Source organism: Sarcophilus harrisii, chromosome 2 (genome assembly GCF_902635505.1).
Source record: "Sarcophilus harrisii chromosome 2, mSarHar1.11, whole genome shotgun sequence".
NCBI lineage: Eukaryota > Metazoa > Chordata > Mammalia > Dasyuromorphia > Dasyuridae > Sarcophilus > Sarcophilus harrisii.
The window spans coordinates 30,760,959-30,905,137 of NC_045427.1; the positions used below are offsets into that span (position 1 = coordinate 30,760,959).

At 39.8% G+C, this 144,179-nt stretch overlaps 1 protein-coding gene and 2 long non-coding RNA genes across 6 annotated transcripts; 1 reads left to right on the forward strand and 2 right to left on the reverse strand.

The window, feature by feature from the left end:
• Nucleotides 1-35,098: 35,098 nt before the first annotated feature.
• ST3GAL5 (ST3 beta-galactoside alpha-2,3-sialyltransferase 5) lies at nt 35,099-98,193 on the reverse strand. Of its 3 annotated transcripts, XM_031949788.1 has the most exons (8): nt 98,090-98,193; nt 79,400-79,523; nt 76,780-76,900; nt 65,249-65,360; nt 55,661-56,004; nt 49,345-49,531; nt 46,370-46,528; nt 35,099-40,737 (listed from the first exon to the last, which is right to left on the reverse strand). In XM_031949788.1, exons 3-8 carry the CDS (start codon nt 76,896-76,898, stop codon nt 40,489-40,491), a joined length of 1,170 nt encoding a protein of 389 aa, XP_031805648.1. In that variant the 5' UTR covers nt 76,899-76,900; nt 79,400-79,523; nt 98,090-98,193; the 3' UTR covers nt 35,099-40,488. The 3 variants fall into 3 exon arrangements, with proteins under 3 accessions (XP_031805648.1, XP_031805649.1, XP_023351036.1); XM_031949789.1 differs by lacking the exon at nt 79,400-79,523; XM_023495268.2 differs by lacking the exons at nt 79,400-79,523; nt 98,090-98,193 and adding an exon at nt 77,663-77,913.
• Nucleotides 42,140-43,732, forward strand: LOC116421253. 2 transcript variants are annotated; one of them, XR_004231557.1, is made up of 3 exons: nt 42,140-42,883; nt 43,138-43,405; nt 43,650-43,732. It is a non-coding gene; the product is annotated as an uncharacterized LOC116421253 (long non-coding RNA). The 2 variants fall into 2 exon arrangements; XR_004231556.1 differs by lacking the exon at nt 43,650-43,732 and having other exon boundaries at nt 43,138-43,542.
• Nucleotides 98,194-99,511: 1,318 nt separating the features above from the next.
• On the reverse strand, nt 99,512-104,890 carry LOC116421252. The gene is made up of 3 exons (XR_004231555.1): nt 104,619-104,890; nt 103,856-104,385; nt 99,512-99,625 (listed from the first exon to the last, which is right to left on the reverse strand). It is a non-coding gene; the product is annotated as an uncharacterized LOC116421252 (long non-coding RNA).
• Between the last annotated feature and the right edge of the window lie 39,289 nt (nt 104,891-144,179).

Consider the following 144,179-nt stretch of genomic DNA (forward strand, 5'->3'; position numbering starts at 1 on the left):
AGTTTTGGTAACTGCTGCTCTATAATATAATTTTAGATCTGGTACAGCTAAGCCACCATCATTTGATTTTTTTCATTAATTCCTTGAAATTCTTGACCTTTTGTTTTCCATATGAACTTTGTTGTTATTTTTCTAGGTCATTAAAATAGTTTTTGGGAGTCTGATTGGTATAGCTAAATAAATAGATTAGTTTAGGTAATATTGTCATCTTTATTATATTTGCTCGCCCTATCCAAGAGCATTTAATATTTTCAATTGGTTAGATCAGACTTAATTTGTGTGAAAAGTGGTCTGTAATTTTGCTCATAAAGTTTCTGAATTTCCCTTGGCAGATAGATTCCTAAATATTTTATATTATCAGTAGTTACTTTAAATGGAATTTCTCTTTGTAACTCTGACTGTTGGATTTTGTTAGTGATATATAAGAATGCTGATGACTTATGTGGGTTTATTTTATAACCAGCAACTTTGCTAAAGTTGTGGATTATTTCTAATAACTTTTTAGCAGAATCTCTGGGGTTCTCTAAGTATACCATCATGTCATCGGCAAAGAGTGATAATTTGGCTTCCTCATTGCCTATTCTTATTCCTTTAATCTCTTTCTCAGCTCTTATTGCTATAGCTGCGTTTCTAATACAATATTAAATAGTAACGTGATAGTGGGCAACCCTGTTTCACTCAGATCTTATTAGGAATGGTTGCAGTTTGTCTCCATTACATATGATGCTTACTGATGGTTTTAAATAGATGCTGCTGATTATTTTAAGGAAAAGTCCATTTATTCCTATACTCTCAAGTGTTTTTAATAGGAATGGATGTTGGATTTTATCAAATGCTTTTTCTGCATCTATTGAGATGATCATATGGTTTTTGTTAATTTGGTTATTAACATGGCCAATTATATTGATAGTTTTCCTAATATTGAACCAGCCCTGCATTCCTGGTATAAATCCTACTTGATCATAGTGTATTATCTTGGAGATGATTTTCTGTAGTCTTTTGCTAATATCTTATTTAAGATTTTAGCATCAATATTCATTAGGAGATTGGTCTATAATTTTCTTTCTCTGTTTTCAGCCTACCTGGTTTAGGTATCAGTACCATGTCTGTGTCATAGAAGGAATTTGGTAGGACTCCTTCATTCCCTATTTTATCAAATAATTTATATAGCATTGGGGCCAATTGTTCTTTAAATGTTTGGTAAAATTCAATGAAATCCATCTGGTCCTGGGGATTTTTTCTTAGGGGAGTTGTTTAATTGCCTGTTCTATTTCTTTTTCTGAAATGGGACTATTCAAGCAATTGCATTCCTCCTCTGTTAGTCTGGGAAGTCTATATTTTTTGGAGGTAGTCATCCATTTCACTTAGGTTATCAAATTTATTGGCATAAAGTTGAGCAAAATAACTCCTTATTATTTCTCTAATTTCCTCTTCCTTGGTGGAAAGTTCTCCTTTTCATTTTAAGACTACTAATTTCATTTTCCTCCCTCCTTTTTTCTAATCAGATTTACCAAAGGCTTATCTATTTTATTGGCTTTTTCATAGAACCAACTCTTAGTTTTATTAATTAGTTCAATAGATTTTTACTTTCAATATTTTTAATTTCTCCTTTTAATTTTTAGAATTTCCAATTTAGTATTTGATTGGGGTTTTAATTTGGTCTTTTTAGTTTTTTTAGTTGCAAGCCCAATTCATTAATCTTTTCTTTCTCTGTTTTATTCAAGTAAGCCTCTAAGGATATAAAATTCCCTCTTATTACCGCTTTGGCTGCATCCCACAAATTTTGGTATGATGTCTCATCATTGTCATTATCTTGAGTGAAATTATTAATTGTATCTATAATTTGCTGCTTCACCCAATCATTCTTTAAGATGAGATTGTTTAGTTTCCAATTACTTTTGGTCTATTTCCCTAATTTTTTGTTGAATGTAGTTTTATTGCATCATGATCTGAAAAGAAAGCATTTACTATTTCTGCTTTCTTGCATTTAATTTTGAGGTCTTTATGTCCTAATATATGGTCAATTTTGAATAGGTTCCATGAACTGCTGAGAAGAAAGTATATTCCTTCTATCTCCATTCAATTTTCTCAAAGATCCAACATACCTAATTTTTCTAATATTCTGTTTACTTCTTTAATTTCTTTCTTATTTGTTTTGTGGTTTGATTTGTCTAATTCTGAGAGTGCAAGGTTGAGATCTCCTACTATTACAGTTTTGTTGTCTATTTCTTCTTGCAACTCTCTTAACTTCTCCTTTAGGAAGCTGAGTGCCATACCACTTGGTGCATATATGTTTAATATTGATATTGCTTCGTTGTTTATGACTCCTTTAGCAGGATGTAGTTTCCTTCCTTATCTCTTTTAATTAGATCAATTTTTACTTTTGCTTGATCTGAGATAAGGATGGCTACCCTCTTTTTGACTTCACCTGAAGCATAATAGATTTTGCTCCAGCCTTTTACCTTTACTCTATATGTATCCCCCTGCTTTAAATGTGTTTCTTGTAAACTAACATATTGTAGGGTTCTGACTTTTGATCCAGTCTGCTATCTGCCTCCTCTTTATGGGGAGTTCATCCCATTCACATTTCGGTTAGAATTACTAAATCTGTATTTCCTGCCATCCTAATAACCCCCAGATTGTGCTTTACTTATTCTTGCCTCCCCAACCCTCTTTCCCCTTTTAAACTTATGTACCCCTCTGTATCCGATACTTATCCTCTTTATAATCCTCCCTCCCCCTTTGAGTCTTTCCCCTTCCTTCCCTTATTACTCTTTCTTTTCCCTTTTCCTCTCCCCGTTTTTAATGAAGTGGAGAGAATTTTCTCTAACAAATGTCAATTATTTTTCCTTTGAGCCAACTCTGATGAGAGTAAGATTCACACAATGTTCCTCCCCTCTCTAATTCCCTCAGATATGATAGTTTCCTTAGCCTCTTTGTGGGATGGTTTCCCTCTTTTTATCCCTCCTTCCCACCTTATTCTGCCATCATCCACTTTTCATTCTACTTCCCTTTTTTATAGTTATTCAGTACTATCAAATTTTACATGTATTTTTTGTATATCCACAACAAATACAATTCTCAAGAGTTATTTTACCTTTTCTGCATCTCTTGAGTTCTATTCTTGGAGATCAAATTTTTTGTTTAATTCTGGTTTTCTTCAGAAACAAATGGAATTCATTTGTTTCATTAAATGTCCATCTTCTTCCCTGGAAGAAAATGCTCAACTTAGCTGGGTAGTTTATTCTTGGCTGCATCCAAGTTCTTGTGCCTTTCGAATATCATATTCCAGGCCCTTCTTTCCTTTAATGTAGAGGCAGCCAGATCCTGGGTGATCCTTATTGTGGCACTTTTCTGTATTTAAATGGTTTTTGTTGCTGCTTGTAAAATTTTTTCCTTTATCTGATAGTTCTGAAATTTTGCCACAATATTTCCTTGGTGTTTTTATTTTAGGGTTTCTTTCAGAAGGTGTTCGATGAATTCTTTCAATGCCTATTTTACCTTACGATTCTATTACATCATAGGCAGTTCTCTTTGATGATTTCTTGTAAAATAGTATCTAGGCTCTTTTTTTCATCATAGTTTTGGAAAGTCCAATAATCCTCAGATTATCTCTCCTAGATCTATTTTCCAAGTCTGTCATTTTAGCAAGTAGATAATTCATGGTTTTTCCAGTTTGTCATTTTGGTTTGCTTGACTGATTCTTGCTGTCTCAATGCATCATTAGTTTCAATTTGTTCAGTTCTAATTTTTAAAGAATTATTTTCTTCATTAGCTTTTTTATTCTTTCTGTATATGTCCAATTAGGTTTTTGAATGTATTGTTTTGGTCTGTGGAATTTTTCCATTTCACTAATTTTTTTTTAGTGAATTATTTTCTTTTCAATTCACGATCCTACTTTCTATGCGTGTTCTTTGTCTTTTCCAATTCACGGATCCTACTTTCTAGTGAATTCTTTATTTTTCAATTCACAATTCTTACTTTCCTGTGATTTTTTATTTTTTCCAATTCACCAATTTGCACTTCCTGGAATTTTTAACTTTTCCAATTAAGTATTTCAGGAAGTTGTTGCTCTCTTGTAGCTTCTCTTTCCTTTCCCCATTTATCTTCTAACTCTCTTTTGAGGACTTTTAATGGTCTCTTCATGAGAGCATTATGTAAAGGAGGACAGTCTGATGCATTTTTGCTGTTTGAGGTCTCTTCAGGTTTGCCTGACCTGCTCTTTTTCTGCATAGAAGCTGTCGATTTTCTTTTCATCTTTTATTCATGTTTTAAAGCCTTTAGGGTAGGTCTCCTAGGCAGGGTTATAGCTTCCTCTGCAGAGCAGGGAAAGATTTAAAGCGATTTCGGCTCCAGGTATGGGAGTGTCTGAGTGAGAGTTTTCCTTCCCCAACAGGAAGTGGATTCAGCACTGGCCGAGCTATCAAAGCGGCTTAGTAGAGGCTGAGTGGATTATCGATTGCCCTTGGCTAGAGACTAAGTGGTGAAAGTGTCACCGCCCCAGGCGGAGCCTCTTGTGGGACTGTGAGTTTAGCAGCTGGCGCAGACAGCCAGGACTCTGCCCAGTGTCTCTGCCCAATGCAAGTCGGCCCTGGAAAAGCTCTATGGCCCCAAGCCGAGCTCCCCACTGTGCAGATTGGAGGCTAACCGGGCTGCGTCCTCCTGCCGTGCAGGATCACAACTGCCCAAGGAAAAGCCCAGTACTGCGGGTTGGGGCTGGCTTGTGCTGAGATCTGTGCTTTCACCCTCGGTTTGAGACTCTCCTCGGAACCTAATTTCTCTCCCTGTCTGCCCGACTCCTCCCTGGCCCCATGTAATCCAACCTTTTTTGGCGAGACTGCAGATTTTCTTTGGCAGGTGAGTTGTTCTACTTCTTATCTTTCCGAATTGTAGCAGCCAAGACTATTTTTGAGGCTCGATATAATATTGGTAACGAGGGTAAGAGAAGAGCTTAGAAAGTCGCGTGTGTTTTCTCCGCCATCTTGGCTCCGCCACATTGCCCATTTTTATGGGGTTTTTCCTTTGCATCTCCAGGATTTAGCAAAGTATGTGGCACACAGGAAGAGCTTAACAAATGTTTCTTGATTGCTTGACCACTCAAGTAAAGGCAAGAAGAAGAAAAACATGAAATGGAATCTGGAAATCCAAAGCACATCAGAAATTCCTGATACTTTTAATCAATATTTGAAAACCAAAGCCAAAGGTGACATCCAGATTCAAGAGAGCACAAAGAACAGAGGAAATAATTAAAAACCAATCACAAACCCTAACATAGAATCTTGAGTAGACACTCTGGAGATACATTCTCATGTTATTAAGGTACTAGGGGAGAGCATTTTTGCCCTTTTTTAGGTGGGAGTAGGGTGATTTGATAGATTTAGTCACTTCACTGAGCCCCACTCTTATAATAATATAATATATAATAATGTAGTGAGAATTCTAAAGCATAGGTATCAAATATCATTTTTTGTGAGCAAAGTTTAAATCTAATTTCGTTCAATAAATTCAAGGGTTTTTTCCTGGTGTGTCTTTTAAAAATTCAATAGGCCTTTGTGAACCATAAAAAATCCACTTAAACAAAAATCCAATTATTATATTAATAATTGAAAATCGAAAATATATAATATAAGAATAAAAAGGATATAAAATATAACTCCTTTTCTGTGGTCAGAGACTGAAGGCAACACTTTCCAGGTAGTCTGTGTTCTGTAAAATATTTCTGGTTCCCTTTTGCTCTCCCTTTCCCTAAGGAAGTCTTCTTTTCCTCCATCTTTAACCCTACGGTCCGATTTAGCTGAGTTGGTAAGAAGTGTATTTTTATGTAATTTGGTATGGTCATAAATCTGGATAGGTTTAAACAGAAATGTTTTAAGGCCCTGAGGGGAAAAAAAAACACATGCTCCTGGCTCAGCCTGAGGAGTTATTAATTGACTGACTCATTGTCCCACCCATGAAGTAGTGCCTCTGTCCCCAGAAGTGTTGTGTCCATTTAGGAGATGGAATAACTAGGAAGTGCCAAAGAGGATAGAGCACCAATCCTGGAGTCGTCAGGAAGACTCATCTTCCCGAGTTCAAATCTGGCTTCAGCTACTTAGTGGCGGTGTGACCCTGGCTAAGTCATTTTACCCTGTTTGCCTCAATTTCCTCATCTGTAAGATGAGCTGGAAAAGGAAATAAATGGAAAACCACTACAGTATCTTTGTCAAAGATAGCCCAAAATGCCATCATAGAGAGTCAGTTCTAGCTGAAACAACTGAATAACAACAAGAGAATCTGAGTGACCTACACAGAGACATACAAGTAAATGACAAGGATTTTAACCTAGGCCCTTTGCTTCCATATCCAACACCATTTCCACTACACTGTGTTCCTTTGAATTTGGGTTTTAATAATTTTAAGGATTTGTTATTCCCTGTCTGGGATCAAAACAATCCTACCATAGAGTAACAGTGGACAACCATCCCCACCACTACCATGATCATCATCATTAGAATTTGTAGAGAGCGTTGTGATTTTCAGAGCACTTTATAAATATTATCTCACATGGTCCTCATCACAATTTTGGGAAGTATTATTATTATCCCTATTTCACAGATGAGTAAACTGAGGCCCAGGGAGGTCCCAATAGAAGTGATCGTTGTAGTATATATTGGAAATGGAACTATTCTGGGATTAAGGGACCTGCATTCATATGCCATTTTTGACGTTTACTAATTGTGTAATCTTGGGCAAATTTGTTTGTTTTTTAGGCAATTGGGTTTAAATTACTTGCTCAGTCACACAGTTAGGAAGTGTTAAGTGTCTGAGGTCTGGTTTGAATTCAGGTCCTCCTGACTTCAAGGCTGGTGCTCTATCCACTCTTGGGCAAGTTTCTCAATCTTTCTGGTCCTCAGTTTCTTCATCTATAAAATGGAAGGGTCAGACTAGATGATCTCTGAGGTCCTTCTGATTCTAGATATACGGTCTTTTCTTTATAATCTTATCATGACTTAGCTTTATAATCTCATCTCTCTTCAAATTGAGGGTGATTTCCCTGCACCACACTGCCCAATAGAAGGCACCCCAGAGGGCTCTGGGAAGAAGCCTCTCCAGGACCAACGGGGAGGCTCTGACCTGGGCTGCAGCGCTTAGAATCTCTCTGAGTTTTCGTTTCATTGCTCAGAGCATCTGGTTGATGACAAGTTAGATAGAATGTGGTGGTCTGTTCGTGAGAGCTGGATCCCAGGACATCTCACGACAGCTGTTCTCTGAAAGCAGTTAGAGGTCCCCACTTCTGGGGTGTTGGGCTCTTTTATCATCTTACGCCAGAGGGCAAACAGCTGCTCTGGTGCTGAGCAAGGTCATCGCATCGGCCTGGTCTGAGACTGGTAAAAATATAAAGTCAATTCCCCCTACTTTCCCTGAGATGGTTGTTTTGGGAGAAACACAGTCGTCTGGCAAAGTGGGTGCAGCTCTGGACTTGCCTGCATCAGGAAGCTGGAGTTTGAATCCTGCCTCAGACATTTAACAACCCTAGGAAAGGCAGTTCTCCTCTTCCAGCCTCTGTTTTTTCATCTGCAGAATGAGGATAATAATAGGACCTACCTCACAAGGTGGTTGTGAGGACCAAATGAGATATCTGCAAAGCAATTTGCAAACCCTAAGCCCTGCAGCTGTTATTACTACACAAATTGCCATATACACTAGAGCTTTTCATCTTCTTCCTTTCCTTCTCCTCCTTCTCTTTTCTTCCTGCTCCTTCTTCCTCGCTCTCTCTTTCCTTCTCTCCTCCCACTTTATTCCGTTTCATACCTCTTTCTCCTTTTCCGACTCATTCTTTTCCTCTCCTCTCCCTCCTTCCTCTCTCTTCTCCTTTTCCTTCTTTGCCTCTTCCTTCTCTTCCTCCCTTTCTCTCTGTCTCTGTCTCTGTCTCTTCTTTCTCTTGTCTATATCATTGTCTCCTTTCTCTGTGTCTCCCTTTATCTGTCTCTGCCTCTGTCTGCCTGCCTGTCTGTCTGTCTCTCTGTCTCTGTCTCTCTGTCTCTCTCTCCCCCCGTTTCCTGGAGGCAGCTAGAAAGTGAAATGGACCGAGTCAGGAAGGCCCGGGTCTCCCCGGACAAGCCCCTGCGTCTGTTCCCCCCCTGCAGATGAGGGCTCGGCCGGCGGCCTCCGAGGTCCCTTCCTGCTCCAGGCCTCGGTGCCAAGTACATTCTCCATGGTCAGCTGGGCGCCCCTGAGGAAATGATTTCCCCTCTCTGGGCCCCAGCGGCCTCCCCCAGCAGACGAGGGAGTCGCCCCGGCTCAGCCCCGGCTCTCCCGTCTGAGTCCAGCCCCAGTTTAGGGAGGCCAACGACGCTGAGCGCCATAACTGAATCCTGGGGGAAGAAAGGGCTTTTTGGACGGTTTTAAGGGGATGGAGAGGAGGAAGTCGGGGGAGGAGGGGAAGATCAGGTGGGAGGAGGCGCCTCCCTTCCCCCACCCCATCGCCTCGGCGTAAAACCCCTCGAAGACGTCCGTGCTCCTCCCGAGGAGGCAGAGAAGCCCCCGAGAAGCGCGAGGCCTTTCCGGAGACTCCCGGCTCCCAGGCCGCCCCTTCCCCACTTCGGTTTCTCCCAGGCTCCGCTCCAGGGGGCTGGGGGACTGTGGGTGTCCGCACGTGCGGGGGGGATGGGGGTGTTTGGGGGCCCCGATGCTGTGCGTGCGTGCGTGTGCGTGAGTGTGCACCGTGTCCCCCGGCAGATTTACAGCTCCGCGGTTACTGTGTGGGCTGTTTTGACTCTGTGCTTGTAGCCAAGCCCAGACAAACCACGGAGGGCTGGAAGCCGTTCAAGCTTTTACAGGCCTTCAAATTGGGGCTGGAGCCGGAGAGGAAATACTAAAATCCTGTATATACAACTCCTGTCTGTGAGCGGGAGCGAGATGCCATGGAAATCAGCAGCACAGCGCTGGGGGAATCGCGCTGGGGCTTAAAGGCTGCAGCCCTCTCTCTGTCTCTGTGTCTGTCTCTGCCTCTCTGTCTGTCTGTCTGTCTGTCTCTGTCTGTCTCTGTCTCTCTGTCTCTGTCTGTCTCTGCCTGCCTGTCTGTCTGTCTGTCTCTGTCTCTCTGTCTCTGTCTCTGTCTCTGTCTGTCTCTGCCTCTCTGTCTGTCTGTCTGTCTCTGTCTGTCTGTCTCTGTCTGTCTGTCTGTCTCTGTCTCTCTGTCTCTGTCTGTCTGCCTCTCTGTCTGTCTGTCTGTCTCTGTCTCTGTCTGTCTCTGTTTCTCTCTGTCTCTGTGTCTGTCTCTGCCTGTCTGTCTGTCTGTCTGTCTGTCTCTGTCTCTCTGTCTCTCTGTCTCTGTCTCTGCCTGCCTGTCTGTCTGTCTGTCTCTGTCTGTCTGTCTCTGTCTGTCTCTGCTTGCCTGTCTGTCTGTCTGTCTGTCTCTCTCTGTCTGTCTGTCTGTCTGTCTGTCTGTCTCTGTCTCTCTGTCTCTGTCTGTCTGCCTCTCTGTCTGTCTGTCTCTCTGTCTCTGTCTCTGTCTCTGTTTCTCTCTGTCTCTGTCTCTCTCTGTCTCTTTTCCCCTCCCTCCTTCCTCCTCCCTCCCCCCTCTTTCTTTCTCTGTCTCTCCCTCCTCATATTTAAAATAATAAACTAAGATGACTTCAGTAATAGTGGGATTTGTGAATAAATAGGGGTGTAGATGACTGAGACACGGTCAAAGAGTTTGATCTGAGCTCTGTAATGAAGGAGCCTTCTGAATAGATTTTGTAAGAAGCTGATTTGATTAAAACTGTTTCTGGTTAGAAGGTAAGCTGAAGTTGGTTTTTCCTTCTCCATCTACACACACACACACAGACTCCCCATGATTTCAAAAACATGCCAGCTGCACAGAAGAAGCAGGATTCTGCAATCACCTGGATCCAGTGGTCCCTCCTAGTAAACTATGTTCTTCCCAGGCATCTCTCCTGCCTACCTCCCCTTTGCCTCCAGCAAGAATGATAGATTTGAAGGCTGCATTTCTCTCTCTCTCTCCTTCTCCCTCACCTCTCTCTGTCTCTGTCTCTCTCTGTCTCTGTGTCTCTGTCTCTGTCTGTCTCTGTCTCTGACTCTCTTTCTCTATCTCTGTCTCTGTCTCTCTGTTTCTATCTCTGTCTCTGTCTCTGCCTCTTTCTCTCTCTCTCTCTCTCTCTCTCTCTCTCTCTCTCTCTCTCACACACACACACACACACACACACACACACACACACACAAAATTACATGACTTAACCTGTCTGAGGTCAGATTTGAACTCATGCAAATGGGTCTTCCTGACTTCGGCTCAGACACTCTATCCACTATGGTGCCACCTAACTCCCCACTTCACACAGTGTTACTAAGTGTTTGTGTCCAACTTCTTTTGCTTCTAGGATTAAATGCAGACCCCTTTGATGGACTCTTTTTTAAATGTGCAAACATATTTATACAATTCTCTTGCTGCACAAGAAAAATCAGATCAAGAAGGAAAGAAAATGAGTAAGAAAACAAAATGCAAACGAACAACAAAAGCGTGAGAATGCAATGCTGTGATCCACACTCAGCTCCCACAATCCTCTCTGGGTGCAGATGGCTCTCTTCATCACAAGATCATTGGGACTGGTCTCAGTCATCTCATTATTGGAAGGGGTCACATTCATCAGAATTGATCATCACATAATCTTCTTGTTGCTGTATACAAAGTTGTCTTACTTTTATTCACTTCTCTCAGCATCAGTTCCTGTAAGTCTCCCAGGCCTCTCTGAAATCACCCTGCCGATCGTTTCTTATAGAACAAATTGTTCCATAATATTCATATACCACAGTTCAGCCATTCTCCAGTTGATGGGCATCCACTCAGTTTCCAGTTTCCTGCCACTACAAAAAGGGCTGCCAGAAACATTTTTGCACATGTGGGTCCCTTTCCCTCCTTTAAGATCTCTTTGGGATATAAGCCCAGTAGAAACACTGCTGGGTCAAAGGGTCTGCACAGTTTAATAACTTTTTGACTTTGATGGTCTCTTAATGGGCTGGCTCCAGTCTTCCTTTCCAGGTTAATCATACATTTCTCCCCTTTCTGGGCTCTGTGGGGAAGCTAACCTGACCCATTTGTTCCCATCCATACTATCCCATCCCTTGCCTCATTCACTCACACCTGGGATCCCCTCCCTTCTCGCTTCCCACTTCTTAGAATCCCTCCTTCTAGGCTTAGTCCCAATGTTGTCTCCAACAGAGTCCTATTCTAACTCCCCCAAGCTGTTCATGGTTTTTGCCTCTCTGCAAAATTACTTAGCGTATAGTTTGTGATTATTTTTCTGCACGAATGTCATATTCTCCTAGTATAAAAGACTCTCCAGGGCAGGGACTATTTTCCTTTTGTCTTTGTATACCCAGTGCCCAGCACAATGCTTGGTGCACAGCAGGTGCCAAATAGATGCCTGCTGAGTGACTAATGCATGACAACTCTAAGCCAGGGCCTGGGGACAGAAAGACGAATGAGTTTCCTGTGCGTAAGGAGATCCCAGTTAGAGGAGCTTTCTAGCTGCAGCCGACAGTTGAAGATTCTCACAATCATGTTTTTAAATGTATAAAATAAAATAGAGGATCCAGAAAGGAAACTAATTTTGTTAACACAAACATGTCGTCCCCCCACCAAGTTCATGGAACCAGTGAAATCTATCCACAGACCCCTGAGAAAAGAGAAAGGCTGCAGACACTAGCTTAAGGACCTCTTCCTTATTGGATTATAGATTTAGCGCTAGTATGAAACTTGAAGGCCATACATTTTACAAATGATGAAACTGAGGAATAAAGAGGCAAGATTTGAACCTAAGTCATTTTAGGTCCAAGTTTACCACCCCATCTACTGCTCCATACTCTCTCTTCCTAATTAATGCCAGGCTGCCCAAAATAAAAAAGGTCAGATAAATTCTCTGTAGTGGGATCTACATTCACCCCAGTGCTGCCAGCCCCAGAGTAGACAGATGAATGGAAAGATGGATAGATGAATATATAGGCAGACAGACAGAAAGAGAGAGAGAGAGAGAAAGAGAGAGAGAGACAGAGAGAGACAGGTAGATAAGACATAGATATGTCAAAGACAGATAGATAAGACATAAATATAGTTAGATGATGGATAGATGGGTAAACAAATAGGTGGATAGACTGATAGAAGACAAATATAGGTAGGTAGATAGATAATGTGGAAAGACAGACAGATAGATAGATATAGCTAGATGACAGATGAACAAATAGATGGAGAGATAGATAAGCATTGATGTACAGATAGACAAATATATGAATAGATAGATAGACAAGTAAATGGACATGTAGACAGATAAACATAGATGGATATACAGATAGACAAATATATGGATAGATATATAGATAAATATAGATAGATGCATAAATAAATGTATGGATAGATAAACAGACACAAATAGAAGGGCATATGGACAGACAAACATACAGATAGATAGATAAACATAGATGTATAGATAGATAAATATATGGATAAATAGATAGATAGATATATAGATAAACATAGATGTATAGATAAACAGACATATAAACATAGATGTATAGACAGACAAATATATGGATAGATAGATAAACAGACACAAATAGAAGGACATATGGACAGACAAACATACAGATAGATAGATAAACATAGATGTATAGATAGACAAATATATGGATAGACAGATAAACAGCTAGACAGACAGACAGGTGCATATATGGGCAAATAAACAGAGAGATAGGCAGAGACAAATAGACGGATATATAGAAATCTGGATTGATGGACAAATGGATAGGCAGAGAGACAGACGGACAGATAAATAGACGTATGGATGAGTGGACAGATGGATAGGTGGAGAGACTGATGAATGGACGATGGGGTAACCTCAGTGGTCTCTTCCAGCTTCAGATCTATGTTCCGTGATAGATGGCAGAGCCCGAGTTTGGATTCACATATCTGTCAAATTAAATGAAGTCCACATTTTGGATCCAGTGAACCTTTCACCAAACTCGAATCTTTTCCCCAAATGGAGAGAGAATCTGTTGTTAGCCAGGAAGCCTTTACAGTATCACCTTTGCTCTTTGGCCTTTATCTTTTAGGCTATTTTATGATAACTCCAAGTTCCATCTGACTTTCTTTTATACTTTCTCTGTCTCTCTCTTACACCTCTTCTCTTCCCCCTGCTTCCCCTCTCTTCCCTTTTCCCCCTTCCTCCCTTAAAGCGCCCTCCTCTACCCCCACCCAGTCTTTTCTCAATTATCAGTCAATAGTTTGAGACAAGTAATTCTGACCATTCAAACAAAGCACTGGCTCCACTTTGTGGCAATCTGCTGAAATTGCCGCTCCAATTCTTTTATAAAGGGATGAAGAGAATGGAAGTGGGAGTTATAAAACTGAACCTGGAGAGTCAGAGAAGACTCAAAATATTTAGAGTTACAAGGGAATATTGAGATCGTCTGGTCCTCATGTTCTGGAATCCTGGAGAGGCAGAGTTTGCCTAAAGTCCCGTGGCACTTGTTCGGTCTCCACGTCTCCCACTCCCAGAATCTCTCATTCCTCACGTCTCACTTTTGAAATCCCTATTTTTTTTTATTTTTTTTTATTTAATAGCCTTTTATTTACAGGATATATACATGGGTAACTTTACAGCATTAACAATTGCCAAACCTCTTGTTCCAATTTTTCACCTCTTACCCCCCCCCACCCCCTCCCCTAAATGGCAGGATGACCAGTAGATGTTAAATATATTAAAATATAACTTAGATACACAATAAGTATACATGACCAAAACATTATTTTGCTGTACAAAAAGAATCAGACTCTGAATTATTGTACAATTAGCTTGTGAAGGAAATCAAAGATGCAGGTGTGCATAAATATAGGGATTGGGAATTCAATGTAATGGTTTTTAGTCATCTCCCAGAGTTCTTTTTCTGGGTATAGCTAGTTCAGTTCATTACTGCTCCATTAGAAATGATTTGGTTGATCTCGTTGCTGAGGATGGCCTGATCCATCAGAACTGGTCATCATCTAGTATTGTTGTTGAAGTATATAATGATCTCCTGGTCCTGCTCATTTCACTCAGCATCAGTTCGTGTAAGTCTCTCCAGGCCTTTCTGAAATCATCCTGTTGGTCATGAAATCCCTATTTTCTTTCCTGAAAGACTTGGAAGATCTGAGTTCAAATCCTGATTATGACACATGACCTTGGACAAAACACTCAGTCTTCCAGGCAACTCTGTAAAACTTAATTTATGAATGACATTGGGAAGGGTTTCCTCATGGGAAGTTCCCACACTGATCAAATCAACAGATCCAAACTGGAGAGGTCTACCGTGGAGAGGGCAAAGGCAAGGAACAAGTATTTATGAGTTGCCCGCTCTGTGCCAAGGATCATAGTAAGCACATTACAAATATTATCTCATTCGATCACCATGAACTGTGCTGGGGGCTAGGAAAAGATTTGTGTTTTTAAAAGATCCAGAACCGGGCTTCTTAGTGGAGATGGACCACTCCCTCCCCATTCCTGTCTCCTTCCCACCTTGCAAATCTTAACTCACATAGACTGGTTTGGGGGCTGGGGAACTGTGGCTTCTAAAAGAGGGATGTCATGTTTTTCTAGCAGAATCTGGCCCATTATACCCCAATTCCAGAGCCCCATGGGAAATATCTGTTTTGGTGCATGTCCATGATCTCTGCAAAAGAGAGTAACGGGGTTATTTCTACAAAGATCTACAGAGTAAGTCAAATATAAAGGGGAACTGGACACTGAGCCAGTCCTCGTCAGCATGCACAGATTGCCATTGATGCATTTCTTATCTATTTCCTTACTTTCTATAAATACACCATCCTTAAAAATCTCTCTTTTTATTCATCTACCTCCATTAAATATCATCCCAGATCTCCTATCTTTTGTGACTGGGCTCCTAGAGGAGGTGCTTCAATGGGTGCTTCCGCTTCCTTTCTTCTTCTTAATTTTTGCCAGTCCTACTTCCTTTACTCCACCAAAATTACTCTTTCCAAAGTTACCAGTGATCTCTCTTTTTAAAAATTTGTTAATTGTTTTATTTTTTCATGTTATACATGCACATGTCTTTATGAATCATGTTGGGAGAGAAAAATTAGAACAAAACCATGGGAGAGGAAAAAAACAGAAAAAAGAATGAAGATAGTATGTGTTGATTTATATTTAATCTCCATAATTCTTTTTCTGGATGCAGATGGCATTTTCTGTCCAAAATTCATTGCAATTGCCTTGGATTACTGAGCCACTGCGAAGAACCAAGACTTTCATAGTTGATCATCACAGTCTTATTGTTACTATGTACAATGTATTCTTGGTTCTTGTTTCACTCAGCATCAGTTCATGTAAATCTTTCCAGGCCTTTCTAAAACCAGCTTGTTCTAAAATCAGTTTTTTATCAAACAATGATATTCTATTACCTTCATATACCATGTACCACAACTTATTCAACCATTCCCTGAATGATGGGCATCTACTCATTTTTCAATTCTTTGCTACAACAAAAACAGCTGCTACATTTTTACACATGTGGATACTTTTCCCTTGGGATACAGACCCAGTAGTAGCCCTGCTGGGTCAAAGAGTATGCAGTTTTATATCCTTTTGGGCATAGTTCCAAATTGCTCTCCAGAATGGTTGTATCATTTCACAACTCTACCAACAATGCATTAGTGTTCCCTCTGTTCCCACATCCCCTCCAACATTTATCAATATCTTTTCCTGTCATCTTAGCCAATCTGACAGGTGTAAGACGGTGCCTCAGAGTTGTTTTAATTCACATTTCTCTAATCAATAATGAATTAGAGCATTTCTGTATGACTATAGATGGCTTTAATTTGTTCATCTGAAAATGGTCTGTTCATATCCTTTGACCATTTATCAATTGGGGAATGATTTGCATTCTTATAAATTTAACACAGTTCTTTATATATTTTAGAAATGAGGCCTTTATCACAAACACTGATTTTCCCAGCTTTGTACTTCTCTTTTAGTCTTGTTTGTGCAACAAATTTTTAGTTTAATATAATCAAAATTGTCCACTTTGTATTTCATATGCTCTCTCATTCTTCTTTGGTCCTAAATTCCTCCCTTCTACAAAGATCTAATAGGTAAATTATCCCTTGCTCTCCTAATTTGCCTATAGTATCACTATTTATACCCAAATCACTTATCCATTTTGACCTTATTTTGGTAAAGAATGTGAGATGTAGGTCTATATCATGTCTCTGACATGTTATTTTCCAGCTTTCCCGACAATGTTTGTGAAATAATGAGTTCTCTCAGAAGCTAGAGTTTGAGGGTTTATCAAATACTAGATTACTATACTCATTGATTATTGTGTCATGTGTATCTAACCTATTCTGTTGATCTATTTCTTAGCCAGTACCAAATGGTTTTGATGACTGCTGCATTATAACAGTTTTAGGTCTGCTACTACTAAGCCACCATCCTTTGTTTCTTTTTTTTTCCAATGATCTCTTAATTGCGACAAACCTCAGATCTTCTCCTTAACTTCTTTTAAGCCTTTGATGCTGTCAATCCCTCTCCTGTGTGACACTCTTTTTTTCTCTAAGGTTTCTGGGATACCATTCTTTCCTAGGTCTCTTTCTACCTTTCTACCTTCTTAGTCTCCTTGGCTGGATCTTCATCCAGATCATATTTACTAGCCATGGTGCCCCACATACCTCTGTCCTGGTTCCTCTTCTCTTTTCCTTCTGGAATATTTCAGTTGGTGATTTCCTAAGCTTCCATGAATTCAATTCTCATCTATGCTGATGATTCCTAAATCTACTTACCCCAGTCCTGATCTCCCTGCTGATATCTAGCCTTGCATCTCGTATGGGAGATCTTGAACCACAGGTCTCAAAGACATCTTCAACTCAGCATGTTCAAAATTGAACTCATCTTTATCTCTCAAATCTCCCTCCTTCCAAATTTCCTTATTATTTTCCAGAGTACCACCATCCTTCCAAGCTTCTAAGCTTCAAACCTAGCAGTCATCCTTGACTCCTCACTGTTTCTTACACAAGTCCTTACTATCTTCCCCCTCCCCCCAATATCTGTCACCAAGGCCTGTTAATTTTTCCTCGGTAGCATACCCTGAACACAACTCCTTCTCTCCTCTAACACTGCCATACTCTACCCTAGCACAGGCCCTTATCTCTTCATGGCTGAACTATTGCAATAGCCTTCTGGTGGGTCTGCTAACCAAGAGCCTCTCCTTACTCTAGTAAATCTTCCATTCATCTGTCAAAGTGATTTTCTTAAAGCTCTGACAACTTCCCTCTACCCATATCTTCACGTGGTCCCCTATAGCTTCCCAGATCAAATATTAAATCCTCCGGCCTTCAAAGCCCTTCATTAACATGCCTTCTCCTCCCACCCCTCCAATCTTCTTCTGTCTTATACCCTCCCATGGACTTCTTCATGCCAGTGAAGCTGCCCTATTCCGTGAACACGGCACTCCATCTCCTGACTCTGGACATTTTTTTCCTGCTCTCTTCCATGCCTGGAAATACTCTCACTCTTGATCACTGTCTCCTGGTTTCTGTTGAGCCTCAGCTAAAATGCCCCCTTCTATAGGAAGTCCTTTCTAATCCCTCCTAATCCTAGTATATGCCTTCTCTTGATTGTTTCCATTTATCTTCCCTTACTGTGTCGTACATAGTACATATGATATACAATTCCAATAGACTTAGAATGAAAAAAGTCATCCGCATCCAGAGAACCACGGAGACTGAATATAGATTGAAGCATAATATTTTCACCTTTTTGTTTGTTTGTTTGCTTGCTTGCTTTTTCTTTCTCATGGTTTTTTCTCCTCTTGGTCTGATTTTTCTTGTACAATATGATAAATATGGAAATATGTTTAAAAGAATATTAAACCTGTATCAGATGTCTTGCTTTCTTGGAAAGAGGAGCAGCAAAGGAAGGAGGGAGAAAAATTTGAAACATAAAATCTTACAAAAAATGAATGTTGGAAACTCTCTTTATGTGTATTTGGAAAAGTAAAATATGATTAAGAAAAAGAAAAAACCCAGATATCCTGGATTTCAAGAGGATTCCTCTCCTGTCCTTTCAAAATGCACAAGATCGAATCCATTTCCTTCACCTAAAATCAAAGAGCAGGTTCCTTGAGGGGAAATCTTTGCATGTTAGACTGTGAACTCCTTTTACCTTTTTTTTTTTTTTTTTTTTTTTTTTTTTTTTTTTTTTGTATTCTCAGTGCCTGGTATATAGAAAGCCTGTAATAGATGTTTATTGACTGACTAACTGAAAGAGGCTGGGGAGCCTTCTTCCCAGAGAGTCATGAAGTTATGTAATAAAAGTGCCCTGGAGAAGCTTTATAGGAGACATTCTGTAATTGCTTTCTGTCTGAAAGGAGCCTTTTTTTGATTTTACTGGGGATGCAACTTAAAGGGACTAGTTGGGTAGAACCTTGGCTTCTCTCGATTGGGCTTCTTCCAGGGTGGCAGAATCTGACTGAAAGAAAATGTTTTGAGAGAAGACAATGTTCTGGGTCCTTCCTGTCTGAGGCCAGCATATGGCTTGTTGAATATTGGTTCAATTTGTTTTCCATATTTGTCATGTTGTACGAGAAAAATCAGACCAAAAGGGAAAAATCTCATGAGAAAGAAAAGGCAAACAAACAAAAAGATGAAAATATTATCCTTCAATCCACATTCAGGCTCCCTGGTTCTCTGTCTGATGGCTTTTTCCATTCTAAGTCTATTGGAATTGTCTCGAATTAATGAGCTGAGAAGAATTAAGTCTATCCTAGTTAATCATTGCACAGTTTTGCTGAAGGTTCTCTTGGTTCTGCTCACTTCACTCAACATCAATTCATGAAAGTCTTTCAGCATCAGTTCATATGAGACTTTCCAGGTTTTTCTGAAAGCAGCCTGCTCATCATTTCTTATAGAATAATGTTATTCCATTCATTGATATACCATAACTTATTCAGCCATTCCACATCAGGGTTTTTTCACCAGCTCAGCTTTGAGACCCCAACGAGTAAAGAATGACCTTTGAGATACAGCCTGGCAATAGCAGAGATTAGAGCTCCCCGAGTAGAGTCCTTAAACTTGAATTAGGTGGGACCAAGACTTAGGTAGAGTCTGAATTAAGTTTGAGTACTCCCCCTAGAGACCAAGGTGGTATAGAGGAGACTGTGTCCTTCAGATACTGGAGAAAACACTTGTAATTCTTTTCATTTTCTTTCTCTTTGAAATAAACATTTGTTAAATTAAATTGGTTAAATGAAATTGTTGTATTAGTTACTAATACCTAACAGTGGCAGGGGAGGGGGACACAACTAGAATTAATGGCATTAGAGAAGAGACACTCTGACTTCTCAGGAGGACCCCAGAACCTTGAGGATGAAATGAAATAGTCTCTTTCTCAGATAATAACAAAAGAGCACATTTACTATACATTGGATCACAAATAATAAGGTGGACAATTTTGGTTACATGAAATTATAAAGTTTTTTACATAAAAACTCCAATGCATCAAAAATCATAAGAGAAAGTTAAATGGGGAGAAAATCTTCACAGCAAGTTTTTCTCATAAAGACACACGCGCACACACACACACACAGAGAATCAGTTCAAATGTATAAGTAACTACCATGCCCCAATTGGATAGGAAAAGGAAGTATTCAAAGGAAGAGACCTAAGCTATCAATATCCATATGAAAAAAAAATTCTCCAACTCATTAATAATTAGAGAAATGTAAATTAAAAGCACCTCTGAAGATCTGTCTTATCAAATTGGTTAAGATGACCAAAAAAAAAAAATGACATATTTGGGGGGGGGGGGAGGTAGGGAAAAATAGGCCCATTGATGCATAATTGGTTGCCTTAACTTTCTTCCTGGAAAGTAATTGGACTTAAGCCTCAAAGTCACTAAATTGTCCATACCTTAAACAAATGATGATGCTATTAGGTCTATATTTCAAAAAGAACAAAACAAAGAAAAGGACCCATATCTAAAAAATTGGTTATAGCAACTCTTTTTATAATGTCAAAGAACTGAAAACTAAGGGAGTAGCCATCATTTGGGGAATGGCCGAACAAGTTATGGTACATGAATAAAATGGAATACTATGGCACAAAAGAGTACTGTGTATAAAAAATGAAAGGTTCGGGCTCTCTTATGGCAACCCAGCAGATACGACTTCTTCACAAACTTCTTCCTTCTTTTGCAGTCTTCTTAGACTTTACTCTGCTTTCTGTACTCTATGATACAGTGACATTGGTCTCCTTGACGTTCCTTGTACACAACATTTCATCGGTCAATTCTGCACTGGCCATCCATGATTCCTGGAATGGTCTCCCTTGTGCCTCTGAATTTCTCTGCCTTTCTTCAGGATTTGTCTGAAATTCCATCATTTGTAAGTAGCCTTTTCTGCCCCACTCGTCTTTTTTCTCTCTTTACCCCAGCTGCTAATACTTTTCCTTCCTTATTGCCTTTTAGATATCTTATATGCTTCTAGTTCTTTACATTTTATTTTGAGGTTTTTAGGTGGCACAGGGGAAAGAAAAGTGGGTCTGGAGTCAGAAAGACCCAGTCCAAATCCATCCTTAGACATTTCCTAGCCCTGTGATCCTAAAGAAGACACTTAACTTTTGTGTGCCTCAGTTTCTCCTTCTGTAAAATGGGGATAATATTAACACCTATTGTGAGGATCAAACAAAATAATTATAAAGTACTTAGGACAGTGTCTGGCATGTAGTAAGTGCTCTAAAATGTCAACTATTATTATTATTGTTATTTTTCTCATTATAATGCAACACCTTTGACTACAGGGATTTTTTTAATCTTCCTTTGTGTCTCCAGAATCAAATATGGTACATAGCAGACAATTAATAACCTAATTGTATTATGAGTGTAAGATCATAGGATGATAGATTCAAAGTGGAAAAGGAATACAGAAATCAACTAATACAACTCCCTGATTTTATAGATGAAGAAACTGAGGCTCAGGGAAGTCAATTGAATCAACAAGTCCACATTGGTCACAAAGCCAATAACCCTCTATATTATGTGGCAGCAGAACTTAAAATCAATAAACAGGCATTTATTAAGCACCTACGATATGCCAGACACTGTGTTTAAAAAATCAGTTCCAGTATAGGAGTCCATAGTGTCATGATAAAACAGTGGGCTGGCTGAAAATGGCCTGGGTCTTGGGATCACTTGCAGTAGACTCTACCTGCTGCCAAAGCACATTGAAGATTTGGTGAGGCTGTCTCCACCACCAAAAGAACAGCTACAAGCATTTTTGCATATGTGGGGCTTTTTCCCTCAAAGGGGAAGTTTTAGTTTTAAAGGCTAAAAAAAACATTGTTGAGAGGCAGTACAGTGCAGTGGCTGATAATCAGCCTCAGAGTTGTGAAGACCAGGGTTCTGCCCTGCTCCTAACACCAATTGGCTACATCAGCACAAGTCTAACTTCTTAGCTGTTCAGTCATTTTTCAGTCCTATACTATTCTCCATGCCCTACCTTGGCAGAGATACTGGAGTGGTTTGCCATTTCCTTCTCCAACTCCGTTTACAAATCAGGAGACTCATCATTCACAAGTTAATAAGTGGCTGAGGTCAGATTTGAACTCAGGAAGACGAGTCTTCCTAACTCCAAGCTCAGCACTCTGACTACTGCAGTGCCACCTCGTTGCTGAAACCTCAGTGCCTCCAAGAAACTCAATAGCTATAAATTATAGATGTGTGCTCAATCTGCCTCATTAGTAGGAGTTTCCACCCAGTTATTTTGCCAACAAAAATTTACTTAGCTGAAGAAAAATAATTATTTTATTTTAAATAAATATTAAAGTATTAATTATACCTTAAGTATAATTATTTATACTTAGTAATAATTATTCCTTTTTTTATAAGATCCTTTGTTATATAATACATGTATAACATACATATTATTCTATAACACATAGGAAATATGTTATAAAAATGGAAGAAGGGTCCTCTTCATGGCCCAAGATTCTCCATCTCCAGACCTTGGCGGTTTCTCTGCCTGTCCCCCAAGCCTGACTGCCCTCCCTCCTCACCTTCTCATCGTGATTTCCCTGGCTTCCTTCAAGTTTCAGCTAAAATCCTGCCTCTAGTAGAAATGTTTCTGAGCTCTCTTAACACTAATGCCTTCCTAATGAATTAGCAAAATGCCTTTGCTAAGGAGGTGTTTACCTCATTTATCCTGTCAATGTCTTGTTGGGACGTAGCTGTCTGCATGTTGTCTTTCCCATTAGACTGTGAGTTTCTTGAGGAGAGAGATTCTCTTTTGCCTTTCTTTGCATTGATTTCTGGGTTACCAGACTAGAGCCCCTACAGAGGCCTGCAGAGATGAACAAACCGAAACTGAGGGATATTACATAGCTAATAAGTATCTCACAAAGGATCTGAATCCAGATTGAAGTATCTTGTTTCCCGGTTCTTTTTCTTGTCTGATCTTGTTGCTTAATACCGCATGAAACATTCTGGCTGACTCTGAAGAACATGTAATCCTCGGCAGGCACTCCACGGTATCAGAATTATGGATCTTTATAATGAATGATATCCTGAGCAGAGTAGGAACTCAACAAATATTTGTTAGTTAAAAAAATTACTTTGAGGATTATCATCTTTCAATTAGCTTAAATTTTTAATACTAAAGACTAATACTAAATACTAATACTTTAATACTAAAGGAAACTACTCTATTGGCCAACACCAAATACTGGTGCTTGCTCCCCATTTGCATGCATGATATGTGATTAGACAAAGAAAAACCACTAATTGCCTCCATTGTCATTTTTAGCCCAGGACCAAGAACCTTTTCACCTCCATAAATGTCTCTGGCAAATCTGAAGATCTATTCTATGAATGATGCTGCTCCTAGACTATGACCACTTTTATCCTCTCCTTGGCAGTCATTCAACGAGCAGTGCCGGGCACTGCTAAGTGCTGGAAAGAAAGGCCAAAGGGAGTTTCTTTTGTCAAGGAGGTCGAAGTTTAATGGGGGAAAGAACGATGATGTACAAAGAAGATATAGTCAGATAAATTAGAGATACAACTCAGCTGATTTCTTCTCTCATTGCCTCTCCGGGGGCTTCTGTATCATTTTCATTGGGCCTCAGCTCAATTCCATAGATATAGGGGGAAGATACTAAGTTAATAAATTATGCAAACAATGATCTGAGCTTCTCTGTTACCATGCCATGGAAGCACCACCGGTCCAATAGCAAAAGCATTTAATCAAGATCTAAAAATATTCTAAAATATAAGATGAGGGAATCATACAGCAGACAATCATTTTCTGCACCGATTTTTAACAGGTATTACCTCTCACAATTCCAAAAGGGGTGGATGGAGAAGAAACTTCCCAGGGAAAAGGGACACGAGAATGTGGAAAATGTCCATTTACAAATGGAGGCACTGAGTGAAAAAACTGTCAATACTTCTCTCTTCCCAGGATGATGACAATAATGAAAATAATAATGATGAGGATAATATTTACAATGATGATAATAATGATAATGATTGTTATAACAGTGATTAACAATAATTATATGTAATTATAAAAACTCCTATCTATATAGTGTTTTACTAGTACTAATAGTGATTAATAATAATTATACATAATTATAAAAACTCCTACCTATATAGTGTTCTACAGTCTGCTAAGCACTTTCCATGTGTTTTCACTTAATTCTCCCATGATAATCCTAGCTGGTAGGTTCCCATTTTGCAGAGGAAAATGAGGAATGAGGATATGAGCTAACTTCCCAGGGCATACGGATAAGTAAGTGTCTTGAGGCTAGATTTGAACTCAGGTCTTCCTGACTCAAAGCCTGGCATTCTATGGCACCACCCTAGGTATTGCCTTCTCTCCTAGTCAGACTCTATCTAGAGCAATGAGCAGAGTTCCAGGTTCCACAATTTGAGAAGGACAAGGCCATGATGAAGCAATTAGGAGAGTGAGCAAAGGATGGCGTGTTATATAACATAGACTTGGGAGTGACCTCAGAGACCATCCTATCCAATCCATCAACAAATGGGATTTTCACTGTTCTTGGATCAACAAGCAGTTATTACTTGTTATTTATTTATTTATGAAGTTATTTTTTATTTATAAAGTTATTATTTCTTCTGTCTACCAGAATAAGAGATGTGTGTATGAAGAAGAAAAGATTCATGGGAACTAATTACTTCTTTCCGTTGTTACATCAAAGAATAATTAGTCCCACTTGTTCTTCGTGGCCTTAAGAAGCTGAACGAGAGCCATTGAGTAGCAGTAATAGCAATGACAGCTAACATGTTTGTAAGATTTACAAAGCATTTTATGTTACATAATTTTATCCCCTGATTCTCAGAGAGACCTGGGATATGTGCAGAGTATAGATGGTCAGTTTCTCGTGTGGAAGAAACTAGGGATCCTTTTTCTGGGAAAGCAGTGATGGCGGGGCAATGGCAGCACCTTGGGAGATCCTTGCCAACACATTTCACAACTTGTCACTAGGTGATGCAGAGGGTAGAGAGTATTTAGAATCAGGAAGACACACATTTAGATTTGACCTCTTAGCTGTGTGACGGTGGGTGAGCTCCTTAATTTCTCTGTGACATTTTCCTCATCCATAAAAGGGGATCATAAGAGCACCGACCCTGCAGTGTTATGAGGATCAGACGATATATGTAAAGCCCTTGGTCACCCTTAAGATGTAATAGAAATTCGATGTGGCGATGGGGATAATTGGTTCTGGTCACCTAAACATGTGATATAAAGGAAGCTCTCTGGCCAAGGAGGCTTCAAAGGGCAGGAGCAGGTCTCCAACTCCCCCTTGGTTGGACCTCACCTCTTAGTCTGACCCCCTCAGTGATGTGTCGGGTGAGAGACAAAGCTGTGAGGGGAGAAGGACTTAGGGCACTCCTACTGAAGTTAACATCTGATCCCACCAACACAGGCCTCTATTCTCAGCCTTGCATTTGTTCCTTTGTTCCAAATAAAGTTGGAAAATAGGACCCGGAAAGGCCAGCAGAGCGAGCCATCCCAGGACTCCAGTTCATGCTGGACTCCAGACTATGTTTATATGCTGAGGAAGGATACATGACCTTCAGGATCCAACCCAGAACTAAACAGAAGTGATGTTATTTTGGCCAAGGGTTTTGTGGGACCAATGCTAAGCAAAAACTGTGGCAAGTCTGAGCCCATTCTACCCAGAAAGCAAGATGTGTAGAGATGTTGGGGGAAAGTTTGTACTTCTGTTTTTTCTGTATCTTTAAATAAAGAAGTACTGACTACATATACTCACAACAATGTTGAGAGGTAGGTGTTATTATTGTTTCAATTTTACAGGTGAGGAAACTGAGGCAAACAGGTTAAGTGAGTTGCCCAGGGTCACACAGTTAGGAAGTGTTTAAGACCAGATTTGAACTCAAGACTTCCTGGCTCCAAGGTCAGCTGTCACCTAAATGTAAAAGAAAGGTAAGATTTCAGTGGAATAAAAGGCAGAACTGATTTGATCTATCCTCAAATGCGACGGATTGAAATGGTGAGCTCCCTGTGACTGGAGACCTGAAAGCATTGGGGATGGGATAAAGAGGGTCAAACCCCGGGTGTTCAATTCTGCTTTCAGCTCTAGGATTCTACAACAAATGGATAGCATGCAGATGTAGCTTGCAAAGTACTTCTACTATACCGAGGCTGAAAGGCAATATTACTCCCATTTTAGAGATTCAGAGAATGTGGATTGGAGAGGTCATGACTTGCCCATAGGTTTAGTAAGGAAGAGATGCAGGACTCAAATCCAGGACTTCTTACTCCAGGTCTAAAGCTGTTTCCAGTAATCCCTCCTGTATGACTCCAGGACACAAAACTCAAGATCTGATTAAACAGAGATTAGAAGCAGTGAGGTGGCACCATAGTGCATAGATCACTGGGCTTGGAATCAGAAAGACTTCTCAGAGTTCAAATCTAGCCTCAGACACTTACTAGCTGTGTGACCCTGGGCAAGTCACTTTACCTTATTTGCCTCAGTTTCTTCACCTGTAAAATGGGCTGGAGAAGGAGATGGCAAACTTCTTCAGTATCTTTGTCAAGAAAAACCCAAATGGGGTCATGCAGAATGGGATACAACTGAACAATAACCAACAAGCAGGGACTGGTGAGTGAAGGATTACTCTTAGTGAGAAAGGTGACTATTCTAACTTACTTCTATTTAAATCTTACTCTAATTAGGTTTCATCCTTTTAAAGAATAGTGTTTATTAAAACAGAATAGTGATGTTAGTGGTGATTATTAATGCTGATTATTAAATGCTATTAAATTTAAATTATTAAAATAGCAAAGCATAAACATTAAAAGGCTAGGGTTGAGGATCAGAAGCAAAAACATAACTGAACAGGCAAACTGCATTTGTTTTATTTCTCTTTCTCAGTGAACCCTGCTTAATGGAAGCCTAGCTCTTCAAACTGAAAACATAACACAAAAAACATCTGGCAAAATCTTCCCTAAATCGCAGGCAAAGTTATCAAGAAGAAAATCAATAAGTGGATGATACAGATTGATTCCAGAGGAAACGCACTTTCCTTCTCAAAGCAGAGATGGGAGCCTACCGTTGCCAACTAGTGTATATGCTATCATATTGTTTTTATTTTATGACGAGGGACAGATCTGTGGCATTAAAAAAAAAATGCAAAAGGCATCCACAGAGCTTGGGGCAGGGGAGAGACCATCTTTATCCTGAGAACAGAAATATGCATCAGAGAAAATAATAAACCCAGTGATAAAGGGGAAATTGGATTGAGCGCTGAATTTGGACTGTTGTATGAACTTAGGTAAATCATGTAACCTTTCCGGGCCTTAGTTTACCCAACTGTAAGAAAACTGGTCTGGACTCAGTGAAAGCTAGAAATTCAGGATCCTCTGAAACACATTGGCCATAGAAATCTGGGGTGATGGTCAAAGATGTGATCCTGTTCAATGACCACAAGATAGAGCTAGTGTGCCATAAGACAAGTGTAAAAGCTAAATAAGGTCAGGGTAGAAATCCACATTTTGGAACAAGGGCAGAATGTCTTTAGCCAAGAGGATGTAAGACATTTCCTTTTTCTCCAACCAGAAGGACTTTTGACTCCTAATCTAAAACCAAGGGAGCGGTCAACCTGCAAGGCAAGTGGGACATGGGTTGTAAACCTTTTTATTGGTTTAGAGATCCAAAACTGGGGTTAGGAATTAGATTAAGAAAATTGTTGGGCAGGGCAATTAGGTGGATAAAGAACCAGCCCTGAAATCCGGAGGAGCCTGATTCAGATCTGACTCAGACACCTAACACTCCCTGGCTGTGACCCTGGGCAAGTCACTTAACCCCGATTGCCTTAGGGGGAAAAAAATCATTGGGTCCCTAAACAGTATTAGTTTAAATTTCTTTATCTCAAGACTTATTCACTTGCTCATTCATCTCTCAGATATTTATTAATCATCTAGTATGTTGCTTATGTCAGGAAGGATCGAGGTGCCTCCATGGGTAGCATGCTAGGCTCAAAGATAGTGTAGGCTGGATCATGGAAGGATTCACGAAAGCCTTTTCCTGGGGTCCTAGGCCACATGACCTTTAGAGAGGAGAGAGTGCAATTGCTAGTAAGCAAGAGGAGGAGTATTTTGATGCAAGACTGGAATTAGCTAATCTGCTAATAAGTATTTTAGAAATTTTTTTATATCTTTCATACTTAGATCATCCATATTTTTTTGTTTTATTCATATTATATTTATTTCTTTGGTACTTAGATCACTCATATTTTTATTTTATTTACTATTATATATTTTTTCATACTTAGATCACTCATTTTTTTATTTTATTCATATTATATTTATTTCTTTGGTACTTAGGAAACTCATAATTTTTATTTTATTTATATTTATTTCTTTGATGCTTAGATCACTCATTTTTATTTTATTTCTATTATATTTATCTTTGGCACTTTAGATCACATATTTCTTATTTTATTGATATTATATCTTTGGTACTTAGATCACTTATATTTCCCAATGCATCTTTTCCCCTATTCCCTTCTAGGAAATCTAGTAGGTAATTTGCATTTCTCCAATCAGTAGTGAGTTAGAATATTTTGTTTCAAATGACTTTGATTATTTCATCTGAAAACTGTTCTTATTTTTGGATTATTTCATACAATGAAAAAGTGAAAAAAAAGTCCAGCAAAATTAATACATAAAGATTTGACACAACAGGGAATGTTCCACACTCGCTGTTCCTCACCTCTCCAAAGAAGTTTAGAGTGCGGATTATCACATCTCTTCCTTTGGTCATGATCATTTTATAGCATTCATTTCAATGATTTCATTGTTGCCTTCTCTGTTTCCCTTGTTGCAATCATTGTATACATTGTTGTTCTGGTCCTGCTCATTTTACTTTGTGTCAATTTACAAAAAACTTTCCATGCATCTCTGCATTCATCACAGTAATGTTCCAAGTACATTCTTGCCCTACAAGTCATTGCCCAATCAAGGGGCAGCCATTTTGCTTTCATTTCTTCTCTTCCATGAAAAGTGCTGTTATAAATATTTTGGCAATTTTGGAACCGTTCTTTATCCCAGTGTCATTCTGGGAGTATATGTCTCACAGTAGAATCTCTGAGTCAAGAATATACACATTTTAGTTATTGCATTTTAATCATTCCAAATCACTTTCCAAAATTATTATCACTGATACATAGTTCACCAATAATACATGATCGGTGTTATTGCATTAACATCACAATCTTTAGCTGTAATCACCAGCATTTATGCAATACTTTAAAGAGTGCAAGATGCTTTACAGATACTATTATAATCCCCTTTTTATAGGTGAGGCTCAGGGAGAGTTAGTTACTTGCCTGGGATCACATGGCTAGTGTCTAAGGCCAAATTTGAACTCAAATCTTCCTGACTCTAGTATTCTGACCAACACTAGCTATTTCTATTTTTGGTCAGTTTTTGCTAATTTGTTGGAAAGAATCTGAAATTTCAGAGTTGTTTTGGTATATATTTACTACTGATTTGGGGGATTATTTTATATGATTGTTACCACCTTACTTCTCCCACACTATTTTGGGGCCTCCAAAATTCTGAGCTAGTTCTGGTGATGCAGATTCAACTACGTTCATCTATGTGGATGTCTCTGGAAAGTATACTGCTGAGGTAATGGGGCACATGGAAGTAGACTGGCCCATGCTGCCTTTCTTCAGGAAGATGGGAGGCTTGGGATCAGAGAAAGGTCTTGTTTCTCTTCTCTGCATCTATGGCCTTGCTGCTGTTTTTCTTCCACATGATAGCCTTGAAAAATAGAACCTCTTAGTGTGAACCACTACATAACATTCCCGATCCCTCTGTTTTTGTCCGCCTGCATTTTTGATTTCCTGCACAGGTTATGGGTGCATTATCTCAAAGTCCAATTCTTTTTGTACAGCAAAATAACTGTATGGATATGTATACATATATTGTATTTTACTTATACTTTAACATATTTAACATGTATTGGTCAACCTGCCATCTGGGGGAAGAAGGGGAAAAATTGGAACAAAAGGTTTTGCAATTGTCAATGCTGTAAAATTACCCATACATACATCTTGTAAATAAAAAGCTATAACAATAACAATAACAATAACAATAACAATAATAATAAGAAGGAGGAGGAGGAGGAGGAGGAGGAGGAGGAGAAGGAGAAGGAGAAGGCGAAGGCGAAGGCGAAGGCGAAGGCGAAGGCGAAGGCGAAGGAGAAGGCGAAGGAGAAGGCGAAGGAGAAGGCGAAGGAGAAGGCGAAGGAGAAGGAGAAGGAGAAGGAGAAGGAGAAGGAGAAGGAGAAGCTCTTACCTAAGCACCCAGAACTTGCTGTTACTTCTAAACAGGATTGGGACAGATGCTTCTGGGAGTGAGGGAGAAAAATTTGGAATACAAAATCTTATAAAAAATGAAATGTTGAGAACTCTCTCTACATGTGTTCAGGAAAATAAATACTATTAACAAAATATTATAAATAGATATAAATTATAAATAGTATAAATAAATAAAATATTAATAAAATAAAGGGGAAATGGATGCTAAGTCATTTAGAGAGTATAAGTTTTTTGCTGATATTGGTTTATTGTCTATGGTTCCTTTTAGTACAACATAGTTTCTCTATTTATTCCTTTTTATTTTTGAATGTTTCTTTTCACTTTGATAGCATGATGGCATTCTACTTTTTTGGATTCACCTGATGCATAGTAAAAAAAAAAAGGGGGGGCATTTTATGTTTGCCTTTCTTTTTAAATGTGTTTCTTGGAAGCAAAATATTGAAGAGTTTTGTTTTCTTATAAAATGTCACTTTTTTGTTTTATTGGATTGTTTAATTCATTCGTATTTAAAGTTATGAACTTAGTTTATATTTTCTTCCATTTGTCTGATAGCATGATTACAACTCTTACTTTTTTGGACTCACTTGACGCACAGTACATTTGTTCTGGGTTTTCTCACTTTCATTTTCCATGTCTTTATTTTTAGATGTTTTTAAAAAATTATTTATGGATTGTGTGTATGTGTTTTTAATTGATTTGCTCCTCTTATTATATTGTAAGTGTTTATACACAGTTAAAGTTATGATTATCAGGCTCGTATTTTATTAATTTTTCTTCAAAAATTATTTCCTTCCTCTTGATAGTATTTTTTTCCTCCTACAAATAATTGTGCTTGTAGTTTGATTTCTTCCCACAAGACTCACATGACCAAAGTTAAGGCCTTTCATCATTTCATATCTACATGATGACAAGAGCCCTCAAATTAGCCTCTAGTCTCTCTCTATCCCAAATCACGTTCCATGCAGCTATCAAAGATTCTCCCAATGCCCAGCTCTGACCATGTCGCTCTCCTATTCAATAAACTTCAGTGTCTCCTTATTGCTTTTAAGATCATGCATAAATTAGATCGGCTTTTAAAGTCCTTCATACACTGACTCAAAGGCCCTTTTCCAAATTGTTATACATCACTTCCTTTCTTGCACTCTGCAATCTAGCTTGACTGACTTGCTTGCTGTTCCTGACTCCCCAAACCTACCCGTCCCTATGCGATTGAACTGGCTAGCCCTTGTAAATGTGCTGTAATTCCCTCCTCATCTCTGCTTGTTTCCTTGAAATTTTAGCTCAAATGTTAAATTTTGCAGAAAACCAACTTTCCTTTCAGGTGCTGAAGGCCTCACCTTAAACAATTTGCATTTATTTTATATACATTTATATATGTTTGTAGATGTGCATGTTGTCTTCTCTGACAGAATATAAAGTCCTTGAGAACAGAAATTATTTACTTTTTTCTTCTTGTATCCCCAGAATGTAGCAAGCATTTAAAAAGGTATGAGCATATGACTAATCTGTATAATGTGCTCTGTTCATTTTTGTTTCTTTTTGTAATTTTACCTTGCTCATTTTTTCCATTTTAGTAATTTAGTTTTCCTCCCTCCTTTTAAAAACAGTTTGCTAAATTTTTGTTGATTTTGGTGGTCTTTTGAAAGGACCAGTGGTTAGTTTTCTTTTGTCAAGTTATATAGTCTTTTTGTTAACACAAATAATACATATTATATATGTAGAGAGAGTATCTATAAATATATATACACATATATATGTATGTGTATGTATATATAAACACATAGTGTCTTCTAGTGTGTAATATTATCTTATAAATCTTATCTTTATCTAGTGTGTAGTAGTCTTATCTTATTAAAGATAAACTTTTATCTTTAATCTTCTCATTTTAAAGATTTCTCCTGTTTTTTTTTTTCTGTTTTTTTTTTTGGTTTTACTTGATTTTCTACTTTTAAAAATTGCATAGAGGTAGCTATGATATCATGGGTAAAGAGGTGATCATAGCGCCCGCAAACTCTGAATTTAAATACCTCAGACATCTGGCTGTAAGCCAGTAAGTCACTTGACTTTTCAGAACTCTCAGTAAGTCTCAAAGACTATAAATTGCAGAGGAGGTGCTGACTTGCATTCATTGAATAAGTTTCCTAATCATGGTGTTCCCCATATCAATCACAGACCCACTCTAGGCCAAGCTTACATTTCAAATTTAAGTCCATTAACCCTTATTTGTATGTTTTGTTGATGTATATGTGCTGAGATATAGTCATTTCCCTTGAGGACTTTAATAGCTGCATCCCAGAACTTCTGGCATTTGGCTCATCATTATCATTCTTCTTCACATAAAGTGTCTATGATTTGCTTGTTGACCCACTCAGTCAAAATATCATTATTAGTTCTATTTATGTTTATGTTTTTGTTGCATTCCCTGTTTTGATTATTATTTTTATTGTGTAATGGTCTGTAAGGTACCACGTGTTGTAGAGAAATGTATTTTTTGTGTTCCCATACAAAAGACGCCATGGAGCTTTCAGATTTAAGATCTCCAAAGAGTTTGTCCAGTTTTATGTTTTTCTTTTTGTTTTTTTATTGAACTTATTCATACTTGGGAGAAACATTAAAATCTTTGGTTATTACCAAAATTCAAATTTTTGGTTACTATTTCTAACCTTTGGCAATTCAACTGACTTTCCCTTTATCAATTTAAATTTTGTGCATTTTGGTAAATATATTTAGCAAAATAGCATTTTCCTGTTTACATTTATTGGTACTCCCAACTGAGTATTTAACAGTAACTTTCAGTAATAGAGAGTGTGACCCATCTATGTTTATTGATGCCCTTTAGCTACCATTCAAAAAGTCGGGACAGGGTCCATCCAGCCAACATGCTGGAGGACTTCCATGCTTTGTCCCGATATCATGAGGGTTCTCTGATTCTCCAGTTCCTTGATGGCATTTTCTACTCTTGTTTTCCTTTGCAGTTCTTTATTGGTTCTAAGTTGCATTCTGCTCATATACATCACTTTTCTCTTGATGTTAGTTTTTATTTTTTCTTAAATTTGTTTCTACTTTGATAGCATGATTGCATTTCTTACTTTTCTGGAATCATAGATTTTGTTCTATCATTTTCATGCTGTATGTCTTTTTTTATTTATAGATTTTTAAAATCCATTTTTACCACTCATTCATTTAATCCATGCATATTTAAAGTTGTTTATCAGACCTGTATTTTTTTTTATTAGCTAAAAAAAATTACTCTTTTTAATTTTTCAAAAATTCATTCATTTGTTTGTTTTTTGCTGAGGCAATTGGGGTTAAGTGACTTGCCCAGGGTCCCACAGCTAGGAAGTGTTAAGTGCCTGAGATCAGATTTGAACTCAGGTCCTCCTGACTTCAGGGATAGTACTCCATCCACTGCGCCACCTAGTTGCCCCCCTCTTTTTTATTTTAAGATAGTATTTTGTCCCTGCGAATATTGGCTTACACTTTGACACACACACACACACATATATATATTTCTAGACAATCCCCCTTCCATGTCATTTATTCACTGTCAAATTCTTTTAAGTTATTACTTTGTAAATTTCCTTTTAAAAAAAATTTCTCTCCTGTCATTTGATCTTTCTCTTTCCTCATTGTGTAGCTCAAAATCTGCCCATCCTAGTCTATTATTTCAAGCAGCATTCTTTTGCTGCATCCTCCTCTTGCAAAAACAAACCCCAAAACTTTCCTTTGTTTTCCCCTCATTATGTTTCTCCCTTACAATCTATTCTTAATTGGATTCTCTAATTGATGAGCTTATATTTTTATTTTCTTACTTAAATCCGTCCCTTGTTAGGGGTAAATTTTAAATACCAAATTTGAGCTTTCTCTTCTACCCCATGACTATGTACTGTTTTTCATAGATCTTCCCTGATTCTCTCTATACTCTGTTGAAAAATATCAGTTTATAAAAGAAGCACTCTAGGAGGCATCCTTATCCCCCCACATTTTGCCTTTTTCTTGCTCCTTCTCCCAGTGAGCCCAGATCCTATTGGAGACGACTCAGGAAAGAGAGAGCACACATGCACCAGTGAGCCATCCCTTCCCTCTTGCTTTTCCCCTTCCCGACTGCTCACAGATGAGGATGAGAGGACAGTCAGTAACTTTTTCACCGGATGTGATGGAAGAGCTTCATTTCCTCTGTCTCTAGGCCCCACAGTCTCCAAGCACTGCCATTGGGCCTAGTGATGTCCCTTAAGAACTTCCCGTTCTTCCCATCTGCCCCACAGCTGAATTTTTTTAGCATTATCTTTTTCCATTACAGAGCGAGCTCCTTGAGAACAGGAACTCTATTGATTTTTCTATTTGCCACCCAAGGGCTTAGCAGAGTGCTCCATTCATTCACCAGATGGAAGCAGCATCCTCTGGTGGGAATGTCCTAAGTCATGCTGTCTGGCCCTCCCTTCCCTATCCTTAGCATGAGTGAGCCCACTGTAAGGGCGCATTGTTATCTTACCTCTGTTTCATGTTTTATGCCCACTGTCCATCTTCCCTCGTCCCCAGGAACCCCTCGGTCCCTTCTCCTTAGGTAGGATGCAGCATTAGGAGGGGGCCAGCCTTTTCTTTGAAAATTCGATCTTCTCATGTGCCCCCAAGAGAAAATGCCTCACAAAGCCCTTTTGTCTACGCGTCCTTCCCGCCCCATAGTGCCTTTCCTTTCCCCTTTGGGGCGAGATCCCACTCCCCACTGGGAAGCTGTCCCATTACTGCTTTTAGGCTGTTCTCCCACAGCCTCCACTCTTATGCCCTTTCTTGGTAGCACAATCGGTGCCTGCTGCCTCTCTGGAGCAGGAGGGGAGGGTATCAGAGTACGCCGCTGAATGAGGGGATGGGGCAGGATTCCTCACAACCAGACCCCGAACGAGTGGGCAGCAAGGTTGCTTGTGCTCACTGCTCTAGGAGAGACTGAGGGGTGAGGATGCTGAGGAGGCCCTTTGGGTAACTGGATTACCTATTGATGATTTCATGTTTTATATCTGAAGTAGTGATTCTGGCTTTTAATCTGGGGGAGCGGGGTTTAGCTCTAATTACACCATATTTGGTACATGGTTTCATTCTGTGAAGTGCGTGAGTTTGCAAAAAAACAAATATTCAGCCATCTTGCTGGTCCCCCAAAAGAAAATGTCTATAACCCAAGTCACTCCTTCAGAAATATCCAAAACAGAAAACTCCATTGGAAAATCAACCTTTATTTAAAAAATAAACTTTAGAAACAAAAGGAGAAAATAATTCTCAGTACAGAAAAGGCTGTGTTAATTGCTGGCGATTCCATCAACTTTTAAAGGGCAAGGAAGACACTGACAGTGGATCATTGCATATAATCAAAATGAACTGTACAATGTGATCGAAGTGATTCAGCACGAAAGCTCCTTAGTGCATCTCACGCCGCTCTCATCGCTCGCTCTGCAGATGAACACGCCTGCTTCCTGTTCTCTTAACCTGATCAATTTAGTCCTCAAATAAGCTTGTTGTACTTATTAGAATCTTGTTTTCCATGTTCATCATTTTCAAAGCCAACGAGAGCGACTTTTTACATTTCTCTAAAACACCATCAAAGCCAGTCACGCTATTCTGGCCGCTTCAGGTGCTGTGCTCAATGATGGTTAGAACCGGCCCTTTCATAGATCTTCCAATGGGAGATCTCAAAGCACATTAACAATAGTACCCTATTTTCTGAACATTTCTGTGAGGTAGATAGAATTATACAGGATGTACACTTAAAAAAAAAAAATAAACCAAGTCAAGCCATTTGGCAGTATTACACATTGTTTAAAAAACCCAAGGACACTTTTTTCTACCCCACTAACTTTTCAAATTACTGCATTTGTCCTGGGGAGGTGCCTAAAATAGATTGCTCCTTATTTTGGGCTTTCATTAATGAACAGAGGATGGTGAAAATGAACGGACAAGCAATGACTTATTTTCAAAATACTGTACAATAAATTCCACTACAACTATTTTTGATGCAAAAATCTAACTTTAGGTACAAAAAAATCTTCCAGTTAACAGTCTAAATGCCAATGCAACATATTTCTATTTAATTTTTAGCTTCTGTACATCTTTTAAGAAGTCGGGCAAATATCAATTCCACATATAATCTACAAGTCTTTTCCATGGGATGCATTACTAAACCTGCTCAGTTATTTTTCCCCTTTAAAAAGTCACTGGAATTTCCAAAGTTCAGGAAGAAATGACTTCATTATTTATTGCTCATGGGATAAGGTTAGTAATGATATGTCCCATTTTAATCAAGGTTCAATTATACCATCTCAGCAGATAATCAAACCTGAACAAGTATTTTCTGAGTATTCATAACGCATACAAGATATGTGACCTCAAGGAAGTTCAAATCTATGTCGTTCATTTAGGTTCAATGGCAATTTTAAAAATCCCACAACTAAACTAAACTAAATCTCCAACAGTCCCGCTAAGACTACTATTCATTTACTTTAACTGTGTTGTGCTTGGGTGACTGTTCTCAGCACCTTTTCCCACATGACTGTAGAAGTTAACACTGGTTGGCAGTTAAGGTTGATCCTTTCTGCCAGGGCTTATTCAGATTTTAAATGACACACTATCTTGTTGACATCTTCCCTGGAATTAGTTTCCTCCAGAATGAAGAAATATTAAATAAATAGATAGGCAGGTAGATGATATGAGTAGAAATATATTGCAGTTTTTTAAAGTTAGTTCCCAATTGTTAACAAACAACAGATTTAATACTATTGCTGCTACAATGTGATGTGGCTTAATATACAATTTGATCAACAGTCTATTTTCAGTCTAAAAACAGAATAACTTTATTCTCATCCCAGAGTAGAACGGATAGAAACTATGGTGTTTGGCAGATCAGAGACCTCATCGTAACACAGAAAAGCAATACTTTATATTTTCTCCGAGCAGAAAATGATTTCAGAATGCTAGTTTCTTAACATAACATCTTTTAAAATATAACTTTAATCAGATGGTTTTAAAATGGGAAAATCAAGAAGTTTCAGTATAGCAATTACTTTCTGGTTGTTTGCCATATTATTCCTAAGGTGAATAAAATAAATATTGACTATTATTCAAATAAGGAAAAAAACAAACATTTTTTCACCTCATTTCTACTTCTTTGCCTTACAGAGGCATGAAAATAAGTTTTCTGTGCCGAGGAAACACAAACTCTGTCAGGTTCAACCGAGTGGGGAAGGCTATGGATGCAGATTTGGCTAGGGATTAGCCTGCAATCTGCAGGCCTGACTGAATTTGGAGAGAGCTTATTTCTACTTGGTTGGACATCAGCTTTTCAGCTACAGAGATTCGTGAGGAGCCAAAGGGCTGGAATTTCCCTCCAAGGGGAAGGCTGAATCACCGGCCCCTGAAGCATTAGGGACATCAAGATTAACCTTTAACAGGGTAGGTTTATATTTAAAAGGCTAATGATTTACCTATGAGTTCGTTGTGGTTTCCTACATTGACTTCCAGTCCAGAAAAGCTGCATATGAGTGCATATAGTCTGGTACAACACATCATATGTCATTGTTTGGGACTGCAAGGAACCAGCATCCTGTGTGACTTTTCTTGCTTTGTAAGTGTGAATGTACCTGTGGTCATATCTCGGCTGTGAAGCAAGATGTAAGTAAGCTGGTGTCTGGCTGGGCCCTGAGATCCATCCATCTTTGTTTCATGTGGCCTCATAAAATTCTTCCCATGACATTCAAGTAGCCACCCTCTCTGCAGGAAGGGCGAGAGGTGTGGATAACTCACTACTGAAAAGGAACCAGGAGCTAGACGTGGCTCTATGGCTTAAGAAAGTCTCCTTTCATCATAGGCAGGGGAGCAGTCAAAATAACCAGGAGCAAACAAGAGGGCCCTTTGTTTAAAGGGGACTTGGCTTTTCTGTGTGTGTATGTGTGTGTGTGTGTGTGTGCGCGCACGTACACATGGGGGGGGGAGTGTGTAGCTGTGTACACGAATGTGTGAGAGCACAGACTCATTATTCTAACCTTTGGACAGTCCTGGATAATAATTACACTAAAAAACCTGCTTCATACCAAGGAGTTTTCACTTGCAAAAATCATCACAAGAATTATGAATTTTTCCTCCACTCTATGCTATTTATTTTGATATAGGAATCATTTTTGAAAACTGAAGAAAAAAATTATAAGATAAGACTGAAAATAAGAAATGATCCCGAGAATCATTTACTGGTCTTTAGCCTTGCTATTCATACCTTTGCTTTGAATGTGTCTGAAGCAATTAGCAACCTACAAAGAAAATCCAACAGTTTTTGTGTAATAAGCCAAAAAATTGCAAGTATGTTACTGAAATAAACATGTATTCTTTGTCAATTGTTTTTAAAAACATATCATTAGATTCAAAATTCTGTCACAGCATTCTTTTATATGAATGTATACCTACACATACAAACCCAGGTGAACACATTTTGACCAATTTAATATATCATATCAAACAATTTGTTTAAGAAAAAGTGGTTTTTTTTCAATTGACTTAGGGTCATTTACATCAATATGATTTGAGCATACAAACATAACCTGTATCATATTAAACTTATAAAACAACACAAATAAATGATTTTTTAAAAAATAAGTCATTTAACGACACAACTAGATTTTTAGAAAACTAAAAGTGCTTTGTTAAGAGCTTGGCTTAATTTCTGTTTTTAAAAAACTAAGAGACTATATTTTTTATCCTATCCTCCAATGCATTTTTTCAATCCTGTTCAAGGGTCTGAATATATAGTCTTTAAAAAATAACTGCTAAGTTAGTCTGTATTTTCTAGTGCCATCAAAATATAGCCAGTGATATGGAAAAGGAAATTATTCTCAAGTTGTTTCACAACTAACTCATTTTATATATGCAAGGGTTTTTTGTTTTGTTTTGTTTCAGGAGGTATGTGTGTGTGTGTTTGTGCGATAAACAACATAAAATTGTCATAATGATATTGCAGCCTTTTAGCATCTTAAGAATCCACAATGGTTCCAGACTCTCAAGTAAAAAAAAAAAAAAATTAAAGGGAAGAATTTCTGATTAAAGATTTAAGACTTTGATAAATAAGAACAATGGAAACAATAAGAGATCCAAACTCAAAGATTCCAGTGAAAACCTCAAGAAGCTATGAAAATCCCTGTATTAGGTACCAAAGGGCTGATAAAATCTCTAAAAATAACTTTATAGAAACAACCCCCAGAAGTCATGGCAACTGTAAGCAAGAGAGACAAAAAAGAAGGCAACCTATGAGCAAAGGGAGAGAAGGCAGGAGGCAATAACGGGCAGCAGGCTGGGGACCCTGGCAGCAGAGAACAGAGCATCTCTGTGGCCTGAGGCGGTTAGTGCGGAGAAGAACCTCTGTCCTTCAGTACAATATAGGCCCCCCCAAACCCAGACAGAGAGGGGATGTGTGCCCCAAAAGAGAGTAAAGTGCATCTCCCCAAGGTTTCACAGTAGGCCACCAGCCAGGCTTGTTATTTAATAGTGTGGGGAAGTCACTCCCTGTCTCTGTGTGGGTGACAGTGAGAAGAAATGAGGTAAATTCATACTGACTCTAGCTGCTTCCATTCCTATTCCGAGAGTAAAACACACTTGAAATACCTACCATATTTTGGAGAACTCCATCACCTAGAAAAAGTCTCATCTATCTAAAAAGAAAAATCATCTTATCCGGAATGTATTATTCTCTGGAAATTCTGGATAACAGAAGCTTTAGATGAACAAAAGCCACAATAACAACCAAAAACATTTTTTTATAAGCACAAAGCAGAGCAACTTGAATTAAGAGAGTGAATTATCAGGAATGAAAGGAAAAACAACAATCTATAAACAGCAACATAATCCAAGTCTCTTGTACCCTCATTCTGAGCTGCCAAATAGCCACTGTTTCTGTGAAGACTGAGTTGTTTGTCCTATTTGGTTACTTAGGTGAAGATGGGGAGATTCTGTCCCAGCCGTCCTGGTCCCTCGGTGTGGTTCCCTTATTCTGACTTAGAGGTTTTAAAACGTCTTATAATAACTAAGAGATGTGGCCATCACCGGTCAGGATGGTTCTTTCTGCTCCCTCTACTCCCGGCCTGTGCCCCAGTGAAACCGCACCCCCAGCTCCGCTGCCCCTCAGCCCTTCTCGGCACAGCCTTGGAAGAATTCCACAAATTCATGCAACCACATAAAATAACAAGTTGGAAAATAAGCATGTGAAAACCACCAGAGAACCATTGACACCTTTTCCCTCCTCTATGTGCAGTATACAGAAAATTTCTCAAATGAAAATTATTTTCCAAAATAGAATAAAACAATATTACATAAATTCTCTTTTAAAAAATCTTCCAAGTTCAGTTCTTAAAATCAACTTACACAAATATTGTGCAAAAACAAACACTGACCTCAAATAAATAGCACAAGAAAATAAATCGGTTTTTCTTTAAAGAATAAGAAAATCCCCAACTATTTTTCAAAATGTTAACACAATGAAAAATATGGAGAACACGGTCAGCAACCTGTTTGCGGAGTCACGTTCCAAGCTGTCCTCTTAGGTGAAATCCTGAGGTTACTTTTTTCATCTTCCTTAAAATTCACAATGTATTCCTCCGCTCAGGTCTTTCACAGTCCCTTCTTTCACGATCTTTTGCAGAAATTTGGTTTCTGTTGTCAGATTATGCATAGTTTGTTCATTCATTGCTGCCATGCAGAGGTTGTCAAAATAGTGTAAAGGAGTCTTGGGCTGGTTGAGATCATATCCAAAACCTGCCAAACTGACTTCATCACACAGATGAGTGGCCAGGACAACAGCAACGATGCCCATTGTGGGTACGTTCTGGAAAGGGAAAGAGATTTATTTTTTTTTAAAAGGTTGCCCAATTCACTCCTTTCCCATAATTAACACCCTGCCTTAGAGAAATAACTCTTCTTGTAGAGCACGTTAGTGCCTTTAATCACTCTTCATCAGTTTCTAGAGCCTTCGAAATCCCACACACTCCTATTTGTCAAAATCTCTCTTAAAATGTGACAATCCGGACTGCATTCCGTACTCTGGAGTGGTCTGCTCAGAGCAGTGTATGGTGGGATTCTCACCTCCCTTGACTTGGTCTTTGCGCTTTCATTAATGCTACCTTTAATTCTTCAGCCACCAAAGTACATTGTTGACTTCTGCTGAACGTATAGTCAACTAAAACCTCCCAAATTTTCACCTACTCTTGTCAAATCATTGTCCTCGATCCTACGTTTATGCAATTGATTTTCTGAATGAAAATATAAAGTTTTACATTTAGAATCACAGGATCAGAATTTTAAAATTGGCAGGAAGCCTGAAGAATTTTGAGTCCAACCCCTTCATTTTACATTTGCTACCCCTGAGATAATTTGAACTTGGTTATTCCTGATCATCACTCTATCCACTGGACGGTAAAACTGAAATTTATACCTATTAAATTTTATCTTTTTTTTTTGGGCTGAGAAAATTGGGGTTGTGTCTTGCCCAGGGTCACACAGCTGGGACATGTTAAGTGTTGAGGTCAAATTTGAACTCAGGTCCTCCTGACTTCAGGGCTGGTGCTCTACCCACTGTGCCACCCAGCTGCCCCTATGATGTTTTAGGGATGTCTGTTCAGCCCACGGATGTCTTTAAACAATTGTTTTATGCCATATCATTATCCCTCCAAGCTCCATTTCATCTGCAAATCCAATAGAAATGTTGTCAGATCTCTGTCAGGAATAAATAATGGGAAGGATAATCAAAACAGGGCCTAGAACTGAGTCCTAGATCATGTTAATAGAGACTGCCCTTCCTGATGACAATGGTCCAATTAATTAATACTGTTGCTAGTTATTAGATCAGCCTCAAATGGACCACTGTCATTCAATTTATATTTCATCAATTTATGTCCACAAGAATATCATGATGTTTTATCAAAAATCTTACTAAAAATCAAGACTCTTCATTTCCCTAATTAACAATCTAGTAATCCTGTAAGAAATGAAAATGGGGCGTTTGTCATCAATCAGTGAAGCACACAAACTTTTATAATCCATTTTACAATCCTACAAAGAATCAACATCATGCTTACAGGTCTGACATTGTTAGAAATCACCTTTTCTCTCTCTCTCTCTTTTTAAACAACAGAACAAGAAACTCTCCAGATTCCCAGCAGATGTTGCCGAGCCATCTTTTCAGTCTCGTCCAACATTTTATGACCCCTTTTGGGGCTTTCTTGGCAAAGACACTGCAGCAATTTGCTGCTTCCTTCTCCATCTCACTTTAGGATTAAATGACTTGCCCAGGATGACACAGCTAGCGATTCCTCTCCCAGAGCTCTGTCCACTGCGTCACCTGGTTATTTCTAGATCTGCAGTGCTCAAGGTCAGCCAGTCATGGATTAAATTATTTCCTGTTCCCTGAGAGGCCAGCCCCGTCTTTCCTTTCCAACGGAATCTGTGGATGGTCTGAGGAGAGACAGCTGTGGAGGACCGTAAGCCGCTAAAGAGAGTTTCATGCCTAACAGGAAATGTCTCACAAAAAGAAATATTTTGATGAAGAAAGTGGAAGAATATTTCTGAAGATGCTGCTGCAAGTGCAGAGTGAACTCAGCCAAGTCCCACTAGAAGAGGGAAGCAAATTCATTTTATTGTCTTCTTATTTTTAAGCTGTGGGAGAGGAGAACCCTTAAAGAATGGGTTCTTGGCTTGGGAGGTGGGCAAGGGGAAGGAAATGATGAAAGTGACAACAGAAATAAAGTAAAGGGACCCGATTCTCTCTTTTACTTCCATTTTCTCTACCAGTGAGTTCTATGCTTTAGAATGGGAAAGGAGAGAACATCAAAGGGCTGACTGGTAGCCCACGCAGGAGCTGAGCAGAGATATCAAGGACAGGAATAATCAAGGCCCAGAAGAAGATGCAGATGTAACTGCTGATGCATTGTCAGGGAAATCTGAAGCATCACTGGAGAGGAGAGTCAAGTCCTTGAGTAAGGTTTACTCTTTCTCTTCTAAATCACTTCTCCTGCCCATTCTTTCCTTTAGAGGCTTTTATTTCATTGATTATCTCTTGCTGCATTTCTTCCATATAGTCATATAATATTTGTGCAAAATCTGTTTGGGTTTTTTTTTTTCATTTGAGTTTATGTTTGCAATGATTACAGAGCTACTTGCTCCTTGGCTTTGGGGATCCTTACATTTGCAGATTGAAACACCTTTGATTTTCTCATTTCTTCCACTTTAGTTCCTGAGCTGGGGCTTTGTTCCAGGGCCAGCTCCTCTTCCCTCTGCTGCACCTTCGGGTGAAGTTCTCCACCTGGGCTTGCCTCCCACCATTAGGCTTCCAGAATGCTGGATCTTTGGGTCCCTTTCTAGCACCTCAGATGCCAGGGACTTCAGAGCCACTGAGCAATCTTTTGTAGGAGTGCTGGGGCCATAATGGTTGCTGTTTACCCCCTCCGTTCTCGAAGACTTTGAGGCTTTTTAGAGGCCTTCATTCTCCCTTCCTTCAGGTAAGAGCTCTGCAGACTCTAAGTGTTTCCTGGTCTGTCTCTCATCGCTGAGAATCTCTTCCATCTTGGCACTGGCTTTGGTGATAGATTCCTTTTCCAATTGCCCTCTGGTTTCTGGTTGACTTTTGTCCAGTTATGAGGTAGAAAAAAATTTATTACTGTAGTTTCCCAATGAATTTCTTGATAGTTTTCTTCAGGCATCTGAAGGGCTGACACATGAAAGGATTAAATTTGTTTCCAACAGGGAAGAATTAGGAGAAATGAATGGAAGTTGAAAAGACATAAACTGGGATCTGATGTGAAAGAAAGCTTCCTGACAATCAGAGCTATTCCAAGATGTAATACACTTATTGAGGACATTTTCTGTGAATGCAAAGATGTGTGAGAACATGAGATGTGGAAGTAGAATAAACAAAAGTTAGCAAATTGGGAGGTAAGAGAAGAACTCAGAAAGAGGACTGAGGTTGCAAATCTTGTTGACTGGAAGGATGACAGAAAGAAGGACATTTGGAAAAGGAAATATAGTAGTTTGGGGAGAAAGATGAGATCCGTTTTGGATATGTCCAGATTGAGATACACTTGGACATCCGGGTGGAAATACGTCCAGGAGGCAGCTGGCAATACAGGATTGGAGTCCAGGAGAGCAATGAAGGCTTTCTCTTCTACATCTGGGAGTCTCTAACAAATATGATCAATGATCCATGGGAATGGATGGTCTCACCAAGAGAGACTATCTTTAGAGAAGCTACAAGAGAGAGATTTGGGGAACCTAAGCTAATTAGGCTGGGAATACCACAGTCAGATAGACAGGAGGAAAACCAAGACAGAACAGTATCATGGAAGCCAAAGGAGGAAAGACTATCCAAGAAGAAGAGACTGGAGATTGTAATTATGCCAAAGAAGCCAAGTAGGAAAAAAACTGAGAAAAAGTCATCAGATTTAGCAGATCAGAGACATTGGGTCAGTTTAAGAATTTTCACTCAGGAGGCAGTTTGAAAGGGTGCAAGAAGTGTGAAGTTTGACATGGGAAGCAGTAAGTGTTGGGGACATCTTCTAGCAATGTGGCTAAGAAAAAAGAGAACAGATACAGGGGTATAGCATGAGGAGATGAAGGACCAAGCAGACTTTTTCTTTCCTCTCCTAGGATATGGAAGTTTTGGGCAGATTGCTAAAAGGCAAGGCTAAAAGACAATAAATGAGAAGAAACTGAAGATGAAGAATAGAGGGAATGACTAAGAGGGCAAGATTGCATAGACATGAGGGAGAGGGCATCAAGAACGTGAGCTGAGGAATTGGCTTGGCAAGGAGAAGAACCCTTTGGATGAAAAACCTTGAAGTCTATTTAAATGCTGCAGTTATATTCACAAATAGGTTAACAATCTTATACCCCAATCTCTGTATAAGAAATCTTAATAAAACATTTATTTTTTTCAAAACCACATTAAATGGGACTTCTTCCACATTAGAAGAAATCTGGCTATTCAGACCAGAAGGTCATGACCTTCTCTAATCCTACTGCTCATTCAAAAATACAGCCAGAGGATCTAAGAGAAAATAAATAGACTCTTGAGTGCTTGACATTAAAGTGACATCAAACGCCATGCATCAATTTTCAGCTTAACATTCAAGTTCCTCTACAAACCTGGTTACAACCTATGTCTAGCCCTCATATTCTCCCAAAAGTGCTTGGATTTCCAGATAAAATTGATTATTTGCTAATTCCCCAAATACAGTTTTTTCTTTTTTTTTTGCATGCTGTTCCTAATCAGCCACATTTGATTTCCATCTCCCCCTTTTTCTCTCTCTGTGTCTCTGTCTCTATCTCTGCCTTTCTGTCACAGTCTGACTCTATCTCTCTGTCTCTTTGTCTCTATCTCTGTGTCTCTCTGTGTGTCTCTTCTCTCTCTTTCTCTCTGTCTCTATCTGTCTCTAGTGTTCACATCTCCTCTTAATTCCCAAGGCATTTTGTGATCCTTATCATGCCCTACAGTGTGATTTTTATATTTATATATTTATATTATAGTTTCTATAGTTTATACACATATAGTTTATATTTATATAATAGGATCAAAACAACAAAGCAACAATAAAGTTATTTTCCCTATGTAGATTCTATCTATGCTCCTCGGGGGCAGGTCTTGCTCTGTGTTCATTTTTGTAAATCTCCCACAAGCAAAGAACCTTTATTAAATATTCCCCTGCTTTCACATGATACAAACTGAACTTTACTAAACAGACAAAAGCTGTATTTTATTTTTCAAATACAGGGCTTAGCACAGTCACATACTAAATTGGGTCTTGTATAATTCCAATAGACTTGGGATGGAAAATGCCACCTCAACCCAGAGAGAGAACTACGGAGACTAAATGTAGATGGAAGCATATCATCCCCATCCCTTTTGTTTGCTTGCTTGCTTTTTCTTTCTCTTGTTTTTCCCCCTTTTGGTTTGATCTTTTTTTTTTTTTTTTTTTTTTTTTTTTTTTTTTTTGCACAACATGACAAATAAGGAAATATATTTAAAAGTATTAAACATGTATAATCTAAATCAGACACATATAATCTAAATTAGATTGCTTGCTGCCTTGGGATGGAGAGAGATAAAGAAGGAGAAAAATCTGGAACACAAAGTCTCACAGAAATGAATGTTGAAAATTATCTTTGCGTGTATTTGGAAAAATAAAATGCTATTGAGAAAAAAACTGAGTCTTGTAGCAACAACTTCCTAAAGAGAGTCATATTGTGTTTACTCTTAGGTGGGTCACTGAAGCCCAATGAATCACCCAAACAGTAAAAGATGAAGAGCCTTCTATTTAAAGCACTGAGTTAACAGATGTCCTGGGATGACCAGGGTCATCCTTACTGTAAGAGGCACTGGGCACTAAGTTTTTACAACATTTAGCAAAGTGCTAACTGTGGCCCCTCCCCAGAACTGGCAGTTTCTGTTTTTTCACAGAGGACCCTACCTGACTCCAGCCCCAGATTCTTGGGTGAGGTTCTGGGTAATGCAGCATGTCCATAGCAGTATTTTTGATGATGACTGGGTTCAGGATCCTAAACTGCTTTGATTGGAGCGGTATTTTCTCAGCGACGTGCTTCCAAAAGAACAGGCGCACCCAAAGCGGCTGAAACGGGGAAGCAATTTTTCACATTAATAACAGGGATTCATGCTTCCCTAAGAGGCAGCAGATAAGAGAGCTAGCCTGGGAGCCAGGAAGATCAGGCGTCACGTCACACGTCGGACGTCCCCTGGACTTCTGACCCTGGACACACTCTCATTTATGGTGTCACTAAGACCAGGCTGTGGAGAAGGTGCCCCCTCCCACGGGGGCCATTTCCTCCCTGAGAATGCTCTATGACAAGAAAACCCCAAATCCGCTCCCTACCCCCAGCTGGGTAGCAGATTTTTGTCACGGGGGATCCTTGGAAGGAACAGGAATTGATTGATCTGAAAAAGCAATTGAGGGTCGAGGCAGGGCCAGAGAACATGAGGATTTTCAAGTATTCAAGGGGGGAGACATGTGGGAGACAGTAACTTGTTCACGGCCTAAGGACAAAACCAGGCCCAATGAATGTAAGTTGTATTGCAGCAGACGTAGGCTGATACAAAGGACAAACTTCCAATAATTAGAGATGCCCCCAACGGGTCCCCCCCAGAGACAATCCCTCCCCAAGCCTTTAAGGACAATAGGAATGACCTCCAGTGGAGGCCCCTGAAATCGGGCCTGGGTTTAGATTAGCCTTCATTTTGGGTCCCATCCAACCCAGAAATGGTTCCCTTTCTCCAAACCAAGTGCGTTTCCCAACCTGTGAGGTCAGTGCTGCGAACATTAGGACTCCAGGCAAGGTTGGAGCCCAGACCGAGGCAGCCCCGCACCTGGCACTAACGCTAGTCTTTTCACTCCAAGCTCCATGTTTCTTTCCACTTAACCCGTGGTGTTACAATACAACTCAAACCTACAGAAAGACTTGTTCTCGTGATCTACGCCTATGTTAAGAGGGATGATTGATCACTAGCAAATTAGGCCAACCAAATAGTGTATAATATGCTTTTCTTTTCTTTTTTTTTTTTTTTTTTTTTTTTGCCACTGCCTCCAACTTTAGAAGAAGGAAGGTTATTTCCTTCCTTCTTTATGTCCTTTTCCCCTCTCTCCCTCCTTCCTTCCTTTTTTCTCTTCATTCCCTCCTCCCTTTCTCTTCCTTTCCAAACCTACTCAAGGTTTTTTAGAATGGCATAGATGGAGAAATATACAGTTTTGATTTTTAATTTAAAAACTTTTTCAGACGATAAGCTAGAGGAGATAGCATCCTAACTGCCCTATAGAAAAAGATGACAATTTTGAAGGCCTTCATATTGCCAGCTTTGAAGATTCCCCAAAGGTATAACAAAGTGGTATACATTTGGAAGGTTAAATAATAGGGATATTTTTAAAATTGTGTATATAAAAGACACTCCATTTTTTCACATGGTTAATACTTCTGTATATCTACAAATATGCAAAAATATATTTGTTGTTGTTGTTTAGGCATGTCTGACTCTTTATTACCGGATATAGTGTTTTCTTGGCAAAGATAATGGAATGTTTTGCCATTTCCTTTTCCAGTTCATTTTCCAGATGAGGAAACTGAGGCAAACAGGGTTAAATAATTTCCCCAGGGTCTCAGAATTATTAAGTTTTTGAGGCTGAATGTGAGCTCAATCCTTCCTGACTCCAAGCCCATTGCTTTATCCTGTGTCACCTGGCTGACCACAAAATATAGACAGACATAAACCCCACCCCCAAATACAGAGATAGATAGACATACCCCTGAAAACAGTAACCTTGTTGCAAGGGATATTATGATTTGGATCACAAATATAAGCTGTGATGATAAAATAGTTTAAAAAACTGTTTAACCTATTGGAAAAAAGCAGAAGTAAGTTTTAAAATAAAAACCACAACTTTATTAGACTAATTATCTGCTGCTGACCTTTATGCTATTCAAAGAAGGTGTGTCATGCAGTTAAAACCATAAATGCACATTTATGATGTCCTTTCCACATCATACACAGATTTAAGATTGTTATTTAACTCCAATGAATCAAATTTCCTTTATTTTTTGGTAATAATCAACAAGAAAAAACCTAACCGTCTGGCAGTATACTTAGTACACTTCTCAGTCAGCCAAAAATATGCTTGGTTAAAGAATATTTTTACAAAACCTGTTTCCTTCTCATGTTTTCACAAATGATACTTGACATATACATAGAAAACAGTAACCTTGTTGCAAGGGATATTATGATTTGGATCACAAATATAAGCTGTGATGATAAAATAGTGTATCTTTTTATATTTAAAAAAAGTTCAACAACTCTAAATAATATTGACTTTGCTCAAAATATTTTTGGAAGTTCTCTTTTGGAACTGTCTTTATAACATGTCTCACATCCTTTTAAATATGCTCAGTAGTGGTATATTTTTATTCTTTGAGAGTAAAATCAATTTTTGAGAATGGCCAAAAGTCATCAGGAACCAATTTTAATAAATGAAAGATGATTAAATTGGGGAATGTCACTTTTTCATGACTAATATAGTGATGAGGCTGGTTCTTTCTTATTTTTGATTGGCTCATTATCTGGTTCTGAAGGCAAATGACTAAGAACTATTCCCAAAATGAGTTGTCCAGACTCTTCAACTTCAGGATCAGGGTATAGCTTCCCCAAGAGGACCCCTTTGACAGATAGTTCATTTGAATGAACAAGGTTTGCCATGTTTGTTTTAAATCAGTCTACTGTTACTTCAGACTTAGATGGTGGTGGAAAAGTATCTGAATCTCAATTTCTTCATATGTAAAATGCAGCGATTGGATTGGATGTCTCCTAAGGTCCTCTTCCAGCACTAAATCTCAAACCTTGTTTTAATCAAAGCATATATTTTGTAGATGAATTTTTGTTCCTTACCACTGTTTCATTTTTTATCATTGCTTCAAGCCAGTTGAAGTCAACGCTCTTAAATAAAACAGCAACAAACAAGTCATTAGAATAATACTCGAGGTCAGACAATGGAGCTCCCTCTGGATAAGTCATCCTTATAGTAGTTTTATTCCCAACATGATCTGTATATCCCTGAACTGGTGCACTGTTTAACCTATTGGAAAAAAGCAGAAGTAAATTTTAAAATAAAAACCACAACTTTATTAGACTAATTATCTGCTGCTGACCTTTATGTTATTCAAACAAGGTGTGTCATGCAGTTAAAACCATAAATACACATTTATGATGTCCTTTCCACATCATACACAGATTTAAGAGTGTTATTTAACTCCAATGAATCAAATTTCCTTTATTTTTTGGTAATAATCAACAAGAAAAAACCTAACCGTCTGGCAGTATACTTAGTACACTTCTCAGCCAGCCAAAAATAGGCTTGGTTAAAGAACATTTTTACAAAACCTGTTTCCTTCTCATGTTTTCACAAATGATACTTGACATATACATAGAGCGTCCTCACAAATTTTATTTACACAAAAAAGGAGGCATATGGGTCAATACATGTTAATGTTGGCTTGGTCACCTTTTTTTTTTTTTTGGTACTAATATCATCTATAATCTTTTTCATTCTTTTAAAATATTAAAGTTTTTGAAATATTTTGAAAATCAATCCCCTAATTACTCTTAAAATTATGTTATCTACTGCATGGATTTCTTTTGTTTAAATATATTTTTCTATGTGTTCTTCCTACAATCTCCTTAAGTGCATTTTTAATATCCTTACCAAATACCTAAAAGCACTTATGCAGTAAAATCAAAATTATGAAAAGGGATTCTTAAGAAATGCTAGTGATAAATGTGGAAATATGTTTAGAAGAACTACACATATTTAACCTCTATCAGATTACTTGCTGCTAGAGGAGAGGGGAAATGGAGAGGGAGGGAGAAAAAATAGAACACAAGGTTTTGTGAGGGCGAATGTTGAAAACTATCTTTGCATGTATTTTGAAAAATAAAAAGCTATTACAAAAAAAAAAATGCTGGCAAATCTACTTCATTTTGCATCTATTTGTCATTCTATTTGTCTGAGAAGTCTAGTCTTTGCTGGATTCTCCACTATCTCCCATTATCTAAGCATGAATGTCCCTCAAACTGACCTGGGTCCTTTTCTCTATCCAATCTTTCCCTTAATAATCTCAATCATTTCTGCAGGTATAGAGGTAATTCACACATTTAGATATTTAACCCTAATCCTCCTCAATTCTAGTGCCACAATGGTTCACGGATTCATAAATCTTCATTTTCATAACTCTTAAACCTGGTAAAGATCTAATATTATCTATTCCAATTTGCTTCTGGCTTCCTGCCCATAGTATAACTTCACCAAGAAATTTCATTTGCATCTTAAACTCCAAATGGCCCAAATGAGATATATCTCTGTTTCCCCTGCCCTTCCTCCAAACTTCCCAATCTTTTAGGGGCATTAATTTATCTCCCAAACAGATTTGTAATCTCAAAGTCTTCCTTAATCTTTCACTTTCCCATTCGCTAATCACTTAAGTCCTGTCAATTCTATCTCAGCAGTACCTCTCAGATCACATCTTCCTCTAATGACATATCCACAACCCTAGTTCTGGACCTCTCTCTCACCTATAGTATTATAAGAGTCTCTCCTGGCTTCCAGCTTATCTTTCCCCCCCATCCATTTTCCACAAGGCTGCTATAAACATCCTAAGACACAAATCTAACCATGTCGCTCACTCCCCACTCACTCCCCTGCTCTGCCTTCAACAAATCTGACTCTAGGATAAAATACAAATTCCTTAGTCTGGCGCTTATGGACCTCCACAGTTTGGTATCACTCCCCATCTTAAACTTGAACTTTTAGCCAAAATTACTCTTCCCTCTCAACATTCCATTCCATCCCTTTGTATATTTGCACGAACTTTGTCCCCACAGCATGGAATGCACTCATTCCTTTCTCACCTGTTTCTTGGAAACCTTATCTTTCTTCAAGGTTTAATTTGGAGTGGTTCCTCCATAAAGCTTTTCCTATTCCTTCCAATTGTTCATGTTCTCTCCTCAAATTATCTTATACTTGTTTTAATGTTGCCTTCTCACAGAAGATTGTAATTCTCCAGGGAATGCCTTATTATACTTATTTTTTCCTTTTAATTCTCAGCTGGAGCTCCTTGTACATAAGTCAAGGGCTTTGTTGAAATGTTATGGGGATGCCTTGGCTTTGTTAAGTTTAATGCCAAGTTTTCAGGAGGCTTGTTTTCTCACATACTGATTTCTACTATTTTATAAGATGTTACCATTCATAATCCTTTATCATCTCCCTGTAGAATATTTTGAAAAAAGAGGTTGGCCCTTTACATAAGTTAGACTTACCTCAGAAATAGTGATAATCAGACTCAATAACTTTTACTTTTCTCTACTTTTGATTTTTTTTTCCCAGTGGTAACAGTCTGTTTAAATAAGCTGGACTAGAATTATGAAAACTAAACAAAAGCTACCTTCTCATTTTTAAATTTTCTTTTAACTTATATTCTTTTGACACTGTTTTAACTATGACCATAACAGAGAGCTAATTTGGGACAAAGTCCCATATTGTTAGTCATTTCCTGTCTGGAGAGATAGTGTCATTTGGAGCATGAAATTGCTGTCATGTTTACCACATCTAGTGCTTTGTTTTTGAAGAGGGCATTTGTGAGACAGAGTTTTTAGTGCGGTGGGAAAAGCCTGTGTGACCAGGAAAGTCACTTCCCCTTGTCAATTCTTTGGGCTTAATTTTCCTCACCTGAAAAATTGAAGAATTTGGACTGGATGATTTAAATTTAAATGAAAAATATGAAACTATGAAACAAACATTTGGATTCTTTAATTTCATATTTTAAATCATATTTACAAAAGAAGTTTTTACCGTCTACTTTTTTGGTTGAACAAAATGAATGAAAAAGGATTTATTAAATTTTTATATACAATTTTTTCAAACAAAGGGTAGTTAAAGACAGCCCCTGCTCAAGGAATAACACTTTTGGGGAAAAAAGGTGGAAGGGGAAAAAGGGGGGGAGGGGGGGGGGGGGGAGGGGGAAGAAAAAAGGGAGGGAAAGGGGAGGGGGAAGAAGAAAGGGGGTGGGGGAAAAAGGGGGGGGGAGGGAAAAAGGGGAGGGGGGAGGGGAAGGGGGGGGAAAAAGGGGAAGGGGAGGGAAGGGGGAAAAAAGGGGGGGGGGGGGGGGAAAGGGAAGAAAGGGGGGGGGGGGGGGAAGGGAAGGGAAGGGGGGGGGGGGAGGGAAAGGGGAAGGGGGGGGGGGAAAAAGGGAGGGAAAGGGAAAAGGGGGGGGAGGGGGGGAAGGGGAGGGGGGGGGGAAAAAAGAAAGGGGAAAAGGGAAGGGAGGAAAGAAAGCATTTTTTATTGTGGGATTGTGGAGTTTTAAAAATTTTTAAATGAAGACACCTTTTCTATAAGGAGTGGTGACTGGGTTTTTTTTGATTGGAAAGTTTCAGATGGTGAAGTAAACCCACAGGGGAATGATATCCACAACCCTGGAGAACGACAATTTTTAATTTCTCCTAGAACTGGAAAGGAAGGGTGACGAGCATGAAAGATTCAGATAGCAACAAGTCGGAGCTGGGAAACTACTAGTCAGGGCATCCTGTTCGTGCCCGGCTCATTCCTATCCTTGGGCCTGGGTGTATGGCAGCTAATAAGGAGTAAAGCCATCTTGGCTGGGAGGCAAAGTTACTGCAGCTTAAGAAATGTGATAGTTTGGTTTAGAGGCCGTGGAGAAGGGAATTTTTGAGAAATTTTTTCTCCTTCTCTATCCACACATTAAATAACATTATCTTCACAATGGCCTTTCTGTAAGCTCAACACAGACAGAAGGGGGAATGGCCGGACCACTCCTAACACGAGCCTTCTCTGAGGAAAACCTGTGAACGTCAGTCTTCCTGCTCCTCAGTCCTCATCCTCTCTGACCTCTTGGCAGCCCTTGACCTTATGAATCACCCTTTCCTCCCTGGTACCGTCTTCTCTCTAGGTTTCTCCTGGTACTCCTGCTATTTGCTGGATAACTCCACATGCTCTGCTCCCCTCCATTGCCCAGGTCATGCCCATTCCCTGTGGGGGTCTCCCCTTTCTCCCTACATACCATTTCATTAGCTCCCCTGGGTGCAATGACCATTTTATGCTGGTTATTCTCGGGCCTACCTATCCAATAGCCATCCGTAACTGGGTATCTCATAACCCCATTAAACTCGGCATGTCCAAAGCTGGACTCCCGAGCCCTCCCCTCCTCCTAACTCTCCTGTTGCTGTCAAGGGCACTATTCTTCTCCTACTTACTCAGGCTTGAAACCTAACTGTCACCCTCAATTTCTTTCTCACCTCCATCTCCAATCCACTGCCAAGTCTCACTGATACTACCTTCATTGCATCCTCTATTTGTCTTTCTGTATCTCCATCTCTCCTATACATCCACATATTTTTCTTTCTTCCCTCCTTTCTTTTCTCTTTCCTTTTTTCCTTTTTTCCTCCCTCTCTCCCTCCCTCCTTTTCTCTCTGGCTCTGTCTCTCCCTCTCTCTTTTTCTCCCTATTTTTCTATCTGTCTGCTTGTCTGCCTGAGTGTCTAACTCAAGTCTGGTATAAAGGAACACTCAGCCATTAAGTTATCTCCTTAAAGCATGGATCTGATATGTCGCACTTCTGTTCAAGCCCAGTGGCTCCTATCGCCGCCAGAGCAAGTCCCTTCCTGGGCATAGAAAGCCTTTCATCCTCTGGCCTCTTTCCCCCTTTCCGGTCTCCTGAGTTACTCCCTGGCTGTGCTCTCTTGTTGAGTGACATCAGTCTTCCTTGTTCCTCTCACCCAAGGCACCATCTCTCCTTGGGGTAGCATCAGTAGCTGCCCACTTCCATCTTCTGGCTCCCTCCAAGTCCCATCACACCCTCGCCCTCTCACAGAGCCTCTCCTGACTCTCCCCTAACTCCAGCACCCCCCTTAGCCGTGATCGCCACGTTACTTTGCACACATCCTTGTAAAGGACGGGCTGCTCTCCATCCCACGGGCACTTCTTGAGCTCTACTCTGTCTTTCTCTATATCCCCAAGGCTGCGGCCGTGCCTGGCACACAAGAGGGCATAAGGACTGTGGACTATAAGCTTCATGGTCACCCTGGTGTGAGCATGTCAGGGACTTTTGTCTAACACCACCCAGGCCCCATTCGGATTGTGCTCACAGAGGCGGGGGGCTCGCTACTCGTGATTGGACTTCTGACCCTCCACCGTGTTCCTCCACCCCTGCCACCCCTGCCAGGTGCAAAAATTTTCTGATGCAAAAATTCCAAATCATCCTTCTTCATGAAGAAGAGGCTCCACAGACCTCCCGCCGAGGGGGAGAGATTTTTGATAGAGAAATGCTTGATTACAGAGCACTGCAAGGCTGATCAGAAAGCAAGACTCAGATCCTGCCCAAAATCAAGAAAATTTCCCAGCTCCACGCCTCCTGCAGTCTGTATTTTCTCTCTCCAGTGGAGTTTATCCTCACAAACTAGTGTTTTAAATGTCTTACACAGAACGCTTATATTTGGAATAACAAAAAACCTATAATGGTTGTATTTTTTTTTTTTTTAAGAATACAACATTAACTAATTCTTAAGACTGTTCTGCCCCCTTTCCTTCCACCCTTCTCTTGTCAAAGCATGAACCGGACTTGTATCTGTTACTTTGGTCAGAAAGTTTCTTATCCTGGGGCCAGTCTGGTGGGTGAAGAGCTTTTCTATACTTTCCTCAGCCGTTCTGAGGCAGCAGACAGTCTGCGGCTGGAACTGACCCCCCCCCCCCAAATCCCCCCTGGCAGGACCTCCAGATGCTGCCCTCCACGGTGGCCCCAGGAGAAAGCCCAGGGCCGGTGCGGCCCGATTCCTCCTTTTACAGCACCAGGTTCAGTATGACGCCCTCTGAACAGGACCTAACTGCACCAAGCCCACCCGCCTCGGTCTGGCATCCAGTCCCATCCTTCTTCTCCACAAGTCCCTAGTAAGAGCCTCCCCATTGCCTCTGTCACATGTTTGTTGGCTTCCTGCTGTATTTATGGCTGGCTTTGCTACACACCTAACTACCTGATGTTTTCAATTGTTTCATGTGTATCGCCATTATCTGATTAGGGACGGCACTCGATATGTCCCATACAGCATTTATACGGTACTCATCACACAGTAAAGACTCAATAAGTACTTACAAATTCTCTAAGAAATAAATTCAGTTTTAATAATAGACTAGCACATACCTTATCACAATATCAAACTGATTCAATATGTGGCCCAGTCCGAGTCCATTCAGTATTCCACCATTTCCCATAACAACACAATGTTTACAACGTTTTGCTTTCAAGTTTTCAGGCAAATCGTGTTCGGGCAAAAGTTTTAAAAGATTTTGCAATTTACTGGAGAACTTGCGAAATCCAAATGGAGGATCATATTTATATACATCTTCATTCATTTCCATATTTTCTTTCACAAAAGGGGATGAGTCCATATCATATTTCTGATCAAATAATCGTTCCATCTCCTTTTTCACAAAACCAGGGCGACATTCCCCTTGCAATACTTGCTGAGCGTATTTCTGTGCTCTCTAGAATAAGGAAAAGCAGAATTTGATCTGAGAGTAAGTTTTAGATATTGTAAGTATCCAGTTATAGATAATAAATGTATTAAAAACAAAGACTAATCTATCTTTATAAATAAACATAAAATATATTTTCTCAAGCTAAGATTTATGGAGTCTCACTAGAATGAAAGGGGTGTTTAGCCCATCTGAGATAGAATCTGGAAAAGCCAGTGAGAGGATCTTAAAACTAGCAGATCATCAAGTGAGGTCCTTGGTCCTGGTTCAGTAACAAAGCAGAGCAGTGGGGCAGCTTCCAGTCCCAGCTTACAAGGCAAATTTTGGGAAATTAGGCTGTTTTCTGGGAAGACCAGGTAAAGCTACAGGGGATTTAGTATAAGAAGAAAAAACTTAAGAGGTTTGGGGTTATAAGCAGACTAAATTATCAAGCGCATTTGAGTACCTACTAATATGTTGATGGTCTTATATCAGTTGCCATGTATGACAAAGTAAGCAAGTATAATCCAATCCTGTTAAGAATTTTATAAGCTCTTCTAAAATAAGCTGAGATTCAAAAAGTTATCAAACTGTGCATACCCTTTGATCCAGCAGTGTTACTACTGGGATTATATCCCAAAGAGATTATAAAGAAGGGAAAGGGACCTGTATGTGCACGAATGTTTGTGGCAGCCCTTTTTGTAGTGGCTAGAAACTGGAAACTGAATGTGTCCATCACTTGGAGAATGGCTGAATAAATTGTGGTATATGAAAATTATGGAATATTACTGTTCTGTAAGAAATGACCAACAGGATGATTTCAGAAAGGCCTGGAGAGACTTACACGAACTGATGCTGAGTGAAATGAGCAGGACCAGGAGATCATTATATACTTCAACAACAATACTATATGATGACCAGTTCTGATGGACCTGGCCATCCTCAGCAACGAGATCAACCAAATCATTTCTAATGGAGCAGTAATGAACTGAACTAGCTATACCCAGAAAAAGAACTCTGGGAGATGACTAAAAACCATTACATTGAATTCCCAATCCCTATATTTATGCACACATGCATTTTTGATTTCCTTCACAAGCTAATTGTACAATAATTCAGAGTCTGATTCTTTTTGTACAGCAAAATAATGTTTTGGTCATGTATACTTATTGTGTATCTAAGTTATATTTTAATATATTTAACATCTACTGGTCATCCTGCCATTTAGGGGAGGGGGTGGGGGGGGTAAGAGGTAAAAAATTGGAACAAGAGGTTTGGCAATTGTTAATGCTGTAAAGTTACCCATGTATATATCCTGTAAATAAAAGGCTATTAAATAAAAAAATAAATAAATAAATAAATAAATTAAGCTGAGATTTAAAAAAAATAAATCTATGTTTTGCTGTTAATTTTCAGGTTTACAGTTTAGTATATCATATCCCATAGAAGGTTCCTAATTTTAGATCATGTCTTAAATTGTTAGGCTCGTTTAAAAAAAAAAAAAGCAAAACCCAGTCACCATCAAAACCCTTGGGACCTGCATAGTGGTGACCTTGACATAATTCTCAAAGGAACAAAATTTCTCATATAAAACATCCGAAGTATCTATCTTTTTTATGACGATCAGCAAGGTAGATTAAGAAAACCACTTGGTCATGCAAATTAACAGCTTCCTGGCTTCCTCTATAAACACTGAGAAGCACAGACTGCACGCTGCTTTGAGGGGCACTGGAAGGCTGCCCCACTTACTTTAATGGGGGCCAGAACAAGGTCAGCTCCAGGGGTCCAGCCATAGGTCCGTGAAAGGCCAGAGTCAAGGCCAGACCGTCACAGCAGAAAGGAATCCATTACCAAATTATCTAGAACTGGGGGCAAAGAGCAAGGGATGTGTCTGTGTCTGGAAAAGACCCGGGAGCAAGGAATCCGGGGCCAAACCCCCAAAAGATCTAGGCAGGGGGTTCCTGCCCTTTGGCCTTGGGCACAGACATCTTGGTGCCCCCCACTCCTCCTTTTCCCTGAGTCACAGTGTGGTCGGCTCCCCTCCACTGACCCCTCAACAGGAAGCATCAGGAACGATCAGTACTGGGTGCCTGTTTTTTGAGGGGATGCCGATAAGGGAATGGCAATGCCCTGTGTCTAACACCCACCGGGGGGAGAGAGCGCCGGGCTGGAGTGAAGAGGACCCGAGTTCAAGTCCGGCCTCAGATACCTGACACTTACAGCCTGTGAGAAAATCATTTAACTTTTGTTTTCCTTAATTCTTTCACATGTAAAATGGTCACTGGGAGGATTAAATGAGATAGTATTTCTAAAGTGCTTAGGCCATTGCCTCCCATGTAGTATTATACAAATGCCAGTTCCCTTTCCCAAACGGAAGCAAGAAAGAGAAAACCTGAATTCTAGCCCCATGTTTGCCACGAGCCAGCTGGGGGACCTTAGTTAATAATCTCTCTAGAATTCACTTTCCTCAGCTCTAAGAGAGAGGTTAGTGAGGAAACCAGGTGATTTGCCTATCATTTTTTTTCCTGCTCCAAAGCAGTATTTCCCCCCCATCAGCCCACATTAATTAAGTCAGAATTGCTCCTGCTTTATCTGTAAACAAGGCTGCACTTGCATTTGCCCGGAGTCAGACGCGGATTTCATAATTCTTTCAAGAAATACTCCCACTCCTGTTGCAGCAGGAATTTATGGGAAGGTGAAACTACATGCAAAATTCAAACGGCCCCGGAGCCACGGTGCTCCCCGTAGGACAAGTAATATTCCTTTGCCTTAGTCATAAGGTGTCATCCTTCATTCATCCAAAAGCAGAGAAGTGAGGATCTGTAACTGGCACATTCTTGGCTTACTGAGCACTCCTGCACAGGTGACCAGTAGAAATAGAAAAGTAGCTTAAAGATGACCGACTTCAACCTGAAAGATGAATCCCTCTCTATCTAAACAATAGGGAGGGATTCCCTGCACATGAGTACTACCAGATACAATCTATCTTTTACTTCAAAATTCCCAGTCTTTACATCTTGTGCAAATAGACAACATTAAGGTTGGAAACAGAAGAAATTACCTGTTGTTTTTTTTCCCCAAATATTTTCAGAACAATATTCTTCAATCTCTCTTTTAGCATTACCAGATCATGAAAGTAGATGGATTTCTGTCAGGTGATGATGACTTAAGATGGCCACTCACAACACACAGAGAGTAAAGGTTTAACTGATCGGCTGAGAGAAGTTTCCAATACATAAATTGCAAGCTTTGGTATAAGTGGTCTTTAAGACCATATCTCAGAGAAGACCTGGCTTTAAATCTTAGCTCAACCATTATCTCACTGTATGTTCTTGTACAAGTCACTAAACACACTCTTGTTTGCTGTTTTTCCTTTCTCATTTTTTTTTTTTCATTTTTAATCTGATTTTTCTTAGACATGATGAAAACGGAAGTATGTTTAGAAGAATTGCACATATTTAATGTATAGTATTGCTTGCTGTCTTGGGGAGGAGGGATGGAGAAAAATTTTATAAAGGTGAATATTGAAAATTATCTTTGCATGTATTTGGAAAATAAAATACTATGGCAAAAATTTCTAAAAAAATAAAGGGTAACATCATAAACAAACAAAAAAATCACTAAACACCCTATGATTCCCTCATTTATAAAATAAAAGGGATAGCTATTATCTTTAAGGTCTTTTCCATCTTTAAATTCTGTAATCTAAGGCATAGATAACTATAATGTGACTTCCTAAGGGTTTCTTAAAAAAGAAAAAAATTCAGAGAGGGGATTAAAGTTAGTCATTTAAAAAAACTAATTAAAGGTCTACATTGCTATATGAAGAATTAGGGATTTTTTTTTTTTTGTTAATAAGTTAATTAATAGCAAATCCCCATGTCTCTAGGACAGAATTTCAAGCTGTAATCAAATAAAACTCAAAGTTACTTTGTCATATTTAATGGTAAACACAATAGCAATTGTGCTATATCTGAGCTATCAAGTACAGGGCCCGGCCCACATGTCATGGCAAAACCAAAGAAGCAATTGGGAAATGTTTAGCCAAAAAACACAGTACAATTTGGACAATGTTAATTTGTGGTTTTCTAGGTCAATATGGTGGCCTGCAGGAATCCATTTCTGTTTGAGTTTGAAACCACTGTAATTCATGATAACTAAACATAACAAGGAAAATTCATGTAAATGAATGCAACTTCTGTACCTGACTTCTATACAACCAAGCTGAGATTTTGCAGTTTTAAGAAAATCTGTTAGTCGTCCAGAATCTATAAATTGTATCAATGAATCTTCAATCCTCATTTTATGGGGAGGAACATTCACATTCATCAAAGGACAAAGGACCTTGATCTGAGTTTTCAATGATAACGACGACATCAACAGCAACAACAAAGAAAAGAAGAGGCGATGACATAACGTTTGAGAATCTTATCAGCAAGAGCCACTGGGCTGGGGTCTGGCGCCAGGAGGAGCGGGAATTGGGAAGATCTGGCTTCCACCTTCTGCCTCAGTCACTCTCCAGGTAACCCTCCTGAGACACTCAACTTCTCTGTCCAGTGAGAGCCCGGAGGGCATGGCCATCTTGTTAGGGGCTCACCTGGCCCTGGGGGGTCGACAGCAAGGGGGACTGGGCTCGTGAGTGCATTAGTCTGGCGGCTTCTCGGACTTTTGGAGAAGTTCCAGTATGTTGGGGAGGCAGGAAGCAGGTCTGGAACCCAGGTTTTCACTGTATTATTCCTATTTTGCAGATTAGGAAACTGAGGCTCGCAGACTGAATAAAGAGTTGGTGCTCACATGGCAGAAACATGATTCGAATCCAGGTTTTCCTCACTCCAGTTCTGCCTGCTCCTGGGTTTCACCCCTCCCTCCCGGACTCCCTCTTTCCCTCCTCAAAGAGCTTTCTCAAGTCGTCCTTCTTTCCTGGTCCATTTTCTGCTGCTCAGAGTCTTCTCCAGTCATTCCTAGGCCCTTCCCAGTCCTCAAAGTCCTGGTTCTCGGAGGCTGTGGGGTGGCGGACTCTGGGCAGACCAGGGAGTGACCGACAGACCACAGAAGGGGCAGAGAAGTGGGGTTAGAAAGTAAGATCCGGGAGGAGATTGCCCACACGTACCTGCCGAAAGGTAGGAGCCCCTTCCCCAGAACCGCCGTGAGGGTCCCCAGAGAACCGGCTGGGGGTCCTGGACTTCTGGGAGGGCCAGCCAGACCAGTGGGATGTGCTCCAGGGAGCGCACCCGCCAGGCCCAGGAACCAGCTCCTCCTATGAACCACCAGGAACAGCTCCCCGGACAGCGGTGCTGGAAACTTACAAAGTGCCTCTTGGGAGACAGAAGATGCAAACACTGTCATCTGCCTTTTCTTAAAAGGGCTGATACTCAGAAGAGAGACCCCAGACCTCCTGGCAGTGAGCCCAGTGCCCTGTGTTCCTTCCTCTTTGTCCGAATGCCAGAGCCCTGCTCAGGTTGGGGAGGAGAGATGGAGGGGGTGCAGAGGCACATGAGGGATCCAAAGGCCCTGCCTCGGCCCCTTCCCATGGCCCCATCCCTAACTGTCACTGGGACATCCTGGGCTCTCAACCGAGAGCTCGCACTCCAGGGCCAGGGCTGCAGAAATCAGCCCCAAGCGGATGCTGCACAAGGCAGGCCTTCCCTGGATTTCCCTATGCCTCACTAGGGCAAAGCCCAAAGGCAAATGGAGCTTCCTTCTACAGACAAGGAAGGCGAAGGAAGGGCCAAGACCCAAGCCCCCCCTTGCTCCAAGCCCAGCTTTCCTTTCAGCCCATGGTCCTCCCCCATCCTCCCATTTCTCAGCGTGCAGGCCCGACTCCGGGGCTTGAGGATAGACAGCTCTACCAGGGCCCATGTTCTACTCTTCTCTCTGAGGGCAAGGGTCTCCTCCCTCCTCTCTGTTTCTCCTCCTCCCCCCATCTGTCTCTGTGTCTGTCTCTTTCCTTTCAGCCCATGGTCCCCCCCCCCCCCCCCCCCCCCCCCCCCATGTCTCTCCGGGATAAGGCAAGAAAACACCCAACACACCCACGTGCCATTCCACTGCTTTTAACCGGGGGCCCACCCCACAAGGAGCCTCTGCTCAGGGATGGGGGAAATTACATCTTTATTCCATTAACATTCTTTTTTTTTTTTTTTTTTTTTTTTTTTTTTTGACAATCAATTGCACTTTATTTTGTGCATTAAAGCACAACCCCGAGAAGGGTGGGCAGCCTCACGAGGGTACCGGAGGGTCCGAGCAAGGCCCAGTCTCTGCTGCAGACCACGCGGCTCCAGGGCCAGAGGAAGAGCTGGCTGCCGCCAGTGCGGACCATGAGCTAACGGACGGACGGACGAGGAGGCCACGTGGCTCAGACTGGCACCGGGAGACCCTCCTCTGAATCACACTTAAACGTAGGTTTTTAGTAACTTTCAAAGTCCCTCAGCCCCCCCCCGGAGAGACCTGGTTCTGAGATGAGCTTTGTAAGAGGCCTCTTGAAACAGCAGACACAGAAAACCTCCATCCCCGACAAGAGCATCCTGGGATTGTTCTATTCTGGAAAGGTTCCGTCTCCAGAGATTCTCACAGCATCCCGACAGATCTGAGCTCCGCTTCTCTCCCAGCATCCTCCTCGATCCCCTCCTGTCAGGTGTTCCTCATGAGATCGGTCATGGGGGGCAGACGGTAACAACTTCTCCATACAGTTTCTTCTGTTAAATTTTTCTCCTGCCTGGGCTCAAATCACCCGGTGCTAGCTTTAAACTACTACAGGATACCTGCATTTCCCCTGCGTCATTTGTTTAAGATTTTATTTGTTCTTGTTTGTTTTTTGTTTTTTTGTTTGTTTTTATTTGTTCTTAGCCTAAAGACGGAAAGTCTATGATGCAAGGAAGAAGCAACTTTTGGGGTTTTCAGATGTGCATAACATCACTTTTTTTTATAAAAAAAAAATTGGATAAAATCATACAAAAATCTAACTGGAAAATGTTTAATAAAACAAATAAAAATACAACCCAACATAGAAAACAGACAATCGTCATCCTTGTGGAGTGTCTGGTGTAGTAAAAGGTGGGGAATGCACATGTCCAAATTACTAATAAACATGGAGTGCCTTCTTTTTTATTGCAGGTGTTACTATTCATCCCTCTTTATTGATGGAGAAGTTGAGTGGCTTCAGAGCTGGATCCGGGGGCATCAGTTTTCCTGTTGCCCCACACTGTGTGGAGCTGAACAAAGCAGGGCAGGTGGGAGGAGCAGGGCTGGGGGACAGACAGGTTCGGTTCCAGGAGCCGGTAGCACATGCAGGTGGGGAGAGCAAAGGAAGAGGGGAGACAGAAAGGAGAACAGACCCAGGCAGCTTGGTGGAGTAAAAAGAGCGCTAGATCTGAAATGAGAGAATCTGGGTCCAGATTCCGCCTCTAAATGCTCTACGGAACCAGATAAAGAACTGATGGAATGCAGTTTGAGGCATATTTTTTCACCTTATTTCTTCTCATGTCTTTTCCCCTTTTGATTGTTTCTTTTTTTACAACTGTGACTTTTAACCAAATATGTTTTATTTGGATAGAACATGTACAAGCTCTATCAAACTGCCTGTCATCTCCAGAAAAGGGAAGGGGAGGTGTTGGAATCTTTACCAAGTGTTAAGACATGGGAGTTGATTTAATCTTAGAAAGTTATTTGGGGCCAGAACTTGAACTAGGTATTAAGTGGAACTGATTGAACAATGCTTGTGTTCACACCTTTAGAGAACTCATAAGTATCTAAGTACTCAATGGAACTCAGGGCTAGCTTAGTCTGAATTCACACCTCCCTTGAAATTCTTAGGACCAGAGAGCATTCTGGGAGATAACCCATAATCCCTGCCTCGAGAAGGAGGAGTTAACCTTTGGCAGATGATATATATGGAGGAAGCTCTTGGAGCTAGGAAGAATTTCTCCGGAACATCAACAGGGCTCTGAGACAGAACACTCTGGGAGAAAAGCCTACAAGCCCTATCTTCAAGGCAAGAGAGATCCATTGCATCTTCCACCTTGGTGCTGGCTGGAGGCTGAAGAAAGCAGAGACAGAAGCCAAGGACAAAGCTGCAAGAGCTCAGGCAGAGAGATAGGCCTCAACTAACTGGGCTAATTTGGAAGGAGAAATAAACGTTTGCAATTTTTAGCAGCTGGCTGCGATTTTTGGAGTAATTATTTATTTCAACTGAAACTAAGGCAGCCTCCAAGAAAAACCACAACAGGGAGGGAAGGATAGAGGGAGAAAAATTAGGAACTCAAATCTTAAATGCCAAGTGAATGCCCCAATTTTTCTTGCCATGTAACTGGGGGGAAAAATAAAATACTATTTAAAAAATTAAAAAGAAAGAGAATAGGGGAGGAGAGGAGAGGTAAGAGGAGGGAAGGAGAAAAGATGGGGATGGGGGAAGAGAGGGGAGAACAGAAGGGGTAAGGAGAGGAAAGGAGAAAAGCAGAACCCTACAAAATACTAATATTAGGGGGTAAGGAAGAAGAATAAATGAGATAGGATTAGGAGAACCAGGAAGATAATCAAGAAGGTGATGGTGAACAGAATCAAACGTTGAAGAAAGGGCAGGAATGGAAGTGCTTATTAAGTACCTACTATATACCAGGAATAAGACACTTACAAATATTTTCTCATTTAATCCTTACAACCATCCTGTGATCAAGAGTTACTTTTTCAAGAGTTATTTTTTCAAAGAGTTTGGTGGGGGGAAAAAAGAATAGAGATGGACTAATTACTTCAAAAAATAGAAGGATCTAAGGTTTGTTGTTCATTTTATTGTTGTTTATTTTAGTTTGGGCAGAACAGAACCAGCAACTGAAAGAATTTATTGACTATCTGAAGAAAATTCAGCATAACCTTTTGGTAATGGCATTGACATTTCATGTAATAATCCTCCAACATGTTTAGCTCATTCAACCTAAAGGAACCACACAATGATTTGATATAGTGTTTCCCTAAACTAAACTGGCCACAGATGCATTTCTGAGAAACATCTTGAGGGGACCTAGAAGTACTAATAAGGAAGGTTGGGAAGTACAGAAAACTCTGACTAAAAATGGAGGGGGATCAATGACCTTTTAGCACAAAAGAGGTGATAGTCTATTTCCTTACTAAACAATTACCTTAAATAATAAACATTTTGTATTTTAGAGGCCAGATGCCACTAGCATTGGAATTTTCTTAAGGAAAATCAATTCAAATCAATTCACATGTATGGAACAGGGTTTCAAAAATGCAGACAAAGAAAAGCATTTCATCAATATCAAACCTTTACACGCTCAGGATCCACATAATGCACTCTTTTCATGTCACATTCTTCAGCACTGTAACTTAATTTGAGGATATAGAGGATCCACACTCCAAACACAAGTAGCAAACATCTGAAGGAGGAAAAATTCAATTATTTATTTGTATACAATTCAATGGTGACGACCCTAGAATTCTAGATAGAATATTAGAGATAAAGAATATTTCTACTAGAAACATATTTTACAAGAACAATAAAAATGAAAAATTAAGTGAAGAAATCGTTGCAATGAAAGCATTAACATAACACTTCTGCTGTTTATGATAAGATGATAGAGCCTTGAAAATAGGCACCATCTTGTTTTTTCCATTTCATATCTCCAGTCCTTTTGACGTGGTACTTGGCACATGAAGGAGAGCCTCTTAAAAATTACATTTTTCTTTCATTCAAAAATAAGCGTGAAATTTTAAAAAAATATATCTCAGCCGGAAAACAAGGGACAACTTTTTGTCTTGTCTAATTTCCTTCAGTCAACTATTTCCCATTTTCTTTTGTTAAAATGTTACAGAGTACATTTAATTTCAAATTTCCCCAATATAGTTAAAAACTTGTCTTCCAATTTACAGCCATTTCAAAATTCAGTCAGTATTCACAAGAGAACGATGAGAAACAATACATATACTGATACTTATTTTAACATACAGCATTGGCTACTTTAAGACAAATTAAAAGCATTTCAACACTCACAGAAAGCCAAACACTTAAGAAACAGCTTAAGTCATTCTTATCATTAGAAGAAGAAAAAATACAGAGGGCAGACACATTAAATAGCAACGGTCATCTTTATTTCTAAGAAAATTGAGTTGTATTGTTATTATGAGGCATTCAGGCAGAATGCCTCTGTCTGATGATGATAATAGGAATTGGCTTAATAGCTTCTAAGTTTCCATTATAACAGACTTCCCATGATAATCTAGATAAATGCTCAATTTCTTTTCCTCTATTGCCAATGAAACAATTAGTTATTGAAGGGCATTCAGTGCATTCTGAAGATTAAATGTTACTGATATTCTCCTCAATGCAATTTCCTTCTTTTGCCTACAACACACAAAACAAACTAAAAGATGAAAGAGTTAGAGAGCTACATGAGTTTTATATCATACAACTTTTATCTTCTCTTGGTTTAAGGTAATTTTCTTTATTACACCGGACACCCTCGTATTCCTAAGTACAAGGTGATAATTAAAATCAGGTGATTTAATGAAAGAAACTTTTACATGAGACTGCTTTTAAATGGACCTATACATCCTTGTGGTGTAAATCCTTTTCTTGTAACTTTCATCATATTAAGACTCTTCTAATGTTTTTAGATTTTCCCACGTCTTCCTTACTAGCATGATACTTAAAGATCTAAGCTATAGCTGCCATAGTGCAATCAATCATTCTTAAATCATTTCTTTCTTCTCTCCACAAATTAAATCTATATAGATTTAGTTACATCTGTCTTGTACCCACACAAAAATATATAATCTAAAAAAGTTCTATCATGATGCTTCTTTAAGTCGTAGAGGTGACTGGGTTTTTCAAAGGCTTTGCTAAGAGAATGAAAGCCCTGGCAGGGCCTCTGAAGAGGTCTCAAGCATGGGATGTATGGATTCTAGATTTGGGGCTGGAAGTGACCTTGGAAGCCACCAAGGCCAATCTCATTTTACAATTGGGCACCTGAGGCACAGAGACTGTGACACTTTTAAGCTTTCTATATTAGCATTCCTCAACTTTTGTTCCACGCCTTCCTGACTGAGGAGTTCCTAAATAAATGTCAAGATTAATTGTCCCATAAATTGATTTAGGAGAACAGTAAAGACCTCAGGGCAAAGTGTCTTAAGCTATTTTTAAAAATCACCAGCAATGGTAGTTCTAATATCTAGTAAAGAGAGCTGACAACCATGACAGGATTTGAATGATCCCATGCAAATATTTAAGCTGAGCAAATATGAGGAAAGTTGAGGCTTTAACGTTAATGCCCCTCCACAAATTCTAGTGCTTCCCTCGGCTGATTATTCCCCATTTACTTCTTTGGGCTTGTGAGTACTTAGTTGTTTGCTTGTTATCCCTCCCTCCCCCTCTTAGTTTGGCAGAAAGGGATATTTCTTTGTGGCTTTCTAGGGCTTAATAAAAGCACATGGGATTTAGCTGACTTTACTTGAACCGTGTTGTCAGGCTGAGGTAAGGGCTCCAGGGACGACCATTGAATCAGGGAAGGTCTTACTTCTCAGAAGGGACACCAAGATCTGCCTCGAGGCTGAACTGCAGGAAGGAAGAAAGTCTAATATGGGGGATTCTTTAGACTACCCCAGCTTGTCTGCTAGGGACACCTGTACCCGGGCAGGCCACATCCCACTAACCCCAGGTTTGCTTAGAGAAAGCAGCCAGTCCTGGAGAGACAGTACAATGTTACCGAAAGAGTCTCAAACTTGGGATTCCAGAGATCTTAGTTCAAATTGTATCTTAGACTTAATTTTCAACCCCAGGAGTCAATTAACTTCCTGAAACCTCAGTTTCTTCATCTATAAAATGGAATCATCATCTGTTTAGTGCCCATCTCAGAAGGGTCTCTTAAGGCTCAAATGAACTGTGGATGTGAAGAGCTTTAAAATCTCGGAAGTTCCCTGGAGCTGCCAGTTCCAAACTGGCCTTTGGGGGTCCCCGGCACAAGTGCAGGGCACGCCCCCCCCACACCCGGGACACACTTCCCCACATGTCAGGGACCTCACCCGTGTGTGCTTCCTGCAGTGACCGAAAATCTCACCAGCTCAAGTTGTGCCGTCCCATAACACCCCCCCCCCCCAAGCTGGCGGCCAGCACAACTGAGCCTTTGTGGGAGCTCCCATCCTTCGGGGGCAGCTTCGGCCCCTCTGTGGGTTAGCCTCACCCTCGGTACCTCAACTGAGTCAATTATCCAACTAACTGAACTTGCCACCAAGACTGCCACCGGGATACTTTCCTCGGGTGAGAATGTCTCTGCTGAATCAGTTAATCAAAGGCATTAAAGCAAGTCCGTAATGAAAGTCTCTTGATACAACAAAATGATCCTGCACAGAACCTGCCCTGGGATTGCTTGGAGAGAGTCAGCCAGGCCCCTGGGCCTAGGAGAAAACAGCAGGCCAGGATGGCTCCCGAGATGCTGCAGGCCAGGCCCTGGCGAGCCCATCATCTGGGGCCAGGAGGAGAGCAACCGTTTCCCCCTCTTTGCCCCGTCCTCCTCACCGGGAGTGAACTTCTCCAATCCTGCAAGTCTGACAAGTCCCATCTGCAGCCAGTCACAGAACCTCTACCTCAGGGGCGTCGGAGGGTGGGGCCCACACCACCCGCTAAGGATGAAGGAACATCAAGAAATGACCAGCAAGATGAATACAGAGAGGCCTGGAGAGACTTACATGAACAGATGCTAAGTGAAATGAGCAGAATCAGGAGATCATTATATACCTCAACAACGATACTGTATGAAGATGTAATCTGATGGAAGTGGATTTCTTTGACAAAGAGACCTAATTCAGTTTCAATTGATCAATGATGGACAGAAGCAGCTACACCCAAAGAAAAAACACTGGGAAATGAATGTAAACTGTTTGCATTTTTGTTTTTCTTCCCAGGTTATTTTTAACTTCTGAATCCAATTCTCCCTGTGCAACAAGAAAACTGTTTGGATCTGCACACATATATTGTTTCTAGGATATACTGTAATTTATTTAACATGTATAGGACTGCTTGCCATCTAGGGGAGGGAGGGTGGGAGGGAAAAATCGGAACAGAAGTGAGTGCAAGGGATAATGTTGTAAAAAAAAATTACCCTGGCATGGATTCTGTCAATAAAAAGTTACTATAATAATAATAATTAAAAAAAAAAAAAAGGATGAAGGAACATCCTGAGAAGGGGAATCTAGAAGCTGGGGAAGACCAGGACTTCCAGAAAGCAGCAAGGGTGCTCCTTTTCCACATGCACTCTCCAAGCATGAGCCCTACCTTCTTCTGAACTCTGAAGGCTCATGATGAGAGGGTGTCCCTATCAGCCATACTTATATATTCCACCTTAGTAAATATTCCTTTCTTTTTTCAATACTTTCATAGTATTTACTTTTTCCCAAATACTTATAGACAGTTTTCAACATTCATTTTTGTAAAACTTTGTGTTCCAAATTTTTCTTCCTACGTCCCTTATTTCACCTTCCCCCCAAAAGTAAGCAATCCGATAGAGGTTAAATATATGCAATTTTAAAAAATCATATGTCCATATTTGTCACATATAACCCATTAATTCTTTTTTTCATGCTTCAGTCTGTATTTGAACACAAATGGGATTTTTCGTCATAAGTCTTTTTTTTTTTTTTTTTTTTTTAATTTAATAGCCTTTTATTTACAGGATATATGCATGGGTAACTTTACAGCATTAACAATTGTCAAACCTCTTGTTCCAATTTTTCACCTCTTACCCCCCCACCACCCCCTCCCCTAGATGGCAGGATGACCAGTAGATGTTAAATACATTAAAATATAAATTAGATACACAATAAGTATACACGTCATAAGTCTTTTGGAGTAGTTGTGGATCGTTGTACAGCTGAGAACAGCAAAATCAGTAAAAATTTCTTTCTGAAAGCTATGTGCAGCTGCCCAATTGAAAACAATTGATGAATCAACAATCACTTCACTGAAGGAAACTTACAGGTTTACAGGAAACTTACAGGCCTTAGAATGACACCCCCAAGCCTCTAGCCTCCCTCTGGCCAGCAGCCTAGCAGAGCGAGTGGAGACAAGAAAAGTAAGCAGAGCTTAACTGTTTGTGTGTCATGGGCCCCTAAAAATAATGTTTCTAAATGCACAAAATAAAATGCACAGAGGAAACTAATTGCAGTGAAATATTTACCAAATAATCAAAACAAACTCTAGTTCATGGACTCCAGGTTAAGGACCCTTTGTTTAGAGTTTGCACTACACGTCAATGAGTAGATCGTGTCTTGTCCCAACTGTATACAAATCTCTGCACAGAATGAATGCCTATTGAATTGAATCATGCATCTTTTATCGTGAAATTTTTTATGCTCTTTCTTGAGTACAAGTCTCCACTACTAACACGCTTTAGGCCACACCTTTCCACTGCCATGTGGCTAATCCATCATTTGGATTCTTGGGTGATTGTAGTGTTCTGGGATTCTGTGAATCATCAAGAGAATATGAGTGTTTAAAAAAAAGATTTTTTTTTTTGAGCCAGGGACAAGAGCGGGTACATTGAAAGTGTTATGTAATTTCTCAGACTGAACCCAACTTGTTTTCTTTTATCTTTTCAGTTCTGCATCAAACTCGGCATTCATCTGCAATGACTATCCAAATGATCACGGAATAGGCAATAGCCAGAAAGCCTGGACAATAGGCTTTTCATTCATTTGGTTTTTTTCTTGTGTAAATTGTTACACTGAATTATTTTGAGTAGTCAGGGATCTCAAGGAGGAGGTTCCATAATAGCGGGGCTAGATATAGTCAGTTCAAAAAATGCATCCACAAAATGAGCATCTGAAAGATCTCACCATCTGGATATCCTCCATGACAATGGTATATACAATTGCCTCCCTCTTTTATGCCTAATTTTATATCGATAAAGAGAAGCTCAGTGAACAATATTATTTCTTTGGTTGTATCCATCAAATAATCTTGTAGGAGCTTAAAATATACATGGGCAACATCTTCCCCTCCCTCCCACAAGGAGGGACTTAAAGTTTCCATTTTGCTTTACCAAGTCAAATAGGTTTTTTTGGATAACAAATAGTGAGCTCTTGTAGTCTCCATATCTTTCGGTTAATTGAATGGCTGTAAATATATGGTCAACTATAGAAAATCATTTGTGTGTGCCTCCTTTTTACCTTCTCATATTGTCACTAAGGACATTTTGCCATGTTTAAATCATTCTCAAAGATTTTAAACTTATTGTGGCAGGTCTTTTTGTAGTGGCCAGAAACTGGAAACAGAGTGGATGCCCATCAACTGGAGAATGGCTGAATAAATTGTGGTATATAAATGTCATGGAATAATATTGTTGTGTAAGAAATGACCAGCAGGATAATTTCAGAAAGGCCTGGAGAGACTGACATGAACTGATGCTGAGTGAAACGAGCAGGGCCAGGAGATCATTATATACTTTAACAACAATACTATATGATGACCAATTCTGATGGACCTGGCCATCCTCAGTAATGAGATCAACCAAATTAGCTCCAATAGAGCAGTAATGAACTGAACCAGCTACACCCAGCGAAAGAACTCTGGGAGATGACTAAACCACTACATAGATTTCCCAATCCCTATATTATTGCCTGACTGCATTTTTTATTTCCTTCACAGGCTAATTATACACTATTTCAAAGTCTGATTCTTTTTGTATGGCAAAATAAATGTTAGGTCATGTATACTTATATTGTATTTAATTTATACTTTAACATACTTAACACATATTGGTCAACCTGCCATCTGGGGAAGGGGATGGGGGGAAGGAGGGGAAAAGTTGAAACAAAAGATCTTGCAATTGTCAATGCTGAAAAATTACCCATGCATATGTCTTGTAAATAAAAACCTATAATAATAATTAAAAAAGAATATAAGGGGAAAAAAAGATTTTAAAGCTATTTGAGAGTTTTCTACAAAGTCTTATCCCTATGCTTTGTCAGAGAGTGAAGGTAACCCTTGGTTCTCCATGTCAGCTATCTGAGGAACAACAGAAGTAAAAGCAGAAAGGTTCATAACCAGTAGCTTGGCCACTAGGTGATGAATTCTTTTGCCATAGCAACCTTCAAACAAAATTTAGGGGGCAGTTAGGTGGTGCAGTGGATAGAGCACTGGCCCTGAAATCAGGAGGATACTTAGCTGTGTGGCCTTAGGCAAGTCACTTAACTCCAACACCTCACCAAAAAAGAAACAGAAAAAAGAGAAAAAAAAATTAAAAGATGGCCTCAGTCCTCTGTTGGCCACTTCCTACTTTCCAATGATGGTGGAAAAGGGCAGAAAATGGGGCAAAGGCCCTGAAAATCAGAGTTCATAGACCCCTCACGAGGATCTCATCACGCGAACTACATCACCCAGAGGAACTGCACCATGTAAATGTTGCCCTTCTCAATCTGAATGAAGCCAAAAGACAGAAGGGGCTGCCCCCAATGGGAGGAGGCTCCCAGGCTCCTAGGAGCCTGTTTTCTGTTTTCTGGGTAACTCTGAGATGAAGTCACCAGCGCAGTACTTATTACCTTTCCCCTAATTTAACGGAAATGTCATAACTGGATAGTCAAGTTTTCTTGGTCTGCTGTGATTATAATGAACATCAGCCCTTCTCCAAGAAATCCATCAGGAAAATCACTACGTGTCAACCCTAATGCAGAAGATGATGATGATGTAGAACAATTCCAGACCAAATAAACAACCACTTAAAACTCACTGCCGACACTGTAAAGATAGGCTCCAAGAAGACAGTCAAAAAGAGGTGGAATAAAAACCTGGTTTACGGGTAAGAAAAAAAAGGCCAAAGGATTGTGGGTTACCAGCCTCACTTCATGACTGTGCCACAAATATTCTTCCAAAAGAGAGTTAGACAGCAGAGTATGCGATGAACCACAATATCAAATAATGGTGCTTCTACACCTGATGGTGGTTTCAGAATCAGTTGCCACATACGGACAGACCGTCAAGTTACATTTGAGCTCTAAAGTTGCAGATTTTTGGAAACCAGTTATTCTAGTCCTCCCATTTTATAAAAGAGGAAACTATGGCTCAGAAAAGTTAATGACCTGTCCAAAGTCAGCCAGGTAATGTAGCCAGTTTGTAGACAGTCTATGAACTGTGATTCTAAAACTCCTTGCCCCATTTTCTGCCCTTCTCCCACCATCACAGTGGAGAAATAGGAGGTGGCCAACATAGGACTGAGGCAGAACCAGAATTCAGCCCAGGACCTCTGACTCCAAAGCCAGTGTTCTTTCCTCCAATCCACATCAAGAAATGATTGCGATAAAAGACAGGGCATATAATCACAAGAGTTCCACACTGACCTAATTAAATAAAGTAATGGTTCCCCAAATGGGAAAAGGATAAATGAACATCACAAGCTATCACCGCTGTGAAATAATAACCACAGAAAAGATCCCAGAAACCATCTCAGCCCATAAATGCTGGTCAATAAGAGAGTCAACAATAGGGGCTTAGACGATAAACTCACTGAAAAAGACAGATGGTAGAAGATTCTACGCCATCTCCCATAGAAAATGTGTTATTAAAAATGTATGTGTGGAAGGGAGATCTCCAGGCAAGTCCTGGGGTTATTTGTCAGTCTTTGTGTAACTGAGCTACAGTAAGGTCCTAGCATCACCTCGTTCCTCAGCTGTTACTACTCTCTTGCTTCCTTCTCCAGTTACCTTAATTTTATCTGTCTGTGTTGTGTCCTTGCCACTACCACCCGCGCCCCCAGAGAACATAAGCTCCCTCAGTTCTGGGATGGTCTCACTTTGCTTAGCGCCTCCACAGGGGACATAAAGTCTTACACAAAACAGATACTTGGTATTTTTTTCCTTTTTAATTTACAACTTTGTTTTCATGGACAATTATAAGCAAAGTTATAAATCAGGACCTAATCAGTCAGAGGGATACTTTCTCCCAATTTATTCCCCCAAACCCTGAAATCTGTAATAGTCACAGCATCTGAAGTACAACTGACAGGAATCTCAAGAGGTAGGAAGTGGGGGAGGGTGTGAGTGAGAATCGCAGGGATGGAAGAAAAGGGGGAACTTGTTATAGGGAGGAGTAATTTCAGTGAAGGGACGGCAACTCTACAAGGAGAAAATGAGAGAATGGCTAGTAGAGAAATAAATACGTAACTAGAATAGTTATTTGCAAATGCTGGCTACTTAGAAGCTGAGTCTCTGCGAGCTAGATCCCCTAGAGTATTGATGGGAAAGGCAAAACAAAAGGGAGCCTGGAATCAGAAAGAAAAGAACAGAAAAAGATGATGGATGGAGAGGAATGAACAGAGATGAACACTCAGCTTATTTAAATGTTACAAATTAGTATTAGAGACACTAAAAATATACTAACCACGGCGAGAGTGCCACAGTTTGTTTCCTGCCAAATATTCTGCCTTTCCACATTTGCTGAGCTGAACGGAGATTCCTGTTCTGTGCATGGCCAAAAGTTTACAGTGCCGATATTCTACAGAGCCCAGCCCACTCCCAGCCCCTTCTCCCTCCTGAGGCAGAATTTTTTATTCTCCAAAGGGATCTTAGTAGGTGGGTCTATATATAGCACAGAAGAGTCCCTGGGCAGTGTCCAGTGAAGCAAGGATGACCTAAGAAATACTACGGCTTCTTTATTGAATGATAAAATGCCAGGAGCTTTCAAGCCTGATTAATAGGCAACACTTAAGAGCAAACAGCACCTCCCTAATCATGAGAGCCCCCCCTTCGATTTGTTTCTCTCAAGGATCCTAGAGTTAGGGCTGGGAAGAGTCTCCAAGGTCAGCGCATTCAACCCCCTCACTTGACAGATGAAGAAACTGAGACCCACGGAGGTGAAGGACTCGCCCAGGAGCACCCAGGTTATTCAGGCTCTCCGAGCCAGCACCTCTGCCCTCATTCATCTTAAATACCCATCGGTACAATCTGATTGTGAAACAGGCTTTACAGAGGAAGGGACAAACACCAAGCTGAGCCTGGAAGGCTCAAAGAACTGAGAGAGCAGGGGAAAGGGCAAGCGAAGCACAGAGGCCGCACCACACAAGCGAAGGAAAAGGAAAGGTGGAGAGGAACGAGAATGAAGGGGGATCCTAGAGATCACCTGATTCAATTCTGTGGTTTCCCACGCATAGTCTCTCAAACTCCTAAAGCTGAATGTCTGTTTAAATCCATTTCATTATTTAAAGCCAGAATCTATGAATGAGTTGGTTAAATTTATGAAATTTGATGTATTTTTATAAAATTCCAGTTTATTCATGAAGAGATACGGTGTTTGACTGGGTGTCTACACTGCACAATTTACCTCAGTGGGGAGAGAATACCTGTGCCTCGGAGGGGCCGTCGTGAGTTACAGAACCCCCAGATTCTGAAGCAGGGCTAATGATTAAGAAGTACATGCAACGGAATATTGTGTCGTCAGAAATAATAAATAAGAAGCTTGTTGTATGAACTGATGCAGAAGAAGTAGAACCAAGAGAACTGATGCAGAAGAAGTAGAACCAAGAGATCTACAACATGACCACAGAATGTAAAGAAAATGATAATAAAAAGACCCAGAACTCTGAGTAATGTAATAATGTCTGAGCTTGACCACAGAAGACTGATGGCAAAGCATGTCTCCTTCTTCTAGGCAGGGAGATGGCGGTCTATAGCTACCAGATGAAGACCAAGTCTAGAGACAAACCCATTGTGTTTCTTTCTATCCTTCCTTCCCTTCTTTTCCTTCCTCCCTCCCTCCCTCCCTCCCCTCCCTCCCTTCCTTCCTTCCTTCCTTCCTTATTTCTTCTTTTTTTCCCCTCCCTCCTTTGTTTCCTTTCCCCTCCTCCTCCCCTCCTCCTCCTCCTCCTCCTCCTCCTCCTCCTCCTCCTCCTCCTCCTCCTCCTCCTCCTCCCCTCCTCCTCCTCCTCCTCCTCCTCCTCCTCCTCCTCCCTTTCTTCTTCTTCTTCTTCTTCTTCTTCTTCTTCTTCTTCTTCTTCCTTCTTCCTCTCTCTCTCTCTCTCTCTCTCTCTCTCTCTCTCTCAACTGATCTTTAAACCATACAGATGAGGTTTCAAATTATTGTTAAATAAGTCCCTATGTCACTTTACATCCGTTGTAATCCTTGGGCAAGGTTATGGTCAGAACAATTTTCATGGTCCTCTGGGTCACGCTAAGTCCTGGGGAAATGGCGCATGTTACCCCCAAAGCGCTGCTGCTGTGGGATAACCCCCCCATTTATGGGAAGCAGCAGCAATCTCAGATTCTGATACAGCCCCATCCAGGAGACTGTTGTGCTCTTAAATGTAGAGTCTGCTGCGCCAATATCTACAGTCTTCCCTCAAGCAACAACTGTTTTTGTTTTCCTGTGCTCCAAGGGAGGTGGAGCCCACTCCAAAAAAGAAGTGAGGAAGGGGTGGGAGTGGGAAGCTGGACAGCATGTAGCTGATAGACTGATTGTACTAATTTTATTCTTTAACAAATTAAGTAAAAGGGAAGCTGGGGTAAGAAAGAGGGAAATGGAAATGGAAATGGGAAATGGAAAATGGAAATGGGAGAACGGAAGAAAAGATCAGCTTTCACAATTTGATTTCAATCCTATAAAATGCTTTCTTTCCTTACTAGCTATGGACTTAAATGAAAACAAAGCACCCTGATTAATTTCTACGAATACTTGAACTTCAGATAATACACCATGTCTTATCAAAAACCAGTTATCAAAATCAATCACCATCAAAATTCATGATATTTAACATTCAAAAATATATGCAATGATTTTTCTAGTTTTTTTTCAGGATTCTTATGATGAGTCCAACTTACTTGAGAATGCCTTTTAATAACAGGCTGGGTCTTCTCATTTTTTTTGGAGGTTGGGCATACCATGGCAGAGAAGGAGGGCAATCACTCTTCAGTTTCATGTAGCTATATTCATTTGGCATTGCTGTTAAGAAAGAGAAAAGAAGGGAATGAAAACAGAGAAAATGGAAAGGAGCTAGAAAAAGGGAGAAATAAAGATATTCATTTATTTAGGCAACAAACAAAATCATGCTTCACATTCAGGTTATTCTCAAAATATTTTAGCTGAATAGGTTTATTTGGTAACTGCCCTCCATTATAAATGATGCCTTTTCTACCTCAAAGTAGAAGCCCTCAAAGTGAAACAGCCCCTCTTAGACACCCACGAGCACAGGCCAGACCGGAGCATCAAGGAGAAAGATTTCTGGCCCCTACTAAAAGGCCATCCCCTGCAGCTGTGCACAATACCCAGTCCAGGCTCCTTTCCCACTTTCCCACGAGAAAAGGATGCCAAGGACTGGAGCAGAATCTGAAGGTCTATTGCACAAGACTTGCCCGATTCCTTCCCAGTTTGTCCTCACCAGTTACAACCATTCTCACCAAGGGCCAGAAGCTGTCTTTCAGATCACTATGACAAGGAACCTTAGAAAGCCGGCTGGCTGAAGCCTTCCACTTTACAGACTGAGGCAGCAGGAATACCAGTGGTTCCCAGGATGGGACAGTAGGCCCCAAATCCAGAGCTTGCTCTGTTCTGTCCAAGTTGCTAACAAGTCTCCGGGCAGTTTTTTCATCTCTAGGTGCAATGATATTCTCCCCATCCCCATTTTTTCCACAAAAGACAGTACCACAGTACATTAGAAATAGCTGTTAGCACTGATGCAAAGAACATCTGGGGACTGACTCCCACCTCAGATTCTGAGTATCTCTGGGACCCGCACAAGTTATTCAGAGCTTCAGTTTCCCCATCCGCAGCAGCAAATTAAACTTCGACTGTTAAAAATGGTCAGGTCTTTGAGGCTCTACATCTCTGTTAATAATGAAGAGAAGGATGGACTGGCCGTGCAGAATTTTTTAGCCACAGATGTAAACCTGGCTCTGAGAACACAACGGAATGGTGCTGTGTCTCTGTCTGTCTCTTTTTGTCTTTCTTCTGCCTCTGTGTCTCCGTCTCTTTCTCTCTCTCACCCCCTCCCCCATACCCCAGGGGAGCCCTTTCCCACTCCCATCCTCAGCCCCTCCTCCCTCGGGGATGCATTTACATGCAGTGAAAGAGCAAAGGCTCTTTTGTTTTCCTGAGACAGGAAAGGGCCCCAAGGCTAATTCCCTTCAACTCAGGTCAAACGAGTTAGAGACAACAAAACCCTCTTTAGGATACTTGGATTACTCCTTAGTCCCCCATCCTAACTAGGCAAGCTCCCTGTTTTGCTGAACAAAGGCAGAAAGGTGCTCGATGGAGAACTAGAGGAATCAGAAAGACGCAAGTACAAATCTGGCCTGGTACACAGCTAGCCCCTGATACATGCGCGCTTTATGTATCTCCCTACTCCCTGTCCGGACAACAATGCTTCCTCTTTCATTGTCACTTCTCAGAAGGCTCAGTATTCCAGGGCGGCTCAGAGGCCGCCATCCTGAGCCCTGCAAACACCTTCCTTTTTCCCTCCTCAGCCCAGTCTTGTAATCACGGGGACGCATTTTACGCCCCCTCCTCTTCAGGAAAGCAAAGTCCTGGAAGTCAGCGACTGTTTCATACTGGTCTCAGCGTCCCAGGGCCTTGCACATAGAAGGCTCATAATAAATGTCGGGTGATTTGAAATTTAAGTCTAAAAGGAAAAACCAGAAAAACAACCTACACAATAAAGACAAAAAAGTAAAGGGGAACAATAACAAACTAAATCTCGTGCCATGACAGTGAGCCAGGCTGGGGAAAATGAAGATCACCACCTTCTTCGGGCTCTGCAGAGGCAGCATCCCTCAGCAGCCCCCTCAGACAGCTCAGGAACCCCATGCCCGAGGCAAGGCCCACGGAGGGGGAGCTTGGGCCAGCTCTCGCCTCCAGGAAGTTTTCTTTGCGGCCCAGCGGATCCCCTCCTCCGCTTCTTTGCAATTTCTACTTCTGGCTCTGGACCAAAGAGAGCCGTCCTGGCCCTTTTTCCCCACCCTTTCCCCCGTGAAAGCCATTCAGACACTGAATACAGTCATTGTGCCTCTCCTCCCTGGTCTCCTGCCTCACCAAGTCATCTTTTTCCCATCTAAACACGCTCAGTTCTTTCAACTGATCCTTGAGTCTCGTACTCAAGGCCTTCGCCATCCAGGCTGCCCAGGCACACCTTGTCCTTCAAGTGTCCCGAACTGGGGTAAGATGATAACAGAACACAGCAGAATTATCATCATTTAAAATAAGGTTAAAAAAACCCTGCTCTGCTTACCAGGAACTTTTACCAATCAATCAACCAACAAGCATTTATTAAGCACTTCCCAGGCACCAGATACTGAGCTGAGAACTAAAGACACAAACACAAAGCATCAGCCATCTCTGCTCCGCGGGGTTTCTCAAACCTTTTCCACTCATGATCCCTTTGAAGAAGCGGCTCTACAGGGCCTCACATTTTAATGGAAGAGTGAGAATACATAAATCTGAACTTACAAGATCAATACAGAGAGGATGAAAGTTCACTCTGGAGGGATAACACCAGCAACTCACAAAAAAGCTCCTGGGACTCCCAGCCAAGATGACAGCCTGAACAGAGGCAGCCCATCAAAATCAGTTCCTGAAAAGAATTCCAAAATGAAAAGGTCACAGAAATGTCCTAGCCAAAATCCAGAGCTTCCAAGTCAAGGGGGAAAAAAGATGCCCAATATTCAGAAGGGAGTAGTTCAAGTACCAAGGAACCAGAGTTGGAATCACACAAGACCCGGCAACTTCTTAACAACAACATCAAAAGCAAACAAAACAAACAAACAGCAACAAAACCCAAGGTGATTTTATAATAAAATATTTCAAGAGGGAAAAGATAGAGGCTCACCACCAAGAAGAATGTACTAATTATACAGGAGGAAATGTAGACCTTTTAAGAAAAGAGGTTATTGTTGTCCAGTTATGACTCCACGACCCCATTTGCAATTGTTTTTGGTAAAGACACTGGACTGGTTTTGCCATTTTCTTCTCTTGCTCATTTTACAGATGAGGAAATTGAGGCAAGCAGAATTAAGGGACTTGCCCAGGGTCACACAGCTAACAAATATCTGAGGTTGAATTTGAACTCAGGTCTTCCTGATTCCAGGCCCAGGGTTCTTATCTACTAAGCCATCTTAGCTGCCTCTAGAATGGAGATATTTCTATCATTTCTGAAGAAAATCTCAGAGCCCGAATAAGAACAAAGGAAATATAGGAAATATAAGCACAAGAGTTCAGAGAAACCTCAAAAAGTTAATGTGTTTAGGAAGAAGCTGCATGATGGGGTAGTGCCATCACTTTGATAGGGGAGAAGAATTCAAGGGTCCTCAAAGTTCAAAGCATATTGAGAATGTTAAATAAATAAGGAACACAGAGGATCTGGAGAGAGATCAAGTTGATTAGTTTTGAGGATTTGAAGAAGGAAAAGAGAAGGGAAAGTAAAAGGAGGAAATCACAACTGGAGAAAGAAGGAAGCAGGGGCTAGAACTTGTTACTTCTCATGAATGGGGTGTGTGAGAAGAGTACAGACAGATGGAACAAGGGGTGGAGGGGACATCTGATGATCCTAACCCCTATCTCCAATGGACAAAGAAGGCGGAGCACACACAGTTGTAAAAAGACATACTCAGCACAGGAAAACACACTAGGAATGGTGTGAGGCAGGGGGATGAAGGGGATGGGAGCAGTTAAGAGGAAGGACAGGAGATAGCCACAAGCAAAACAGATTTCCTGATCCTGAAGAGGAAATGAAAAGAGAGAAATAAAAGAAAGGGAAATAAAATGAGAAACCGAGTGCCCATCAATTGTGGAATGACTGAACAAACAATGGCGGACTATGAAACACATTACCTACCTTCTAACAGAATGCTAAGAGGCTCAAGATACAAAAAGGACAAGCATTTTTAACCTTGGCCATTATGTGGATTTGTTTTTTCTTAACTATGGATATTTGTTTTAAAGGGCTCGCAGTCTCTATCTCTGTCTCTCTGTATTTCTCTCTCTCTCTCTCTCTCTCTCTCTCTCTCTTTCTTTTAATTGGGGAGGAGTAGATCTGGGTTAACAATGGTAATGATTAAAAAAAAAAGGAGCCATTTAAAAAATGCATAGAAGGTAACACAAACTATGATTTTCAAAATAACATGTGGAATCTTAAATAACTTAAAAATACAAGTGTTGTGAATATTCAGAATTTCATGTATAATCACCTTTTATATTCTGCTGTTTACAGAGATTCTTTTTTTTTAGAGTTTCTCTTTTTGAAAAAATAACTTGTTTTTTCTGGTTATATACATATATTAACTTTTTAAAAATACATTTATTTATGAATCACATTGGGAGAGAAAAATTACAACAAAAGGGAAAAACCACAAGAGAAAAAAAAAAAAACAGGAAAATAGTGAATTAATTTGATTTACACTCAATCTCCATAGTTCTCTTTCTGGATGCAGATGGTATTTTCTACCCAAAGTTTATTAGGATTGCCTTTGGATCACTGAACCACTGAAAAGAACCAAGTCTTTCATAGTTGACTATCTTGCTGTTACTATATACAATGCATTCCCGATTCTGCTTGTTTTGCTCACCCTCAGTTTAACTCTTTCCAGGCCTTTCTTAAAATCAGCTTGTTCATCATTTTTTAATAGAACAATAATATTTCATTACTTTCATATTCCATAACTTATTCAGCCATTCTCTGATTGATGGGATCTACTCATTTTCTAATTTTTTGCTACCACAAAAAGAGCTGCTACAAACATTTTTGCTTCTTTTATGACGGTAGCACTGCAAGTTCAAAGGGTATGCACAATTTTATAGCCCTTCCAAATTACTCTCCAGAATGGTAGGATCCATGCTCAACTAACTCTACCAATAACACTTTAGTGTCCCAGTTTTCCCACCTCCCTTTCAACATTTATCATTATCTTTTCCTTCCCTCTTAGCCAATCTAAGGGGTATAAAATGGCACCTCAGAATTGTTTTAATTTGCATTTCTCTAATCAATAGTGATTTAGAGCACTATAGATGGCTTCAATTTCATCATCTGAAAATAGTCTGTTCATATCCTTTGATCATTTATCAAGTGGGGAATGGCTTGCATTCTTACAAATTTGACACATTTCTTTATATATTTTAGGAATGAGATCAGAAACACTGTAAAAAAATTTTCCTGGTTTTGTACTTCCCATACTTTTTTTTCCAAGTTCAAAATAAAAAATGAGATTAATAAGGCATTAACATCCCTCCAACCAAATAAAGACTAGATGCTTCATGTCACTGACATACTGACTTTATGGCTTAGAGGTAGAGTTGTGGAATGGTCTGATAGGCAGCACCTCATTACTATCTCAGAAACTTTATTATCACAGACCAATGGATTGTTACCAAACGGCCAGCAACATTTGTGGAACTACAGGTAGCATTAGTGTTAAGGCCAAGTGGCCTTAGGGTTGTTACTACATCCTCTCCAGGAGCCAGAGCACATCACAATGACAGGGATTTGTGTCTCCATTTTGTTGTTCAGTCATTTCAGTTGTGTCCACTTAGGGAATTCTTGGCAAAGATACTGGCATGATTTGCCACTTTTTTCTCCAGCCCATTTTACAGATGAGGAAACGGGGGCAGACAGGGTTTATCCTCACACAGCTAATAAGTGTCAGAGGTAGAATTCATATCCAGATTCATCCTGTCTCCAAGCCCAATATTCCATCCTCTATGGAAAAGGTGTCTAACTCGTGGTTGCCTCCTAACATTCTCAAATGTAGCTAGAAGCAAATTAAAATGTAATTGGGAAAATGTTTAACAAAATAAAAATACAATAAGCCAGAGAAAATGTTAATTTGTGGTTTCCTTAGTCAATCTGCAGTCCTCAGGGATTCATTTCCATTTGAGTTCCACACTACTCCTTTATATCACATTAAATCAATGGGAGGTTTTTTAAAAGCTACTTTTAAAAAATACATTTTATTAATCTCACTATTTGAAGTTCAAGTAGCCAGTTATTTTGGTGGTGTTTTTGGTTGTTCTCATTTTTATCTTCATTTGGACTAGAATCAGCCCCCTTTAGGAAATTAGATGCTAGCCTGACATGCTGGTAGCCACTTGTAGTTCTTGCTCTGGGGGAGACAGAAGCCGATGGAGATTTGAGCTGCAGTAGGACCACCAGGCTGTTGAGGGGAGGCCAGAAGACCCAGGCCCAAACTAAGCCATGTAATGGTTTAGTGTAATGGGGTCTGAGTGGTCACTGAACATGGTAAGACGGGGAGATCTTGTCTGGAGAAGGGAAGGACACGAAGGGAAGAAAGAAAGGGAGAGAAAGAAAGGGAAAGCAAGAGAGAACTAAATGAAATGATTTGTCTAAAGTCACATATTAACATATTTTCTGGTTATCAATCAACTTTCCCAGCTGGGCAGCTTGAGGGTGGAAAGGGAAGGACCTCACAAGGCTTCCTTATTCTCAGCAGGCAGGGTTTATCTCGATTGCATGCGACTCATGTACAACACTGATCAATCTCCATAACAGTTTTCTCTTTGGACTCTCCCCTCCGATCCCAGCACCACCCATAGGAGGAGGGGAGGACAGCCAACGGCCCTCCTGCTATCTTCTGTGGAAGTGTTAGGTTTGTCTCCAACCCTTTCCCTGCTCACATCTCTGGCAGGACTCCTTCTAACTCCCAAGTAATGCCAGAGTTCCTTAATATTCCTATAATTGAACCTCTCTCCAATACTACGGATTCTATATAATCCTCTAAAACTTGATGTATTTGAGAGCTCCTGTTCTGCCATGAATTCTCAAATTTAAAATTCATAAATTTAAAAATTGCTCCATTTCAATAGAATTTTATTTATAATCCTATGGTTTTTATTTTATGCATTTAAAAATTGTTCTGAGAAGGGTCCATGGGCTTCAGCCAGCTGGCTGCCAGAGGGGACTAGGGTACAAAAAAGGGAAGGCCCCCAGTTCTGCAGTAGGCCATGCTCAAGATCCTGCTGGCTGTGGCTCAGATCATCCCGGAATGGGAATCCATTACACCGGGGATGTCGCACTGAGACAATGTTCCCTTTCTCAATAGATTAAAAGGTTCAGTGAACTGATCAGGAAACAAGAACTAGCGGAAAATGTTTTCTTTCCAGGATTCTAATACTTTGCCCCTTTCCTTTGATCTTCTTCCCTTCCCCTCTCGTCCCCGGGGAAACGAAACCTGTGGATGTCCCTGACACCAGTAGGGTCCATTAAGGCTGAGAGGACACAGCCCTTTGCCCGCCGGATTCACATTTTCCTCCTTTGCAGTAGAGCTCATACATCATTCACAACTGCCGAGGACTCTGGCTTTGGAGCCACAACGGATGGCCGGCATCCGGCCTAACGCCCTCCCTCTAAAACAGAAGGAAATGGATCTTGGGTTGGTTGGTGATCTCTTCGAATCGGGTCACCGGAGTGTTTGAACCAAGACGGTCCAATGGTTCCATCACAGGGGCGCACGCCAAGGCAGGCCTGCCATCCCCCCAGTCTGCCCGGGGGGCACCTCGGCGCCGGTTCCCATCCATCTTGTTGGCCTGGACAGCTCATGACGAGTCTTTGGAGAATCGCTGGTCATGCCCATAGACCCCTCACCCATTAAGAGACAGGCTGTCCCATGATACATTTGTCCAAGTTCCCCTTATAGCCTGGATACCAGACAAAGGTGGCAAGGGAAGGAGCAAAACCAGCTTCATCTCCAAAGCACCAGCAACGACTCAGCAGCGCTGAGCTCCCCTGCCCATCAGTGGCACCGGACTCTGGACTCCCAGCCCAGTGAAATGGGGAGACGGTCTTTAAAGGGAAAAAAGAAAGAAGCTGAACTTTTAACCCCATACATGGATAAATAGATACACGGGGGCTTGCTCAAAGGGTGGAAATAGGAAGTCATATGAGTAATATGGGGGAAAGGATTGTTCTTCTTCATTAAAATGCTCCTAAAAAGGGAAGTACAAAGCTGGGAAAAAATCTTTAATTTTTCTGATAAGCCTCATTTCCTTTTTATTTTTAATTAAAGCTTTTTAATTTTCAAAAAATCTGCAACATTAACCCTTGCAAAACCTTGTGTTCTAATTTCCCACCCCCTTCCTTCCCTGTCCTCCTCCAGATAACAAGCAATCCAATATATGTGAAGGCCTCATTTCTAAAATATATAAAGAACTGTGTCAAATTTATAAGAATGCAAGTCATTCCCCAATTGATAAATGGTCAAAGGATATGAACAGACCATTTTCTGATGAAGAAATTAAAGCCATCTATAGTCATATAAAAAAAAAAAAAATTGTAAAGCAATAATGATTGATTATTAATTAATTAATAATTAATGATTATTGATAATGGAAATTAAAACAACTCTCTGGTACCACCTCACACCTCTCAGCTTGGCTAACATACCAGGAAAAGTTAATGATAAATGTTGGAGGAGATGCGGGAAAACTGGGCACTGATACATTGTTGGTGGAACTGTGAACGGATCCAACCATTCTGGAGAATAAAACTGTGTATACTCTTTAATCCATCTGTGTCTCTATGGATCTGTATCCCACAGAGATCATAAAGGAGGGAACAAGACCCATATGTGCAAGAAATGTTTGTGGCAGCTCTTTTTGTGGTGGTAAAGAATTGGAAAATGAGGAGATCCCATCAATCAGGGAATGGCTGAATAAATTATGGTATATGAAAGTAATGGAATATTAATTATTGTTTTATAAAAATGATGAACAAGCTGATTTTAAGAAAGAACTGGAAAGAGTTATACAACCTGATGCTGAGAAACAAGCAGAACCAGGAATACATTATACACAGTAACGGCAAGATTGTCAACTGTAACAGACTTGGTTCTTCTCAGTGGTTCAGTGATCCAAGGCAATCCCAATAAATTTTGGATAGAAAATGCCACCTGCATCCCAGAAAGACAACTATGGAGATTGAGTATAAATCAACACATGCTATGTTCACTTTTTTTTCCTGTTTTTTTTTCTCTTGTGTTTTTTCCCTTTTGTTCTGATTTTTCTCTCCCAATAGGATCCATAAAGAAATGTATATTTTAAAAGTTAATATGTGTATAACCAGAAAAAGCAAAACAATTTTTAAAAAGAAGAAACAAAACTTCAAAAAAGAATTTCCCTATTTTCTTCTGTTTTATTTTTCTCTCTCAATGTGATTCATAAGGAAATCTGTAATAAAAATTTGAATTTACATGCCTAACCAAAATAAATAAATAAATAATTAAAAATTATCCTCCTGAAAATCCTAATGTTCTAGAGACATTCCCAAGGGATCTCTTTTGTAAGAATGCTCTCCTCTCAATTGGAGTTTACAATCCCCTATGACTCTGTCCATTGAAGGGAGAACCCACAGGATACAAATCCTAGTTTCTCATTCTAATTTAGGATTATGTCTCAACCAATCTATTTTTGATACCCTCTCAGTTACTGCCATCCATCACAAACTGTATAACTATCATGCATAACCTTTTACTTACCAAGTAAGGGGAAAATCTTTGGTAACAAATGGGAGGTCCAAACACTGTCCTGTTTTGTACAGTCATCACTTCTCTGAAAACATATGTTTTTTCAGCCAAGTGCCCCAACTGGAGTACATATCCTCAAATAATATAAAAACTGAATTTATTGATGTTAATCAGATACTCGTGTCCCTGGTATTAACTGCCACCTTTGGGACACTTTTCCAGCACTGGTTTCTTTTTATAAGACTTTGGACCTTCTGATATGATCACTGCCTTCCTCTCAGTCAGGGCTTTTCCCTAACAGTCAGTTTAGTAGAATTCACAGAGCCCCAGCATGATAGTAGCTGTATTTTACTAGACAACAGGATAACTTCGGCCTCTAAATATATGCTTATAATTCCCCAGAACGGGGCTCAGTTTTCACTATTAAAAACCAAACAAAATCAGTTCCTTCTAAAGGCCAATCACAAATGTTATTTGTACCTGGTTTATGATAAAGGCACAAGTTGAAGAGACAATAATATTAGCTCCCAGAAACTCCCAGAACTTATGTTCCCTATGGAAAGAGGGTTTTATCAAGTATGGCACAAAATGACTGGCACATCCTCTGTCAACTGGTCAGGTCTATAACTATGAATATTTTTTTTAATGAACTGGAAGGTCGGCTCATTAGGACTTACATCTCTTGGCTACTGCTTTTGGGAGAAGGAAAGGGAAAGGCATGAAGAAGTACAAGAAAGAGCCTCAAAGCTAGAAGACAAAATAGGAGATTATGATGATAATCAAGACTTCAGATAGCCTCTATGTAAATAGTGACAATGGATCATGAGGATGGGAAAAAAGGAAACAAACAACAGCAAAAACTGAAAAAATTGAGAAATGACTTACTATGGTAGGCAAGACAGGGCAAGGGAGAAGGGAACAGATGAAAAAGAGGCAATTGTGAAAGGACCAAATATGATTCTGAGGTTTGTGAGATGAATGACTAGAAGAATGCTGGTATATTTGTAAACAGGCAAGTTGGGAGGAGAAAGTGATTTGGAAAAAAAAAAATAGGAACTTGAACATTTAAAAAAATGATCTCCATCTCTTAGAGGGACCTGGCTTCTTTAAAAATTTAGCCCAAGTATTGGGTGTAGTCTCTGTTATTGGGGAGGTTGAGGCTGGTGGGTTGCTTAAGCTTGGGAATTCTGCGCCACAGCAGGCTAAACTGATTGCATGTCCACACCATGTTATACATTAATATATATGATAGACCCCAGCCCCAAGACCCACCTGCTGCACCAAGAGCAGGGCCACCAGGTTGTCTAAGGGTTGACTGGCCATGGTTAAAACACTAGATCAAATTTCCCTGTCCATCAATTCTGATCAAGCACCTTGAGGATATGGACTTTAATAAGACGTCACAGTAAAAACTTAAGCTATTATTGAGTGAATTTCAAACATTCAACAAACGATCTTTCATGATTACACCTGTTGGCACAAATAAATCTGCTCCTAAAACCATGTCACATCACCTTTCACCACAAAGGTTTACTAACAGAGGGCCCAAGCAAAATGTCTTCTCACTGCCATCCTCACACTGAATGAAGCCATGACTTGAAGAAAGAGTGCGACTGTTTTTTTAAGAGTCTTCTCAATACAACTAAAGAGCAGAGGAGAGGTTAAAATAAAGAGCTGGAATAGGAAAAACCGTTTGTTTTATTCAACTAAGATTTCTATTTTTAATGCTACAAAGATATCACAATCACAATTTTATTGATGTTAAATGAAATTCATACAAGTCTGTTTATCTGGCTATAAATCATAGAAAACCAGTGTCAATAGGACTAAAATGACAAATAATTCAAAGGGAGGAGAGCTCATTATGTTACATGGCAGAGTGAAGATATATGATGGGCACGACCAATCCATTATATACCATCCATACAGACTTGCTCTCCAAAAGACATGTGTGGCCAGAAGGATCCAAGCTATGGCTGAACACAGAAGACAGCAGGCCATTCATATAATAAGGTGAGCTACTACTAGCCTGAGTAGGACACTAATGTACTTTCAAGATGCCCCCAGACCACCTCCCATTCTCTTTGACTCTGTCTGTTTCTCTGAGTCTCTGTCTCGGTCTCTCAGAAGAATGATGGAAGTCACCCCAGATAAGAAGGCATGGAGGGTTTCCAACATGAGGAAATCACAAGTTGAAAGTATCAAGGACTCTTAGTATCACAGATGCTTAAGAGCCAGAAAGAACCTCACAAATCACCTTGTCCATAGCCCCTACAGAAAACAACAATCATCCCTGTGGCACAATAGGAAAAGTGATGTCTTTGAGGCTAGAAGGCCTGGGTTCAAATTTCTGCTCTTTATTGGAATCCTTACAAAGTGTTAAGTCATTAGAGTTGATAGAGACAATAATTATCTAATTTAGCATGGTTCAGTATGATTGATCTGATCTTACAAGGAGATGTTATGGGCCAGAAGAAACAAGGTACTAAGTGTAACTGATAGAAACAATGCTTGTGTTCACACCTTTAGAAAGCTCATATAAGCAAGAAGCTCTTAGGGCCAGAGAGCACCCTAGGAGGAAACCCATAATCCCACTCTTAGAGGAGTCAACCTTTGAGATAGTATAAAAAGAGCTGAGCTCAGTCAGCAGAGTTCAGTTGAAAAGATTAAGAGGGGAGGTCAGTCAGTTCAGCAGAAGCCCTCTCCCGGAGGCAAGACAGATTCATTCCATCTTCCACCTTTGTGCTGGCTGGAGGCTGAAGGGAGCAGAGGCAAAGGACTAGTGGCAAGAGCTCTTGGAACCAAGGAGAGAAAAGGCCTACAGAAAACCAGCCGAGCCCCAACTGAAGGAGATAAGATTCTGGAAGAGAAAATAAAAGACTGTACTTTAATCCCTGGCTGCATTTGGGGGTGATTATTGATTTGAACTGATACTAGGGCTACCTCCCCAAGAAACCTGCTCCCAGAGAACCATTATATTTTAAGGAAGAAAAACACCACATTCACCTATCTAATTCCCTTCTATTTACCACTTTTGGAATTTCTCCTCGTCATCTGACAATTACATTGGAGTTGTTTGCACTGAGCACTGCCCTGTTGGGTTAAAAGGCCTGTATTCTCCCCAACTGTAATCCCTTGATGTTATCTCTTTGAGCCTTGTGATTACTTTTAGGCTGATTGATCACATCAGAGTGCTGACCTTCTAAAGACTCTCTGGGTGAAACCTCAGCTGCCATCATGCTCCATCTGTCTTTTGATTGATATCTTGGGGCTGGGCCCTGCCTCTCATTTCTCTGGGTCAATCTACATTCAGAGGCCCAGTGAAAGCCTTGGTTACATTTTGGACATGGGTTTCGGGTTTTATTCTTTCACCCTGTCCTCTCATTCTATCTCTATATCTACAATGAGCTCTCAAATGTCCAACTTTTCCACACTGAAAACATCAATGAGTTTCTCTAGAATTCCGTTGCCAAGAGGGACCCTGTCTTTCCATGTTCATCATAGTCTGTACATAATAAGCATTTGTGTCCACTGTGGCACAGCGTCTTATGATCTCCTCTAAAGGAGCATCTTTGTCTAGTCCCCATATAATTCTTTTGCAGACCTCATTGGCATTTTCCTCAGCCAGATGTCTGGTCGTTATTTCTGTGGCAGCATTATCTCCAATGGTTCTTATTACAGCTGTTTACAAACATCCCACAAAATCTGCAAAAGGTTCATTGGGACCTTGCTCTATTTTTGTGAAGGCTTCCCCCCCGATCTTTCTGTCCAGGGAGAGAATTCCAAGCTTTTATTGCAGCCTTAGAAATCTGCTCATACACTGGTATGGGATAATAAATCTGTTCTGAATTCTCTGCATAATGACCTTCCTTCACCAGCTAGTTGGTCAAAAGCGATTTGTCCAACAGCTCCTGTTTGCCTATTGCATTGGGCTTGAATCCTACATAATTCATGAAACTCTGAAAGCCATAACAAATTTTGTCCAGGTTCTAAACATGTCTTTGCTATGGATCATTCGGGGTTAAGATTTCATAAGACAAATTATCTAGTAACAGCTTAACATAAGAGGATGTAGCCTCATAAAGAATGCAACCCTTTTTCAAATCTTTAATTTTTTCCAAATTAAAAGGAGTGTATCTTCTCCCTTTTTGAGCCGAAGGGTCAAGCTCTTCAATCACAGGATATGCATTTATAAAATCAGATATATCTTCTCTTTCACTTTTTGCCTTAATTAATGCCTCTTCTAATCTTGTCATATTCTGCTTCTCAGGGGATGATTGTGTTTTTGCCTCTCTCCCTCCCCCTTCTTCCTCCACCCATGAAGGGTTAATTGAGGGAGGAGGGTCATGAGATGTGGAATGATCTAATTTCTCCTGTTGTGAATTCTTATCTGATTGTTCATCCTTTTCACCTAGTTTAGTTGGCACCTCTCTCTCCTGCTGTTTCTTCTTTTTCCTTATTCTAACACTTAAATAATTTCCTAAAGCCAGTTGTATTAAATTATATGTATTAAATATGTCTTTGGAAATTGAGTGAGGTCCATTTTTATTGTAGAATTGACAAAGATCCTCTCCTACTAATTTCTACTCGTCTAAATCTAATTCTTTTTCCAAAGAGAAACAAGGACATATGTTCTTAACAGTTTCTAAAAGTTCAGTGATCTGCTCCAAAATTATAATCAAACCTTGGCTTTCCATAATCTTGACAATGCTCTCTAAACATTTTCCTTGAACAGAAACAGAAGGCTGTTTTCTAAATATTTGTCCCATCTTAGCTGAAATTCTACTTTAACTCGTTTAACAAAATTTCTTTGCTGTACTCAGCCTAATTTCTGGGTCAAGAAGACTTTTCCACTGTATTCAGGATTAGAGGCCTTTCCATTGAAATCAGGATTGGAGGTTTTTCCACTGAAATCCACTGAGGGGCCTGTCAGTTCCTGTTTGGGCGCCAGAATGTGGTGTTTTTCTTCTTTAAAATATAATGGTTCTCTGGGAGCAGATTTCTTGGGGAGAGAGCCCTAGTATCAGTTCAAATCAATAATCACCCCAAATGCAGCCAGGGATTAAAGTACAGTCTTTTATTGTCTCTTCCAGAATCTTATCTCTTTCAGTTGGGGCTCGGCTGGTTTTCTGTAGGCCTTCTCTCTCCTTGGTTCCAAGAGTTCTTGCCACTAGTCCTTTGCCTCTGCTCCCTTCAGCCTCCAGCCAGCACAAAGGCGGAAGATGGAATGAATCTGTCTTGCCTCCGGGAGAGGGCTTCTGCTGAACTGACTGACCTCCCCTCTTAATCTTTTCAACTGAACTCTGCTGACTGAGCTCAGCTCTTTTTATGCTATCTCAAAGGTTGACTCCTCTAAGAGTGGGATTATGGGTTTCCTCCTAGGGTGCTCTCTGGCCCTAAGAGCTTCTTGCTTATATGAGCTCTCTAAAGGTGTGAACACAAGCATTGTTTCTATCAGTTACACTTAGTACCGTGTTTCTTCTGGCCCATAACATCTCCTTGTAAGATCAGATCAATCATACTGAACCATGCTAAATTAGATAATTATTGTCTCTATCAACTCTAATGACTTAACACTTTGTAAGGATTCCAACACTCTGTCACTTATTAGTTGTACTAGATAACCTCTAAAATATCTTCTAGTTTCAAATTTGTGACCTAATTATTTCCAGAATAGCCATCCAACTTCCCCTGAACACCTCCAGTCATAGATATCTCATATTTTATAGGACAGGCCATTCTATTTGAAATTATTTTATCTAATCATTATCTAATTATTAACAAGATTTTTCTTATACTTGGCCAAAAATTGCAACTTCTACCATTGATTCTAGTTAATTTGTACATGTTAAAGTCAACATAGAAAGAATCTATTCTTCTATGTAATAGCTCTTCAAATATTGGAGGAACAATCACATCCTTCCTAAGTCATCTTGTATTTAGATTTAAAATTCTTAGTTCCTTCTACCCTCCCCATATGGGAGAGTTCTATGTCTTCTCACCATTCTTGACTCTTCTCTAGATATTCTACAGGTTTTTTTTAATTTTTTTTTTTTGTTCTCAAAGACACATTTTTTTTTGGGGGGGGGGTATTATTATTATTATAGCTTTTTATTTACAAGTTATATGTATGGGTAATTTTTCAGCATTGACAGTTGCAAATCCTTTTGTTCCAACTTTTTCCCTCCTTCCCCCCCACCCCTTCCCCCAGATGGCGGGTTGACCAATACATGTTAAATATGTTAGAGTATAAGTTAAATACAATATATGTATACGTGTCCAAACAGTTATTTTACTGTATAAAAAGAGTCGGACTTTGAAATCATGTACAATTAGCCTGTGAAGGAAATAAAAAATACAGGCAAACAAAAAATAGAGGGATTGGGAATTCTATGTAGTAGTTCATAGTCAGAGTTCTTTCCCTGCATGTAGCTGGTTCAGTTCATTACTGCTCTATTGGAACTGATTTGGTTCATCTCATTGTTGAAGATAGCCACGTCCATCAGAATTGATCATCATACAGTATTGTTGTTGAAGTGTATAATGATCTCCTGGTCCTGCTCATTTCACTCAGCATCAGTTCATGTAAGTCTCTCCAGGCCTTTCTGAAATCATCCTGTTGGTCATTTCTTACAGAACAATAATATTCCATAATATTCATAAACCACAATTTATTCAGCCATTCTCCAACTGATGGGCATCCACTCAGTTTCCAGTCTCTTGTCACTACAAAGAGGGCTGCCACAAACATTTTGGCACATATAAGTCTCTTTCCTTTCTTTAAGATCTCTTTGGGATATAAGCCCGGTAGTAACACTGCTGGATCATGCACAGTTTGCTAGCTTTTTGAGCATGGTTCCAAATTACTCTCCAGAATGGCTGGATGTATTTACAATTCCACCAACAATATATCAGTGTCCCTGTTTTCCCACATCCCCTCCAACATTCCGCATTATCTTTCCCTGTCATTCTAGCCAATCTGACAGGTGTGTAGTGGTGGATACACTACAGTTTGACAATGGTTCCTCATACCCCGAAAATCTTTTTGTAATAGCAAGGAATGAAAACAAAGTAGACATCCACCAATTAAGGAATGGCTAAATTATGGCACATGAATGTTGATTGTGGTGACTGATATATTATGCCTTAAAAAATTCATATAAGCATAAGGTGGCTTATGTGAATTGATGCAGGATGAAATAAGCAAAACCACATATTTAAAAAATCATTTCCTATGTACATGTGTGTTTGCAAGTGTGTGTATACAAAAATAATTAAAACCATGTAAACAGAAAGATCAAGGAATATTGATTATGATGAACTGGATAAACTGGCACTGGAAAAGAGATTTTAAAAAATGTCTCTTCCTCCCTATTGGAGGGAGGGTGCCTATAGGTGGGGGAAATCACTATCAAATACAATTGATTTATTGGTTGGTTTTGGTGAACTGGTGGTTTTTTTCTTATTTCTTTTTTGTTTCAAGATTATCACTCACTGGGTAGAGTAGGGAAGCACATGTTCAGAAATAAAGGTAATATAAAAACAAAATATATTAATAAAATAAGATTTTTTTAAAATGTGCCTTTTCAAACATGTCAAAAAGTAAATCTACTATCTCAGATTCCTAGAGGCTGATTAAGTGATAGGTGTGGAATCAGGAGATGGATATTCAAATCCCCAACTCTGATACTTAGTTCTGTGACTCCAGGCAAATCATTTAACCTTTAAGAGCCTCAATTTTCCCATCTGTAAAATGATATTATAGTTGCACTACCTACATTATAAGGCTGTTGTTAGGAAATAATTTTGTAAACCTTAAAAAAATATGTAAATGAGAACTAATATCACCAGGGGAGACTTCAGTAGCATTATCAAATAAATACCTATCCTTGGACATTAGATTGGGAAAGGAGGGGAGGGCATGGAAGAGGAGGAGCCAAAAATGAACAAAGTCCATGATGCTATTGTTATTTTTGTTTATCAAGAAACTAAATTTTTGCAAAACAATTGGGATTGAGTGACTTGCCCAAGGTCATATAGCAGAGAAGTATTAAATAGCTGATTCTGCATTTAAACTGAGGTCCTCCTTATTCCAGGGTCAGTACTCTAATTCACCATCTAACTGCCCCAAGAAACTTTCTTTTAAGTATTTGTTTTCTGAGCACAACTCTCATATCAGTGCAATTGATTTTTAAAGGCACAACTTTCCCCTACTTTTTTTTTTCTTTCTAAAATCTCATTTACTTCTCTTTTTCTCTACCTTCTTTTCACCTTAAGGAATTGTGACCATTCTCATAAATTTCAGGAAGGCTAATGCATATAAGGAACATTCTTGGATTCTTAAAGTTATTCCAAGTCCAATTAATGTAACAAGTTATGAAAACAATGACACTACAAACAAAAATAACAATATTTATGATAAAAGCACAAAACATCCTAATGATTTCATAATAATAAGTCTACTAGGGAAGACATTAGATTTGGAAGTCATTTAGCTTCTCCAAGTCCTGGTTTTCTCATCTATAAAGTGAGGATAATACTCTTCTCAGTTAAATACTAAGATCAAATGAGAATGCAGTAAACACTTGCAAACTTTAAGACTATAAGAAATGGCAACTATTTGTTCATAATTCTTTCAATTTACATATTGAAACAATGGAAGATTTTTTTTGGGGGGGGGAAGAGTGGAATAAGCATTTATTAAGTACTTATTATGTGCCAGGCACTGTGCTAAGCACTTTACAAATATTATCTCATTTGATTCTCACAACAACCCTGTAACGTAAGTCTTATCATTCCCACTATATACTTTAGGAGACTGAGGCAGACAATAACTGAAGATAATTTGAATTCAGGTCTTATGGACTCCTGGGCCATCTAGATGATGTGGTAGAAAGAGCAACAGCCTTGGAATCTGGAGCCCTCCTTCAGTTCCAGCTCTTTGGCTACTTAGTCCTTTGATCTTGGCCAAAGTCACCTTGGATAGAGGCTCAGCCTAAAAACAAGAAGATTTATCTTCCTAAATTCAACTCTAACCTCAGACTCTTAGTAGCTGTGTGACCTTGAAGCCCTCATTTTTCTCATCTGTAAAATAAGCAGGAGAAGGAAATGGCAAAGCAGAGATACATATTTTCTGCCAAGAAAACTCCAAATGGGACGACACATGATGCTTTGGAACCAGAAGCATGGGAAAGCTCCCCAAGATGTCTGAATTTTCAGAATTACCAATATAAAAATCTACTGACTAATCAAAAAAGCTCCGTGACACTTTAAGGTTGCCCTGATCAATGTGGTTTCATAATATCAACAGTACATTATATTCTATGTAATGTTGGAAACCTCTGCTACAACATTGTTTGATTAACTACTCATTTGGAACATTGTTCCCAAGAACTGATTGATTGCTCCACTGTCACTTATAAGCATGATTTTGCAAAAAACAAAACAAAACAAAACAAAACAAAAAAATGACAAGTGTGTACTTAAATTTTTTTTCTATGTATGTAAAGTGGAAATTTTTCCTTCCATAAAAGCCAATTTGAAATAATGAACAAAGCACATGATTAAGAAGACAATGATAACTTTTTCGTACCTAATGTACAGATGGGTTAAGATGTTAGATCTGGGACTTCCACCTTTGACATTTGTTAGTTATGTAACCCCTGGTAAAGCATTTAACCTTTTTGAGTTCTAGTTTTTGTTATACACCCTAATTTATTTGTCCAAATACTAGAAAATACATTGTGGTAAATAAAATAATTATGTAGAAACAGTCTTGAAATAAATGTACCATGTGGTCACTTAATTGCCACAGAAATTTATTACCAGGTAAACATTCTAAACATCACTTAACCAATAAGCATTTGTTAAATATGTAACTACTTAAGCCCTAGGGATAGAAAAAGCAAAAGTCTAGGCCCTCAAAGAAACATTCTAACATGGGAAATGTATATTTCTATGTATATAATCTTCTAATTAAATTTCCCTTAATTCTTCTAGCTTCCCTCTGTTAATTACCTCCAATTTATTCTGTCTACATCTCATCTTTCCATAGTTTCGTGTATGTTGTCTCTCCCTTTAGACAGAGCTCTTAAAGAACTCCCTGCCTTTTCCCTGTATTCCCAGCACTTGCCAATACCTGGCACATAGTAGGTTCTTACTAAATGTTTGTAGATAACTTTGTTAATTTAATTAATTAATGACAAAACTGCCATTAAGAAAAGAGATCTCAGTTCTTAGATCCATATTTAATTTTCAAAGGTTTTCAAAAACTGTATCAACACATTTTTACTTGTTTAAAAAATATCTTTCATAGGATGACTATGGATGTGGAAGTGCATAGAGTTCCCGCCCTGGAGTCAGCAGGACCTGAGTTCAGATCAGATCTCAGACAATACATTTGTTTTTTTATTTTAAAAAATATCCTTCATAGGGGCCACTAGATGTGTAGAATACTTGGAGTCAGCAAAACCTGGGTTCAAATCAGATCTTAGATACTTAACACTAGCTGTGTGACCTGGGGGCTAGTTACTTAATCCCAACTGCCTGGCAAACCCTCCCCCCCCAAAAAGAAAAGACAAATATCTTTCATATATACACATATGTTATTTCTAAAAAAAATTAAATCACAATTTAAACAAGTCAAGGATGCCAAAATATTAACGGAACAAATGAGCAGATTGAAGGTCACAGGGAGGTTCTTGTGCCCTCAGACAAAAGAGACATGACAGCCTTACTTATTTAAAATTTTTTTGAATGGACCTTAAGAAATCACGTTTTTATATTATTTCTAACTTCTCCCAGTTATGACCCCCCCCCAACATTCCGTATCTCTTTTGTATATACCAGTATTTACCCCACCTCCTCAGTAGAATGAAAGCTCCCCGAGGGCAGCCTTGCACCCTAGAGCTTGGCACTAACATCTTTAATAAATGCCAAGAGAAATCCCCTCAGCCTGTTTTTACAGTCCTTCGCTGCTGCCTCTGAATCCCACAGGCAGGCTATTTAGTCATGACTTATCAATCAACAACAAGCATTTATCAGAGGCCCCCTACGCGCCAGGTACTGGCTACGCCATGGAGATTTCAACCAAAACAGCTCTGATCGTCTAGAGGCTTGCATTCATTCTAATGGTGGGAGCCCTCCGAGAGAAATCTGCGGAGAGACGGAGCTCATTGTGGCTGGGAAGGCGCTTCGTCAGGGGCAGCTGCCGGGGGCGAAGCCCTCCGGAAAGGTTCGGTGTGAAAGGGGCTTCTTCCGGGCGATCCGGAGCCGGTGGCGACCCCTCTCACCCCCTCCCACCAGGTTCTCCGCAATTGTTCTCCCTTCCCCGCAGGAAGGGGTTTGCCACCGGGCCCCCGCAATGGACCACTTGGCTCCCCACACCTCCTCAGAATCCTGCTCCTCCGCTACGCAGCCGCACCGAGGTGCGACCACCCGCGGGCTCACTTATGCACGGGCACACACACGTACACACACACCGCCGCCAAGGAGCAGCCTCGGAGGATGGGGACAGGCGGCGGAGGCGCCCCCAGCTCAGTGCGGGTCCCCGGGGGCTTTTCCCGAGCGGTGACAGCTCCTCTGGCTCGGGGATCCCTCCGATCCCGCAGCCCCAGCCCCCACCCGCGGCTCCTGCCGTCCCGGGGAGCGGACTCCGGCTCTCCCCTCTCACCTGCTCCGCTTCGCCCGCGGCTGCCCGATCGCGGCGCCCGGTGCCATAACGCCGGGGCCGCCTGCCTGGGGGCCGCGCCCCCCGCGCCCCCCGCGCCGCCGCCGCCGCCGCAGCTCAGGCACGCGGGACCCGAGAGGGAGGGAGGCGGGGGGAGAGGGAGGCGCGCGCAGGAGGCAGCAGGGGCGGGGGGAGCCTCGGTCTGAGCCGCTCCGCTCCTCCCCTCCCTCCCCTCCTCAGTGACCCGCGGGCATCCCTGCTCGCCCAGTACACCGGCGGCCGAGCCGCGCGCCGCGGTCACAGATAACCGCTCCGGGTGCCGGGTGCCGGGCGCCGGGCTACGGCTCCGGCCGGGTCGGGAGAGCAGGGACGGCCGAGTCCGCTACCCGGCGGCTCGGGGGCACCACCCACCTCGGTCGGCAGGTGCCGCCGCCGCCGCCGCCGCCTCGGGAGCCGGGGCCAGGTCCCGGGTGGGCTGCGGGAGAGCGCGTCCCACTGCGCCGCCGGCCCTGGGCTTCCTCCTCATAATACAGCTCGGAAGGGTTTGGGGCCCGCGCGAGTCCAGCGCATCTCCCCGGGCGGCCGCCTGCTCGCCAGCCGGACACTCTGGGAAGGGTGACCCAGCCTCCGCACGCGCCGGCTAGGCGGAGCCGGGCGGCCACAGAGAGGCGCGCGCGAGCCGCCGCCCCCTTCTCCTCCTCCCCAGCCCCCCTTCCCTTCTCCCCTTTCCCCCTCCCCTCGTCCGCTTCCGTCCTCCCCCTCCCCTCAGGGGCTCCCCCGCCTTCCCTAGGATCCCTGCACGGAGCGAGAGAGGGGCGGGTCACGGGGAAGCAAGCCAGCCACTCAGAGCCCGCAGTGGGCTTCTGGACCCAACCATTGGGACCGTTGTGGGGATCCGCTTGTTCATCCGAGTTCACTTTGTCGGAATCGAGCAGACTAAGGGGGAGGCGGGTCGGAGAGAGAGGAGCCCTGAATGTACGCTGGGGGTCTCGGGCGGGACCCAAGTCCTGCTTCCTAAGAATTAGCCCCCTCTTCGTGACCGCCGGCGGCAATAGCATCGTCATCGTGACTGCTGACGTCTCTATGGAGCTGGGAGGTTGGCCGAGGGCTTTCTTTGCAGCCCTTCCCTAATTCGAGCCCCTTGACAGGGAGAGGCTGTTATCTCTATTTTTACAGGAGGCCCTGGGGGTACCTCTGAATAACAATTAGGAGCTAAAAAACACACCGCGTTTGTCCTGAAGGGAGAATACCAACAGCTGGTCCAGGCTGACCCAGAGGGGTATGCGGGTAGATGTGTAACAACCAGCCCTCTTGGGGGATTAGAAGGGGAGGATGCCCAGTTGAAACACTTTTAATCTGCTTTATGCGCATTTCTACATCACTTAAATCCAAACGCTGAGCAAAACAAATCAAGCCCTGGTTTGTAAGGATCGCGGGTTTCCCGGATGTAGATGTTCACACGAAAAATATAGCAATCAGTTCTTTTGAGTCGGTTAAGTAGGGCATCCAGACTCACCTCTTCAAGCCTCGGTTTCTTATCTGCAAAATGAAGAAATTGGATTAAATGGCCTGTGAGGTCCCTTTCAGCTTCACAGATCCCACTCTCTCTAGTTTTCCATCTCTCCCTATCTACTGACTGCTTCCCTGCTACCTCCAAACACACCCCTGTGCATTATCCCCAACCATCCATTCTTAAAAACTGGATCCCACCATCTTCACTACAGTTTACACTCGATACCTCCACTTCGTAGCCTCCTACTGGATTTTAAAACTTCTGATTTCATCACTCAGGGAAAACTGCTCCAAAGTTAACTGAGTTAAATACCGGATCTTATGGTCCTTCTCAAACCATATTCTTCTCGATTCTCATCCTTGTCTTCTTTGGGAGCAGGAATTGTCTTGTGCCCTTGTTGTATCCCCAACGCCTGACACAAACTTGCCAGCATTTGACAGTTTATTACTCTCCTTCCTGGGTTTTCCTCCTAAACTTTTTCTCCATTATCTTTGCTGTATCATCTAGGTAAGTCTACTACTAACAAGTATGTTTTTTGTGGGGAGCCGGCACTAATCTACAGCCACAAAAGGCCAACCTTGAATAGGTTGAATCTCCTAATCACATTATACCAAAGACTTCCTGAATAGGAATCTCCTAATCACATCCTAACTTTGAACAGGCAGATATCTAGGCATCCCCTAATCACATCATAGAGCTTCCTGCCACCAGAAACATCTGAGCAGCTCATCCTTGGCCGGGATACCAACCCTTTGTCTAGGACCCCCACCCTGTACTGTGTTTGTACAACCCTGCCTTCTTTCCTACTGCTATATATATCTGTACTATTGCACCCATTAAAATGAGGCTTGATCAGAATGATTTGACTTGCCTCCATTTTGCGAGTCCCCTCTCTCTTGCCCTTATCTCTTTTCTTCCAGGGTCCACACAGTCTGCCTCGTGGACCGAGGCAGTTTTTCTCTAACTTTTTCATCAATTCCAGTGTATTTCCTTTATCTTTATGCAAATAATTTAGTTATCCCTAATCCCTCTCTCTTTCTCTGTTTCTTGTCTCACTCTCCCTCTCTTCACCTCCTTTGCATAATTGAACATTTCAAACTAGATTTTTCAAGCACCTCAAAAGTCAACATATGCAAAAAAGAATTCATTGTTTCTTCCCCTCCCTGGTAATCCTCCTCTCCCTCCAAAGATCACTGGTCTTCTGAATTTCCCCATCACAAATATCCTTCCAGTCACCTAGGCCCTAAAAACCTTTGTGTCACATGCAATTCCTCACTTTCCCTCACCCCACATAGCCAATCAGTTGCCAAGTTTTGTTCTGTCTTAACATTGTTTGCACATATTCCTTTCTCTCACTCACCTCTCTAGTTCAGGGAGTTTTGCAATAGTCTTTTAAGTGATCCCCTCACTTTTTCTTTCCCTTCTCTGATCCATTCTCTACACAGTTGCCAAAAGTGATTTCTTAAAGCACAGTTCTAACCATATCCACCACCCCATTCCCCACTCCATTTATTAACTCCAGGCTCTCTGTTACCTCTAAGATCTAGTATAGACTTTTCTTTTTCACATTTAAAGTTTTTCACAATCAGGCTTCTTTTAATCTTCCCAGTTTTTGTTGGTTCCTTTGTTAGAATGTAAGCTCCTAGAAATGAGACACTTCTTTGTTTCCTTAATAAATTCTTATCCATCTCTTCACAGACATCTCACTTCATTTCCTCTCTTGGAATCCTTGACTTCCTTTGAAACACAGCTCAAATACCACTTCTATATGTTGTTAATTTAAGCTTCTTGAGGGCACAAACTGTACTGTTTCACTTTTGTCTTCCTATCTCCAGGTCTGGCATATTAGTTGGCTCTTAACAAATGGTTTCTAATGATTAATTGAAATAACTGTTCATCCTTTGAGAGCAAGCTCAAATACTACTTGCTCCTTGCCATCTTGAATGATCGCTTTCCTTTGAACGATAATAGCGTCTTATTTGTATCTTTCATATATTCCAATTGTTGGGTACACAAGTCAACCTGAAATAAAGACCATTACTAAAGTAACCACAACAAGGATCTTGACCCAGGCAAAGGAATTGCAATTTAAGGCCATTCACAGAACTAGAGTTCAGGAGAGATGGAAAGGAGGATTTGGGTTTAAAAACACTTCAATAAGGAGGTGTGCTTGGGAGGGGCAGCAACAGGAAGGAGTGAAATTATTTCTAGAAATATTCAAAGGCTGAGGAGTAGTTGACATCTGCTCAGAACAGAGCTCCAAGTGTAGACAGTTTCTAAAGATATCACAAGATCTACACCAATTATGGGGTCTGTGAGGTCCAGATAACCCCTTTTGATTATTTTTACCACACTTCATTTACCACATAATCAGTCCAACTGAATGATCATCTGTTTGAAGGTAGGGATCATATATTTGTTTTTGTAGTTCTCTGGCACAATTCTCTAAACATAGAAAGTGGCCAATAAATGACTGGTGCACTAAGATGAATTTTTGCATTTGCTTAGCCCTCTACTACCTGGTATCCAGTGTGTGGGCAAAACGAGGAAGGAAGATATTTCAGAGTGAAACCACCTTTTCGAAACTAATCACTAGACAGAAGCAGCTGCCTTTACTTGCAGTACATAACTGACTTTCTATGCAACTTCTTTTTTCCCCAAGAAGAACCCTTCATTCTGCATTATTCTTTGATATCTAAGCTGCAGGGAATCCAGAATTTCCTGAAATGTCAAGTTTTGAAAATATTAATTATTCTTCCATTTTTCAAAATACATGCAAAGATAGCCTTCAACATTCACCCCTGTAAAACCTCACACTCCACATTTTTCTCTCCCTCCCCTAGACAGCAAGCAATCCAATACAAGTTAAACATGTGCAGTTCTTCTAAACATACTTTCACATTCATCATGCTGCACAAGAAAAACCAGATCAAAAAGGAGGAAAAAAAAAAAAACAAGCAAGCAAACAATATGTTGTGATCCACATTCAGTCCCCACAGTCCTCTCTGGATGCAGATGGCCCCCTCCATCACAAATCCACTGGAATTGTCCCAAATCATCTCAATGTTGAAAAAAGCCAAATCCATCATAGTTGATCATCATATAATCTTGTTGCTATGTACAATGTTCTTTTGGTTCTACTCATTTCACTTAGCATCAGTTTATGTAAATCTCTCCAGGCCTTTCTGAAATCAGTCTGCTGCTCAGAACAATACAAATATTAATTATTCTTAATCTGTCCCCATATATGATCATGGCATCTAGGTGGTGCAGTGGATAGAGCCTGAAATCAGGAAGACTCACCTTCCTGGAATCAAATCTGGCTTGAGACTAGCTATTAGACCCTTAGCAAATCCCTTGATCCTGTTTTGCCTCAGTTTTCTCATCTATAAAATGATCTGGAGAGGGAAATGGCAAATCACTCCAGTATCTCTGCCAAGAAAATACATGCAAAGAAAACCCCAAATAGATCACAAAGATTCATATGATTGAAACAATACAACAAAAAATGACCATGGCTTGTTTCCATTCAGTTTCACAAAATTCATAGCAAAGAACCTCCTGCTCTCATACCATTTTAGTTGCTATTATAAACTTAAGCAGAATTAGTAAAGGACATGTCAATCAGCTGACAAACATTAAGTAATTTAAGTAAGCCAAAAACTGTGCTAAAGTGCTGGGGATACACATTTCTTAACTTTTCCTTTTTTCCTTCCTTTCTTTTCATTTTTTTTCTTTCTTTAAAGTTTAAGAAGTTTACAATGTAAAGTAGGCACACAACACACAAAAGAAGTCTGAAAGGGGGGGAGAAGGAAAGGAACTACTCTGTTGCCTCGGCCCGTGAGGCAGAGTGTGTGGACCCTAGAAGAAAAGAGATAAGGGCAAGAGAGAGGGGACTCGCAAAATGGAGGCAAGTCAAATCATTCTGATCAAGCCTCATTTTAATGGGTGCAATAGTACAGATATATATAGCAGTAGAAAAGAAGGCAGGGTTGTTCAAACACAGTACAGGGTGGGGGTCCTAGACAAAGGGTTGGTATCCCGCCCAAGGATGAGCTGCTCAGATGTTTCTGGTGGTAGGAAGCTCTATGATGGGATTAGGGGATGCCTAGATATCTGCCTATTCAAAGTTAGGATGTGATTAGGAAATTCCTATTCAGGAAGTCTTTGGTATGATGCGATTAGGAAATTCAACCTATTCAAGGTTGGCCTTATGTAGCTGTAGATTAGTGCCGGCTCCCCACATTCTGTGTTACCTTCACTAGCCAGTCTTTCTTTTCTGTGAAAGCTTATAAATCTGCCAAGTGACTCCTGAAGACCAGAATACATATAGGGAGAACTCATCTGCCAGGACTGAGAGTTGCCAATCCTAAAATGCGGCTGTGCTTCCTGGGAATCAGCCTCAGGACCCCACACACATTCACTTTCAAGGCTTGGAGTAGCTTTGATACAAGTCCAAGTACTAGCAGGTCTCTGATTGGAAGGGCTTCTCTGCCCTGTTCTCCAGTTCTCCAGCCAGGGGGACCGGATCCTGAGCAGGTACAGACACCAAAGCGGATGTAATCTGACTGGAGGATGAGTTACTGGTAAAGATGTTTCTGGGAAGCATGATGATGTGGAATCCAAGTCTAAGGCAGTGGGAGAGACTTTGTATGGCAATGTCACCGTTGTGCATTATTCTCACTTATTTTCAAGATGGCTCCCAGCATGGAACATCTCTGCATTCTGTCCTGGAAGGAGTTTGTCACAATTACAGCCGTGAATCTGGACAGGACCTGTGGTTTCCCTGGGATAGAAAACAACTTTGCTTCAATTCAGGAGTCCCAGAGGGTTACTTAGAGCACCCAAATGTTATGAGATGTATGTATAGAGGCAAGACTTGAACCAGGTCTTCCTGGCTCTGAGGTTGCCTCTCTCTTCTCTGTGCTTCATTGCCTCCATATGTGTCTTAGAAGCTTTCACAGAAGAGGAAGACTGGCCAGTGAACACACACACATACAGACACACACACATACTCACAGTCTGATCTCAATCTTGGAAGGTGGATGACGGGCCTCAGGTATGAAGATCTTTAGACCACAGAAGGAGGAAGAAGGCTTGTGGTTCAGAAATGGTGAGGGGTCACCATTTAATAAAAAAAGCTGGAGAGATCTCTAGAGGCAAAGCAAAATTTATTATGCATTCTCCTGTCCAGCAAATAATAGAAGGGAGGAAGCATCGTAGGGGCAGGGTCAACACTTTTAATCCCTGATGCAAATACCTCCTCCCCCCACTGAACCTCATCCTCATTGGCTGAGGGCTTCATATTCTAAACTTGGGAACTACCCAAGAAATTGAACTTGGCCAATAAGTACAGAGTTGCCCATATTTGATTGAAATAGGGAGCCGCTGATGTCATGGGAGGATGGCAGGAAGGGGACTTAGGTATGGCCTTGACTCAATCTTCAAAGGCTTTCAGGCCCACTCAAGCTCTGAAGTAGATGAAGCCTTACTTGATTTTCACAACTGTCTTGAAAGATCTCAACTCGTCTCATTCAAAGGGAGCTTATGATAGTGTATGTGTGTGAGGGGTGGGTATGGGTCTGCCCTTTGGACTTGCCAAAACCAAGATTCCGTTACCAAACCCTTTACTCTTATTAGTTTGTTGGGAGGTTTTTTCCTATAGACCAGGGCACAATACCCCCTTGTTACTGCTTTGGAGACAAAAAAGGAAGAGCACAGAGAGGGCCAGTCAAGCCCAGGGTGCATAAAACTAGGGGGAGGCAGGACAGAAGGAATCATCAAATGCTACAAGAATCACACTTCATCAAGAACATCTGGGATTTTGAATCTGACAAGGATCTGAATGGAAAATGGAATCTGAAAAATGGAGGGCTTAAGTAGAATGAAGTAAAAAATTAAAAAAAAAAAAAAAAGAGAGAGAGAGAATTAAGTAAAATGAAGAAGACTGAAAGAAGCCCAGAACCTGCCAGGTCTGGTGGTGAGCCACAACTAAAGAGAAGACCTCAAGGCCAGACAAGCTGGGGAAGAATAAAAGCAGAGCCCAAGCAAAGGAAAGGACCAGTGATATGGAAGGGAAGCAGGTTACTGCTCCCTACAATGAATGCTAGCTATGGACGATCATTGGATAAGGGCTTAGATCCTTTCGCTGCCACTTAGCAAGCAAGTATTTAACGAGACTTTATTACATGTCAAACTCTGTATCTAAGCTCTGGGAATACAAAGAAAGGCAAAACCACAGTTCCTTCCCCCAAGGAGCTTATGTTATTACAAGGAGAGAGACAATAATTGAAAGTAACTGCAGGACCAAAGCCCATTGGTTTGGGGATCATTGGTGCAGATTGCCCATATGAGGGGCAGGGCAGTGCAGGAGACACCCAGCCTTCCTTGGTCTTTGGGGGTTCTCTCTGAGTCACTTCGGGTGCTTTTGGCTTTCAGCTTTGAGAGGCAAGATGGAAGAGGCCAATTACAACTTCAGATAGATGAAGGAAGAAATTCTGGGAAGACAGAGGGGCTGGTAGGCTTCATGATTGTATGTGTGTGTGTGTGTGTGTGCACGCCCACCTTGCTAGGCTAGAGACTTCAGGGGGTTTCCCTTTGGGTAAGATCCAAGGCATTCTCTTGGTTGAGCCAAGTTATCTTGCTGCCAGTGTATGGTCTGGTATGTATCCTCCTATCACATGTTCTTTGATTTCTATTTTGCTACAATTTGGATAATGTGTTTCTTTGCTTTTCACTATGTGAATTATTGTGAAACTTGTATTTGGTGGGAAAGGGTCAAACCATGCTTGACTATATTGTCAAGCTTGAGATCCTGCTCCCCACCCAGTAATGATATGGCAATCAGGAGTTAGAGTAAACCTGATCACGTCCCCTAGACTAACAGTATTTAAGAAACCAAATAGATTTAATTATAGATGTAAATAAAATTTTAAAATAGTATAAATATATATAAAATAAAATAGATGTAAATCTCTGAGAGCAGAGTGGCCTCTGACTGCAACGATCTCCTCCCCTGACAGGAATTAAGACCGAGTAGAAAATGGTGGCGGAAGAAGAGACAAGAGATAACTACTCTGCTTCCCATTTACATGGAATAGAAAGAGATAAGGTGAAGAACTTACAGGAATATATGAATTCTTTTTCTGTATTTTATTTTCATTATTTCTGTGTTTCCCTATGACCTGATATCTACTTGAGCCTTGGCCAGCTATAAACATATTTACTTAACCTGAGCTGATGACATTTATCAGTGTTTAACATTTATCGATATTTAGTCTATTAGCTGGACCACTGTCTGCTTGATTAAGCCTGAAGGCCTGATTTTCTCTTTCCCAGAAATCAGGAGATTTTGGGGAAACAGAAACCTTCCATTCCAATCTCTCCAAATAGCAACAACCAATTAGATACCTCCCCCTCCCCTTCTCAATGCTCTCTTATTTGTGATGTAATCTCTTGTATAAAAGCTGTGTATCTTTACTGCTTCTTTAGCCTCCTACCTCAAGCTTTCTCTTTCCCTTATTTCGGGATAGAACGGCTTATCCTCCTGAGGTTTTCAATAAACAACTTTTCAGCTTTGTTTTACTGAATGATCTCTGAGTAGTCATTTTGGGGAAGGGTCTTCTACATCCCTCACACATTGAATCACACAGATGCTCCAAGGGGAGGTAAAGGCCCTTGCCATATGTGGGACAGTCCTTACACTACTATTTAAATAAAAGACATGTGGCATAAATGGAAAGTCATCTCAGAGAATTTTCCCCCAGATCCTATGATCTTTTAAACTTTCCTGTTATTGAAATGGCAAACCAAGCACCCAATCTGCACATTCTCCTTGATTCCTCCCTCTCTCTCTTATTCTTCATATTCAATTTGTTGCCAAGTCTTACTGATTTTACCTCTGAAACCTCTTTCCTCTAATATTTACATCCCCCTGGTGCAGACCCTCATCACATCCCACAAAACTATTGCAATGGCTGCTGGTAGGTTAGTCTACCTCAAATGCCTCCCATTCCAAGCCATCCTAGACTCAGCTATTAAACTGGTCTTCCTAAAACAAGGTCTGACACATGTTATCCCTCTATTCAACAAACTCCAGTGGCTCTCTGTCACTTCCAGGATCTGTTTGTCACTCCGAGCCCTTTATTTCCTGTTCCCCTTCCACCATTCTAGCCTTTTTAGAATGTACTATCTTTCAACTCCATGTGCTCTGCAATCAAGTGACACTGGAGTTCTCCCAATCCCATGCATTCCCACTGGCTAACTCCAGTACCTGAAATGTTTTTTCTCCTCATCTCTACCTCCTGGCTTTCTTCACATCTTCACACAAATTACAAAAAGCTTCTCTTAATCCCCTTTAATACTTAGGATTTCCCTCCTGATTATCTTTAGTTTACCTTGTATAAATCTTGTTTGTATATAGTTGTATGTTATCTCCTCCATAAGACTATGAGCTTCTCAGAAGTGGGTTTTTTTTCCTTTCCTTATACCATTAGTGCCTAGCATGGCACATAATAATAGGCATTTAATATTAATATTAACACTATTAACTCAGTGTTAAAATTGTAATATTAAAAGTAATGCATTATTACTAATAAATTATTATTAGCATTTTATTAACAGAACAAGAATTTAATCATTAATAGTACTACAACAGAATAACTCACCATTTCATGTTACATTTTCTTTTATTTTCAATTCATAATTTTAGCAAAAATATTAATAACATTGGAAAAATTGATCTCTTTTACATTTTCATGTTCAATATGTATACTGAATAGTATTGCCAGATTTACGCATTTATATTCACTCATACTTGGTCAACCAACATCTGTATTATTTTTGTCATTCATATGAAACAAAAGATACATGCATAAAAAATCCTAACATATACATGAAGGAAGCAGATAACTCACTATTCATAATCAATATTCACATATTGATTATAATATTTAAATTACTGTGATACTAATATGTTATCACAATTAACACTAATATTTATATAATAGTAGACAATGTTTGCTGATTGACTGACTAACCAAGATCAGGCAAATGTGAGATTTCTGATCGACATAGCTATAAGTGGTTTCCACACAACAAGAGATTTTCCCTCTTCTCATTCCTTGGAATCATAATGAAATGACTAGATGGGAACCTCTTAATTCACAGGCTCTGGCTGTAGCATGTGACACATTCTATAGGTCCAAGCCAAGTTCACAGAAAACTTTCCATTCACATGTAACATCCTGTTACAATAATTATCCGCTTTGAAGCCTGGGGAATATAATGGCTCCTTAGGTCAATATATTTCCTTCTTCTGCTGCTTTAGAAAATGCATATTAAATGATGTACAATTACAATTGCTTAGGGCCTCCAATTAGAAAAATTCCTAATATTTAAGCACAAGTTTGTCTCAGTCTTAATTTACATTTGCATTAATCTCTAGCTAACCCTTGGTCTTTCTGTATTGAGGCAAAATTTAGGTTACTGGAAACATTTGTCTAAAGAAGCAAAGCCAGGTGCATAGATGAGTCCTTCAACGATCCAATGTTAATATGTGCCAGATTAGTAAAAAAAGAAAGAACGACTTAATAGTCTATTTGCTTAGCTACTTCCAGGTTAAGCAAGAGTCCAAAGAACTTGAAGTTGTTTATAGAAGTTTCAAGAGATAAGGTCCACATGGGAGGATCTATGAAGAAAGAGACTACATCCTGTTTTAATTACACTTTGGTAAGTCCTGGAGTTAACTTCCTTAAGATAACATAGACCTTGACCTGTATGTAATATTCTGCACATAATATTCTATTATGCCTTCCAGTGATAGCTTCATTTCCTCATCTGAAAACTACCTGTTCTTATTCTTTGACCATTTACCAATTGGGGAAAGGCTTGCATTTTTAGAAATTTGACTCGTTTCACTATTTATTTGAGAAATGAAGCTTTTATTAGAGAGATTTTTTGTAAACAAAAATTTTCCCAGTTCTCTGCTTTCCTTTTAATTTTGGTCACATTAATTTTGTTTTGTAAAATCATATATCATAGTCTGCGTTGCCATTTTCCAATTGATGGTCATCCTCCTCAATTTCCAGTTTTTAGCCACCAAAAAAAAAAGAGTGCTATAAATGTTTTTTGACCAAATAGGTCTTTCCCCCCCCCACTTTTTTTTTTTTTTTTTTTTGTCTTTAGGATATAGAATTAACAGTGGTAGTACAGGTTAAAAGAGTATGCATAGTTGTTATGGCCCTTTAGGCATAGCTCCAAATTGTTCTTTAGAATGGTTGGATCTGTTCACGACTCATCCAATAGTATATTATTATTCCAATTTTTCAACGTGTCTCCCATATTTATCATTTTTTGGTCATATTAGCCTATCTGATAGGTATGAAGTGGTACCTCAGAGTTGTGTTAATTTCCATTTCTCTAATCATTAGTAATTTAGAGCATTTTTTCATATAAGTAGAGATGCTTGATTTCCTCATCTAAAAACTGCCTGTTCTCATTCTTTGACCATTTACTAACTGGGGAAAGGCTTGCATTTTTAGAAATTTGACTCAGTTCTCCATATATTTGACAAAGGAAATTTTTATTAGAGACACTTTTTGTTAAAAAAAAAAAAAAAATCCCCAGTTTTCTGCTTTCCTTTTTTTTTTTTTTTTTTTTTTTTTTTTTTTTTTTTTTTTTTTTTTTTTAAATTGAATAGCCTTTTATTTACAGGTTATATGTATGGGTAACTTTACAGCATTAACAATTGCCAAACCTCTTGTTCCAATTTTTCACCTCTTACCCTCCACCCGCTCTCCCAGATGGCAGGATGACCAGTAGATGTTAAATATATTAAAATATAAATTAGATACATAATAAGTATACATGACCAAACCGTTATTTTGCTGTACAAAAAGAATCAGACTCTGAAATATTGTACAATTAGCTTGTGAAGGAAATCAAAAATGCAGGTGGGCAAAAATATAGGGATTGGGAATTCAATGTAACGGTTTTTAGTCATCTCCCGGAGTTCTTTCTCTGGGCGTAGCTGGTTCAGTTCATTACTGCTCCATTGGAAATGATTTGGTTGATCTCATTGCTGAGGATGGCCAGGTCCATCAGAACTGGTCATCATATAGTATTGTTGTTGAAGTATATAATGATCTCCAGGTCCTGCTCATTTCACTCATCTGCTTTCCTTTTAATTTTGGTCACATTGGTTTTGTTTTATAAAAACTTTTAAATTTTTCATAAAAAACCTATTTTACATTTTTGTAATGCTTTCCATGTTTTCTTTAGTCCTAAATTCTTCAGGGACCTTTGTGGGATGAAGGCAAAGGAAGAGTTTGAGTATACAATCCATTATCCCCACTGTTCCCTCCTTCTCCTTCTTCTACTCTGCTATGAAGTACGTATTAAATGTCTATATTCTCTGAGTTTTTCCCCCTGGGTAAAATCTCAGTATCCCTGTGTTTATTATGGTTCTGGTAATTGTTGTTTCCATTTATTTTTGTTGTTTAGTCATTTTCAGTCATATCTGACTCGACCCCATTTGGGGTTTTCTTGGCAAAGGTACCAAAGTGGTTTGCCATTTCCTTCTTTAGCTCATTTTACAGATGGGGAAACTGAGGCAAATAGGGTTAAGGACTTTCCCAGGATCACACAGCTAGAAAATGGCTAAGGCTAGATTTGAATTCAGGTCTTCTGACTCTAGGCCCAGTGCTCTATCACTACACCACCTAAGTGAACTATCCAATTCATGCAATTCATTGATAAAAATGTTAAATAGCAAATGGTCAAGTATACACTGGGGTCTATAATTGCAAATTCTTGCCGGGGTGATTGAATCATTAGCATCCATCAATTTCTATCACTTTATTTTATAAATGAATTTATACAAAATAAAATCATTTATAAAATTACAAAAATTACTAAAATTGGCTGCATTGTAAAATTACAAAAGCATCTATACAAAACATTAAAAGTTTGCAAAGTGCTTTTATAATTACCAGCTCATCTTATTTTCACAACAATCCTGGAAGGCAGGTGTTATTCTTATTCTTATTCTTATTATTCCCTCTCTCCTTTTAAGGCAGGAGTCTCTTTCCTGCATCCCTCTGAAAGCATCAGGGTTTCACCCAAGAGAGAATGAGCAATAATCCCAGCATTGTCTTCCTCGACAAGGTTCTTTCATGGAACAAAAGTAGCATAAAATTATAGATATTGTGGCTTAGCCTGGATGCCTGCTAGGGCAGCATGACACAGTGGAAAGCCTCCTGAATCTGGAGTATAGATACCTGGTTTCAGATCCCATCTCTGTCATTTACCGCGTTGGGCCAATTATTTCATCTCCTTGGGCCTCAGTTTCTTCACTTGTAAAATAGGGATAATAATAGCACCTGCCTTCCAGGATTGTTGTGAAAATAAGATGGGCTGGTAATTATAAAAGCACTTTGCAAACTTTAATATTTTGTCTCGATGCTTTTGTAATTTTACAACAAATTTTAGTAATTTTTATAATTTCATAAATGATTTTGTTTTGTAGAAATTCATTTATAAAATAAAGTGATAGGAATAGATGGATGACCTCTGAAGTTCCTTCCAACTTTGTATGTGTATATTATGCATGAATATGGGGGATGTCCTTTCTAACTCAGAGATTTTATCCTTTGAGTCACTATAGTTACAGAATCTCCCTCTCCCTTAATTGGATGTTTCTTAATTCCCTTGTGATTTTTCACATTGTCCATTGCAGAGCCACTTTGAGGGTTTATTTCATGCTGTCTTCTCAGACACCAAAATTGCTAGTTATGTCCTCTCTATTTACTGCAAAAACATATTCCCACACAAATCCTCAAGGGACCTGTTTACTCTTAGGCTGTTCACTTATCTCTCTCTGAGTTCTTCATACAAAGTGTTCTTCGATTATGAACTGGACACATTTTTCTCTCCAGTGGCCTGACCCATGCTAGGGGCAATGGGAGAATGACCTGACACTTCCTCCCTTCTCAGCTGTTTGCAGAACATCACAGACACAAACTGTCTCTCACAAAATGTCCCCTCCTCCTTCCCCTCCCCCTTGCCTTCACTGCAGCATTCTATTGATGGTTTATTTTTTGACACTGTTATTCACTCTGATTTCTGGATCTTTTCTGGCTGGATGTGCTACAACCATTACTTTTACTCTTCCATTTGGGCTCTTTGTTTCATCTTTCATTCGATCTGTCCTGCGTGTTTTAGCTGAATTACATTCTAAGTATCTGTATCTTATTCCACAATTTACCAAGGTCATCTTGAATCCTTTCTTATCCTCTCAGGTTCCACAGTAAGTCTGTAACTTTACTCTCCATTTATCCTGGCATAGGATTGATTCACCCAAAGTAGGTCAGATAAATCGGAATACAAAAAGTCTAGAAATGGCAGAGGGGACGATGGGAGGAGAAGAAAGGGGGAAGGGTGGGTAGATGACAGGTGCTACTATCCCTCATCCCCTCCCCCTACTATCCCTCCTAGCCATAGGATCTGTAATTCCATCTCTTTGGGTATTTCTTTCACGGATAAAGCCTACACCCCTGAAGAAGCACTTAGTAGGTGGTCTTTAAAAGTTGCAGTGAAAAATTCAAGATCTTGTGATTAACATGAATGGGCTCTGCTAGTGCTTGGATAATATAATATAATATTATATATATATAGTCCTTATGGGTCTGGATTTGATGACTACCTAGCTTTTTAGAGAATTACCAGAAACCATTTCTCCCAGCACAACCTTAGAGAACCCAGGACTATCTCCTGTGTTTAATCACACATGAGAGGAAGTCTTTATAAAGAATTCTACTTTGTTCCCTTCCCCAGCCTTCACCTTTTAAAAATGCAGAAAAGATTATCCATCACGAGAGAAGTCATTATAGGCAGCTCAGTGGTACAGTAGACAGAACACTGAGCTTATTATCAGGAAAACTTAAATTCAAATACTACCTGAGACACTTATTCACCATGACTTATTTTTTGTCTTATCTGAAGTTTGTTCTTTGGGATTAAGTTATTTAGTCGCTAATTAATTTTTAATTGCTTTTTAGCAGCTCTTTATTGAATACTTTTTTTTTTTTTTTTGCATTGTGATTGGTAAATGATATGTTTAATAGGGAACAATGGAATTGGGCAGCTAGGTGGTGCAATGAATAGAGTACCAGGCCTGGAGTCAGGAAGACTCATCTTTTCCTAAATTCAAATAATTTACTAAACTGTGTGACCTTGGATAATTAACTTATTTCTGTTTGTCTCACCTTCTTCATCTATAAAATTGCAATGCCAGAAAAACTGAGGCAAGATAGAGATTAGAGAGTTATAATATTTTATTTGAAAGGGAGAGATTTATGGGACAAAATGAATCCATGGTTTGGTCCCAGAGCTGAATGAGACTATGATCTCCAAAAATCCAGCAGCAAATGTTGGATATAAAGATTTTTTTTATGGAGTGACAAGAACAATAACCTAATGAGGAGAGGCACCTGGGATGACACAATGGAGGGAGATATCTGATATTCTAATGATGTCTAAGATAGAAGACCTTTATCTTATCAAACATGTTAATGATTAAGAGGGAATGGTTATAGCCTTAGGCAGAGTAACTGAGGGAGGACAATTAGGGAAACTGGGTCAGGACATTAAAAGGGAACCATGGCACGACAAAATGATGCGGAGAAGGAAGCGGTAGAGTGTCTTTGCCAAGAAAACCCCAAATGAGTTCATGAAGAATCAGCTATGACTGAAAATGAATAAAGAACAAAGAGGAATGCAATAGGTGAAGGAGGAGGGAGAAAATATTCTAGGTATATCCTGGTGAACAATAAAGATAGAGAAGGGAGAGAGAGTTTAGAGTATCAAAGGTTATCCATACTTTCCAGTTTACTCAAGGGTAGAGGCTGGGGAAGTTACAGGGTGGGATAAGTCTGGAAATCAGGGTGATGGCAGGATTTTAACTTGGAAAGTATCAGTATATCAAATATCAGAGTTTACAGAGAACTTTGTATTCATCTCTCCGAGCCCATCCTCCTAATATGCAGAAAAGCAAGCTGATTCCATTGAGGTGACCTGTTCAAGGTTGCCCAACAAGAATCCCAATTAATTTTTCTTTCTACTTCCATCAGGAGGCAAAGAAGGAGCTCTTGTGGGAATGAGGGACAAAGCTAATAAGTTATGATGGGGAGTGGGGATGTACAAGGGGCTAGAGCAGGGAATTTCAGGAGCATGAGGTTCCAAGTAGGGAAGGTACAGCAGGCTGTCCTCTGGAAAGGAGAGACACTGAGAGGGGAGAAAGGCTCTTCATTCATTTCAGTCATAGGTAATTCGTTGTGACCTCACATGGTGCTTTCTTAGCAGAGATACTGGAATGGTTTGCCATTTCCTTCTCCAGTCCATTTTACATGTGAGGAAACCAAGGCAAACAGGAATAAATGCTTTGCCCAGTCACCCAGATGTAAGCATCTGAGGGCAGATTTGAACTCACCTTCTCCTAACTCCAGGCCAGGCTCCCTGGGCACTGCAGTGTTACCTGGCTGCCCATCCAAGAAAAGAGCCAAAGACAATTTCTCATTTTTTTTCCCCTGGGAGCTAGCCCTACTTCCAGCCACCCTCACCAGATGTCAAATGTCTATCTCTGGCTCAGTCCCCAGGGAAGCAAGTTATCCTTAATTCTAATCCCTTCCCTCTGTGGGGATCTCCAGTTTATCCTGTATTTAACTTTTTCACACGGAGTTATTTTCATGCTGTCTTCCCCTTTAGACTATGAATTCCTCTTGAGGAAAAAATACTTTTTCTTTGCATTCCCAGAACTTAGTACATTATCTCACATCTCCAACTATTAGACATCTTGGAGCTTCCCATAGACATCTTTAACCGAGCACATCCAAAACTGAATTTTTTTTCTCCCAAGCCCTCCCTGCATCCAGACTTCCCTATTACCAAGAAGAGAACATTATAGAGTATCTTCAAAGGTTATCAATCTTTTTGGTTTCCCAACTGCCCAGGGGTCATCCCTGACTCCTCGATATTTTTGCCCATTAAATCATTGGTTGCCAGCGTCTTTTGATTTCACGTTTGCAACATTTATCAAATACTCTTCTGCCTTCCTCTGGTGCGGACCCTCATCTCCTCATGCTTGGGCTGTTGCCGTAGTTGCTGGTCCAACTCACTCCCCACTCTGCCATCGGAGTAGTTTTCCTAAAGCAAAGGTCTGACCATATCACCTCTACACAATAAACTGCAGTGGCTCAGGTACAAATACAAAATCTCTGTTTGGCATTCACAGCCCTTCAGAGACTGCCCTCTCAACACCTTCTTAGTCTTCTTATACCTCACACTCCATCAATAACCTTCTATTGAATGGCACTGGTTTCCTTGCCATTTCTTGAGCTCCATCAATGGGCATTTTCTTTGGCTGGCTGCCATGATTAGAATGCTCTCCCTTCTCTTCTTTACCTCCTGCTTCCTTCAAATCCCAACGAATTGATAATAATTGATTATAATTATAATAAATATTGGTTTATTAATTAATAAATTAAATTGATTATAAATATAATAAATATGATTGTCTTGTCTATAACTTGTTTGAACATTCTTGTTTCTCCTTCCTCTTTAGAACATAAGCTCCTTGAGAGCAGAATTGCCTTTTGCTTTTCATTGTATTCTCAGCACTTAGGACAGCTACTGGCAAAGAGTAAGCAAAGCCTAAGTGCATAGTACATGCATGTTGAATTATTATTGAATTAATATTCATTCATATTCATATTAAAAATTCATATTAAAAATATGAAGGATCTTAGTTGAAGAGCTGGAAGATCTCGTTTTTGTTGTTGCTGCTATCATTCAGTCATTTTAGTCGTGTCTGACTCTTCATTTGGGGTTTTCTTGGCAAAGGTCCTGGAGGAGTTTGCCATTTCCTTCTCCAGCTCACCTTCCCAGGCCTTTCTGAAATCAGCCTGCTTGTCATTTCTTATGGAACAGTAACATCCCATTACATTCATATACCATAATTTATTCAGCCATCCCCAACTGGGGGCATCCACTCAGGAAACTGAGGCAAGCAGAGTGAAGTGATTTGTCCAGGGTCACATGGCTCATGAGTGTCCAAAGACAGATTAGAAGCCAGAGTTCCTTGACTCTAAGTCTGGCGCTCTATCCATTGTGCCATTTATGTAAACTAAGGGCCAAATATATTCAATTATTTGCCAGAATGGATGTAATTAAAATGAGCCAGATGCAGGATTCTTCATTTAACTCTCCTTGGGAAGAGTAGAATGTAATCTCCTTGAGGCCAGCCACTGTCTCACTTTATTATTTGTATTCTCACCTAGCATGCAGTAGGCACTTAATAAATGCTTGTGGATTGGTTGGTTGGTTAAGCAGAGTCACATATCATTGATGACTTCAGATTAGAAGTAGATTCTCCAACAAAGCAAAAGAAAGAGGGAAAAATAAAAAGTCATGGGGAGAATAAGATGCATTCTTTACTATTTTACGTCTTCTCTTAATCTGAGTGGTTACAGGTCTGGAGACTCACCTGCTTCCCTCTTACCAGGGCATGGGCCATCCCTTTCTTTCCTGCAGATAACTAGGGATATCATGTCAATCCCCAAATTCAGTCATGAAAAGCTAAGAGAGAGTTTGTCAGCCCCCAGGGGCAGTCAGGACTCTTCCTACACAGGGAGTCCCCTTGGTATCTGGATTCCTGTCTGTCCTGTGGGATGACTTGGTGTGGTTCCTTTCAACTCCCTCTGCCCTCCCATGGCTTCCTGCCAAGATGTAAACTCTCTCTCTCACAGACCTCTTCTCATTTCCTGAAGGAATATATTATCAAACATCTCCCTCAGCAGAAATCTCTGCAGCTCTGCTGCCTCCCGTAAGCCCCCATTGGACAATCCCTTCTCTTCTTCTCAGATCAGAGCTCAGATGAGAAGTCTGGTTTTCAAGAACAGGTCTGCTGAGAAGATCTGACTTTCTTTCTTTTTTCTTTTTTTAAATAATAACTTTTTCTTTTTCCAAATACCTGCAAAGATAGTTTTCAACATTCACATATATATATATATCTTTTTATTGACAGCATGGGTAATTTTTCAACATTGACCCTTGCAAAAACTTCTGTTCCAACTTTTCCCCTCCTTCCCTCCACCTCCTCCCCAGATGGCAGGTAGTCCCATACATGTTAAATATATTAACGTATATGTTAAATGTGTTTATGTATATATGTATACATATTTATACAGTTATCTTGCTGCGCAAGAAAAATAGGATTTAGAAAGAAGGTAAAAATAACCTGGGAAGAAAAACAAAAATGCAAGCAGACAATAACAGAAAGAGTATAAATGCTATGTTGTGATCCACACTCATTTCCCAGTGTTCTTTCACTGGGTGTAGCTGATTCTGTTCATTACAGATCAATTGGAACTGCTATGGATCCTTTCATTTCAACATTCACCTTTGCAAAACCTTGAGTTCCAATTTTTTCTCTCTCCCTTTCCCTTCCCTCCTCCCATAGACAGTAAGTAATCCTATGTAGATTAAACATGTGAAATTCTTCTAAACATATTTTTGTATTCATCATTCTGCACAAGAAAAATCAAATCAAAAGGGGAAAAACATGAAAAAGGAAAACAAAAACTCACAACTTTACAAAAAAAAATACTAGGCTTTGATCCATATTCAGTCTCCATAGTTTTCTCTGGTTGCACATGGCTCTCTCTGTCCCAGGTCTATTGGAATTGCCTTGCGTCACCTCATTGCTGAAATGAGCCAAGTTCAGCACAGATGATCATCACGTAATCTTGTTGCTGTATGTAATGTTCTATTGGTTCTACTCACTTCACTTAGCATCAGTTCATGCAAGTCTCTCCAGGCCTCCCCGAAATCAGCCTGTTCATCATTTCTTACAGAACAATAATATTCCATAACACTCATATACCACAATTTATTCAGCCATTCTCTAACTGATGGGCATCCATTCATTTTCCAGTTCCTTGCCACTACAAACAGAGCTGCCACAAACATTTTTGCACATGTGGGTCTTTTTCCCTTTTTTATGATCTCTTTGGGATATAAGCCCAGTAAAGAGTGTCCTGGCTTTCTTGATTATTACTAATATATATATACATATATATGTCTATATACATGTATACACACATATGTCTGTAGAGTTAATACGCACATTTCATTTTTTCATTTACAACAACGCTTATGAGATAGCCTCTGTAAAGATTATTATACTCAGTTTTTTTGGCCTCAAATTTTTGTTCCAATGTTAGAGAACTCCCTCCATTAAAGAAGGCCATTCGTCTAAAACTGGTCATCTTAAGAGAATTGCCTGGAATGATTCAGTTTATAGGCTTGAAAGGAAGGACTCGGACCCAGGTCTTCTTGACTAGCCCTTTATCTCCTATGCCATGATGCTTCTCCAGTTTTACAGATGTAGAATTGAAATTCAGAGAAATTAAATGTCTTATTCCTGGTATGTGTCAAAGTCGGGACTTCCTAACCCCAAAGTCACCTTTTATCAACACATTACCATCACCACCAGTAGCAGCAGCAGTTACCGTTTACAATGTGCTTTAATTCTTCTGATAGGTAATCTCATTTGATCCTTTCAATAACTCGTCAAGCAAGTACTACTTTTATACCCATTTTACAGATGAGGAAATTAGGCAAATAGCAGTTAAGTGACTTATCCAGGGTCACAGCTAGCAAGTGTTTAAGGAGGATTCAAACTCAGGTCTTCCTGACTCCAAGCCTAGCATTTCACTCATTTTATCACCTCGCCTCTGTATTTTTATAAATGAGGAAGTGGAAGTTAAAGGGTCATATAGCCAGAAAGCATAAGGGGCAGGATTCAAACTCAGGTCCTCTACTATGTCAACCCTATTATGAGTAGAGAATTGTGATAACTCTCATTTATATATTTCTTAATTATTACAAAGTGAGATCTCTCTATATATCTTTCCATCTATCTATCTATCTGTCTGTCTGTCTATCTATCTATCTATCAAAGTTCATTTGACCCTCATAAGTGAGGAAAGTAATGCAAGTTTTATTTTTCCAGATTAGGAAACCCAGTGGATAGGTGACTTGTCCAAGGTAAGGACTCCCAACAAGACCACTGAGTCCTGTTACAAAACTTTTAGCTCTGTCAGACCTGGCTTCCTTATTCTCCTAAGCATAAAAGTCTCCCCACTGCCAGCAGAAAATAGAATATTAGGTTTTCACTTTGGAAAATGTAAACACCCAGACTCAATTCAGAAGTATGCATACGAAAATTGGAATGAGGCAGAGATTAGCATGACTCCTATGCAAAAATGATTTGCCAATTCCTGAAGCATTCCATAATTCAGAATAAGGTATATTTTTAGATGCAGCTAATGTGGAAATTTGATTTGGTTGCATATATATATATATACGTATATATATATATATATGTATATATATATATATGCATATATATATATACATATATATGTATGTATTTACAAAGACCTTATTTTTTCTTTTTTCCAAGGAAAAAAGACTTGGAAGAGAGAAAGGAAAGCTAAGGATAAAGTAACAAAAAGAAAAGAAAAAGAAGAAAAAAAAAGTCAGTGGGACATATTTTTTAATGCACAGAAGAAAAGAAGTCCAGAAAAGTATAGTCAAATGATGCAGCTTTAAAATCTATAGTTTGAATTTGTTATGTGAATATGAAGAAAAGCAAATTAGACATATAATAGAGATTGCTAATTTCACAAGCAACCCTCTTTTTCTCTTTTACTATTCAAATAGAAATGCTCATTTTATTTAGTGTTTGTTAAGTTCAGAATTTTTTAAAAAATTGTTTTAAAAAGAAATTTTGTTTATTGTAAATATAAGACACAAAAGGATGATTTTTAGGAAGAGGTTTAGAGTAGTAACTTCGATAACTAACTAAAGCCATGTCAAAAATACTAAAAAATCCAAAATTTCCTCCTGGTAATTGGTAGTGAGAGAGTTTCTGAAGGCAGCATTATTAACTGGGTGTGAGAAGTCTGGGTGTGAATCTGGACGCTACCATTTACCAGCACCTTGAGTAATTCACATTGACCCTCTATAGATCTTGGTTTCTTGACTATAAAATGAGAGTTTTTGACTTTTTTGGTTCTAAATATATGATTCTATGACTAATACTCTGGAAAGCTAAGGATTAAAGTGAGGAAGTTCCCAGACAAGGTTTCAGGTGAGCTCCAGGTCTTGAGAAAACATCCTAAGCTTTCAGTCTTTCACAGCAATAGGCTCCCAGAAGTTTTGGTTTTGGATAGCAAGATAAGTGATAGATAGATAGATAGATAAATGATAGATAGATAGAGAGACAGACAGACAGACTAGTTAGATAGACAGTATGGATAGAAAGAATAAATAGATGAAAAGATGGAGAGATAGAGAGCTCACTTTGTAATTATTAAGAAACATGTAAATGAGAGTTACCACAATTCTCTACTCCTAATAGGGCTGATTTGGCTTGGATCTAATTTGAGGGATCTTGGCAATCCCTGGTGCTCAGCATAGTGCCAAACCCATAATAGATGCTTTAAAAAATGAACTGAATCAACAGGGATTCACTACACACCTACTGTGTATAAGCACTAGGTTTACAAAAACCAAAATAAAACACCTTTCACCCTCAGAGTTTATAGTCTATTTGATGGAAACAACATGTACACAGATTCTTGTTGTTCAATTGTATCCAGCTCCTCATGATCTCATGGTTTTCTTGGCAAAGGTATTAGAGACATTTGCCATTTCCTTCTGCAGTGGATTGAAATAAATAGGTGAAGTGGCTAGCCCAGGCTAATAACACTAGTGAGTGTCTGAGGCTAGATCTAAACTCTGGTCTTTTGGCTCTGAGACCAATGATCTATTCACTGAGTCATCCAGTTGTATTCCCATAAACAGATAGGGAAATATAAAATATATAGAAAACAAGTTCAAAGTCATTTTTTGGTGGGTAGGAGACTAGCAATTTGTAGAATTCAATCCAATCCAATAATCATTGTACTTCGGAGAATAGCTAAGTCATTCACAGTTGATCATTATATAATATTAATAAAACTGTATATAATATCCTAGTTATGCTCACATCACTTTATACCAGTTCATAAAAGTTTTTCTGGAATCCACATTTCTTAAAGCACAGTAATAGCACAGTAATATCCCATTACATTCATATATCACAGTTTGTTCAGCCAATCCCCAATTGATGGGTTTCCCCTCAGTCTCCAGTTCTTTGCCACCAAAAAAGAGCTGCGATAAATATTTTTGAACAAATTCCTCTTTTACTAAGTCAAAAGATATGCAGTTTTGTAAGTCATTTGTTTATAGTTCCATCTTGCTCTCCAGATTGGTTAGATCACTTTACAACTCTAGCAACAACGATTTAGGATTCCAGTTTTCCCATATCTTCTTCAACATTTATCATGATCTTTTCCTGTCATCTTAATCAATCTGTTAATTCACATTTCTCTGATCAATAATGATTTAAAGCATTTTTTCATGACTATAGATGGCTTTAATCTTGTCATCCGAAAATTATCTGCTCATATCCTTTGATCGTTTATCAATTGGGGAATGGCTTATATTCTTATAAATTTAACACAGTTCTTTATATATTTAAGAAATGAGACCTTTATCAGAAATACAGTCAAAGGACCATTTTCTTTTTTAAAACTTTCTTTTTTTTTTAATTAGCAAACATTTATTATTTCTCCCTCCCACTTCTCTCCTCCTCTCAAATTAAACAACAACAAAAGAGAACTTTTGTTATAAATATACATATATAAGCACAGTAATTTTCCACAACGATCATGTAAAAAAAAAAAAAAACCTCTGTTTTATTCTGTATCTTGAGTCCTTCCACAGGAGTAACATGCTTCATTGGGCTCCTGGAATCATGCTTCGTTAATGAAATTGATCAGAGTTCTCCAGTCTTTCAGTTATTTTCCCACATATTATTACATAAATTATTTCCTGATTCTCCTGGAAAAGTTTTCAAATGAAGAAATTCAAGATCTCAATAATCATCTGAAAAAATGCTCCAAATCACTAATAGTAAGAGAGGGTAAAACAACAACTCCAAGATTCCAGAACAAGATTTATTAAGTTGTCCAGGTGACGAAAGATAAAAATGGCAAATATTAAAGGAGCTTTGGGAGGTTAAGAAATAAGTACGCCTTTGCTGGAGATATGAATTGTGCTAGCCAGTCTGGAAAGTAATTTGGAACTATGCCCCAAACTCCTAAACTGTCCATACCCTTTGATCCAATGATACTTGCCAAGCAAACTTAGAGGGAATAAAGTAATTAGTAAGCATCTGTTAAGTACCTGCCGTGTACCAGGCTACTGTGTTGCTCAAGGCATATTTTTTTGATGTGACTATTATGAGAATTTGTTTTTTAGATCTATGCATATTTGTCATTTAGATTTTCTTTTTCTTTTTGATGTTTAATTGGGGAGGGGGAGAAAAGGAAAGTAGGAGGAAGAGAGAATAAATGCTTGTTAATAATAAAGAAATTTTAAAAAAAAATTTTCATGTAGACACATATTTACTAGAAGTGAAAATTAAAATGTCTCTGCCTTCAAGAAAATTACACTCTATTAGGAAGGACTTATGCATCAAAAATATTTATAGTAGCACTTTTTGTTAAGGACCAGTAACTTGGGTTGTGTCCATCAAATGATGAATGACTGAACATGTTGTGGTATATGATGGAAATGGCATATTATTCCACTACACACACACACACACACACACACACACAAATGATTAAAATTTTGGATTCAGAGAGATCTGAGAACAATATGAATTGATTAAGAATTTTAAAAATGAGAAAAACCAAGGGGACAATTATATAATAATGGGAAAGAAAACTATTTTGAATAGTAGAGAATGCAGCCAATCACGATTTCAGAATATTAGTGATGGCAGCAAGCTTCTTATGTGTTGGAGGACTGGAATGGCTAAATGACCCATAAAGGTTCAAATATGGCCAGTACATTGGTTTGTTATGCTTGATTAAATTTACTAAAATTGAAGGCTTCTATAGATACAAGGGAACAAAAGAAAGATGAATTAGTGGATAGTAAATATGCAAACAAAAATGGAAAAGAATATAAAAACATTTTAAAATACACTGAAGAAAATGAAAATCAGCAAAGAAAGGACAAAGAGGAATGTTGTTACTACTGTAACAAAGTTAAGATAGATTGAGGCACAAAGTTCCAAGCACAATCAGTTTATAAATAAAGAAAAAATTTACCAATAAATAAGACCTCAGCTTCCCTAGAAAACTAAGACACCTGGATGAGGGGGACAGCTCCCTTTTATAATGGAGTGGAAATTGGGAACAAAAGCTAGCAAATTTCTTCCCTCCTGTGGTCAAGAAATTTTCTCTGCAAAGACAGAAATAGAAAACCAGACTTGCATGACAAACAAACCCGACATCCTTGAAAGATAGTAAAAATACTAGACTAGACTTCCTATTGACCACTGGCTTCCTTCAAGGGTAACAGATTTCCTTGATACAAAAATAGAATGATGATTAAGGAGTGAACAGGATTTCTAAACTTAACTTATTACAGGCCAGCTGAATTCTGAACTAAGTTCAGAGACAAAAAACCATGACTTAGGTAGTAGCAGGACAAAATCAATTGATTGTAAATAGGATCAATTAAAAATAATACCAAATCAATCTGATTATTTTACTATCTTGTTATAAGTATGTTTAATACACACTTAAAACAATTAATATCATCATGGAAATTCAGTTTCATTTGTAATCCTCTTTTTGAATTTCACATATGTAAATATTTATATTTGTTGATGATTGTTAGTATTTTTTCTTTTTTTTTTCCTCTTATTTTTTATTATAGCTTTTTATTTACAAGATATATGCATGGATAATTTTTCAGCCCTGACAATTGCAAAACTTTTTGTTCCAACTTTTCCCCTCTTTGCCCTCCCCACCCTTCCTCAGATGGCAGGTTAACCAATACATGTTAAATATGTTAAAGTATAGGTTAAATGCAATATATGTATATGTCCATACAGTTATTTTGCTGCACAAGAAGAATTGGACTTTGAAATAGTGTACGATTAACCTGTGAAGGAAATCAAAAATGCAAGCAGACAAAAACAGAGGGATTGGGAATTCTATGTAATGGTTCCTAGTCATCTCCCAGAATTCTTTTGCTGGGTGTAGCTGGTTCAGTTCATTACTGCTCTATTAGAACTGATTTGGTTCATCTCATTTCTGAAATCATCCTGCTGCTCATTTCTTACCGAACAATAATATTCCATAACATTCATATAGCGGAATTTATTCAGCCATTCTCCAATTGATGGGCATCCACTCAGTTTCTAGTTTCTGGCCACTACAAAGAGGGCTGCCACAAACATTCTTGCACATACAGGTCCCTTTCCCTTCTTTAAAATCTCTTTGGGATATAAGCCCAGTAGTAACACTGCTGGGTCAAAGAATACGCACAGTTTGATAGACCTTTGGGCATAGTTCCAAATTGCTCTCCAGAATGGCTGGATGTGTTCACAATTCCACCAACAATGTATCAGTGTCCCTGTTTTTCATATCCCCTCCAACATTCCGCATTATCTTTACCTGTCATTTTAGCCAATCTGACAAGTGTGTAGTGGTATCTCTGAGTTATCTTAATTTGCATTTCTCTGATTAATAATGACTTTTCATATGGCTAGAAATAGTTTCAATTTCTTTATCTGAAAATTATCTGTTCATATCCTTTGACCATTTATCAAATGGAGAATGGCTTGATTTCTTATAAATTAGAGTCAATTCTCTATATATTTTGGAAATGAGGCCTTTATCAAAACCTTTGAATGTAAAAATGGTTTCCCAGTTTATTGTTTCCCTTCTAATCTTGTCTGCATTAGTTTTGTTTGTACAAAAACTTTTCAATTTGATATAATCAAATTTTTCTATTTTGTGATCAATAATGATCTCTGGTTCTTCTTTGGTCACAAATTCTCAGGTCTGAGAGGTAAACTATCCTATGTTCCTCTAATTTAGTTATAATCTCATTCTTTATGCCTAGGTCATGAATCCATTTTGACCTTATCTTGGGGTATGGTGTTAAGTGTGGGTCCATGCCTAGTTTCTGCCATACTAATTTCCAGTTATCCCAACAGTTTTTGTCAAAATAGTGAATTCTTATCCCAAAAGTTGGGATTTTGGGATTTGTCAAACACTAGATTGCTATAGTTGACTATTCTGTCTTGTGAACCTAACCTGTTCCACTGATCAACTAATCTATTTCTTGGCCAATACCAAATGGTTTTGATAACCGTTGCTTTATAATATAGTTTAGATCAGGTACAGCTAGGCCACGTTCATTTGATTTTTTTCATTACTTCCCTTGAAAGTCTTGACCTTTTGTTCTTTCAGATGAATTTTGTTGTTATTTTTTCTAGGTCATTAAAATAGTGTCTTTGGAGTCTGATTGGTAAAGCACTAAATAAATAGATTAGTTTAGGTAGTGTTGTCATCTATATTATATTTGCTCTTCCTATCCAAGAGCACTTAATCTTTTTCCAGTTGGTTAGATCTGACTTTATTTGTGTGGATAAAGTGTTTTGTAGTTTTGCTCATATAGTTCCTGACTTTTCCTTGGCAGATAGATTCCCAAATATTTTATACTATTGGTAGTTACTTTAAATGGAATTTCTCTTTGTCTCTCTGATGGTTGGATTTTGTTGGTGATATATAAGAATGCTGATGATTTGTGTGGATTTATTTTGTATCCTGCAACTTTGCTAAAGGTGTGGATTGTTTCTAATAACTTTTTAGTAGAATCTCTGGGGTTCTCTAAGTATACCCTCATATCATCAGCAAAGAGTGATAATTTGGTTTCCTCATTACTTACTCTAATTCCTTTAATCTTTCTCAACTCATTGCTGAAGTTAGCATTTCTAATACAATATTGAATAGTAATGGTGATAGTGGGCAACCTTGCTTCACTCCAGATCTTATTGGAAATGGTATGATTGTTGGTATTATATATATATATATATATATATATATATATATATATATATATAATGAGATTTATTATATCTTATCATTTGCCTCATTTTCAAATGAAGCAGGTGAACTAGGTGATATCAAGGGTGGTATGCAAATCTAATAATCAGTTCAGTGCAATAAACATTTATCAAACAGTCAGCCAACCAGCATTTATTAAATGTCTTCCATATGTCAGGAATTGCTAGGCAATGGAAATACAAAAGCAAAAATGAAGTAAGTCCTTTACATTTTATCAAGGAAAACAATATTCTTGTGTAGCACCTCCTCTCAATTATTCTGCCTCCCCAGTGCCCCCATCTTGACATTACAAGTGTAAGTTGGGTCCCAGGAGGCAATCATTGCTATAAATCCCACAGATTCTCTGGGTTCACATCTTAATATTATAGCAAATGAGCCCCTATGGGGGTACTTATCCTTAATAGTCACCCAGTAGACATAATTAGCTCAAAGGAAAGGCATTAGCTAAAGCTGATATAGTAAGAGCAGTAGCTACTAATCAGCTCTCCCACGATGCACCTGGAGAATACTATATCCATAAATACACAGAGTATTGGTTTTAAGACTAGGCACATATGCAGAATATACTGGTAGTGAAATACACATATAGGAAAAATATATGGTCAAGGCAGCTCCTATTTCTGCCCATGCAGGACCCCTGTCCTGCTCCCTTTCTCTTCTCATGTTGTTAGTGTTGACTTTTCCTTTGGATCTCTTCTGGGCGTCCTCATACTTGTACCTTCCTAAACTTGACTCCTGACTCAGAGTTCATTCTCTCTTGGATCCACAACTGTTTCTCCTTTTTATTGCTAGGGGTCATGCTCCGTGAAGCTGCCTCTCCCGACTATCCCAGTCCCAATTAGATATGACGGTTTCCTCCTAGGTGAGTAGTTGTGACTCAGAGAAATCTGTTAGCAACCCCCCATGTAGAAACCCCCTTCTCAAGAGCTGGACTTTTGGTTACTGGCTCGCCTTTGGATCGCCAGGGTTTCAGGATTGCTTTTTACAGGTTACCAAAGGGCTGCCAATGGTCACCTGCCCTCTGATCACATCAAAGAGGACTTACATATATGTGGAAAGGGGAAACCCTTCCCCTAGATTCTTTAAAATATTAGTACCTCTTTGCTTCTCTCATTTCCCCCCCCCCCCTTTCTGGGATTTCATCATCTGGGTTGGGAATGGGGAAGGGAAGCAAGAGGAGTTGCAAATTAATGAATGAGGAGTTTCCCAAAAAAGTTCTTCCCCCCACAACATGTAAATATAGGTATACAAAAGGAATGAAGTGCCTTCTACACATAAGGCAAGATGCTTGTGACGAAAAAATAGAAAACAAAATAATCTTTGCCTTTAAGAAACTTGGGGGCAACTAGGTGGTGCAAGTGAATAGACTGGTCTGGGCTCAGACAATTACTAGCTCTGTGACCCTAGACAAGTCACTTCACCCAGTTTGCCTTAGTTTCCTCATCTGTAAAATGAGCTGGAGAAGGAAATGGCCAACCCACCAGTGTCTTTGACTAGAAAACACAGGACTCACAACTAAAACCAACAACAACAAATTTAAGAAGCTCACACTCTGCTGTGTAAGTAAATACAAAGTAATTTGAGGAAGGATAGAGCCTTCATAATTGTGACAGAAAAGGAGGGAAGGAAACAAGCACTTATTAAGTGTCTATAATATGCTAAGTTAAACACTTTTGGAAATATTATCTCATTTGATCTTTACAACCCTGCAAAGCATATATTATTATCCTCAGGAAACTAAGGCGGAGAGAAGTTAGGTGACTTGCCTAAGGTCACACAGCTACTAAGTATTTGAGGCCAGATTTGATGAGTTGGACAGGACCATAGCCTCCATCTAGTCCCACTCCTAACTGAAAAAAATACTATAATTCATAATACACAAAAGCTAACTATGCATACATGTCTATATATGTCTACATTATATGTATCCTATAAATAAATACATATTACATAGTGTATATGTGTTCTATGTGGTATATATACATACATAGTGTAATTTTAAAAGGGTTATAATTTAATTGTTCGATTATTTCGGTCTTCATTGACTCTTCATGATCCCATTTGGGGTTTTCTTGGCAGAGATATCAAAGTGGTTTGCCATTCCCTTCTCCAGTTCGTTTTACAGATCAAGAAACTGAGGCAAATAGGGTGAAGTGACTTGTCCAGAGTCACCCAGCTAGAAAGTATCTGTTATAATTTAAGTCACCTAATCTTTAAACTTTCATTGAGAGGGAAATCCGCCACTTCTCAAGGCAGCCCATTTTGCTTTGAGACCATTCTCATGGATTTGCTTAATATCAAGCCGATCTATATTCATCTGTGTAACATTCACCCATTGATTTGGATTCTGTCATCTGAGGCAAAGCAGAACAGCCCAAGCTTCGGATATCAAGGGCTGCTCTTTTGCCCTCCCTAAACCTTGTCTCCTCTAGGCTCAACATCTCTACTTCCCTCAAACAATCCCCGGAAGAGACGAGTCAGCGACTTTTATTTTCCTGTTGCCCTTTTTCCATTTTAGTAAAGTCTTTCTTAAAATGCATCACTCAAAACTGGACACAACCCTCCAAATGTGGCCTTATCAGAGCAGAACATCTGCCTCACTTAAGACGGCTCAAGATCAGAGCAACTTACTGAAATACTGAACTTACAGTCTTGCAGCAGGAGAGAAATTTTAAAAAAATTGTCCAAGGATTCATTGATAGGCTCTGCTACCAATTGTACTTATCAATATGCAGAGACATTTAATAACCCATTTATTACTTGCTAAGCAGAGTTTTATGGTAGGCAAAAACCAGTGGGTCCGGGGCAGCCATTTATATAGTCCAGGGGTCCTCAAACTTTTTTTTTTATTATAATAACTTCTTTTTATTGACAGACCTCAAACTTTTTAAATAGGGGGCCAGTCTCTCAGATTGTTGGAGGCCCGGACTATATTAAAAACAAAAACTATGTTTTGTGGGCCTTTAAATAAAGAAATTTCATAGCCCTCGGTGAGGGGGATAAACGTCCTCAGCTGATGCATCTGGCCCTCGGGCGTAGTTTCTGGGCCCCTGATATAGTCTTTGATTATATTAGTCAGATGGATAAAATTGTATAGAGGGAAGAAAGGGAAGGTAAAAATTTATACAGCAAAGAACTGAAGGGAAAGATCTATATTAAGCAAAATTATAAACTGATTAGTAAACATTGGGGGATCCAGCTAGAATATGCAGACTAACCCTTAACACTGGCTCTATGAGGAGGGACACGAAATGCTTACCATATGTGCACAGAGTTAACAGTGCTAAATCAGAAATACTCTTCTCAGGAACCAGTCAATCATCTGAACTAAAATTTGGTGTCTCAGTTGAATTCTCCAAGTCTAGCAAGTAATAAGATTTCTATCAAGCAAATGATGGCAAGACCAAACTTCTCTTATAATAATAGAAATTAGTTAAAATAGGAAGCTACTGAGTGGGATGAAGAGGACGTGAGGCCTTCTCAGAAAACTGACCCTGATATATGAATGCTATGGAATATTATTGTTCTGTAAGAAATGACCAGCAGGATGAATACAGAGAGGCTTGGAAAGACTTACATGAACTGATGCTGAGTGAAATGAGCAGGACCAGATCATTGTACACGGTAAAAACCAGAGTATACGATGATCAATTTTGATGGACGTGGCTCTCTTTAACAATGAGATGATTCAGATCAGCTCCAATGATCTTCTGATGATAAGAGCTGTGGGAACTGAGGGTGAATCACAACATAGCATTTTTACTCTTTTTGTTGTGGTTCGCTTAAATTTTATTTTTTTTCTCTCTCTTTTTTTTTTTTTACCTTTTTGATCTGATTTTTCTTGTGCACCAAGATAATTATATAAATATGCATGCCTATATTAGATTTAACATATATTTTTATCTTGTTTAACATATATTGGATTATTTGTCATCTTGGCAAGAGGGTAGGAGAAGAGGGGGTTGGAACACAAGGTTTTTCAAGGGTCAGTGTTGAAAAATTATCCTTACATATGTTTTGAAAATAAAAAAAAATTCAATAAAAAATACAAAAAGAATTTAAAAAAAGAAAGAAAACTGACTCTGACATTGTAGTTTGGGGCTATAATTCTAGGAAAATCCCCCTTGCTTATACCTTTGTTTAATCTCCCACAAAACGCTTTGTAATCTAGTCCCCCTGTTCTTGTATCCTGAGAGTGGAGTGTGTTCCGGAGACAGACTGTGGACCCCGATATTAAGCCAGGATAATTGGGGCCCAAAATGGGGTGAGAATTGTTTCAGGGTATAAAAACTGGGCTCTGTTGCCTGTCCTTTGCCTCCCTTCATTAGACTACACACACTGGTGAAAGTGACGCCCGTTTCCTGCAGGAATTGAATGAAGTGTTTTCTGCTCTGGCTCTGAGACACATCTATTTGGATTATTTTGGATTAATGGTCACTGTCCCACACCTTGTCAAGTGCCTGTTCTTCCTCATTTTCAAGCCGTGCCCCAGAAACGCTCCCCCCAAACCAAGCTATCGCTGCTCTCTACGTTGACGGCCTCCCTTGAACCATGTCATATCATCTCTGGGATCTGCCCACAGGATGGACAAAGAGCGTCTTGAAAGAGGAGATAAGAGGACCCTGAATAGTCTTTCAACAAGCTCACAAAAAGCAGTTGGGATAATGATTCAGCACAAGAGACCAAGTGATTGATCCCACAAGGAAGAAGAAAACCAAGAGAGAGCCCTATGTCACAAAGTCAACCAAGGCAGGGAGGAGAGAGTGAACAGGACTATCACAGGAGCATTTATCGGATCAAGATAGTCAACTGCATGTCAAAAGGCAAAAGAGACCAGATGGATCAGCAAGATTAAGGAATTAAACATTGGTCATCCAATCCAGCAGTTAAGACTTTAGATATTCCTGCCTTCTTGTAAATCACATCTAGACAGATCCATGTAGATATACATAACCTACATACATCAGAATAATACATAATACATACATACCTACATACATATACATAAGCAACACGCCTTATATTGAAATACAGCTATAGAAATACTTCCATGGATGTGAAAAACTCCTGCTCAAACTTTACCTATTTTTCTTACAGGGTCATTGAAATAATCCAATGAGATAATATATTGCAAAAGGACTCAATAATTATAAAGTACAATATAAATGCAAAGTATTATTGTTCCTGGATATCCAATATTCTGCCAGCCATCTTTGTTGCCAAAGATCTCGAAACTTCAAGAATATGAGATTACCTCAGTTTGCTTGCTGATGGTGCTTTGCCCTGGTGCTGATATCTCCCTCTTTATAAGTTTAGCCAGCCTTCAAGTATGGTCACCTGATGGATGCTTTCCCTCCTAAACTCCCCATCTTGAAATCTCAGGTTCCTTCCAGTTTTCAGATCAAGTACCTCCTTCTTCCCCACTTAGCTGCTAAATAATCTTCCCTCCAGGAATTAATTTATACCTTTTTTACATATGTTTTATGTATATATGCATATACATATCTACACACATATATCGCTGATCAGATCAACAAGTCGTGGTTGGAGTTGATATCAATGGATGAGATTATTAACTAACAGCAGAGGAGAGACTGAGGGCTTGGGATTTTTAGGAAAGAGAAGAAGATTTGAAACAATTCATTCCAGGAGAATGAGAAAAGGAGGAAAATAAAAGAATTGTTTAAAAAAAATAGAGGATCCTTCTGGGTTTGCATAATATTAAAATAACCATTTTTAAGTTTTAAGGATTCTTAATTCAATTTTTACTCTTTGTCTAGTCAGCTGCCTAGAGCATAGTTGGCTACATATTCCCATCATGAATTTAGGGACATCCCTGAGAGGTTAGAGGAATTTTTCTAAGGTATTGGTTTGAGTTCCCCATTTTGGTGAATTCACCCCGATATTAAATACTAACTATTATTCAACAAAGTAACATCAATTAGCTTTACAACAGGATCTTTGTTATGAAGATATAGCAAGAACAGAAATATAAAATATTCCTCCAACAGTTGGAGCAATTTTTCCTCTACCATCTCTGTCCTTGGAGAGAAAAAGCTCAAACTTAATGCATTTCTTCCAATTACTTTCAAACATAATTCTGAAGAGAGTTCCACAGGTTTCACCTGACCAGCTGCCCAAGGGCAATGTTATGGGAAAAGGTTAACAATACTGCAATAAGGGGCAGCTAGGTGGTGCAGTGGATGGAGCACCAACCCTGAAGTCAGGAGGACCTGAGTTCAAATCTGTCCTCAGACACTTAACACTTCCTGGCTGTGTGATCCTAGGCAAGTCCCTTAACCCCAATTGCCTCAGCAAACAAACAAAAAAATAATCCTACAACCAATACTTGAAGAGAAAGGGGGGCCACCTAGACCAGTTTAAGTTTAATGACAAGATACTGACTTTCAAACTCAAAAAGTTGTTTGCAACATCTGGTCACCAGCAAAGCTGAGACATTTACTCAGGCCTTTAGTAAATAATTTATGATTGAATTTGTGGGAAACAGAGCATGAAGCCCATCTTATTAGGGTCTTAAAATAATGCTAAAAATAGATGTTGAATTTTGCTAAATGAGCTGAAATGTCATTACAGAGGGCTCTGATGTCACTTCTATGTGATAGCTCCAGCCTACAAAGCCTCATTTAACTAAAGAGCCTCTTGATTTGAGTAGAAAGAGCCTTTGAAGAGAAAGAACCATTTCCTAGAACTGAAGGCACAGACAGATCTCCAGCCTGAGGCAAAAGAATGAATTCTGAAAGCCACAAGAGGCCAGAAACTCAGTCTTCTTCCCTTTAGCTTTCTATTCGATTTAAGTTAAGTCAAGAAAACATTTTTTTTTTTCAAAACAGCCTGCTCCACACTGAGCTCTATCCTAGGTAGTAAGCACACAAAGACAAAAATAAAATAGCTCAAGTCCTAACTTTTTTTTTTTTGGAGGGGGAGAGAGAGTGGAGTAGAGGAATATAATACTAGAGCAGACATTGGTTTTTTTTTTTTTTCATTAGTAAATGAAATTGGTAAAAAAAAAAAAAAAGTGAAAAATTAAAAGGTTTGACTTGCTCTCCCAATGTAACCATCCCCAGTGTTGTGCCTGTCTTCCCTTCTGTTTTATTTTCAAGATTACTAGATAATTTTAGGGAGGAGGTGAATGAGGAATATAAGCTAACTTTTGATCTTGCAACTCCCCAAAACTTGAATCTTGACCAAAATATACTGTGAAATTCTGAGTTTTTCTTGCCCTTGAAGTTTGTTTCCCCCTTTTATTCATGGGTCTACCCAAAAGTCATAAAACTCCATGACCTAAGTCTCTTTTCCCTTCCATTTCTTTCTAAAAAGTGATGAGAGCCATTTAGATTTAAGCAAATTGTTAAGAGTACCTGGAAGGATACCACTACACCCCTCTCAGATTGGCTAAAATGACAGGAAAAAGATAATGATAAATGTGGGGGGAGGGGATGAGGGATAAGTGAGGGGTTGTGGGAAAACTGGGGCACTAATACATTATTGGTGGAGTTGTGAATTTATCCAACCAGTCTAGAGAGTAATTTGGAATTGTGCCCAAAGAGCTATCCAACTGTACATACCCTTTGATCCTACAGTGTCTCTACTGAATCTACGTCCCAAAGAGAGTATAAAAAAGGGGAAAGGACCCACATGTGCAAAAATGTTTGTGGCAGCCCTCTTTGTAGTGGCCAGAAACTGGGAACTGAGTGGATGCCCATCCGTTGGAGAATGGCTGAATAAATTGTGGTTTATGAATGATATGGAATATTATTGTTCTGTAAGAAATGATCAGCAGGATGAATACAAAGAGGCTTGGAGAGACTTACATGAACTGATGCTGAAGGAAATGAGCAGGACCAGGAGATCATTATACATAGCGACAACAAGATTATGTGATGATTAACTCTGATGGACGGGGGCTCTTTTCAGCAATGAGGTGATTCAGGCCAATTTCAATGAACTTGTGATGGAGAGAGCCATCTGCATTCAGAAAGAGGAATATGGGGATTGAATGTGGATCACAACATAGTGTTTTCACCTTTTTTATGACGCTTGTTTTTTTTTTCTTTCTCATTTTTTTCCCATTTTGATCTGATTTTTCTTGTGCAGTATGATAACTTGGAAATATATATAGAGAAATTGCATATGTTTGACTTATATTGGTTTGGGACAGGGAAGAAGGGGACAGGAGGGAGAAAAATTTGGAACACAAGGTTTTGCATAGGTGAATGATGAAAAAACTCTTTGCATGTATTTTGAAAATAAAACAAAAAACAACAACAAAAAAGGGAGAAAAAGAAATTACCAAAAAAAAAAAAAAAAAAAAGTACAGAGTCTTTTGAGCAGAATTCTCAGGTCTATTGAGGTCTATTGAGCAGATTCAGGATCTTGGAATGTTGAGTTACACCCTATTAGGATCTTTAAGAAAACTATTAGTCTTGAGAAATATTCCTGGGTGTGAGCAAAATGGTGGGAGGTGGGGTTGGCCATTGTATTACAATGCAATTCTGAAGTCTTTCACCATTGATTTTGATTATGAGACAGGAAACGTGTGTGGCTCTAGATTTGAAATACAAATTTGGTTAGTAAAGGTTCTTGCAAACAATTTGTAAGAGAGAAGACAGTAGTCACAATAATTTCATAGCTTCACAGGGGTCTCAGAAGTCATATAATTCAAATCCCTCAGTTTATAGTGAAAGAAAGAAGGTTCAGAGAATTAAAATGAAAAATTTAGAGAGGAAATGCCAGTCAAGACTTGATCCCAGGTCCCCTTAGTAATTCCATATCTATCACTCTTTATCATTGTATCTACCACTTCTTCCCAGTAAGACAACAAGCTTGGATGTATAAGAAAGAAGACCCCCAATTCTTATCTGAAAAGTGGATAAGGAAGGAAAAAACCAGAGTTACAGAAGCCTGACCAATGGGAGCTCCATCAACAGTGAGTGAGCAGTTGGTCAAGTCTCCTCCCTGCCCACAAGAAATGTCTTTCCAGAAGGGAGTGGTGATTTATAAAGGAAGGTCCCTGCTCCCCAATATGGACCAGAGGTAGAAATTTTGTAATTGGTTTTGATCGGCTAACTTGATGGTAAAGACAAACATATAGATCTAGGTTTATAGTTTTATTGTTGTCGTTCAGTTATTTCAATCGTGTCTGACTCTTTGTGGCCCAATTTGGATTTTGGGGGGCAGAGGTACTGGCGTAGTTTGCCTTTTCCTTCTCCAACTTATTTTAAGGCAAACAGGGTTAAGAGTCAGAGGTAGTATATGTCTGAGGGAGGATTTGAACTCAATTATTCTTGATTCCAGGCTTGATACTCTATCCACTGTGCCACCTATGAGCCCTAAAAGCCAGGAGGATGTGACATCACCAGCTATGCTGAATTTGTTTAGGAAAATTGTTTAGGAACTCCTTATATTTCAAGGGACCAAAGTGGTATGGGGAGAATGTGTTTCCAGACATTGGGGGAAAATGTTTGTATTTCTGTTCTTCAGAAAAGAATACCTATATATTCCTTTGTAAATAATAATAATAATAAATAGCCAACATTTATTTATATCTCTGGGCAGCTAGGTGGCTCAGTGGATAGAGCCCCAGACCCTGGAGTTAGGAACCTGAATTCAGGTCAGCCTCAGACATTTACTAGCTGTGTGATTCTGGTAAGTACTGTCTCTCCACCCTTACAACTTCAAAAATTCTAGGGAAATGTAAGTCACTGTAGAGTACTCCAACCATATGCACTCTGCGTTGCCTGCACTTAAGATCACTTCTCTCTCCCAAGGCTGGATAGTTTTACTTTGCTGAGCGATTTGAATCTCACTTCTTGTTTGTGGCCAAAGGGGATTTTAGAAGAAGTCCCAGAAAGGTCGTTATCCGTAAAGACCAGAAGACTTTTCCATTCTGGCCACTCAGTACTTTATTCAAGTCTTTTCAGTTGGGTGATTATTCATGACCAATTGGGATTTTCCTGGCAAAAATACCAGAGTGGTTTGCCATTTCCATCTCCAGCTTAGTTTACAGATGAGGAAACCGAGGCAAACAGGCTAAGTGACTTGCCAAGGGTCACCCAGGTAGGAAGTAAGTATCTGAAATTAGATTTGAGGTCTTCCTGACTCCAGGCTCAATGCTCTATCCACTATGCCACTTGGGTGTCCTGACATCCATTCAGAATAAACACATCTATGTAGCTCAAAATTGAAAAAAAAAAAAAAATGAAATGAAAATAGTATTCTTTGATCTGCATTCAGACCTCATCAGTTCTTTCTCTGGATGTGAATAGTATTTTTCATTTAGGATTGTTTTGAATCATCATGTTGCTGAGAAGTACAAAGTCAATCATGTTGATCATCCCACAATATTGCCGTTACTATGTATAACCTTCTCCTGCTGCTCACTTCCCTTTGTATCAGTTCATGTAAATCTTTCCAGTTTTTTTTCCTGAAATTTGTCTTCTCATCATAATAGTGTTCCATTGTATTCATGTACCACAACTTGTTCAGCCATTTCCCAATTGTTGGGCATTCTCTCAATGCCCAGTTCTTTATCATAACAAAAAAAAGAGCTACTTTCTCTCTCTCTCTCTCTCTCTCTCTCTCTCTCTCTCTCTCTTTTGGATGTTTTTGGTATTTAGACCTTGTATCAAAGGATTTGCACAGTTTTATATAATCCTTTGGGCATAGTTCTGAATTATTCTCCAAAATGGTTAGATAAGTACATAATTTTACCAACAATGCACCAGTGTCCTAGTTTTACCATATGCCCTCCCACATTTACCATTTTTTGTCATCCTAGCCAATCTGAGAGGTGTGAGGTGGCAAGTCAGAGTTATTTTAATTTTCATTTCTTTAATCAATCATGATTCAGACATTTTTCATATGATCATACATGGCTTTAATTTCTTCACCTGAAAATCTCCTGTTCATATCTTTTGGCCATTTATCAGTTGGGGAATGATTGTATTCTGATAAATTTGCCTCAGTTCTCTGGATATTTGAGAAGTGAGGCTTTTATCGGCGTTTTTGGCATTACTGAGGTGGCCACTGACCCACACTGTCAGTAGATTCTGCCTCTACTAATAATCTCATTGTGCTTTGGAACGAACCTCAGCGAGCTTTGTTTACAACTGAGACACTATCTCTCCCGGTTCTCTTCCTACCCCTCTGACCACTCCTATGCCTCCTTTGCTGGATCCTCTTCCAGTTCATGTCCCTAAACATAGCTGTCTCTCCGAGTTCTGTCCTGGGCCCTCTTCCTTCTCTTTCTATTTCCACTTTACTCGACGACCTCATCAGCTCGCATGGATTTAATTACCAATTCTATGCTGATGATTCTCAAATCTACAGATCCTACCCCAAACTCTCTGGTAAACTTCAGTCTCACATCTCCAACTGCCTCTCAGACATCTTGAACTGGATGTCCAGTAGACTTCTAAAATTCATTACGGCTAAAATGGAAATCACCACCTTTTCCCCTAAACCCCCCACTCCCTCCTACCTCCCTTATTGTTGTAGAGGGCAATACCATTTTCCTAAACCCTCAGACCCAATCCAAGAGTCACCCTCTCTCTCCCCCATCTCTCCCCCCATCCCATCACATCCATTCTCTTGCCAAGTTTTCAATTTCATCTCTGCAAGATCATTTCAAACATACCCCTACTCTCTTCCAACACTGCCATCCCCTCACTCGGGCCCTCATCACCTCACACCTGAACTCTTGCTTGAGGGGGGGGAGGGAATGGAGGGTGCACGCCACTCCAATCCCTCCTCCATTCAGACACTAATTTTCTTAAAATGCGGGTGGGATCATGTCACTCTCTACCTAACAAATTCCAGTGGCTTCCCATTGCCTCCAGGATCAAACACAAGAATACTTTTTGGCATTCAACAATCTAATCTCCATAACCTAATTTCCTCCTATATTTTCCAGTATTCTTATACCTTCTTCCCTAACACATTCTATTTGATCCAGTGACACTGACCCACAGGCCACTCCAGGAACAAGATCCCTCCCGTTTCTCTGCTGTTGCTATTTTCTCTGGATGTCCCCCATCACTGTAATGCTATCCCTCCTCTCTCCAACTATTGTACTCCTTAGCTTCCTTTAAATTATAACTAAAATCCCATGTGTTACAAGAAATCTTCCCCAATACCTTTTTGTCCCAGTGCTCTTCTTTCTGTTAATTATCTCCATTTGTCCTATATGGAGCTTCTTTGTACACCTGTGGGTGCAAGAAGCAACCATGCATGAAAGGGAGTATTAAAAAAAAGGGGGGGCCCTGGAAGGTAGAGTCACTGACACCCCCCAGGTCAGAGCTTTATCAACATTCACTTGATTTTTATTTCCTTCTGAGCTGGTGCAGTTCTGAAGCTCAAAAAACTAAGATATAGCCAGAGTCAACTCTAATCTAAGCATAAACTCCTTGCAGCCTTGCCCCTTCCTACCTTCTTGTTCTTACATAGCCTGACAATGCATCTCCTGGAATGGCAAGAAAGGTATTTAATGATGACGTTTCTCTTTCACCATATTTTCTTCCAAGGAATGAGCGAGTTTAAGTGTGTTACCCTTTCAACTGATTGTGATATAAGTTATTGAATTCTGTTCTGAGCATTCTATTGGTTAGCATTCCCTTCTCTGGCTGGGAATAAAGCCATCTGTTCCACACATCATTTGTCTTTATATTGTTGGTGCCTTTTAAATCTCCCTTCTTTTTAGGAAGAATGCTCAATAATTATTATTTTTTATTATTATAATATATCATATAGTATTGTTTATGATCATGTATTATATACATAATAATAACAGAATTATTCCACGGGAATGAGGGAATTTGAGATAGGGGATAACATGGAAACATTGAGAAGCCCAATTCCCATATTGAGAAGACGGGAATGATTTAAAGCATGGATGGATTAGCAATGGATGCCAGACCACATGACCAGTGATCCCTGGCTAATCACTGGCCTGGAAATGAATAAAGAGATAAATAACAAGGTTACCGAATCACTGGAGACATTGCCCTCAAGTAGATGTCACGTCTCCGGTGTCTATCCAGGTGAGCCTCTGGGAGTTATGAGGACATGGAGGGCACCCAAAAAGATTGTTCTCCCTCCTTTTGTCCAAAAGGAGAGAGAAACAGAAACCTCATAAGAGGCAGGGAGTGAGCAATGCTTAAGGGGTAGCAGAGGGCATCTTTCTGGGACGATCGGGACAGAGGATAAGAAATCTGGTTCCTCCGAGTGCCATGGCCACTGCCAACCCTGTGAACTTGCAGGGGGGAGCAAGGGAGGGCAGTGGCTGCTTCCTGCCTGCTAATCACCACTGGATCCCCATCCACCCCCACTCCCTGCTGCTAAATTCTCTCTCTCTCTCTCTTTCTCTCTTTCTCTCTCTGTCTCTCTCTCTCTCTGTCTTTCTCTCTCTCTTTCTGTCTCTCTCTCTCTCTCTCTCTCTCTCTCTCTGTCTCTCTGTCTCTCTCTTTCTGTCTCTCTCTGTCTCTCTCTCTCTCACATTTCTCATTGCTTTTAGGCACTTTCCTTGCTTTCTGTATTGGCCAAGTGTTCTTCAAATGAAACTGGTTTCTCTATTGATCGCTGGAGGGGGAGTCTTTAGGGAGATTATAGGAAGCAGAGCTAGAAGGATGGTTACTCTAAAACACACATACACACAAACACAGGAAGCAATTATCTTTTCAAATCCCTGTGATGTCTGACTGCAGATCCAACATGAGCCAAAGAGATCTTTCTGATGAAATAGTGTATGATTCCCACAAACTTAGGAAAAAGAAAAAAGAAACCACATGAATTCAGACCTAATGGATTCCTCTGGGCCCCTGAGCTAAAAGGTATATTAACAGAGAAGAGACTTGGTATTATTAAGTGAGATAATGTTTGTGAAGTGCTTAGCACAGTGCCTGTCTTAGCACATTCAGTCTTTTTTCCCCCAATTGTGTCCAACTCCTCATGACTGCATTTGGGGGTTTCTTGGTTTGGCATTGTCTTCTCCAGCTGATTTTACAGATGAGGAAACTGAGACAAACTGCTCAGGGGCACATCCTTAGGAAGTGTCTGAGGCTGGATCTGAACTCAGGAAATGAGTTTTCCCTGACTCCACTCTATCCATTGCCCGCCTAACTGCCTGCCTGAGATAATAAAAAGTATGTGAATACTTATTTCTTTCTCTTTCCTTTCCTTAAAATCTGGGTCAAATCATTTTTCCCATTGTTTGTTCTCAGATTTAAAAAACTTTATCCCCTCCACCAAGGACCTAGTGGAAGATGATAAGTAAAGGGAAAATCAGGCCTAAAGTGGGGTGGGAGAGAATGGTTCCATCCCACAAGGCCTGGGGCAAGAGAGAAAGTGGGTGATCTTTTTCTTTAGTCAAACTTCTGTTTGCTGTTAGACCAGGCCACTTAAAGAGGGGGAGAGCACTAAAAGTAGGAGATTTGGTGGAGAATGGGGAAATTTTCCCATTGAGGTTGAACCCTGAGATGAGAATCAAAGCAATTGTTTCAATAAAATGGAATTCTGCCTCAAACACTCTCTTCCGACAAGTGTCAGCTTGACACCCTTGCTTATGATGAAGCAAAATAGCCAGATTTCCTTCTCCCAGGAAAGTAGTTTTCAAAAAATTCAGGGGAAAAAATAGGTTTGATCCTATTCCAGAGAGGAAAAGTAGCTGGGAGGGAATGGGAGGGTGAGGGCGATCGATGGTGGGCATTCTGAAACAAGAGTGGCTGTGTCCACAAATAATCCCAATGAGGAAGTCAAAACAGACACGATTAAAAACAACAATATGACTGCACAGGAAATTCCCCAAATGAGCTCAGATCATAAAATGACAGAAAGGGAAAGGAAGTGGAAAGGTTACCATGAAACACAAAAGAATGTTTTAGCTCTTTAAGGAACTGTCAGGAAGCGGAAAGCACAGAAGTGGCTGAGGCTTGCAAAAAGACCAAAGGATACAAAAAATAAAAAAGAAAGCGGGAGTTTTCTTAACAAAAAAAAAGTTCAAAACTGAAAAAAGACCAAAAACTCCACATAAATTCACTATTTGAAGTAGTTACAGTAGTTTTGTAAAAGACTTCAGAAAGAAAACAGATCCTCTTCACTCATTTGTTTTCATATCAATCATCATGAGCTCTCGGTCAGAGGAAGTCTTCAAGCAGAAACTTAGATGACAATTTGTGTATATTGCAGAAAGAAATCTTTGGGGCTTATGGGCTAGACTAGATGACCACTGAGGTCCCTTTTTACTCTGAGGTTTTGAGATGTCTCCATCTGACAGAACCTCTCCCTGAAATTATCTTAGAATTTTTGAAAATATATTTACTTTGAGAACACACTCATACATGCTTTCCCCAAAAGAATAAAAACTCCTTCAGGTGTAACTGTTTAATTTTTGCTTTCATATTCTGTAATAGGCTGAGGTTTGAGCTGATGCACTGAGGTCCCAAGTACATGAGGCTAGATAGTAATTGGGCTATACTCTATTAATATACATGATTGGATTAAGAATGGTCCCTGCCCACTCTCCTTGCAAGTCCTGATGTGTTGTATAGGAAATGACGATTTTGGTGGGTGGAGGCAGAGAGGGAAGAAGACAAGCTGGGAGAGATTGGGCTGAGTTCGAGACTCCAAGCTGCTGGTTGTGTGGCTGCTGGTCGAGCTAGCTTCTTGACTCAGCTGCACACATTGCTATCGCCGATTCTCTTCCACCTCCGATCATTCTTCACTGAGAATAAAGACTGACGATTTTCCCCTAACCTGAATTCCTGTCTCGTGCTGATCTTAAAATATACGATCTTAACAATATTCCTAGTGCCTAGTATATTGGGAAATACATAGTAGGTGTTTAATAAATGTTTGTTGATTGACTCACAGAAAATTCCCCAGTCGCCATTGGTTTTCACTACCTACATTCAGTTTTACTTGTTGGGATTTCCCCCTAGACTGGCTCCCTTGTAGTAAGCTTGAGTGCTCTCAGCACCGGATGAAATCTCCATTCTTGTGGGGGAATGGGAGCTTGGAGGTCCCTATTGCCACTGAGAATAAAGACTTGAGAACTTCCTAAACTCATCCCGTTTCAGGCAGCACCCAGATGCCCTCTGGCTATTAGAGGATAGAAAGTTTGGGATGAATGGGAAGCTCTAGCAGAGATACTGATTTGTCACAATTAGGTTGATAATCAAAGCAGTGTTCTAAAACAGTACAGTGGAAAGATCACTGAATTTGGAAATAAAAATTACAGGTTCGAATTTTACCCTTGCAAGTATGATCTCTATGAAGAGGATCAAACTTTTAAGATTTATTTAACTTTTTTTTTTTTTTTTTTACTTATCTGTACAATGGACAAAATAGCTTTTAAAGTCTCCTTCAGCTTTAAGTCTATGACTTTATGATCTAATTCTATCAATGATCATGAGAAAAAGTCAAAACTGGAGTTGACGTGAATGAATGAATGAAAAGGCCTTTAGTAATCTCTGTGCCAGGTACTGATAAATGCTAGAAATATAAATATTTAAAATCAGCTCCAAGGAAAAAGACATGAGAAGACGCCATTCTGTCCACTCCTTTGCAGGAGTGTGGGACATTGCTCTTGGGGGGGGGGGGGAGAATTAAAATGACCCACTTACAGTAAAAGAGCCAGAGCTCTAAGTTAGTGGCACTTTATTAAAGGGTCAGTGGTCCCCTCTCACAAAGTGGATCTCAGACCTTCCTCACAATCTGAGATGCCTCCTCCCTGTAAGGCCCTATTTTTGCAGAGTTCGATGTTCAGTCATTCAAGAACATCTTTGCCAAATAATTTGCCAGAATAATTCCGTATTGACATGTGACACAGAAGCTAAAATAGGCAACATAATATGTCAGCAGGGTCACAAGTTGGGTGAGCAAGAATATCTTCACATAAGAGGCTTCTTCTTAATTTGGGCAAGAGGAAATGGTGCAAGCCATCACAGTCAGTGACCCAAGTGATCATAAGATGGTTATCTGCTTCTAGGGACAAGTGCTTGGCCCAGAGATAGCAAAATATTTGGGGGACTTTCCCCGTAGTTGTGATTTCTGTCACATCGGACTTAGTCAGCAAGGCAAAACAAAGGTGTAGGGTCTTCCGTTAACTTCCTAGATTAAGTAAGTGAATTTAAAACTTGCAGCTCACAGCTCTGGGGCCTTATAGACAGAACTTTGATAGGATTCTTCAGAATGATTAATACTGATTGGAATAAAGTAGGGGTCCAAATTAATTATTTCTCTCAGCATATATTTGACTTTTTTTCTGATATAAGCAATTTTGTTGATTGTTTTTTTCTTCTTCCATATTTTCTTTCACAAAAAAATTTCCTTATTATAAGGGATGGCTCTTTGGAAAAGAGAAGGGGAAAATTTGGGTGATATCAATAAAAATATAAAAAGAAAAAAGAGTTATTGTCCTCAAGGAACTTACATTCTAATAGGTGAAGGCAACACATGGAGGGAG

What these genes read in the sequence shown, in the direction of transcription:
- ST3GAL5 (XM_031949789.1), bottom strand. Translation starts at nt 76,898, where the DNA reads ATGCCAAATGAATATAGCTACATGAAACTGAAGAGTGATTGCCCTCCT. An exon ending in TTATTAAAAGGCATTCTCAA is followed by an intron (nt 65,361 to 76,779) that starts GTAAGTTGGACT and finishes TTCCTCCTTCAG; the next exon opens with ATGTTTGCTACTTGTGTTTG. An exon ending in TGGATCCTGAGCGTGTAAAG is followed by an intron (nt 56,005 to 65,248) that starts GTTTGATATTGA and finishes TCCTTATTCTAG; the next exon opens with AGAGCACAGAAATACGCTCA.